The sequence below is a fragment of the Durio zibethinus genome, chromosome 6 (assembly GCF_047325235.1).
Source record: "Durio zibethinus cultivar Kanyao isolate XHJ-2024 chromosome 6, ASM4732523v1, whole genome shotgun sequence".
NCBI classification, from domain to species: domain Eukaryota; kingdom Viridiplantae; phylum Streptophyta; class Magnoliopsida; order Malvales; family Malvaceae; genus Durio; species Durio zibethinus.
In genome coordinates this window covers 27,576,248-27,678,340 of record NC_143167.1, presented here as the reverse complement: position 1 = coordinate 27,678,340, position 102,093 = coordinate 27,576,248, and the positions used below count along the sequence as shown (strand labels likewise).

The 102,093-nt window shown below is 31.7% G+C and overlaps 10 protein-coding genes, 1 long non-coding RNA gene and 2 pseudogenes across 26 annotated transcripts in view; 7 read left to right on the top strand and 6 right to left on the bottom strand.

Annotated features, from left to right (window-relative positions):
• The first annotated feature begins 4,515 nt into the window (after nucleotides 1–4,515).
• Nucleotides 4,516–8,021, top strand: LOC149518528 (uncharacterized). Of its 2 annotated transcripts, none has more exons than XR_016342976.1 (2): nucleotides 4,516–5,051; nucleotides 7,777–8,021. It is a non-coding gene; the product is annotated as an uncharacterized LOC149518528 (long non-coding RNA). The 2 variants fall into 2 exon arrangements; XR_016342975.1 differs by having other exon boundaries at nucleotides 5,051–5,159.
• LOC111286231 (triphosphate tunnel metalloenzyme 3 pseudogene) lies at nucleotides 5,353–6,440 on the top strand (annotated as a pseudogene).
• A 567-nt stretch (nucleotides 8,022–8,588) lies between the features above and the next one.
• LOC111286232 (uncharacterized) lies at nucleotides 8,589–11,173 on the bottom strand. 2 transcript variants are annotated; one of them, XM_022876104.2, is made up of 4 exons: nucleotides 11,019–11,173; nucleotides 10,782–10,935; nucleotides 9,236–9,294; nucleotides 8,589–9,140 (listed from the first exon to the last, which is right to left on the bottom strand). In XM_022876104.2, exons 2-4 carry the CDS (start codon nucleotides 10,899–10,901, stop codon nucleotides 8,804–8,806), a joined length of 516 nt encoding a protein of 171 aa, XP_022731839.1. In that variant the 5' UTR covers nucleotides 10,902–10,935; nucleotides 11,019–11,173; the 3' UTR covers nucleotides 8,589–8,803. The 2 variants fall into 2 exon arrangements, with proteins under 2 accessions (XP_022731839.1, XP_022731840.1); XM_022876105.2 differs by lacking the exon at nucleotides 11,019–11,173 and having other exon boundaries at nucleotides 10,782–10,998.
• A 4,074-nt stretch (nucleotides 11,174–15,247) lies between these two features.
• On the top strand, nucleotides 15,248–20,233 carry LOC111284407 (uncharacterized). Its single transcript, XM_089761587.1, has 11 exons — nucleotides 15,248–15,253; nucleotides 15,322–15,462; nucleotides 16,210–16,322; nucleotides 18,033–18,097; nucleotides 18,279–18,378; nucleotides 18,830–18,889; nucleotides 19,100–19,157; nucleotides 19,345–19,412; nucleotides 19,510–19,623; nucleotides 19,909–19,987; nucleotides 20,092–20,233. The coding sequence occupies exons 1-10, from the start codon at nucleotides 15,248–15,250 to the stop codon at nucleotides 19,943–19,945; spliced, it is 762 nt and encodes a 253-aa protein (XP_089617713.1). The 3' UTR covers nucleotides 19,946–19,987; nucleotides 20,092–20,233.
• LOC149518527 (protein S-acyltransferase 24-like) lies at nucleotides 20,136–21,387 on the top strand. Its single transcript, XM_089761586.1, has 3 exons — nucleotides 20,136–20,240; nucleotides 20,735–20,806; nucleotides 20,959–21,387. Exons 1-3 carry the CDS (start codon nucleotides 20,136–20,138, stop codon nucleotides 21,385–21,387), a joined length of 606 nt encoding a protein of 201 aa, XP_089617712.1.
• Nucleotides 21,388–21,905: 518 nt separating this feature from the next.
• LOC111284406 (uncharacterized) lies at nucleotides 21,906–27,218 on the top strand. Of its 9 annotated transcripts, none has more exons than XM_089762527.1 (7): nucleotides 21,909–22,980; nucleotides 23,059–23,187; nucleotides 23,396–23,494; nucleotides 23,773–23,919; nucleotides 24,661–24,728; nucleotides 25,683–25,730; nucleotides 26,449–27,218. In XM_089762527.1, the coding sequence occupies exons 1-3, from the start codon at nucleotides 22,792–22,794 to the stop codon at nucleotides 23,414–23,416; spliced, it is 339 nt and encodes a 112-aa protein (XP_089618653.1). In that variant the 5' UTR covers nucleotides 21,909–22,791; the 3' UTR covers nucleotides 23,417–23,494; nucleotides 23,773–23,919; nucleotides 24,661–24,728; nucleotides 25,683–25,730; nucleotides 26,449–27,218. The 9 variants fall into 9 exon arrangements, with proteins under 9 accessions (XP_089618649.1, XP_089618646.1, XP_089618651.1 ...); XM_089762526.1 differs by having other exon boundaries at nucleotides 23,287–23,494; XM_089762520.1 differs by lacking the exon at nucleotides 23,396–23,494 and having other exon boundaries at nucleotides 21,907–22,980; nucleotides 24,666–24,728.
• Nucleotides 27,219–27,248: 30 nt separating this feature from the next.
• On the bottom strand, nucleotides 27,249–31,387 carry LOC111284994 (protein PHOX1-like). 2 transcript variants are annotated; one of them, XM_022874190.2, is made up of 4 exons: nucleotides 29,005–31,305; nucleotides 28,474–28,896; nucleotides 28,127–28,384; nucleotides 27,249–27,651 (listed from the first exon to the last, which is right to left on the bottom strand). In XM_022874190.2, the coding sequence occupies exons 1-3, from the start codon at nucleotides 30,461–30,463 to the stop codon at nucleotides 28,236–28,238; spliced, it is 2,031 nt and encodes a 676-aa protein (XP_022729925.1). In that variant the 5' UTR covers nucleotides 30,464–31,305; the 3' UTR covers nucleotides 27,249–27,651; nucleotides 28,127–28,235. The 2 variants fall into 2 exon arrangements, with proteins under 2 accessions (XP_022729925.1, XP_089618644.1); XM_089762518.1 differs by having other exon boundaries at nucleotides 28,474–31,387.
• Nucleotides 31,388–34,769: 3,382 nt separating this feature from the next.
• On the top strand, nucleotides 34,770–39,615 carry LOC111286217 (protein OS-9 homolog). 2 transcript variants are annotated; one of them, XM_089762517.1, is made up of 9 exons: nucleotides 34,770–34,992; nucleotides 36,028–36,104; nucleotides 37,053–37,256; nucleotides 37,424–37,495; nucleotides 37,974–38,089; nucleotides 38,249–38,315; nucleotides 38,440–38,546; nucleotides 38,751–38,893; nucleotides 39,352–39,492. In XM_089762517.1, exons 1-8 carry the CDS (start codon nucleotides 34,908–34,910, stop codon nucleotides 38,878–38,880), a joined length of 858 nt encoding a protein of 285 aa, XP_089618643.1. In that variant the 5' UTR covers nucleotides 34,770–34,907; the 3' UTR covers nucleotides 38,881–38,893; nucleotides 39,352–39,492. The 2 variants fall into 2 exon arrangements, with proteins under 2 accessions (XP_089618643.1, XP_022731821.1); XM_022876086.2 differs by lacking the exon at nucleotides 38,751–38,893 and having other exon boundaries at nucleotides 39,352–39,615.
• Nucleotides 39,616–39,995: 380 nt separating this feature from the next.
• LOC111286377 (uncharacterized) lies at nucleotides 39,996–45,095 on the bottom strand. Of its 3 annotated transcripts, none has more exons than XM_022876299.2 (11): nucleotides 44,545–45,095; nucleotides 43,652–43,774; nucleotides 43,476–43,572; nucleotides 43,243–43,278; nucleotides 42,836–43,023; nucleotides 42,620–42,722; nucleotides 41,819–42,000; nucleotides 41,673–41,750; nucleotides 41,271–41,373; nucleotides 41,096–41,189; nucleotides 39,996–40,558 (listed from the first exon to the last, which is right to left on the bottom strand). In XM_022876299.2, exons 1-11 carry the CDS (start codon nucleotides 44,847–44,849, stop codon nucleotides 40,212–40,214), a joined length of 1,656 nt encoding a protein of 551 aa, XP_022732034.1. In that variant the 5' UTR covers nucleotides 44,850–45,095; the 3' UTR covers nucleotides 39,996–40,211. The 3 variants fall into 3 exon arrangements, with proteins under 3 accessions (XP_022732034.1, XP_022732037.1, XP_022732035.1); XM_022876302.2 differs by having other exon boundaries at nucleotides 43,652–43,769; nucleotides 44,545–44,725; XM_022876300.2 differs by lacking the exon at nucleotides 43,652–43,774 and having other exon boundaries at nucleotides 44,545–44,977.
• A 480-nt stretch (nucleotides 45,096–45,575) lies between these two features.
• LOC111285905 (LOW protein: nuclease-like protein) lies at nucleotides 45,576–46,987 on the top strand (the record flags this gene model as incomplete). Its single annotated transcript, XM_022875568.2, is given in 2 exon segments — nucleotides 45,576–45,984; nucleotides 45,987–46,987. Coding segments are annotated over 2 exon segments (1,191 nt in total), but the record flags the coding sequence as incomplete, so codon positions are not given.
• A 7,392-nt stretch (nucleotides 46,988–54,379) lies between these two features.
• Nucleotides 54,380–63,035, bottom strand: LOC111284405 (cuscuta receptor 1-like; annotated as a pseudogene). Its single transcript, XR_016343345.1, has 10 exons — nucleotides 62,647–63,035; nucleotides 62,375–62,480; nucleotides 61,354–61,418; nucleotides 60,887–61,039; nucleotides 58,497–58,571; nucleotides 58,128–58,283; nucleotides 57,919–57,999; nucleotides 57,199–57,351; nucleotides 56,919–57,065; nucleotides 54,380–56,727 (listed from the first exon to the last, which is right to left on the bottom strand). The product of XR_016343345.1 is annotated as a cuscuta receptor 1-like (transcript).
• A 10,974-nt stretch (nucleotides 63,036–74,009) lies between these two features.
• Nucleotides 74,010–87,680, bottom strand: LOC111284404 (cuscuta receptor 1-like). Its single transcript, XM_089762514.1, has 10 exons — nucleotides 87,216–87,680; nucleotides 86,977–87,060; nucleotides 85,912–85,986; nucleotides 85,459–85,611; nucleotides 85,059–85,133; nucleotides 84,701–84,856; nucleotides 83,314–83,388; nucleotides 76,957–77,109; nucleotides 76,670–76,816; nucleotides 74,010–76,478 (listed from the first exon to the last, which is right to left on the bottom strand). The coding sequence occupies exons 1-10, from the start codon at nucleotides 87,574–87,576 to the stop codon at nucleotides 74,278–74,280; spliced, it is 3,480 nt and encodes a 1,159-aa protein (XP_089618640.1). The 5' UTR covers nucleotides 87,577–87,680; the 3' UTR covers nucleotides 74,010–74,277.
• An 11,555-nt stretch (nucleotides 87,681–99,235) lies between these two features.
• LOC111284403 (uncharacterized) overlaps nucleotides 99,236–102,093 on the bottom strand; it is a 3,357-nt gene continuing 499 nt past the window's right edge. The window contains exons 3-9 of the mRNA XM_089761585.1: nucleotides 102,039–102,074; nucleotides 101,632–101,819; nucleotides 101,416–101,518; nucleotides 100,615–100,796; nucleotides 100,457–100,534; nucleotides 100,042–100,162; nucleotides 99,236–99,337 (exon numbers count right to left, since the gene is read on the bottom strand). Coding sequence (XP_089617711.1) covers nucleotides 99,236–99,337; nucleotides 100,042–100,162; nucleotides 100,457–100,534; nucleotides 100,615–100,796; nucleotides 101,416–101,518; nucleotides 101,632–101,819; nucleotides 102,039–102,074 — 810 coding nt within the window. The remainder of the gene's footprint in view (nucleotides 99,338–100,041; nucleotides 100,163–100,456; nucleotides 100,535–100,614; nucleotides 100,797–101,415; nucleotides 101,519–101,631; nucleotides 101,820–102,038; nucleotides 102,075–102,093) is intronic.

The window sequence follows — 102,093 nt, the reverse complement described above, 5'->3', positions numbered from 1 at the left end:
AGGAATGGATTATGTTGATGTTGAAAATAATGATTAATTATAATGGAAGCAAAGTGCATGAATGAAATCACTTGGAAGAGGAATGTATGCATATAGTTGCATTTGCACGTGGAGAAACTGAGGTCACCATCGAGCGGTACTCAAGTATTCCAAGGACCGATCCTTAAATCATATAATCATTTTACAAGTAGTTTTTTTTTCATACTTCTCCTTTTACCATTGGATGACTAAAGGTTTGATAGAAAAAGAGAGAGAAAATAAAATCTAAGCAAAACTCCGTCAACACAAGTCAATCTATGATTAGGTTATTACATTAATATTAAAATTTGAGTGAAAACCAAGGTCCAAGGGTGTGATTTATCTTTCATCACAAGTTGGTCCCATTGCTGTTTTCAAACAAGTTAGTTGAGATTTCAGCAAACATGTCTTTCACTTATCTTTTTTTTTTTTTTTAATTCATGAGGATCTGGTGAGGGTCATCTACCCAAAAGGGAACCACCAAGACCTACTCCATTCAATGTTAGTTAAGGAGAGCCTTTTTTTTTTTTTGTGGGAGGGTGGGGGAGGGGGGGTTTTATTTTTTGTTATGCATTAACCTAACACCCCTTTCTAATCTGGAAAATTTTCTTTAAGCTGTCATGTTTCTGTCATCCACTACGCCACCACCACCCACAACGTCCAATTCTTCAATGGTAAGAAATGCCCGCAATATGATTATCACCTATTCTCGAAGAAAGCTTTGGCTTTTGATTTGACCAGAAATGGAGAACAGTCCAAATGAAAGTGAGAGTTGGCTGGTTATGCAAGGAAAGTCCACATCCTATTCACTTGCCAGCTTATCTTTTCAGATTTCTAGAGATTTTATGCTTTTGAGAGTTGAAAATTTCGATCATTTGGTCACGAGAGAGTGTTCAGTCGATTCAGTCTTAACAAATACAAAAACCAAATTAACCTATTTACATTTTGCATCACCATAATTTTATCAAACAAATGGAATCAATCCTTCATTATATCATTATTATTAACCAAGAACAAAGGGAAGAAAAACCAACTTTAGGTTTTTCTTGTTGTTTAAGAAAAAAAAAAGGTGAAAAATGGTAGCAATAAATTGACAAAGTGAATAATTATGTACCATTCTAACTAAATCATATTGGGAGGTCAGATTTGATATTCAAAATCAAGCTGTTAAAGCTACAAGTGATACAAGCAAAAATAAAAGTGAGAAAAATATATATTTTTGTTTGATGTGTTTATTCGAATTATGATATAATAATTTTTATATTTTATATATTTTAAATATAAAATAAACAAATACAAATACACAAATTATAAAATCCACAAAACAGTAACATATTACCAGAAACTTTACTGGTATTTGCTGAAATGACAATAACACCAATAAAAATGCCTAAATTAGAGATTAAGCTACCATTCATTATTTTCTTTTCATGATAACTCAACTCAACCTAGCTAGCTAGTTCTACATCAATCTGATTTTTCCGTTCTACTGATCAATCCTATCAAGACAAAACGAAAGATTTTTCCTAAAAGGAAAATTTTCTAGAAAGTATATATTGCAAATCCTTGTAACAGTGAAGGACACTTAATATGCTAAGACTTTATCTCAAAAGTATCAAATAGAAGTTGCAATCGGCAATTAATTTGAAGGTATTTTTACGCGAACTCCTCTTTAATTATTTGACATTGTCCCTATCAGGGTTAGTCGGTTTCTAATGACATTTTTCCTGGGGGTTAGATTTTCGACTTAGAACCATAGGGTAAAGCAAAATGGAGTCAGAAGGAAAAAAAAAATGGAAATTTGGTATTTTTTGGTATAGATAATTGGTTTATTTAGGTTGATTATTTTTAACATACGTAGTGTTTAATGCCTAATATTTGTCTATTCCCTTAACTTGTTCAATTCCATTGACGAATATGACCAAATTTATTTTTAAGTTCTCGGGATGATGCTAAACTTAAAATGCGACTAGGGCATCCCTGATTGATCTTGTTTTGTTCGAGTGGAAGGAATAGAAAAATAAAATCAAAAATCAAAAAATGGCAGAGCGGCGGAGGCTGTTGCTTTGTGGTTGGATCCAAGGCCCTCCAAGAGTTTCCTGGAAGCTAAAGATCAGTCAGATATCATGAGCCCAGCCAAATGTAGACGAATATGATTCCATTTGGGCCCTATTGAGAGTTACTTTACCTGAACAAATGGTGAAGCTGTTGTTGTCCTTTTGTCTTAGAATCAACTTGCATGATAAAAGATTGTCAATTGACTTGCTGAAAGTGAAAGTAAGCAAGATTATATTAACTTTTTGGTGTATCTCACATCTAATGACCCTTAACTGATTGGATGGACCCTTAGGTCGGTCGATACTTTTCACTATGCTATGCCCACTCAATTCGCACTAAGAAACCTATATTTCTCCAGAGGAAGAAAAAAAACGGGTTTTGAATATTTCAAACAGTGAAGAACCCTTATTCTAACAACGACGAATATTTCAAACATATAATTGGATTTACTTGACGATGTCAAAGGGATGGTACACGTATACTATATTACCTGAACCGTCTCAAATTACGAGGTACAGAAACCCTATGTAAGTTCGAGGATCCATCCAATTATTGGATACCACTGCCAAACCAAGTCTATTATGCATTCCTACTCTTACAAAATCTCATCATCAAAAGCTTAGCTATCATAGTTTTTAGGCAAGAATTTGGAATATATATAGTTTAAGGTAACAAATAAAAGAAGTGTATACATATATAAAGCATTAAAAGTAGAAAAATCCGTTAAACAAAAGTTTTCTTGATCCTTAAGTAACATGTATTTATTGGTTGTTACTCTAATCATTATTGTAGCGTGCTAACAAGGAAACTATAGAAAAGGTCACCGAAAGTAAAAGATTAAAATTTAGTTAAGAAGTTTACTTAAATTATATGAATGGAATTAAGTAAACCAAATTCAAATGATGAATTATGATATATTGATTAGATACATTGATGTTAATGTGAATTTTTTGTGGATTAATATTTTTATAGGTCGTGAAGAAATTAAAATTTGAGCACTTTATAAAATTAAAATTGACAATTTTTGAGTTATTTAATTTTTTTTTAGAATTATTGGATCGCCATTTTTTATATTCCTAAAAAACCTTTTATAAAGCAATTCTTAGAATCTATTAATCGCAAATTTGTAATTAGTTCCATGGAGAGAAAAGAAGAAATAATTGCTTAGAAGAAAAAGAAATCCAACAATCACACTTCGTTGTTTCTAGTTCTCAAAATTAAGCAAAGATAAATCATCAACATGTGTGTTGAATAGGGAGCCGATCTACCTTTATTTGCCAAGTACAAAACACAGCCCCAAAATCTCCCATCAACAAGGGAAAGATCTAGACGGCAGAAGAAGCAACGCCCCCACTTTGGGAGCAACTATCCTTGAGAGTTGGTAGGAAGTGCCAACAGTTTTCCTGTACGGAAAGAATTGCCTGGCAACAAGCAGGGTCTATGTTACCAAATTGGCCGCTGAAAAAGGGACCTGTAAATTTCCCATGCACATCCTTGATGTTCATCATGGATACCCAGGATTGGATGGAGTTCCAGGTCGGAATGGGCCTGGAATTTGTAACATGGTTCCAGGCGGTGGAGGCCGCACCTGGGCTAGCCCTGGCCGCACAAAAAGTCAAAAACTGCACTGAATGTGGTCACTACTAAGAGAATGAACGTCAAAATACACATACAGTTGAATAAAGATCTTACAAGTACCTGTTTTCTTGAATGTTTAATTTTATCTATTTGTTGTTTAAAATAAAAACAACTCAAAAAATTTCTCGTATGTTGAACCAGATCTGCAAAATTCCCTAAACTCTGTATATAATTTTTTTTATGGAAGTTCATGTGCTTACAATTAATTTTACGCCCATCCTCGCCTAACCACATTTATGTCGCGTAGCACAACCTCATGCCTTTTTTTTTTTTTTTAATTTTGTAAATATACTTAAATTTTTTATTTTTTTATAAGACCCATTTTGTCGATTTTTTTTTTTTGTAATTTTTTAAATTTATCATGGAATAAATTTTATTTTTATATGGATCTTAATTTGGGTGTCACATGACACTCATTATTTTTTTTGTTTTTTAAATTTTTAAAAATTTTTAATGCTTCTTTTATATATTTAATAAAATTTTCTGTTTAAATTTTTTAAAAGTTGGACCTACCTTATACCAATATTTATTTTTCTTTTTTTATATTTTTTATAAAATTCTTTTTAGATTTTGAACCTTCTTTCTATGACATCCGCTTGATATCAAAAGAATAACTCATCTTTTTTTTCTTTTTTTTTAATTTTTATTTAAATAATTTTATTAAAAAAATTATAGAATGTAAAGATTAGTAAACATCCAATTCGATTAATTTGATTGTAAAAATAAAAAAATTAACTTAATCGATTTAATTCACACAAAAACTGATCAATGGCTTAAAAACTAACATAAATCACAGTTCAGTAGATTTTTTTCAATTTTTTCGGTTTCAGTTCTTACATATTGCTCAAATATAATAGTTACTCATACCTACAATCCATACACCAGAAACCTATTTACAAAAATCACAACGAAAACTCATAATCGATCTCGGTGATGATCGAAACCTATTCAGCTCAATCATTGGGCTTTCATCCTTATCTCATCAAAGTCATCAAGCAAAATTTACAAGACAAAAACTTTATATTATATATCAAATCTTTATCAATCAATCAAAACAAGTAATATGTAATTTTCTACAAAACCAGAAGTGTAAATAAAATTCCTAAATTATCCTAAAAATAAGCAAAAAAAAAAACAAAAAATTCAAAACATAAGAAGCCTATACTAAAATAATCAGTGACAAATCAGATTTTGAGTAAGAAAACATACAAAAGAAGAAGCACACATCTAGTTTCATCTTGGGTCGCTTGGCAAATGAGGAAGGGAACGATGAAAGGCCGCTTGGACGAAATAATGAAAGGCTGCTTAGTCTGATCGTGAGAACGAGAGAGTATGATGTAAGTGTAAGTGGCTGCAGAATTCAAGAGAGCGTGAATCTGTGAGATCGAGAGAGATCGACAGAGTAACAGAATACGGATTTTAGATTTTAGGGTTAATGAATAAGGGTAAATGGATTTTTTAATAAACATTTAATTATAAAGGTCGATTTTTTTAGTTGGTTCGGTTTATAAAATTGAAAATCTCTTCTTTCTTTTTTTTTCAATAATAGTCCAGGTTTTAATTAATTTGTGAAATTGAAAAAAAAGAATATTTAATACAACAACGAGTTTGTTTGGATGTGAACGAGGACGAATATTGCAAGAGTACAAAGATGAAAAATAGGCGCGGGGTCTCCGACACTACGTCAGTCTCAGTCACTCCGATTTGAATCAAACAAGCGAATGGAGTAAACCTAATCTCATCTTTCTTCCTCCAATCCCTTTTTTTTTTTTTTTCTTTCCACGCTAAAAGAAATGCTGAGAAGAAAACCCACCAAAATCGAAGTCAAGCTCGAAGACAAACAAGAACTCGAAGATTCCCGTAAACCCTCGCCTCCTCCTCCCACCTCCACCTCCTCATCCACCACCACCACGACCACCTCTTCGACCTCCCTTCTGCATCTCCTAGATCGCTCCCACCCTAACCCCACCTCCAAAGTCCAGCGCATCGGCCTCTCCCCCTAATGGAAGTCGAAGTAAAACTCCGCCTCCAAGACGCCGCCGCCCACCGACAATTGACCTCCTTTCCTCTTCAAAACTTCCACCAACAAAACCTCTTTTTCGACACACCAACAAATACCCTTTCCTCGCAACTTTCGGTCCTTCGCCTCCGCTTTCTTAATAACGACGCCGCTGCATCGTTTCCCTCAAATCTAAACCCACTCTGGTAGACGGTGTCAGCCGCGTGGAAGAAGACGAGGAGGAACTAGACCCGTGTATCGCACGCGCTTGCCTGGATGACCCGGCAAGGTTAGGGAGGATAGAGTCAAGGATTTTGAAGAGGCTGAAAGTGGAGTTTGGGAAGAAATGGTGTTTGTTTGCTTACGTGGTTTTGAGAATAAAAGGGAGGTTTTTGATTGGAAAATTCTAAAGCTGGAGGTGGATGAGACTAAGTATGAATTTGGGATTTGTTATGAGGTCGAATGTGAGAGTGGAGATCCTGATGGAGTTAAGAAATTGCTTGAGGAGTTCTTAAAGGAAAATAGAATTCGTTATTCTTACTCTAAGATGACATAGTTTGTTGTTTTTAGGTCTAGGAAGCTCCCTTAGCAAAGTGAGTTTGAGGTGCTAATTTCATGCATGGACGGTTTCAAAAGTAGTTTCTTGAACTCTTTGCTTTTTGTGTTTCTTTAGAGTTGTTTATTTGGTTGTTTTAAATGGTTTTTGAAGTGATTCTTGCCCCTTTAATGTTGGATGAAATTATAGCTGCTTGTTATTCTGGGTATTTGGTGATGATAATTTGTTGGTTTTTCGGTTTCCTTGTTACATTTTGGTTTAAATTGCAATTGTGATTTTATTACGGTGCCAATGATTTTTTTTAATGTGCATTATGTTATTGTTTATTCTTCCAGATTTAACGCATCAGCTATTGTGTGAAGGAGTGGAAAAATGATATAATTCCTTTGACTAGTAGAAATCTTGCATATTCTGCAATGTTTTTCCTTGAAAGTTGAAACCAGTGAGAGTGCCTTTTATTCTTAATGTTTTTCAAATAATGAGAAAGAAAAAGAAGTTTGTTTTGATTGGATTTGACTGAGTGCCATATGTTTATTATGGTACCTATGTCCCTTATAAGGCCTCTAAATTGAGGGAAAACATGCTGTACCTGAAAAATAAAAAATGGGAAAGTTCACTTTTGCATAACCTCTGTTTTCTTTTCCATGGGCATTGGAACAGTCAAAGTGCAGGAAATAACCGGTTGATATAAGAAGATCTCTGACCATATGGTCTTAAGTTGAGTATGGTACTCAGCAACAGTCATATCCCCTGTACTGTATCACAACTAATCTGTGCTGAAGTTGATAAATACAAATATAGTTCATATGCCATCTCAATTCTTGAATTATGAGGACACCCATCTCAATATAGTTCATATGCCATCTCAATTGTGTGAAAAAGAAATGAAAAAAAATACTATAAAAGAAAAATTAGAAAGAAAATATGAGAATGCAAGAGCAGATAGTTTAATTAGCTGCTTTTTGTCTGTTATAACATTGGAAGAAAAGCTCATTGTTTGTTCTGTGTTGTTCTCAGTAGCCTTTATCTATGAACTCTTCCTATGTAATAAGCCTCTTCCCTACCATAATCATCTGCCAGGGTTATTCAAGCCTAGTCTCAAATACATTGTTGTTGTTACTTATATTACTCACTTTATCATTTCAATTTTTAGTTATTTTTTACGTGCTGAATGCCTCATCAATTAGGTTTTTGCCTCTTGATTCTCCTTTCCCTTTTTTTTTTTTTTAAATTTTCATTGAATCCTTTTGTGAACTTAAGTCTGGTGAGTTATGCTGTCAATGCCTATTCTACGAAAATGTTAATAGAACGTATCACGAGTCAAACAAGTTTGTATGCTGTATTAATTGAAATGTAATGCGTGCATCTTAATTAAATTGCAAGTTTATAGCTTAAAAATAGTTAAATTGCAATTTTATTTTTCACCTAGCTCAAAGTCAGGCACTAATTCTTGCCGCATTTTTTTCACTCACTGAGTTGATCTATTAAAGTGCTATTTCCTTTGTAGGTAGTCATGCAATATGATCATCAATGCGAGGGGAGAAAGGTTTACCATCTTCCTTTTGAAGAGAGCAAATAATTTTACCATCTCGTTGCACAATTCTGAGACATTATATCATTAGCAATGAACATCATTATTATTATTATTGCACGTTAATACTCTTTGACAGTCAAAGCTTGAATAACTAATGTAACAAGTCTGGTCTCTTCCTCTCTGGGTTTTCTACGAATTACTGTTGATTGTGTTCAAAAGTTTGTCTATGATGTGGCTCTTTTCTCAAATCTTGCTTATTCATCTGTCACCTGCCCCTAACTCCCAACACTACAGAGGGGCTGTTTGAATGCGAGCTGCGTTAGACTGTCACAATCACCTATGGGTGGAATATTAAAACCAGCGTGATAATCATAGCCCAAAAAATTTTTTATCTCCGAGTAAGGACAAAAATCAACTAATGGTTGTTTTACTTGCTGGGTTTTGCTCAACCTCATTTGCACCTTCTAAACAAACAAAAAACTGGGATTTAATAAAGTTTGACTTTCTATAACTAAATTAACCCAATAAGCCACCGTTCTTTTGTTCCAATTGCTTGGAACAATACCTTCGTACGTCAGATTTTGTGTGGCCAGGAGGCTTAGAATGACTTAATCTCAAGATATGGAAACCTCAGGTTCTAGCCTTTTGGGAAAGCCCGATACCCTGCAAGGTCAGCAAGTTACATCCAGCCGCAACATTTTAGTCCCGTGTTAATCTCTAATTTGACATAATTGAATAAACTTCGGTTTCTACTTTACAGTTCTACTGAACAAAAGCCCAAGACGTAATTAAACAATCCTGATATTTGATGCAATTAGCAATGCCAAGTTCTACGGAACAAAAAGGAATGACCGTTGATTAACGGTGCAATAATTTGTATCATAACCACCGGTAACATAAGTGCACGACAAATACCAGAAATAAGGTTCATTCAGAACAAAGGATGCCAAATCTTCTATTCTATTGCAAACAAACAATCTAAAGGCCTATATGATTAGTTTCACTTCCTCTTCTTAGCAGGTGGCTGAGGAACCTCATCATCCTCATCTTCTTCGTCCTCCTCTTCTTCATCCTCCTCCTCCTCATCATCTTCGTCCCCATCATCATCATCCTCATCATCATCCTCTTCATCACTCCCTCCATCCCCATTGGCCTCAGGGTCATCCTTGGGATCCGCTTCCTCACCTTCTTCAGCTGAGAAATCCTCATCAGCTGCATCATCATCTTGATCATCTGCGTTATCCTCCTCTTCATCTTCGTCATCATCCTCTGTATCACTGGCATCTTTGTTTTCTGGACCAGGATGTTCCATTTTTAGAAGTTCATCAAATGGAAACCTGAAAAAGAATTCAACCTCACCAACCTGTCAGATTTCCTCTTACCAATCATTGATACGGTATATCAAGATGAAAATGAAAATGAATTTCATTACCTGTGATCCACTGCAGTCAAATTAAGTGATGCATTCATATTATTCAGCACTGATCCTGTCTGCAACAACAATCTTAAATCATGTCAGGAAGGATCTTAAGCAAAATAAATACAACAAACAAGTAAATGATGTAAGCTTCCCAAAGGCAACATGCTTATATGTGCATTTAACAATGTTACAGAGCAACAATAATAAGTTTCCCTCATCAATTCAAGTCCAACATATCATGAATATTAACACCTGAAAATAATTAAGCTCAGAGAAGTAAGTAAAAGGAAAAGTGGACTATAGATAATGCTGCATGCAGGGAGAAGCAACAGTTACCAACTCAGTATAATGCTTATTTGCAAGCCAACCTTTTTACATATTGACATGTTAAAAATTTATTTCAAATGATTAAAATAATTATTTCATCAAACACAGATAAATGGAGACTTTGCAAATTAAGTCAGCAAATAACCCTGATGCCACAAATCAAGACCCTGAAAAAAAAAATCCTCAAATATCAATTTGGTGCCATATAAGCTAAAAAGGCAAACTAGACACAAATTTCATGTCTAAAAAAAACAGCAGCAAAAATTTTGACCCAGGGCCCCCAAATTCATAGTTCTGTAATAAATGACAATAGAATGCAATCTTAGACAATCTTGTGCCCAAATGTTCTAAGACCAAAGTTTCTTGATAATTGGAATTACACATTGAAACTCAATAGAAATGTTAATGTATTGGGATGCACAGTAACAGACGGAAAATATCCCAAGCACTAGAAGGTCCAGGGGAATGACCATTCATGGTCAGATACCAAAAAAAGTATTATAGAAGGATTTTGGTATTTTATGCTGAATCTAACTAAAAACCAAACGTTGTAGGGCCTGTAAGGCAGCAATGTAAAGAATCTGTAGCCATCAGCATACATTAGAAAAGAAGATGACATTGTTCAATTGCAGACAACATTACAACAAACGGCATATTAAATTCTAGTGGCAAGAAGATTCTAATCATATTAATTATCATACCAAAACTTAAGCTAAACTTATTATGGAAAAAAATCCCAATTACTCCTATCCCATTTCATGTAAGTACAAGTTTTAGACAACAAAAAGCTACTTAAACATAATAAATTCAAGTAAAAAGCCAAAAAAAAAAAAGGTGAACCAGTAGAAGTCCTCCACAAACGCCAATTCTTGAATCTTAATAAGAGGAAACTTATGACCCCCAAGAGTAAGTCCACACAATTTCAATAACCAAAAGCAAAGCTTGCCCTTAACAACAACAACCAATGTACAAATTCATAACAGAAAAGGTAACAATTTTAACATTTTAGCAGCTCATAGAACCTCGACGAAGACAAGAGAGGGTCAACCACCAAAATTCAGTAAAGAAAAAGGGGGGGGGGGGGGAGAACACAATACAAGAAGCAAAACCTTATAAATAAATAAATATAATGTTTTTGAAACCCAAAAAAATAGAACACAGCATATGAAACAAGCAAAACAACTTTCAAACAAACAAAAAAAAGCCTTTACAAAGGAGAAAGCAAATATACCAGCATGAGAAAGCAAGCAAGAGACTTTCCAGCGAGAAACAAAGTCTCAGTCACCAAAGCTTCCAATACAGAGCATACCAAGATGCTCTTTTTAACTGGGCTGAAACTAGCGACCTCCATTGCTGCCTTAACTACGCTAAAGAAATTACACTTTCTAAAGAAAAAAAATAAAAATCAGTTAATAAAGAGCAAAAGACTTTGAAAAAATAGTAATGATAGAGAGAGAAAGAGAAAGACCTGAGAACAGAGTGGTTTCAGGGTCTAGGTCCGGTTAGGGTAAACCCTAGGGGTTGGTCCGGATTAGGGTTTTTGGGTGACAAAATTAACATTACCTAACGTTGATTTTTGTGACTTCCAAGAAAAATGAACGGAAATTATTGGATGAAAAGTGGTATAGTGTAGTGGAAAGAGGAGAAATGGGTTTGGAAATAACAGTTTAAAATTTTCTGGGGTGAAATTGACTTTTCTTGTGAGTGTATTTATACAGCATATATTTAAAATATTTTTTTGACTCAACGCTTTGGATCCAGTGTCAGAACAATTTTCTCGTCAAATTTTGGGGGGGGGGAGAAAATCACGTGCTACTGGGTCCACTATAACTTGGTGAAATTGTCCAATCAGGTTTCTGATTTGTGTGTGTGACTGGGGAAGATTCATTGGTGGAGCCCACTGTAATTAATGGGATTAGAAGCCCAAGTTGGTTTTATAGTGGGCTTGTGTCCAGCTGTTACCTTCAATGGCTAAGCCTACTTTTAAGCTCCGTTTGTGTTCAGAAAATCGGCCCATATTGATATTTGAAAACATTAGATTTTTTATTATTTGAATGATTCAATAAAAATACTTTTTTATTTTATTTTATTGTTTTTTAAATAGTAGTATAATATAAATATTTAAATATTACATTATTAAATTTTGAATTTTATTTATTATTAAAATATAAAAATATTAATATTTTAATAATAATATTTAATTTTACAATTTTAAAATTTTAAATACTTAAAAAAATACTAACATATATATTAATATTTTTAAATATTTAAAATATCATCAGTTATTGTTAAAAATATTCATAATATTTAATAACTAAAACAATATTATTTATTATTTAAATTTTATATAGTTAAATTAAACAATTAATTTATTAAAAAAGACTGAAAGCTTAAAAAGTATCTAACATGTAAAACAACAAAAGAGCCCCCCCCCCCCCCCTTTGATTCTTGTTGAGTGAACATTTAATCCTTGAATTTTAGTTGACAACTCAATTAAATTACATATAACAAAAAGTTTATGAATAATTAAGTATATAAAGATTAAAATTAATAATAAAAATGTGATTAAAAATATTAAATAGCATAAAAGTTGTTACCAATAAATATAATTTGTTGGCTCAATCCAATTCTAAGTCAAGATTATAAATGTGTCACCATACTAATGATAAAAAATTGGCTTTCCAATGCAGACAACATTTCTTCTTTATTGTTTTCAAAAAGGGAATTTAACAATCAATAAGTTTTAAACTAAAACAACTTTAATTAGATTTTTGTTCATTAAATTGGATTGGAAGGCTTTCCTTGTAATTCAATTTTTTAGGTCTTTATTCTTAGAGTAGAATTTCTTCCATCATACACTGATTCCTAGCAATCTTTTGCGAGAGGTGATCTCGTACTCCTAGTAATTTATAATACATAAGCATGTAATAGTCTTTTATTATTCTTCTCTATGAAATTAATTAAAGTACATCAATGTAAGTGAGGAATTTGCAGCTAGGCAAGTATATTACAGATTGAGACTTAAGTTTTAAATTCACGATATTTTTGGATCCGAACATTCATTCATTCGGTGTCTCAAATTAATTTAGCTATTACGGTTTATATCATTGTGAGGTATTATTCGTTCTAATCTTCTGATCTTACAATTTTATCTTACAAAAAATATCTCACAAGATAAAATTAATGTGAATCCTTTTATACTTTCAGTGACCCTCCTATTATATTTGATATAAGATTCAAAATTATTTTTTAAATATATGACAAGTGCACGACAATTAGGCTTAAAGCAAGGCCTATGGGCCAACTACTTGTTGAAACACATTGCTTTTTCTTTTTTTTTTTTAATTTCTTATAAAGAATGATAAATTCTTATCACCATCGTTTCAAATTTCAAAAGGTTGTAATTGTTTGAAAAATTAGAATTCGTACCACCAGATCAAAGCATTGCACATTTTTTCAAGTGCGAAAAAATCCTGCTTTCTTTTTTAAATTATCAATTGTCCAATGCATTAAACATTTGTTATGTCTACATATCAATTGAAAATTATACATGAACAATAATTAAACAGACTCTGTATCAACAAATTTTGAGAGACTAATTCTTACCTTCCACTACTTTCCCAAGTATTATCTTTTTTTTTTGGGTTCAACAATTTAATCTACCCTTAATGAGTTTCGATTCGATCTTAAGGGATCGATTTTTTTTTTCAAAATTCGAGTTTTGAATTAAGTCAGGTGGGATAAGATTATGAAAAATAATCGGATTCAAATTTTAGGTAAACTGATTCGACCCGATATTATATAAAAAATTATTTTTAATTAATTAATTTTTATCTTTATATATTTATATAATAATATTTTTAAATATTTATATTTAAAAAATAATATTTTATATTTTAAAAAATATTTTATTAATTTCGGTTCGGATCGGATCGAGTGCGGTTTATATAATATCGAATCGAAATTGGATTTGAACATGAAAAAACAAAAAAAAATCAGATAAGATCGAATTCGAGTTTGATAACATATAAAATCGAATTAGATTCGAGATGAATAAAATTCGTCCTGAATTCGACTTGATGCTAATTTTACCTTCTTTCAATAGGTCAATTTTAAATCAAGTGTTTACCATCTAAAATTACAACTATTTATGACATAATCGATAAAAGCTAGCAAATAAATTATTAAACGAATCACAAAGAATAAGTAAATAAGATAGGAATTTCAAGATTAAAAAAAAAAAAAAAGGAAATAAGAGATATATCGTGTGCAATCAACCGAAAGTAGGCTTGCCGATAAAAGAAAATTTTGCACCTGCATTGGACTGGTTGCCTACTACAAAAATCAAAACAAAAGAAAAAGCTCAGCTTGAAAAAATTAGAAATGATAATATTTTAACAAAGATAGTAAAGGAAATTTTATTCAATAATAAAATTTTGAAAAACAAAAAATCAGTAGAAAGACGTGTGCCATGGTGGAGGAAGATAGTGGAAGAAACTGAAACAAAGATGGACGTTTGAGGTGATAAAGCAGCAGGCGATCTAGAAGTCAGTGTCAAAACTCACCATCAGTCTTCATCTTCATCTCCCATCTCTGTACTCCATCCTCTTCTTTTCCTTTCTTTGTTTTTTCCGAACCGTCCATAAGTTTCTCTCAATATCTAAACATGAAATTTTTTGCTTTAAGATTTTGGTGAAGCTTTTTTCAGTTTTTTTAAATAGATTATCATTTATATAATTTTTTTTTTCAAAATTACTCTTTAGGTGTTTTTATACAAGAAACCTTAAATAATTTTTTTATAAAAATATTAATCATAAATTTTAAAATATAAAATAATTATTTAAAGTATTTTTTGTTTAAAAACGTTTTAAATAATTTATTTATAAAAATATAAAATAACTATTTAAGATGTTTATTTATAAAAAATACTTTAAATAATTTATTTATAAAAATATAAAAAAATTATTTAAAACGTTTTTATACATAATTTTTTTTGTAAAAATATTAATCTTAAATCTTAAAATATAAAAAAAATTATTTATGATATTTTTTGTACAACAATATTTTAAATAATTTATTTATAAAAATATAAAATAATTATTTAAGCTGTTTTTTTACAAAACTTTTTTATAAAAATATAAAAAGGTTATTTAAAATTTTTTTTGTACAAAAATATTTTAAATGATTTTTTTATAAAAATATTAACCTTAAACTTTAAAATATAAAAAAAAATATTTAATACATTTTTTGTATAAAAATATTTTAAATATTTCATTTGTAAAAACAAAAAAATGATTATTTAAAATATTTTTTTTTATGTCAAATACCTTAATTACAAAATAAAAAAAAAATTTCATACAAAAATTCAAAGATATTTTTATAAAAAATAATTATTATTTTATAATTTTTTATTCAAATTAAATTTGAAAATAAGTTTAACTTTCTTACAGCAGAAAGGTGGGTAGTGTTAGTAATATGTCACTTTTCCTTTAATCTAATTACATGAGTTAAACGTGAAAATCAAATACCTATCATCAAAACTCTAAGAAAAAAATTGTGGATTCCCAACCAAACGCCACCTAAAGGTTCATTGAATTGGGTTTTAACGGGTTTACTTAACCGGATTTTGGAAATACATGTTTTTTAGTTTTGGTAATATTTTGGGAGTTGTTTGGATTTTAAACGTTTAGTTCTGACATGCTGGTCTTGAAATTTTCATTCGATTGAATTCGGTTTAACTGAGTAGTTTTTGGGTTTTCTTGCTTTGCTAGCTTGGTGGAGATATACATGCGGCGGATCACAATGGGCAGACGGCCTTGCACTGGAGTGCGGTCTGTGGTGTAATACAAGTTGCTGAGGTTTTACTCCAAGAGGGTGCTCGTGTGGATACTGCTGACATCTATGGCTACCAGGTTAGTTTGTCTTCAATGTGGTGCCTTGTACTATATTCTTTCTTATTCAAGAAATTAGTATGGTTTCCCTCAATATGGATTTGGAGAAGTGATCAGTGATGTAAGTTAATGTTTAATCAATGCTACGCTAGCTGTTTTATACATTCTTCTCTTCTTGAAGTTGGTTTATATCTGGATAGGCATCGTATATTTTATATATATATATATATATATATATATATATATATTTGAGGAGCGTTAGAACTCATCAATATATGGTTTCCATAAAACTAGTAGATCATATTGATATTTTAAGGCTTAAGATATGTTTTTGTTATGCATTTTAGTTAAGGCTATCTATGTAGCTGGAGATGATATTCATTCCCGTATTCTCCTACTTGTCTAGGACCTGAAAGACAGCCTTGTTTACTCTGGCACACTAATTAATTCCCCCTCATATTTTCCCTTTTCTTGTCCCCTTTTCTTATCTGTTTTCCCTTCTGGTATCATTTTAATAAGATGCAATTTTATGTAGTTGTTTTTAGCTGCTGTTGCTGACACAGTTTTTATTTTTCCGTTTTTTGGAAATTTTAATTGTCTAGAACTCTAGAACATGAGGGTGGGTTTCTACTTCTTAATTTAATGTTCCAGCTTTATGCTTACAGTTTGTGTTTTATAATTTAATTGAGGTATGATAATTGATGTATTTCTTCCTTTTATTTCAACCTCCAGATGGATCCATACTCAGTTTTTTGTAATTTGATACAGCTAACATATGTTGCTGCCCAATATGGTCAGACTGCTTTTCTCTATCATGTTGTTTCAAAATGGAATGCTGACCCTGATGTTCCTGATAATGATGGGCGAAGCCCTTTGCACTGGTATACGAGGAGTTCTACATACACCTTACTCTTATTTACTTGAATGGTCTAAGATAAGGACTTTGGTGTACTGATTTCTTTTGTATCTAAATATCTGCAGTTTTTGTTCATATTTGTGAGGGTTGATTATTTTCTTTGTATAGCATTAGCATCGCTTTGTTATCTTCCTTCAATTTCTTTGGTACTTCAAATTTATTTTTAACTAAAGGAGGAACTTATTTTCTTTGAGCTGGAAATATTATTGTTTGATGCATTTGGTGGTGAGTAAGACTACTTTTTGAAACACCCAGTATTTGTGATTACAAAACAGTTTTCAATCCATGATGTTCTGATGCCTAGTGATGATAGTAATAAGCTCCTGCAAAGTGCTTGACTTTTGTAAATCTGGATTTACAATTTAATGATCAGAATTTAACCTACTTGTGTAATTTTTATTGAAGTTGTTTTCATTCTGAAAATTTAATAGAGTTTTTAGATTTGTGTACAACTTCCTATTGTGAAATCTCTCTTTGAGTTATTTTATTAAATTTAACTAATTTGCTTACATATTCTGATTAGTTTATTTGTTTTCCCCACAAATTGCTTGATTGTGTATCGAAGTTTACAAGTTCAAGTCTGTTCTCTTTATTCTAACTTTCATTCAATATGGACAACACTAGGGCTGCTTATAAAGGTTTTGCTGACTGCATATGTCTTCTTATATTTCTAGATGCATATAGAGGACGTCAGGACAAAGAGGATAATTTTCTGAATCTCAAATTTAAAGTGCCATTTCTAGGGAATTTCATCTGGTTAATCTAGTGTAAACATTTGTACTTGTGAAATATTTGATTGCATGCGTAAGTTTGGTCGGTTAACCATGTTTCATCTTTACATCAGGTCACACTCCTTTCAATTGGGCGGCTATTAGGGGTAATCTAGAAGCTTGCACAGTCTTAGTACAGGCTGGAAAGGAGGACTTGATGGTCACCGACAATGGTGACCTTACACCCGCGCAGCTTGCTTCTGATAAAAATCACAGACAAGTTGCTTTTTTCCTTGTAGGTTCCATAAGGTTTTAACTTGGTTAATGATTATTCTTTTGTGAATAGTTCTTTATATGTTTATTTGTTTTGTTTTCAATCTTACACGGTTCAACTTCTTTATTGTTGGTGATGACTGATGAGTGCCTTGGGCTGAATGAAAGGCATTTCTTGCTTCCTCTTCTGCTCCACATAAAGATTGTTGGGTTAATTACTGATAAGAATACAAATAAAATATACTTCACAAACCTTACATGAAAGTCCAAAATGTATTTTTTTATCCATTTTAATTTTACGGGAACATCTTGAAATGGTTGATGCCTTATGCATTAACAAACTCAAATATTTTTCCCTATGTTTATTCTCAATTTGGGTTTATGAAGCCGGGAGTTCTCAAGTAACTAGTATTTTTATTGTTGGATGGCCCAACCTTTTACCTTGTATAGGGGCAACATGATTGCGCGTTTGAAATTTTGATGATTTCACCATTAGAAATATTTTCGATTTAATTATAATTGATTTTGATTGGTCTTTTTAATTGTCTCCTAAAAAGCTGTAAAATTTCCCTATACGCAGCTTAATTTGTCTCCCAGCTGTTGTTCTCTTTTAATTGTTAATATGATGTGCTTAGAAATCAGCTGAGTTATACTCCCATCTATTTATGTTTCTTATAGTCCCAATTTTGCAGGGAAATGCTAGAAGGTTGCTCGAAAAACGATGTGATGGGAACTACCGTCTTGGAAGACTTTCAAAGTTAAGACTTGCACCTGTTCTTTGGTGCATTATCTTGCTACTATTGGTGACCTATACTCAGTCTGTCATAATGGGTGTCTCTTGATCTCTTCATGGAAGTTAATTTTTCCATATATCAAGACGGTACCTATCTCTGTCTCTTTATTACCTAAGTATTTGTAGCTTTGGACATTTATTGCAGCATCAAATCTGCCAAAGTTGACAGCTAGGTTTGGCCTTCTGGCATGGTTGGGTGGTTTCCTAGCATCTGCTGGTTTGGTTATGTTTTATAGATGTAGCAGGTATATTCTTTGACATGGACTTATTTGTTTTCAAAAAGTCTGTTAGGTTGTTATGGCACTGAATGCATTTGTTTTAGATACTGCCTAGCTGTCTGTTTATTAGTTTGTAGGCCCAATTTTTTCCCCTTGGGAGAATTTCAGAATATAGCGGCTGGCACTGGAGACTGTTGTTTTTAGAATCATTGTATGGCTGGAGTCGAAATGAAGGGATGTTTGTAACATTTGATTAGTTTCCTTTTTTTAGTTTTCAATAACAATTTTCAGGACAGATATATGACATTGGTCTTTGGTACCTTTGGTGTTTGTTTTTTCATGAGATTAGTTTCAAGTATGTAGCAATTAGACACTTGATGTTTTCTCATGTTTATTTATGTTGGAAGGAGGGGAATCTTCTTTTGAAGGGGTGGGAATGGGGTGGTTTACAGTGGCACTGAGTTATTATAGTCTTCAGGAGATGGCATATTGACATGTACTCAAAGATTTACAAGGGCAGTTTCTATGAATCTATAAGGTGATACAAGATACATTATCAAAATTGAAGCACATTGTCATGCTTTTTCTGTTTTTTCCAGATTTAGTCAGGTAATTCTCTGTAAGAGAAGCAGGCTGGGTTTATATCATTCCAGATTTTGTCATTCTTTTTTTGCATGTAGTTGCTAGTAATCAGATTCATTGAAGAGTGTACTTACATAGTTGTTTTTCATTTTAAATTTCTTTGCAGCAAGGATCCTGGTTACATCAGGATGAATGTCCTTGATCCTCAAACTATGAAAGATGATGTACGTTCAGTTTTTCCTTATAAAGCCTAACTGGTTTTTGTTTTATTTTTTTAATATTTTGTCTTCCTGAAATTTACTTCTTGTTAGTCCTATATATTTTGTTTATTCAAATCCTGCATATATATATTTTTAAATGATTGATGTAGTTTCTCACTATTTGACATATTTATCCTGTTTGTGCTGCTAGGAACACTTATTGAAGATTGAGATAAATAATTATCTGGAAATTGATCTCAGCTTTGTGCAACATGCAAGGTGCTCGTCTAATCTAGCCTTTATTTCCTATATGTTACTCATTTAATAATTTCCATTATTCTGATTGTTTTGCTATGTTATTTTATAACATCATTAGATTGTCAGACCTCTCCATGCAAAACATTGCTCCGCTTGTGATTGTTGTGTTGAACAATTTGACCATCATTGCCCTTGGGTATCAAATTGTGTTAGCAAGGTGGCTGCTGATGAGGTTTTTTTTTTTTTTTTCCCCTCTGTTATTATTATTTTAATGTTTCATTTGTTGCACGTTTAACATAATGTTAGACATTCAAATTAAGGGAGTTGAATGCTCTTATACATGACTTTGCTCTTTGAAAATATAGACAAATATGGATGCTGTGTGATTGCTTGTCAGTTATAATTATGTCTGTAGATCAATTTCCTATGTGGAAAGTGAATAATACTTAATTATTTGATGACTACGAGTAGTCATGGTATCTGTTGATTAATTTCATTTCAGTATCTTGTGATGCAGAAAAACAAATGGCATTTTTTTCGTTTCCTTGTTTTAGAACTTTCAGCGATGTTGATTACTGGTGGAGTTGCTATGACAAGTATGTCTTTTAATCAGTTCCAAGTTCAAACTATTTGCCAAAGTTAGATTAGCAAATTTTTTTCCACTTTGAGTGTCCTACAAATGTGTTCTTGTCATATACAGGAATCTAAACGGATCAAGTGGCTCCATCTTCATTTTTACCATGGATGAACAATGCTGGTACTCATCATATTGGTGCTATATCATTTTTTATTGTGGATTTTTTCCTCTTCTCTGCTGTGGCCATGTCAACTGTTGTACAGGCTTCTCAGGTATGGCTTGAGATTTTGTGATCTGTAGTTGTCTTTTTTCATTTTTGTAATTAACTTTTATGGTTGTGATCCGGGCCACAATAGAAAAGAAAAATGTGTGCTTCACAAATGCTCTTACTTTTTGCTCTAGTCTGATGCGCTTTTGAGTTTTTGGGGTAAATTTATCATCCTAAACTAGATTAGGTCTGGTGTCGTCATGAAGGCTAATTTCAGCTGCTTCATCATATATCTTAATCTATAGTTTTTTAGTGATTATGGATTATAACTCTTTGAGAGATTGTTTAAAATGAACTTCTGGCTTCTCTATGCCAACTATATTTGAGTTTCACAGCCACCACTTATCATTGCAGCAATGATATTTACAATTAAGGCATGTCCACTGAAGGGTTAGATTAGGGTTAAAGTAAGCCGACTGCAATGTATTGCCTTATGCATTTGATATTTTCCTTGCCTCACCATTTTTTTGGACTTTGTCTTTACACATTTTTGCACAGTTTCGGGTGCCTGTTTGTGTGGTTTTCTTATGCCACCACAACCTTCTCTCTTCTTTGAGGCATAATTGCCAGGTTGTTTGTAGCACCCGTTATGGTGCTTACAGTTTAGGACATAGATGTTGCTTATCTAACTCATTTGTATAGAACATTAATGATTTCAGAAACTCAGAGCAAGTACTCAATTTTTTTCCCCACAGACTCATTTTCTTCTTTTCTTGCTGCAGATATCTTGCAATATAAAAACAAATGAAATGGCAAATATCATGCGCTTCAGCTACCTAAGGAGTGCTGGTGGTCGATTTAGAAACCCATATGATCATGGATGCCAGAAGAACTGTGCAGATTTCCTGATCAACGGTTACAATGAAGACCTGGAGGTTATTGAAGATTTAGCACATTCTGAAGGAATTGGGATGATACAAATGCCGAGGGATACAAATTTGCAAAATGGTGATTTGCATAGTCTGGCGAACAGAAATGGCCATATTGCTATAAATGTCAATTCTGGCAACACCAATGCATATCATGGCGACGTTCATTCTTCCCACTGCAGCCATGGCAACCATAGTGAGTCAAAAACTGAGAGCGTGCTGCCGTTGGGGTTGGGTCGTGGTCTTGGACGAAGTAGTGCCTGTTCTGTCACGACCTCGTGATATTCATGTCCCGCACATGTTGAGACTGATGTGCATTCTATTGTAAGGATACATCCGATTTCAGGTTTTGTTGATCTATTGGTTGCTCCCCACCCCTTTCTTGTTCCAAGGATATGGGTGCGCCATTCTTCCAACTTGTCTCATTTTTGAATTGTTTCTAGCATCTGTTGTTAGATTTGGAGTCCGTTTGGCGTTTAATTGCACAATGTAAATAGCTCCCATGGATAACAATTGATTATAAATTACTTTTTTTGTCTTACTTTCTTTATATATATATATATATATATATATATTGAGGTATTTCAAAATTGTATCATATTTTTTTTGAACATTTAAAATTTTTATTTTTTTTAATTTTTTGATATTAAAAATCATAAAATTTTAATTTGATAATTTTTTTAAATTTTAATATTAAATATATTAAAGTTATTTTTTTTTAATTTCGTAAAAAATAATATAATACAAATAAATAAGGACGGATGGAGTAATTAAATCGATAGATTGTGATTTTCTTCTTCGGAAAGGAGACATGATTAAGAGTTAGGACACCCTTCAAGTACAAGCAAAATAAAAATCAAGTCAAAAAGCTTTTTCTTGTCCTCTCTTTATTTGATTCCTTAGAAAAGAAAAATGAAAATGAAATTCTGATCATCGTTTCATATGATTTTTTTAATATTATAATGTATTTACTAATGTTTTGTGGTTTAATGTGGGAGGTTTATGCGTTATCCTTTAAATGGGGCTTTGAATGTTTCGTCTGTTTCTTCTTCTTTTTGCCTTTTTTTTTTTCTTTTTATAAATTTTTACATGTTGGTTTGTTTGGGATGCAAGTTAAGTATTAGATCCACCTTACTTAACTGTGAATGTTTTGTTTCTGAAGCTCTGTTTCTTTTTGGGGTTACTGGATTTATTCTAATTAATGCTTCTGGATGAAGTTTTCACTAAACTATTCTAAGCTTTTGGCCAAAAAAAAAAAAAACTATTCTAAGCTTGATTTCTGAAGCTTCTCTGTTACTGATGCTTTCAATGGCTCCGATTTTGGAATTGATTAATCGGTGAATCTGATTATGCTTACCTAAAACCTTTTGAGGCTAATAAGAGTTTTGCATGCTCATGATGCTTGAGATGAATACCGCTAGCATTGATGTATACGAGTTCTATATAATTTCAGTGATAGAATGATAGATGGTGATTTTTTGTTAGCCTCTTGGTTTTGCAATTATAGTACTCTTTAAAGAGCTAACTCTGTAATGCTGTTGCTTCTGTCCAGTCGTGTTGGAGGGTGAAGCAGAGTTTAGACTTCATACCATGTTTTATGGTTCTAAAATGGGAAATAAATTGGTTGCTCTTCTTGCTTCATTATATTAATTGATAATTTATTCGACTGTCAGTCAATTGGGAGCAATGTGTTCAAGGAAGAGAGATCAACAGGTCGTCAAAGATGGAATGGAAAGAGGGGTGTCTGGAAGGTATGGGAAGAGTGGTAGCTCAAAGTGGCTTGTAACCTCCTTTTCACAGCCTATGGTAGTTCACCAACCTGGAGTGGCCATTTACCCATCTCTGATGGAATTATGCATCGATAAAATATGCAAAGTATGTCTATCACATTGGCATGTTTCTTAGAGGATTGTTTAGGTTTTTTCTGAAATTATATGCTGTTAAATCTCACAGGGCATCAACCAATATGGTTCATTTGCAACGCTGCCAAAGGGTATAAGTCAGCACATTTTTAACAAGTTGGTTTTATACCATCTTCTTACTGATGTTTTTCTTCAGAAGTTGCGCGATTGTGCTCATGAGGTAAGTTTTCCTTGAATGGTTAAACATGGTGCACGTTTTAAAAATTTTTTATGCCTTCATAAGAGATATATTTACCGGATTTGCGTCTTGTGTTGACAGTATGTTTGGTTGGGTGAATAACCTGGAGTGTAGGCTAGTTGGATGGATGTCATCTCTTCACAAGGGACATCATTACTTTCTGTTGATCTTTCTGGTTCTGATGTGACAGATACCGGGTAGGGTCGGGTAGGTCTCCTAAAAGAGTGCTCAGCCTTAACTTTTGACCTTTGTGAAAACATTTCAGAAATTGGGCTCAAGAATATTAGTGGTAATTTTCTATTGCTTTCTTTTATACCTTGTTCATGGGTAACTTTGAGAAATATAAGGTCCCTTTAGTTGATCTATTGAGGTGTATATCTCCAATGGTAGGATAACCAGTAGCCTTGTGAGAACTTCTAGGATCATGTTTATTTGAAAGTTCTTATGGTTTTTATCAATAGGCCTAGTGTTAAGTTCTGAAAAATCTCAATTTCAATGTAAACTTTTCTCACAAATATTGTTTTGCATGTTCTATTTTTGTGTTAAACCTTTTTTCATGTCAAACAGGCTTCAAGAACCTCCAATCCCTTGAAACATGTGGAGGGGTTTTAACTGATGCTGAGGTGAAAAATATCGAAGATCTTGCCTCTTTAACTCTGTTGAACCTTTCACAAAACTGCAACCTCACAAACAAATCCTTGGAGCTGATTTCAGGTATGTTTTGCTTCAATTGCTCTTTATTTATGGTGTTTGTTTAGCATTTTTCTTCTATTGTTGGCAATTGTTAGTGCGATTATTCTTGAATAGAACAAACCTTGCCATGCTTTTATAGAAAATGATACAGAGGTGTATATGAGACAGCTAGTTCTATCTCAAGTGTCTGATTATCTCATCAGGCAATAGTCCCACTTGCCATTCTGCAGAAGGACTAGTGATTTGCTGTCTCTTTTCTGCAGTCGAGTAACTTGGTCATGTATGACTAGTTGGTCCAGTATACAAGATGAATGGTTAGTCAGGAAAACTGGCGAATTGAGAGCTTATTTGTGGCCTGCTAATAGTGGCTCCTGAAAGTGACAAATTCTAGTCCGTAGCTTCCATTTGTTGTGTTCTGATGAACTCACCGAGATATTGTAATCATGGATTTTTCATTTTCTGGTTTAAATGCATGACTGACTGCATTGGTGTCATTAAATATTTTGAATTCTCTCACATAACCAATGACGGTTTGCCATATTTAAAACCTCTAAAGAATTTATGTAATACCCCAAAAAAAAAAAAGAGATTTTTTTAAATATTTTTATAAGTGGGGGACTCTTTAATAAAGAATGAGAAGTGCAGAGGACTTATTGATAAATAACCCAAATTTCTTTATTAATAGAGTTAACTTTTCAGTTTTCAGTCGACGATTAGTCATAATAAAAACAGAAACTTATTTCTCATATGTTTCTTATACAGAATAGATCAATTGAAGGATTCCAAGTGAAGGGAAAAACAAATCTACAAGGAGAAATTATCTATTAGAGGTGAGTAAATAATCTTTTTCAATTTTTGGAGTATTGATGGTTAAGTCTTAAAGTGTAAATTATAATATGAGTAAATAATCTTTTTCAATTTTTGGAGTATTAATGGTTAAGTCTTAAAGTGTAAATTATAATCGAGAAACCCTAAAATTTTAGGGTTTCCATTATCCCTCTTTGGGCAGATGATTTAGACTTTAATTAGAGTCAAGTTAAGTGTTGAGAAAGTTGGTAATGTGAATTTATTGTTGAAACAGAAATTTGATGGGAATAGAAAGGAAAATCTTTGTTTCGTATAAATCCTGATATGAATCATGTGTTTGTAGTGTTGAATTAAGGTTAAGTCCTGTATTAAAGGGTTAAATACTACTATGATTACTATATATGGTTGAAAAACATGTTGAATTTACTTTCTAATGAAACAAACAGGAGTCGAATTCGAGTTCCCTATAAAGAGTTATCCAATTTTTACCTAAGGAGGTGCAGGTTGCCTAGTAGCAGCAGTAAGGGAGAATTACGAAATTTTCCTTAATTTTTATACAAGGATTTACAGATTAAGCTATATACGTTTAGAAAGTTTATTGAGTCTACTTTCCAATGAGATAAGCGGAATTGAATTTGGAGTTAACTATGAATAAATACGTATTTTTTTTATGAAAAGGTATACAGGCTGTCTGACAGCAGCATATGACGTGGATTACAAAAATTGTTATAATTAATCCACAAAGAATCACGAGATGAGCCATATATGGTTAGAAAGCTTGTCAAGTCTAGTTTCTAACGCATTAATAAGGTTTTAATTCTGAATTGGATATCTTGAGTTATGGTCGTTTTAGTGAAAGTAGCGCAGACTGCCAGAATTAATTACTCGAGTTATTACTTGTTTAACTTAATTGTTTTGGTATAAGTGGCCTCAAATGGGTTGATTAATTATTGTTATGTTGGAATTATCTTGAATAGGCCACTAAATTTTGAAGGAGAAAAATTAGGTGGTGGAATCAGAAGAAAGTAAGTAGAATCTCACACACTTTGCTTGTTTTCAAATCTATGTATATATATATGTTTCTAAATGAATGAATGTTTTATTTCCTTATTTTTGATATATGAAAATGGGATCAAGCATATGATTATTTTGTGTTTTCGCTATGTAAATGATGGATCATGCTTATGAATGAAATGAGAGAATGATTTATGTTTAAAGAATGATTTTATGATGGCTACGTTTTTACATCCCTGGGAAGTGGGATCATCGACACCAGAACTAGTTCTACGACCCTGGCTAACGGGTAATAGTAGTTAGCAAAGACATGATCATACGACCCTGGCTAACGGGTAATAGTAGTTAGCGTAAGCCCTAGCTAACGGGTTATAATAGTTAGCAATGATCATGAGAATGAAATCGTCGATACGGTCAATGTCACGGGTTATAGCAGTGACCGTAGCTAACGATTTGAATGATGATGATGATTTATGATGATTTTTAATGATTGATCCATGATTTGGTTTGACTACGATATTTGAATAGTAACATATTTTACAATGATTTATGAATTTATGAAATGTTTGACAAAACGATGATATTGAGATGTTTTGACATTTTGATTTGACGAATGTTTTGAATGATCTATATGACATGTATGAAATGATGTTGGATCCGGTAAGGTGTGTGAGCCTTTACTTACTGAGCTGTGGTTTGCTCATTCCTTATTTTCTTTTTTTTTTACAGATGTTATGAATGATAAGTATGATTAGCTTGAGAAAAGCTAGAAGAACCGAGCATTGGAGAACTACTTAGAAATATAGAATTTTATGAAGTATTGTTTATTTTAGTTGTAATACTTTACTTTAAACCTTTGGAGACTTGTTATCTAGTTATGTTACTTAATGAAAACATTTTATATTTGAGAGTTGTTCAATGATTATGGATTAGGCTTCGTATTACTTTGAGATTTTACTTCAAGATAATATGATCGTGTTATGCTTCGATTCGGGGCGTGACAATTTATGCTTCCTATCCCGTAAGTAACTGCCTCTGAAATTAAGAAGCTTCAGTTAAACCACCCTTCCCAATCTTGTCAGCTTTCGACCCCAATAATGCCGGGCCTATTGTAACATATGCTGTAAATAACTGCTATCAGCTGAATATAGCTCTCTCTACAATTCAATAAATGTATATTAAAACGTGAACGGCTGCCTTTCTGATGTGGTCAAGGTAATTGTGCCAATTACATGGACAGTCAATGTAAGGCGACAGTATATACGTTCGGCTGCTGAATATGGCACTTTCTGTTTCAAAACCAAATAAAAAATTTGTACATATAAACTTCATGTTTACTCAAACTATTTTCGGCATATTGTCTTCCAATTTTTCATCTGGAGAATCAAAACTAAAGGCAAAAACAAGAGGGGAGGAGGTTTAACTAGGAGATTTCGCTCAATCTGGGTAACTTGTGTCGGAGCATGGTCTTGATCACAAGTGCAAACAGAGCAACATGTTCAGGTGTTTGATAAAATGGAAGCAAAAGCTGAAAATAAATCTGCAATCCTCAATCACATTTAGTAGCCTATGTTCAATCAGATACAAAAATCTGTCTTCTAAATTTCTTATTAAAAACACCAAAGCTAGAAATCAGAATGAGAAACATAATAAATCAATCAGGTAAGCAATCTATAACTTATTGCAACTAAATGAAGAATTCGGCGCGTATATTCTGCTTCTTTGGTGGGGAAGCTGATGAAAGCGAAAGCAGAAACCAATAAAAAATGAAATCCCTGCTGCTACTTCAAGTCATCCCCAAACATCTATTGGTAAAATTGAACATGTTTCTTGATAAAAGGAATCAGACAAGTTTAAGAACTACAACATTCTCTCCTTTCAATCTTGAAGTTTAAGGCTAAAGCTTGATCTAAAGGAAAATTGCAAGAAAACCTGCAGAACAGACAATCCAGTGTTATTCCTGGCAATGAATGCTTAAAATAAACCGCATACTATGTTCTGAGAACATGGTAAGGGAGCTAAATACACGTCATTGAAAGTCACATACAAGTGAAAGTGAATTGGTAATTTGAAATTTAGGGCTACAACATGCAGAAAACTTGTGAACAAAATGTACATATCGCAACTTAGTCAAGAAAAGCAAGGGACTTGTCCAAAAAAAAGCAAGAAAGAAGGGGAGGTGCAGCAGTAACAGGTCTTTCAGCTATAATTTTAATTTTAAGGGTCAAAGCAAAAAATTTTAGAAAACTTATTTGAAGTAAAAAATTTCAGATTGTAGGCTTCAACTTTGAAGTCGAAATTAGAGCAACAAATCTTCATGCATATTTTTCAGAGGCCAATTGCGTCATATGAATTGCAATTCTATCACAGTAAATTGCAATTTATACTAAAGAATCAATCAGCTTACCTAACTAAAAATGCAGGACTTTGTATCCCACTACAAATAATATTGAGCACTTAGGAATGCGTTTCGACCACCAGTTTTCCTGGAAATCCCACTCAAAACAACATGCAACTCATGCATGCTCCAATGCATGATAAATTTTTGAAACTCGCCGTCGAAGTAATGGTTGTAGTCGGAATGAGGGAATCTTGCTCTGCCACTTTTTAGCTTCATACATCTCGTTCCATGCCTGTATTATCTCGTCAATCTTAAACCCTAAACCTGCAATGACAAAAGATAAGTTACGCTTCTAAGGTTTATGCTGATGTTAGTTGCTGATGCAAAGTTGTGTACTTCCAAGTATATGTTACCTTCCAGTGCGTTGTTATTTGAACAATGGTTCTTTATCATAACAGCTATATCTGTGGGAGAAGCTCCAGCGTGTTCAAACTTCTCAACAGCTACCTCCAAACATTCTTGCCAGAGAGGTAGCCCTAGTTTGAATTCCATGAGTGAACGTTCATAAAGTATGGTACCCCATAAAAGGTTTATCTGAGCACTCATGTTGATAGCCTGCTCCGCAACTTCATCTGCTGATATATCTTTGAATAAACCATTCAATCCCATATTTTGGGACTGGTTTTCTTCCTTGTTTGATTTGGAAAGCTCACGCAGTCGTAGTCCCTGTAACTCCTCCCACATCTGCATGCCCCTGTCCATATTTTCCTCAGCATTGTTATAAAGGTGCAGGACCTTCTCAGAAGACCAAGTTTCCAGATCAACATTGTTGCCAACTGCATAATACCAAGAAAGTTTTGCCTGCTCAAATTGTTGTTGCCCTAGAGCTAGAAGAGCTTCGTAGAAATCTGGTTTGATTCTCAGTGCTTCCTCATATCTCTTACCTGCTTTGGTATATTCTAATTGTGCCCAATCATAGGTAGTTTTGATCTGCTCAAGTATGGATTCTCTCAAGCCATCTTCGGTGAAGTACACCCTCTTCCTTGCCCTGGACATGTGAACATTTCCCCAGTTGAACAATGCTAATGCTGTCATCTCTTGGAATTTCTCAGCTGCCCTGTCAAAAAGGTCCTGGGCCTCTTCACTTGTAACTGTGTCCTCCATGGCCTCAGAATATTCCTTCATACTAAGTTCATGAAGATTCAAGTATGAATCTGAATCAAAGCCAACATAGTTCTTAAACAGTTGGGCAAACTCAATTATCCAGTCATCAATGCAACATGAACCCTTTCCTGCTTCCACAACTTTTCTGGCATCCCCATTTTCAGCTGCCTTACCTTGTTTTATGTCAAGATTGGGAACTTCCTCGCGCTTAAATCTCTCAAAGAAAGGATCCTGCTCAGAATTGACTTCTACAACATAAAGCCTCACAGAACCCTGTGATTCTGCTGATATTTCAGCCAATCTCAATTCTTCATCACTGGTGATAGTGACTAGATCACCTTCCTCATCTCTATATTTGATAAGAACTGCTCTTGAACTAGGAAATCTATCATGAATAACTTCCCTTAGTTTCAGAAGGCTGCAATTATGTGGCAACTGAGCCCATCTTATATCTTCACCGAAAATCAACTTCACAGTCTTCTTTGGTTCTTGTTCCGTTTTACTGCCGATTTTCTCATCCACAACCAATTTATCCTCAGCCTTCCTTTCACCCATGTTTTCATCAACTTTCTTCTCCTCAATTTGGTCCACAGCCTTGCTATCTTCAGCTTTATTGATCTTCTTCTTGTTCTTCTTCTTGGTTTTCTCTTTGACAACTTTTGGAATTTGTGAAGCACTTGGAGGCTCAACGTATTCTGGTGGCAATTCAATCACAGTATCATTCACCCGTAACCGTTTCATCTCAAGAGTACTTCTTACCCTTTCTGAAATCTCTAATGCCATGATATTATTTGGCTCCATGTTCAGAACTGTATTAACATCTTTGAAAGCTAATTCCAACCTATTCAAAGCCTCGTAACACCTTGCTCTCTTTAGGAGTGCTTTACCATACTTGGGTGATACCTCTAGTGCCAAATTACACTCGTGTATTGCCCTGGGGTACTCACTCAATCCCATCTGCATAAAACAAGCAGCCATATTACTCCTAAGATGGCATACATCGATGTGATTCTTTGGAAGCAGTTTGAGGGCCTTCTCATATTTCAACATTGCCCCTTCATGGTCCCTCTTCTGAAACAGCTTGTTCCCCTCTTCCTTCAATTCTTGAGACATGGCAATGAATACTGCCGTGTCCTCATCATACGCTTTTGAACTATTATCTCCAACTTTGCCTTGCTTCACATTACTATCACCTGCTTGTCCTGATTGCTTCTTATTCTTTCCACCATGCTTCCCCATTGCAAACCCAACAATTTGTCACTACAAAAAAACCCCAACCTAAAATACTACCACCCACCAACTATATGACTTGACTTAAACTAGAAATCCCACAAACAAATCAACTGAAATACAGCAAGAAAAAAAAGTACTACCCTCTTGAACTAACTTCTCACACAAGTCAAAAATCCACCCCCAACAGCGAAAAAACCACATACAATTTCCACCAAAGCCAAAAGTAATTGCCAAAGCACCTTAAATCATTAACTTTTCACAAATTTTAATACGAACAAAGATCCACAAACCAACTCAAATATACCAGTTAAGACAAGCACACCAAAACAAAAACTCTTAGGCACCTAAAGCCATCAAAACCTAGATACCAATTCCAAACAAAACCTCCAATTTTGGGTATCAACCTACCAAATCAATTCCAAGAACTTAAATTTCTCCAAGGTATAATGGGATTTTCCCTTACCACACCAACATACACATGACATAAATTACCAGAAAATGAAAATACAAAAAGAAAAATATTATCTTTACGCCCACCAAACCAGGGGCTGTCACCCCTTCACAAAGAATTAACAATCCCAATTCAGAGAGAAACAAAACAATCCACAATCCTTCAACTTGAGCTAAAAAGATAAGCCCTTCATGGAAAAGCAAAAATAAAGAAAAATCAAAGCAGGAGACTTATCTGGGAAATGAATTCTCACGAATGAGGTATGTAAAATATCCGGGAAAACCAAAAAAGACAATGTTTTCAAGAGAAAATGGGATAATGTGTCGCAGCGAGAATTTAGAAGAAAAGTAAACAGGCCAACGTTTTCTGTTTTTTTTTTTTTTTTTGGGCATTGCTTTTTGTATGATAATTGTAATGTCTTTAAGATTATCACAGCTTGACGTAAACGCCACAAAAAGCTCCATCAAAGGAAAAATCTTTCTTTACATTTTCTCGAACAAATTTCTTTAAATAGTTTAATCATGGTGTTGTTTTTTTAGTAAAATTTTTTAATTTCAGGAAAATAAAATGGGGACCATTTTTCCGTGAGATTCCAAGTTTCTTGGGGACGTTGGTTGCCAGGCCAAAGGCAGCGATCTGTTTGACTACTGCCACTTCCGTTTGTCATTAGACTTTGTCAGCTTCTTCAAGTTTTCCAAATAATTAAAAATTTTAATTTTATTTATGTTAAGTAAACAAATTAAAAAGCTTGACAATTTTGGAGCATATGAAGTGGGTTTAATTAAAAACGAATTAAACATTACTGATTTCAGATGACAGAATTTTTAAGGCAACTTGCTTTTAAGTGATACAGTGTATTAATTAAAAGTATAGAAGGAATATATGGGTATTTGATCATTATTAGAACGTTTTATTCTCAACTTATAATGCCAAAAACTTATGTTAATAATTTTTTGCTACTTTATATTTGAGTTACTTTTGATCCAAAATACCAAGCCAATTCAATAGCCAAGAAAGACGATGAGAGCTTCTTTTCATTAATTTTTTTGGTACAAAGTGCTGGTTTAACATCACAATACAGATTCCAAGTCTAATTATAACAAAGATTGAAATAATTTGTTTTTGTTATCTTTTGGTGCTACTGCATCTTTTTCCATAGCATTATACATACTTAACAGCAATTAAAGATTATCATGATTAGTATCTTCTTAATCTGAAGATCAATCATTAAATTGTTAATGTTGATATTAGATAGATAAAAAGATAGATAACATCATCTAAGTGCTATGATAACCTAATAGAAAGGAGCTTATAAACAAACATATTAAATAAAAATAACAAAGTAAATTGATTAAGATTTATCCTCTTCGTCATAAAAATTTTGAGATTAAATTTTTTTAATAATTATTTGTTATAAACATCTCGAATACATGATTTATAATTATTTATATTGAATTATCAGATATAATATATTTTATTTTAATTTAAAAAATTAAAAAATTTATCTATTATGAATTAAAAAAAAAAATAACAAAGCAAATGAAAAAAGAAAACTAAAGAAAAACTGGCAATAGCGATTCCTTAGCTTGAAAGGCAGGTTGGAAAAAAGTCAGAGTTGAACATTCTTACAGGTCCATATTACAGAAACATCAATACATATATTTTTATGTATTTATTATAAAAAAATACAAGAAAGTGGAGAAGAGCTCAATGGAAAATTTTTCTTTTTCTCATTTTGCAGATTTTGAAAACAAAATAATTATATTTTATAATGTTGTCTGCCGAGAAAAGCCGAAAAGGGATTGGCCCACTCCATGTTGTGACAAAGTAACGAACCTATGGCTATGGCCATAAAAATAAAAAGTGACTAACCTATGGTGGGTCCCAAACAACTGCCAGTCACATAAAATAAAAACAGTTGCAGTTTTCTTCTATTGCCAGGCAACTGGCAAAATGCAAACAGTGACAGCTGTTCTTGTTCTTGTTGTTGGGAACTCAGATGAGATGGGAAGCTTCTGGTTTGGTTTGGTTGGTTGGTAACTTTGGTGTGTGTGTTAAGATTGACTCGTCATCTTGTTGGAAAGTTGTAAGAAAGATTCCTACAGAACGTGACATTAACTATACTTACAAGTCACCGCCCTCAATTTCCACACCACTCGTTTGACCGTCCAATATCCGAGAGCTTCCAATTTTTTATTGGAAAAACTGGGCAAATTTTACTTTTCTCTGATGGAATTATGCATCGATAAAATATGAAAAGTATGGCCATCACATTGGCATGTTTCTTAGAGGATTGTTTGTAGATAATTTTTTTTAATGAAAATTGATATATTTAAATTGATATATCGTATTATGCTTTATATTGATTTGTATTGATTTTATTGATCTGTATTGGCTCATACTAATTATATTTATTATTATAATTTTATATTTATTTTAATCTTTTAATCAATTTTTAATTTTTTATTTCATGAGCATTTTTATTTTTTTTTCATAATTTCATCTAAAAAGTAATATATGTTCATTATATTAGGGTATTAACAATAATTTATATATTTTTATATTTGTTTCATTTATTTGAAGTTTAAAAATTTTAGATCTTATATATTTATTATTTTTAAATTTTATATTTGCATATAACATATTAAATATGTATAATTGAAATATACATGTATCTATATATATAGTTCATAAAATTGAAAAGATATGTCAAATTACATCGATATATTCTAGTACCATAATAAATGAATTTGTTCATAGATTTAGAATTTCATTCGATTTATTTATTTAATTATTTTTAAAAAATAATATTTAATATATATGAAATTTGAATGTTAACATATATAATTTTTTTATTTTTAAATTATTATCTATTTTATAAAAAAAATAAGATGCATCATAAAAATTTTGATCGAGTGCGCAACATGAGAGTCCTTAACAAAAAACAAAAAAATTGTTCTTATGATTTTTTTTACCTAATTCTTTTGTATTCAAATTTGAACTGCTCATTTCATTTATCTTTTAGTGTACATATATATTCTCAATCAAATCCAATCTTTTTAGCCAAAAAAGACTTATGCCATTTTAACTAACATGGCAAAAGTTTAAACATATCTTCCTATTTTTGTTCGTAATTAACATTACTCTTACCTTCTCCAATCTCTACAATATGCATTTTATTTTCAATCTAATCTTCTATAAGGTTGTATGAATGAAAAGTTAAATCAAGTTTTCTCTTGAATTTGAAAGTATTTTAAAATTAGGCAAAAGTCCCTAATGTTCTTCTCAATTTCATCCAATCTCTTCAATATTATGGATGACATCTTTGTCAATTCCACAAAGCTCGCATTAGCAGCGAAAGATATACAATCAAAACAAGAATGATTTTTATGCCTTAAATTTTCTCTTTCTAATCTCAATTCATCATTTATCTAGCTTGAATATGACCCATCACTAATACAGTTCATCATCTCACATGAAACTTAATGCAAGTGATGAATTATTCTATCAATATAAATGACCTTAATTCTTATTAATACAAAAAATATCCTTATTCATTGATGTTTGATAACTCTAGCAAAATAAGTGAACCTACCAATCATTCCATTGTTCTTTGGCGGATCAAGCATCAAAATCATATCAAATGCAGGACGGATAAAATATATTTCTGGGCCGCTTTTCCGAAACATGATGAAATAAAATGTTCAATGGGCTTAAGCTCCTAGCACAAATAAAACTACATTACACTTCCAGTCTTCCAGCCCATCTCCCCCACTGTGTGTCACCACTTTTAGTTACGTGGCGAGATGTCATTGGCCAACGTGAGTAGAATTGTGTCATGTTCAAACGCACTGGAGACGGACTTCGACCGTCCTCCTTCTCCTTTGGATGTTTTTGCATTTTTTCTTAGCAGGTCTTTTTTTGGAGCCAGATTCCTTAGCGGGGTTCAAATTATTATTTAATATTAAAAGAAAATTTTCTTAAAAAAAAAAAAGGAATATGAGATTGTTTATTAGCTTCGTAGCAGTTTTATGTATCTTATGCAGCAGAGTCTTAGCCGATCAGATTTTTCCATCTCATGTAGGTATGCCCGTATTTCTCTCTCTCATTTATTTCGAAGTTCAACTTTTTAATGTAAATTTCCTAGCTTTTTTTTTGTCTAATTCATCTTAATGTTGTTAATTTGATTCTGGGTTTTCTTTTATTCTCTTTAATTTTTATTTTCATGTGCGAAACATAGAAGAATTGATGTCATAAGGCCTTATGACCGAACTTAAATTATTTATTCCTAGTGATTTTATTGTTTTACACAACAAGAGGTATTTTGTGCTTTTGGAATTTGATTCAACACAAGTGTTGTAATAGAATGGGGCAAACATTAGATATCCCTTGTCCTTCTGTGGCCTGAGATTGATGCCAACTTCAGTTCTTGGGCATTATGCCCGGCACTTTGTTGAATATTGATTACGATCTGAGTAACGTGCTGAAACGTGATTTCAGCATCACGAGTGTTTTCTGGTTTTTTCCCTACTGGAAAGAGTTTGCAATTGTGTTTAATTTTTTACTTGTGAATGCCAACTACTTTAGGAAAAAGGGTATTTATACTGTTACTGATAGGTGTAGAAATTGAGTATTTATTGGTGAGAGCAAATTTATGCCGAGAGCTGATTTTAAGATAACTCAGATATTATGGATCATAGCTGACCTGCTTGGCGACCCGTAGATAGTTGGCTTATGTTCTTATGCCTTTTTATGGTGGATTAACGAAAGGCTATTGGTTCTTACAATACAGAAGGTAAAATTGAGAAACAAGTAATCTGGAGCCTGAACAAAAACAAATTAGAATGATCTGTCTTCTCATACCACAAGGGCCATTCGAAAGAGCTATTAATGGTTATGGAGGGTTAAGGGACATTTAGGCCATATTAGGTGCCACTAATGATGGTTGTAACCAAATCAGTCTTCATGGATGATGTTATCATATGCAGAGTCATCCAACTAGATTGGAATTGAATTATTGGCTTTCTCATAGTTTTTTTTAGTATTTAGGATATTGATTCTACTGCTTTCAAGTTTGTCTTGCTTGCTGATACTTCTTCAATACTTTTCCGATAAACAGCTGGCACATTTGGCCGAAGCTCCCGTGAACCAAAATACAAGATTGAGTTCCATACAGAAGACTCACCCTACCATCCTGTAAGTAAGCTTAGAATTTTTAACACATATTTTTGCTCCAGTCCTACTTTTGATAAAATCTGGATGAGCACTTTGAAGTTTCTTCTTTCCTGCTTATTGCTTCATATTTGATCTTATAGCAGATGTCACAATCATATCCATGTATTTACAATATCAGTACATCATTCTCTACCCTCGATAAGGAAGTTTTGTCATCCTGCCTCTCCTTCCCTTAGGTTTCTTCTTCATGGACCATCCATATCTATCTCATGAAAATTTTCTTTAAACATGAAAAGGAGTTTAACTTTATAACAAGTAGTGCCTTGTTAGCCCCAGTATGACCCTGTTAGGATTTTATTGCATGATGGATTTGTAAAATGAACTGGCATATATCCAAAGTGTTAGCATCATCTGGATGTTCACTGGGGCTTTACCATTTTTTTTCCACGATATACCAAGATTTTTTTTACTACTTCTACTTATTCCTTGAGCAAGTAAAATTTTTTAATGGTGACATGTAAAAGTCCTGAAATCATTGACATGTACATCTTAATGCAAGCAGGAACTTTTTGGTTTTAAAGTTTTCTACAAAACATGCTCTTAGTTGAGGCAGCTTAATTTTGTTTTCCCACTAACCAATTTAAATCAATTAGAATACTTGTTATCTAGCAATATGCTTCAGCATAATGATTCATGTTCCTTGTTGGAAGGCTTAAAAAGTTTGTTTTTTAAAATCGGAGAGAATGATTGAAATTATGATTAGAGTGCGGATTAGTGCTGTTTCTGTAAGACATGGTTATTGATGGTATAAGAATGGTGAAAATCTTGGCTTCTTAGTCTTGTCATAAATTTTCCATGTGCATGTAGCTTTAATGGTTTGGTTTTTCCTTTCATGTGAACCTATCAAGTCCCATGTGGATTTTGCCACTTCTCATGAGCTAATGTCATAACGCCTCAAATATTTTGCAGGATGATGATCAGGAGTCTGTTATTATGCCTAATAAAGATGGAAAGAACTTTTTATGTTTTTTGCCTAAGGTGGAGAAAGCCAAGACTGGAATGCCAGTTACTCAGCTGAACACTAGTAGCATGATTGTGGAAACTGAGAAACGGGTTAAAATGAAGATGCCAGATGAACTACTGGAAGTATTGAAGGATCAATGCTTTATCAGAGTGCGCATCTGGTTCCTAAAAATTGTGTTTGATTATCTGACATTAATGCAAATAATTAAGAAAGCCATTGTTCTTCCTTGGAATTATGTGCTGGTTATATTCATATCTATGTGCTGGTTATTTTCGTATTTGCCTCTAGTGCTTATTTAGTCAACTCTATCATGCAGCAAGAGGGTTGGTGGTCCTATGAATTTTGCTATCAAAAGTGGTTACGGCAACTACATTTGGAAGAGGATAAGGTAGCCTTTTAATTGAATTTAAGATGCTCGTATTTACAGTAGACCAGGCTTTTCTCACTTGTTTGAGTGTTCTGTCTGTGACGTATCCTTCAGTGACTTGGAATACCATTATTTTCTGAAATGAACAGTACATATACCAAATGTATTTGATGAGCAGAACCTGTTATGGATACTCAACTGATGGTTTTGGGCACTGAATATGGTGTTGGCACCATCTATTTGATCTGAGTAGTTTTTTATATGATAGGTGGTACTACTAGTAATAATAGTTATAAAAGCAGCAGCAGCAGCATTTGCTATTAATAATAATAATTTTGAGTATTCCTATGTCTTATTAAATACCTTAATGCATAACCGATTGGCAGTTTCTATTAATTTCTTGTGGACATTTTCTTATCACTATGGAATTACTTGGAATTGATCTGATAGTTCGTACAAAGCATTAAGAATAATGATATTTGTTAAATAACCATTGCAGGTGGTTCAGGAATTTGTCTTGGGTGTATATGATGAAGTGGCCACTGCTGCCTTCAACCAGAATCTCTCTGACATCTTCACATTAAAAGATCCTCGCTCAAAAGATGCATCACAAAGGTGTGAATTCAGTAGGGTTTAAAACTTTAGATTGCACCTATTTTTTTTTTAACCAAAAAAGAGGTTTCAAGAGGTGAAAAGTAAAAGATTATATTGACTTAAAAGAAGGAAAAAAAAGAATAGAAGGAAAGACTAATAATCAACCTGTGTCTCATACAGGTATCATGCCCATCAATATATGAATGGAACCCTTTGTGATCTTACTAATCGGCCCCGAGAAACTGAGGTATGAAGCAATAAAGTTACAGATTTGTTATATGGTTTTTAGATTTCCTTCGGAAGGAAAAAGACCATGTGTTTGTTTTTGGATTCCTTCTCATCATTTTATGCTTTCTTATTTTTGTTTGTAGGTGAGATTTGTCTGCTCAGAGCCAAGAGCAATGATTAGTTCAATTACAGAGTTATCCACATGCAAGTATGCACTTACTGTTCAATGCCCTATGCTATGCAAACACCCGTGAGTCTCTCTCTCTCTACTTTCAAGTGCTAAGATTAGAGCTATTGATGCTAGTTTCTGTAAAGCTGATTGTGCCTGTTAGAAAGATCAGAGATATGCTACTCAAGTGCTGAATAGGGAACTGTATGTAAAACATGAGTGAATACTTCTTGTTATCCTTTCTTCTCAATTGATGACACTGGTCTAGTTACGTCAAAAACCTAGCGTTGGGCCATTAATTGAATGGTCAATGAGCAAGTGTTCTGAGATGCTGCCAAAAGTGCTGGATAGAATGATGCAGGGACAAAACCAAACCGTTATGGGAACATATCATGCCACTTTCTGTTTAGTGTAAGAGAATTAAAAGGGTAAGCTTTACCAGCTGCCACTAATCTTGTACCTTTTCTCACTTGGGTCAGCGAGCTTTTATTTTACCAGTTGGTCACATAACTTTTGATGCATACAAGTTAGTGATACTAACAAACAACATTAGAAATAGTACTTAGTCATGCTAACAAACGACAACATTTGAAATATTAATGAAGTGTTGACTAGCTGTCTAATATTAATTAGTCATACTGACAAACAACAACATTAGAAATATTAATGAAGTGTTGACACACCGTCTAATTGGCATTTATAATTATCTGGTTAGTGCTGTTAGTTGCAGCCTAGGAACTCTTTCTCTATCCCTTGCATTCCAACGTGAAAAAAGAAGGGGTGGGTGGGGGATTGTATAATGTTTTAAATACCACCATTTAATTCTGTATTTTCTGGTTATTTATTTATTTCAAAAAGTTTTTGATCCCTATCCCTGATTTTGCAGATTATTCCAAGAAGAGAGACCGGTGTGGCATACCATTAATTGCAATGTGCTTCCTAAGGATTACAGGGATACCAAGGTTGAGGACGCACATATTACTATGAACATGGGCTCGGAAGATCAAACTAGTTATGATTCAAAAGAATGAACGTTGTAAATCTTCAGACACGTTTTGATCATACATTTATAGAGATAAGCCTTGTCTAAGTAAAAGTATTACCGTATCAAATTAAAGGGTTGTTAATATCCACTTTTATCTTTTTCTTCCATTCCTTTTCATAAAGATTAGAGTTTGGATGAATTGTCAAAAAAAAAAAAAAAAACCAACAAGAAGAAAAAGAAACAGATTAGCATTTGGACAATGCATACGATTGAAACTTATATTGGTGAATGCTGAGAAAACATGCTGACAAATATCTAAGCTCAACTCGAGAGTTGTCTTATTTTTATTTCCAGAACTTGTTTTTTCAACATCGTCGATATTCGCATATCACCAATGTTCTTCCTTATTCCATCCGGTGTTGGGTTTCATTTTAAACTGAGTGATGATATGCGATAAATCTAGCCAGGTGGAATGCACCGTAACTACAGACATTTTATGCACATAAAAGACCATGCATGCAAACACTTTCATGCATATATCCACATTTGGGTAAATTACGCACTGATTAATTTAAGGATAAGGATTCGAATGTGAAATCACAAGCTTTTTGTAGTGCTAGAAAGAGCTATCCTGCTTCCCTTCATTCTAGATCATCAATCCCTTGAAATTATTGACATTTACTACCTAAAATGAGGCCTGTATCAGTGGGTACACCCTATTCACAAATATGTACTAGTAATTGTTTCGAATTGTTTTCTCATCACGAAGATAGAGCCTTCTTGATATCCGTTGAGGCCAAAAGCGTTAAATACTCGTGTATGGCTTCACCTTCTTTCGTAACTTCAATGTCATAGTCTGATAAAGCATCCGCATTTCCTATGTCTCTTGCAAGTTCATCTTCCATCTCCACATCCCGTTCTTCTTCTCCAGCAGTTGACGGACCTTCAACAGGATCATTATCACTCACACTATCGGAGTTCACATTGTTAGGCTCTGAAGCAGGATTTCCATTGCTGTTAGCATCAACAGTGGGGAATGGCTCAGATTCTGACATCAGTCGACTCATTGTCTGCTCCACTGTTTCACCAGCCTGAACAGCAGCAACCACTGAACCCAGGAAAAATATTAGAAATGCTACTAGGAAAAATCTTTTGAGCTTATGAGGATAAACAAGTGGCAGTTTCGGCAAATGCTTTTATCAAATTTGAATCCTCTTGCACACTAGAAAGATTTCACAATTTCTTTTTTATCACAACTCATATCCATTCATGAATTTGGCAATGTGGTGCTTGAAGTACATTTTCCAGTAAACTGGACAGATTGCAACCTGTCTATACCATGTCAAAGATATAATGTCTGTTATATGAATTTTTAGTTTGCTCCAATCATTCTTTTGAGTTACATGATATATTTTTCTAACAAAAAGTAGCTGCCAAATTGTTTAGAATGTTAAGTAACAAAAAAATATCCTTTCTCCTTTTGTCTTGATTTGACCATTATGAAACCTAACAGAGTTTAGCTATACATTCCGCAAATTTTAAATTTGTCCCCTCCCCTCCCCTCCCTACACCACGACACAGATACACACATGCACACTCAATACACATTACCCAGTACAGCAGTTTAGAACAGTTTCCTCATTACCTCTTGATCGGTCAAATCCCATGGATACAAGCTCTTCGATTCTAGCATCTGCAGTCCGTTGCTTTCTTTTCCTTTTCCTTGATTCAATATCAAGCTGCAGACAAACATAATCAGTAAGAGCCAGATAGCAAATAAAATTGAAAATTAGGAAAGTTTGATGCAAAAAGCAGCCAACCTGTATGGCAGAATTAGTTTCTGGATTTGTCAGATCATCTAATGCCTTTTGAAAATCATTCTCATTCATTCGAAGGGCTTCTGCAGCAAGGTTCTTCTCAAATCTGCCAAGTCAAAAATGTCTTAGCCTTTTCCATAAAAACAAAAAAAAAAAAAAGAGAAAGTTTTAGCTTTCTGTAGGAAAGCTTTTAGTATGCATCAATAGTCGTGGATGGTACAATGGAGGGTTCAATACAACCTTAATAAAGTATCCTTGTTTTTTTATTTTCCTTTCATGAATATGAAGCTATGATAGGAAAACTTGAACTTTCAGCGACCACAAATATACACCAAAATGGTAGTCATCATATCACATTAACAAGATTTAAAAAGACAAACAAGAATACAGTAGTTCCCCGCTCACCCAATGGCAACTAATTCTTTCAATTTCTCAAGATTCACAGCCTTCTTCAGTGGTGTTACTCCATATTGTTTTTGCTCCCTGAAAATTTGTTAAGTTAATTATTTGTACACAAAAGGGAATATGCCAGTTACATATATTATACCCACATCATTTCCATTCTAAGCCGGATATCATCCTCTCGCTTTTGTGCTCTCTTTGCCTTTTCCTCAAAAAGAAATTCAACAGCACTCCCTATATCTTGATTGTTCAATCGTAATGCCCTCCTTGCATCACGTTCCTTGAAGCCCATGCTCATAACGTGAGATAATGCTTCATCAGGCACTTGTAACTGAAATAAGCAGCAAAAAATTGTGCTTAATGTTGGAGAAGGATGCAAAGGCATTATGTAAAGAAACAATAAGAAAACAGAGGTGGCAAAAACAAAAGATTGGCGAGAAAAAAAAAAGTTGAATGTGGTAGAAGGAAGCAAAAGATGAGCACAATAAACTTTTGATAACCCCAAGTACTTGCTGAAGAATTTGACCCATTTAATAATATCTGAATGTATTTTAACCTTTTTAAACTATTGATATATGTTATTTCTATTAAATTTAACCAATATTATTTTCAGCAAATAAAGTTGCGATAATACAGCAAGCAAAATAATTGCAAATCCAGTCTTATAATTCTTGGTTCATGAGATATGCCATTACAGGCTCCCTTTTATCTTCCCATTGAAGCCAAAACTAAACCTGCACTCAAGAAATAGCTGCTTGTATGCAGATAAGGGTATATATAGGTTATTGAGAAGAGAAGACCAGTGGTGGTCCCCCTAGACCGACCAAATCAACTAAGAAAAAAAGGAAAGTAACAAAATTCTCCCCTTTCATTACACTAGAAGAAAAATGGAGCAACTGGAACAAGATATCTGAAAAGAGCCAGCTGCTTTGGACTATAATTAGAGTAACCTGTGAGAATTTTGCTTGAGCAGAGGTCAGTGCCTTTGTTGATTTATCAAACTGACCATTATGATATGCCACCACCCCTTCCAACAACTCCAATCTCATATGTCTACAAAGAAAGCATGCAAAAGAGATTAGCCTCACATTGCAACCTCCAGCATTCTGACTCAAGGCCAGAAACATAGACATTGAGTCACTGAAGCAATTTTGCAAAGTACTCACAGTGCAAGCTCTGGCTGGCAACCAGCTTGAAGGAGTCTAACACGGGAAAAATCCTTCCCGTGGCAACGTTCAAGTCCTTCTCTGGCCTTTTCAAGGCGCATTCCTGCAACTGAAAGCCAACTGATATCTTGAAGCAAGAAATAGCACCACACCATGTCTATTTGCAGTATCGGTACATTGTCAATAAACTGCAAGCAGACATATACAGCCAATATGTATTGGACATTGAGTCAAATCAAAGAACAAGCATGCAATTATTCTATAACAACTGCATGTTTAACATTATAAAAGGATTATCGAAATGCTAAAGCGACTTTTAGTTATTTCCATAAACTATAAACCGAACTGCAGCACGGGTTAAAAGTTATTCTGAAAATGACCTTTAATTCTAAGAAAGAATATCTCACCTCAAGGACCTTGGGATCACAAAGAGAGAAAGCCTCCTACAAGAAAGAAATAAGATACTTAAATTAATTAATTGTCAAACTCACAGAGAAACATTTTACTATATAACCTTATCATCAGCTTTGCAGATAAGAAATGTTCATAAACTGCTATTCTAAGAATCTGGATACAAGCAAGAAAAGATTTGAAGAAAGTAGAGTGTTGAAGTAAATGAGGGAAGATACTAGCAACGAACCTCCCCCATGGTGAGCACTTCCAGTGCATCTTTATACAGTTGTCTCCTAATTAGATTCTTTGCATTTTCGTGAAGCATCAGGCCCATCATTACTGCCCTGTTTAAAGACATTGATATCTTACTTTAGTTGTAAAAATGAGGGCCAATGTCTTAAAACCTAGGACTAAATACCATACTGCTGATCAGTCTCAGTTCCTAATTGTACTTTTTGCCCTCCCTGGTTTTCCAGTTCAATATTGAAGTCATCAATTGGTAATGAACCATCTACATGTCTCTTGGAAAGTGCAGTGGCAGCTGCCCTGCCAACAGAGATTACTAAGGATAGTAATTGGAAAATTTGCAAAACAATATGCAATGGTACTCAGAAAATACACCGAAACAAATTATTTTCCCAGCCCACGAACTCCTGAAAAGATGATCACTTCATATTGCAGGAAAACTATAAAATTGTCATATCCATTCATAAGATTCCTTTTCATTCAAAAAAACTTGGAAGCAGGTTCTTATACTCTTTGCAAAAGGTAAGTCCTTGCTTCATCTAAAATGTTCAAAGAGTAGACACATTTTTGAAGGTATTCCCCCCACTTCAGATAACAACACTGACACTTCTGCAGTTAAAGCCAATAGGTTCTCCAAGTTGGATGCTCAAGATAATCTCAACTTAAGGTAAACTATAAAGGACCAACATCTCTCAACACTGCAACATACTAGTATTTCACACTATCAATTCAATCATAGACTTCAGACTACATTAGACCGCACTGATTTTAAGACGTAAAATATTATACCAATTCCATCAAATATAAGAAAACAGTAAAATCATTATAACTTATTGAACTAACTACACTTAAAACAATTAATTTTTCCTCATAAACATTAAAATCGTAAAGGTCATAAATTTTCCTCATTATAAAAATAAATTTGCTAACTTTGATTAAACCAAGAATTCCAATAAACAAGAACCCATTAAAAACCACCAAAAGAAATCACTTTTTATAAAAATATTGAATATTACAAATTGATCATTTAAAAGAACACATAGAGAGGGAGAGTTGACCAAAAGACTCACTTGACTCGAGCAAGTCTACGAGAGCGTTCTTCCTCAGCCATGAGTTCATGTTTCAAGGACTTGCCCTCATCAACAGACAGACGACTGGCCAGAATCTTAGCGTTGTTTTTGATACCCAATTGGCTTAATTTTTCAGTGCCATCACCATCTTTCAAAACTTTACCAGAAGCTATAAGGTTGATAGAGTCAGGACCTTCCACGTTTGATCGCTTGGCCACCTCTTCCCTCAACATTGCCACCGTCCAATTCTCCAATTCTAACTCTATCACCCCTACCCAGGTCCCCCCGATCCTTAATTTCGCCATCCCCAACAAGGAAATTTTTTGTTCTTTTTTACAAAGAGTGAAGGAAGAGTGTAAGAGAGAAAAGACTTCTCTCGTAAGGATGCTTTCGTGTGTACGGATATATGGGCTGAGGAGAAAAATGTTGTTATTAGGTTATGTTGTGTTTTTTCGACTTCTACTTTAGGTTTTTTAGCGTGACACTCTGTGTATGACTGCTTTTTCTTCTTTTTTTTTTTTTTTCAAATAAAACTAAAATTGCAGCGTCATGCTCAGTCCAACTTTCCTTTTCTTTTAATAAAAGCCATTTTCCTAAAATCTACAGCAAAAATTTAAACTTATAATTTGATGGAAGAAAAAATTTGTACTTAGATGAAATCTGAAACAAAAATTTGTGCATAAGTTAGGTTCTTTTTTTTTTTTTTTCCTCTATATAGGATGTAAATAACTATGATTGTTATTTATTAATGTGAAATTAATACAACAGTGTTCGAATTTTTTTAAGAAAAAAAAACCATAAATTAAAGCAAAAGGCAAAAGCAACAAATACATTAGACAGCATAAGCAACATGAACTACTACTAGTACTACCATCTCTCCGTCTCAGTCGGAGCTTCCTTTTTTACTAGTCTTCCACTTCACTTCCAGAGCCATGGCTGCCGGCGCCGGTCGGGGCAAAGCCACCCCAAGAACAGCCGCCACTGCCACCAAGCGCAAAGTCAGAAAATGCAAACCGAAAAGTCACCTATAAACCCCACAACTCGTTTCCCTCCTCTCCTCCGCCATCTCTGCCGCCCATTCCTTCCTCCTCCGCCATGATCTCTTGCTCCTCCCTTCCCAATGCATCTCCCTTGAATCCCTCATCTCCTCGCTCTCCTCTCTCCTCCCTTATCCTCCTCGACCCCCTCCATTTCCTCCCTCTCCTTCCCCTTGGTTCCACCGCTTCGTCTCTCTTCCCTCTTCCATCTCCGACCCCCTATGGTCCCGCTATTTCAGGATGTCTAAACCCACCTTCTCTCAGCTCCTTTTAACCCTTTCCCCTTCCTTTCCTCCCTATTTTTCTCCCGATTCCTCCCTCGCGGCCGCTATCTTCCGCCTTGCCCACGGGGCCTCTTACAAATTCTTGGCCCGTAGCTTTGGTTTTTCGTCCTCAGCTGACGCCTGCGTGCCTTCTACACCGTTTGCAAGCTGATAAATGATAAGTTAGGCAATTCCCTTGATTTTCAGGCTGATATCAGCCGTATTATGGTGGGTTTTGGGTGGATTTCGCTTCCCAATTGTTGCGGCGTTTTGGGTTTTGGGCATTTCGAGGTTGATGGACAGCTTATGGGTTCGAATGGGTCGGTTTTAGTTCAGGCATTGGTGGACTCTGAAGGTAGATTTTTGGATATCTCAGCTGGTTGGCCTTGCAGCATTAAACCCGAATCGATTCTACATCAAACGAAGCTTTTCTCACGAGTAGAGGAATCGCGAGAGTTGTTAAACGGGCCTTGTTATAAGCTTAGTGATGGAAACTCTGTTCCTCAATACATGTTGGGCGATTCTTGTTTCCCTCTCTTGTCATGGCTTATAACCCCTTATGTGAGGTCCAATGAGGAAGGAGATAGTTTCGGTTCACCGGAGAAAGAGTTCAATGCGGTGCATAGTCGAGCAATGGAGCTGGTTGGGGTGGCGTTTGGGAGAGTTAGAGCTAGGTGGCAGCTTCTGTGTAGGAGGTGGAAAGAGGAATGTGTTGACTATTTGCCGTTTGTGATTGTCATGGGGTGTTTGTTGCAAAATTTTTTAATCAAGTGTAGCGAGCCATTGCCAGAAGACAATGTAGCGAACTCAAGGGAGAACGAAGAGGAGCTGAGGCCTGTCTCTGAAGAAGAGGGGGATAAGAGCGGGCGGAGGATCCGGGATGCCATTGCTCATCATTTGTATCGGGTTAGTTTGAGAAAATGAATGCCATAATTGTATGCTCGTAGGGTCGTAGCTGTAGTTTACTCTCCACTTGATAAATTGTTTGTGAATGCTTTAATGGTATATAGTATTTGCTTTTGATACAGTTTACTGAGGGAAATATGTTGATATCTTTGGATACAATGCAGTTTCCAATACGCATGGTGTAGAAATCTAAAATGCTAGTTCAAAGATTATTTCTTCAATGTTGCAAATTTGCCCACCCATAGCACAAAGCAGCTAGTTAAAGAACTTTAGATTAATGTCAGCGCAGAAGTTGAAGTTAAACAATTGTAATTCTTCTTCTCATTCAAGTATAGAGAACAAGAACATAGAAATAAAGGGGGTGCTACATGAACGTTGGTAGATTGTTGTAATTAAAATTGAAACCGTCTTCCAAATTTCTGATTAGTCCTCCTAAGAACACCATATATATATATATATATATATATATATATGTATATGTATGAAACAGCCATGTCTTAGACACCATTAACTTTCTCCTACCATCCGATGAATTTGACTTGATTAACCTTAAATCTGTCATGATGGAGTTCTTGTATGCAGATAGGTGCACAAAGAAGATTCTTTTACCAAAAGGAAATATTTAGTAACATGCTCATGACCAGTTTTTCAGTTGTATTTTCCGAGGTCACTAACTGATACTTTGCAGTTGGACTTCAGCTGATAAATTGTTTTTCCTCACTTCGAAAACAACCAAAGAGTTGTTTTATCTCTTGACTCGTGCAAACCCGCCCACTCATGGCAGAAAGCTGCTATATTAGTAAACTTCAGTTTGCACATTGTTCTTGTTTTAATCACACGTAATCGCAAAATTCTTTCTGAACAATAAGTTGAAGCAGAAGGTTGAATTTTGACAATAGATTTTATTCCCTATCCTACAAGGGAAGGAGAAAACGAATATCGAAAATAAAAAGAGAGACTGTGGAGCATAACCCAGACTACCCTAGATGTTGTTGACACCTTCGTTTGGACGCATCCAATCAGGGGCGGATGCTTTAAAGAACCCAAAAATTTTAATTTTTTTTATATATATAATATTTTCATAATAATTTTGAATTTTTTTAATAAAAAAACTAGTTTGACTCCCTTAAACTTAAGTTTATTGTGTTGATATATATTATTCTTTATTTTATGTATTTATATTAGATATATAGTTATAAAAGTTATTTGTATCAAAATATTACAACTCTTAATTTCAAAAAAAAAAATTATAATTCTTTAACTTGTGTTTATTTATTATAAATAATTTTTAATTTAAAATGAATAATAAATTTGTCAACATTATATTTTCACAAACATGTAAATTTAAGTTTTATATATATATATATATATATATATATATGCTAGTATTATAATAATTAAAATTGATTTGACAAATATCCAATTGTGATTTTTTTTAATTAATTTTTTTACTATGTTCTGCATGTTTGTTTTTATTTGAAAATTATTACATATCAAAATAATTAATATGATTAGTTTAAATAAATTTTCATTTTTCATAATGTAAAAAATACCATGTAAAAAATTAGAATGTTTTAATTTAGGTATAAAAAATTTTACTTTATTGTTTTAAAATTTAATTTATTTAAAAAATATATGTTTTGATTTTTTTACTTTAATACTTTAAATATTAAATATTAAAAATGATAAAATAATGTGTTAATATTGTAAAAAAATAATGATTTTATTTTTATAAAGGATATTGTTAGTAATTTATAATTAGAAATTGTGAGATCAATTGTTTAGTATGTTCATTTTGTTATATATATGTTTACATATTAGCATAATTATAAGTGTAAGTTTTGTTATTATAGGTTTACATCTTTTTTTATTATTAATAAATTTGATATATTTAAAAAAAAAAATTATTATAAAATATTATTTTGATCCCTTCAAAATTAAAAATCAAGATTTGTCACCGATCATCCAAGTTCTGGTTTCGTTCCTAACAAAATCATTAAAGAAGACATAGTAAAGTGTACAGAGGAAACGTCCATGTATAAGAGCCGCCATATCTACTCACCATGTGATTAATTTGAATTAATAACTGTGGATCTGCAATAATTCCTATGTAATGCTACTCAATCAGCAAATGATGTTTCACCGATTCCTTGGAGATTGAAGAAATACTGTAACCATATCGATCTAAGTCAAGCTTAAGGGTATTCCCATCATGCAAAACACCATTATTATTAGCTTAGCTAAATCCGGTTCTCATAAACGCTAAGCACTTTTCGACTTTCTTTTAAGTCTTCTTTTTTTTTTTTTTCCTTTTTTATTTGTTGGTGTTGTTTCTTTGTTATCTTTCTTGATCGCTATCTATGTACATGTCTTTTATTAATGAAATTATTTTATGCCTTAAAAAAAAACACAATAAGATTAGTGAGAAACAGTTTCACTCATTACACCCGATTGAGCTAGAATGTGAGTAAAATAGTTTGCTTCTCTTAGAACATGAATAAAAGTGATTTTTTTTATCGCAGAAATTACAGATATTTATTCGTTCGGTTCGATTAATTTAGAATTAAATTATTCAAAATTGAATTAATCAAATTATATTATTTTATTTTCGTTAATCGAATCAAATTTTTAAATTTTAAAAATTAATTGATCGAATTTAATTTAATCGGTTCAATTATTTTTTTTTGATTAATTGAACAATAAATATATTTAAATTAAATTATATTTTAAACTCTTAATTCCTCATATTTTAAATAAATTAAATAAAATTATCTAATAAAATATTCAAATATCAAAATATTATGTTAAGAACTCTAACAAGTTATGAAATTAAATGATATATTTAATCTTTTTTTCATTTTATAATTGGATTATATTATATTTCGATTATAATTTTGGTTAATTATATTAATTTAGTTTTTGAATCGAATTAATCGAAAATCAAAATTTTTTAAAATTATTTTCGTCAATCAATTAAAATTAATTTGATGGTTAATCGATTAATCCAATTAAATTAGTTCGATTGATTAATTTGATTAAAACCGAATTATGCAAACTCCTAGCAGAAACTAGGTTGGTGATCTTGTTGAAAAAATCATTGTATTTCTATGGTCTATTGTCGATCGTTTCTGTTTAACCATGCAGTAGCTACTTTCTAATCACTTTCTATCATTATCTCCGGTATAGCACAGAGGTTCGCATTTACCACGATTAATAGGGCCTCATGAATTTTAAACAGCTCTGCTAAGTTTGAATCCACCATACCTATACTTTTGGACAAGATGAGTCCGACATGCCTTTTTGCGGTCTCTTATTACTCCACCAATAACTCTAGGCCCTGGCTTTCCAATAACTGAACCATCCACGTCTATCTTCCAACATCCTTAAAGAGGAGGAGTCCATTTGTAAACTGCCTCTTTGATTTGCTTTTTGGTGGGGATGAAGAGGCTGTCGGTGTTTTACTGTTCAGAAAACTAAGGTGGACGTCGGGTATTTAGCCTTCATCCACAATCCCAATCTTATGCAGCTCAAATTCAATATATCATCCAGCCCCAATGTTTTCTTGTTGAAAATTTTTTTCATTTGGCTCCAACCAGATGGACCACAAAGCTGCATAGAATAAAGTTTCCCAGATCACAACCTGATCCTTCTTATACATTAGGTCCTTCCAACTTAGAAACATTTCTTTTAACGATTTTGGCATTGCCCAATTAATATCCCATTTCTAGCAGAATTTGTAACATATTATGCATGTAGCTTTGCAGAACAGAAAGAGTTGATCCACTGATTCTGCCTTATCTCAGAAAACACATTTGTTCTCCATGTTGTTCATGTTAGGAAATCAACACGCACACGCACCACTCACGAATAAAATAATAAGTTCAAATAAAAAATAAAAACACAAAAATATATTTATTTTGATCCAACTCAAAATGACATATTCTAAACCCAATCCACTAACAAATAAATCTTTTCAATTGTGAAACTTTTAAAATGAGAAAAGTTACCAAAAACTACTTACTCAAAAAATAACCCAAAATCCAATTACACATTTTAATAACCTACTTACTTAGTTATTCTCTTAGTGTTTAACTATCTAGGATTACCAAACCAAAATCAAAATATCTTATTTATTAAGGTGAAACATCTTATATCTTTAGTAAACTCTCGATGTGAGATACAAGATAAACTCAAAACTCTTATAATTTTTTATGTGAGATTTTGAGTTTTAAGGCAAATCCCAATAAATTCTCCCTTAACATGAATATCCAAACACTTTAATAATATCTGCAAAGCTGGCACGCTTGTCTTTCTTCTTTTTTTTCATCACAAGAATCTCAGCAACTGAGACTCCATCAAGTATGTACAAGTTATTTTTAACCATATTCCCTTGTAGAATCATATTACCATTCTTGTACACTTTCAATCAATCATTACTGCCATAATATATATACTCCTGATAAGCTAACTCACCTAAAGTAATCAAATTATAGCTATAACTCGGTATATACCTTACATGATGAAGCATCTTACTAGCACCATTGTGAAATCTAAGGCGAACACTCCCAATGCCTTGAATCTGTACTTTTCATTGTTAGCAACCATAATATCCTCATACTTCTCATTCTCATCCAACTCCATAAAACAACTCTTATCATTGTAGACATGAACTGTAGCAGCTGAATCTAAAACTCAACCTTTATCACTTTTCAAAGTCTGAGTCTCATCTGCACAAATTGTAGAAACGACATCATCATCATCAGACACAACAGTAGCAATATCACTTTTTTTTTTTCATTTGATGTTTTTTTCATTATTTGTCTTTTTAAAAGCAATAATATTCTTGCACCCCATTTGGATTTGTTTCTTTTTACCACAATAATAACATTCTATATTACTATAATCTTTGTCTCTTGACTTGGATCTCTTTCTTAATCCATCAATCCTCTTTTTAGTCCTCCTTTAATCAAAACACTTTACAACTAGTGTAGAGGTGATGAGTTCTGTGTTCCTATAAACCTTTCGTTCTCACACAACATGGCAGTTACATCATCTAACTTCAAAGTAAACCTACCTACCAACAAAGTCTAAACTAAAGGCTTATAAGACTTGGGCAAAGATGACTTCATTTTCTAACTCATCAACAGAAATCACCAGCAATTGAGAAACCAATCTATTAAACTTATTCATGTTATTATGAAGACTCATACATTTTTTCATCTTCAGAAAATATAGATCTATCTTCAAACATAATCTATTAGTTAATGACTTTGATGCATAAATAACCTTAAGCTTATCCCATAAACTCTTTAGAGTACTCTCAATCAACTTACTATACTTTACCCCTAGGGCTAGTGCCAATCTAATTGTACTAATAGCTTTCTTCTTAATTCTATTCTAATTACTATCAGACATTCCTACAAGCTTACTATTCGCTAATGCTTGATCCAACTCTTGCTGTACTAGTAGATCTTGAATCATACTTTGTCATAACATAAAATTACTCTTTCCATCAAATAACGAAATCTTAAACTTAGGCATAGGTATACTAGACATACCTTTTTCAAACATCTTGAAATACTTTCTCTACGATCTCTTAGGCCTGCTTCTTCTTTTCACGAACCTTAAAACCTTAAACTTCACTCTGATGCTATTTGTTAAGAAATCAACACGCACACCCAACATCCACGAATAAAATAACAAGCTCAAATTAAGAATAAGAACACATAAATATATTTATTTCGGCTTAACTTAAAATTACCTACTCTAAACTCAATCCACTAGCAAATAAATGGCCTACTCCAAACCCAATCTACTAGTAAATAAATCTTTACAACTGTAAAACTTTTGGAATGAAAAAAATCACAAAAAACTATTTACTCAAAACTTAACCTAAAACCCAATTATATCCTTACTCGAAACTTAACCAAAAACTCAACTATACCCTTTAATAGCCTACTCACTTAGCTATTTTTTTGGTAACTAACTATCTAGGATTATTAAACTAAAACTAAAATATCTTATTTATAAGGGTGAAACTATTTATATTTTTATTAAACTCCCGATTTGAGATATAAGATAAACTCAAAACTCTTATAATTTTCGATATGAGATTATGAGATTTAAAGCAAATCCTAACAGTTCAAACAAACTCTTGCATGGAGTACTTCCAATACAGGAATGCTTCCTCTCAGTGCGTTCCAGCAAAAAATCTTGACTTTTGGCGGTGCTATCCTTTTCCATATCCGACTCTCTGTTGGACTTAGAGCATTGTCGAGCTTCAATATTTCAGCTCTGAAAGATTTAGGCCTGTAGACCCCGTTGGTAGCGTGAGACCATAATTCTTTCCTGAACTTCCTTCGAGAGAGTTTAGTAGAATCATAAACTTTTCAAGAATATCCTTTCCCAATCAAAAACTTGACGCCTGAGGGGTATGTTCCAGTTCCATACATTTCCATTCCATTCACTAAATTCATTTACCAGCCCATTTTTTTTTTCTGCCAAAGCATAGATTCTTGCGAACTTCTCTTTCAAGATTAGACCATTTAGCCATCTGTTACTCCAAAAAAGAATTTGTGATCCATTACTTGTGTGCACAAGGAAAAAAACTAGAATTTATGAGGTTAGAAAATCAGAAGTCCAGCGGTTTTGTATGTCACTCCACTTCCATTGTAGCTTCTTAAGGTGGGAACTGCTAACTTAGCATCAACCTTGAAAGTTTATATGGATCTACTTTTTTTTCACTTATTTTATTATTTAATAAATATTTTTTATTTTTATTTAAAAATAAGAGGTTAATTTTTATACATGTCAATGAAGTTTTTATATTTTATATGGGAGATTAAAAAATTAACAAATATATTTTTAATTATTTTTAATACTTCCTATTGTTCCTACAAAAATATGTATAAGTAATTGTATTAACCTATGAGATTTGATACCTGTTTATCTTCAATAGAGATGGAATTTTAAGGGAAAATTTTATGTAATTCTTGGTAGTTTAATAATTGATCAGAAAAAAAAAAGTTAATAACATGGATTCAATGCTTAGGATTATATCTAGATAATTTGTAGAGTACCTTCTTTTTGTTTAAATCATTTTGAGTAAAATGCATTAGGCATTTAGTTATTTTTGTATAATATTTTATTTTCATTTATGATATTTAAAATTTATTTTTTTTCATCTAAAATGTTTTATTGATGTTCCAAATTGATTACCATCAATAATTGTTAAATTTTCAATGGAATTCGTCACAACAATTTCACGTAAATAGTCATACGATGTAAATTTAAATTTAAAAAATTGACAAATAGTGAAATGGATGAATTTATAGGTTTAAAAAATCATGATGAAAATTTTGAATTTTAAAAATTATGAATGAAAATAAAATATTACATAAAAATCATGAATGTATGATGTAATTTATTCTTATTTTCCTTTTTACTATATTTTGCTTTCACAAGATCCTCGTAATAATTAGGATCTATCCTTCCCCTTCATGTAATCTCATGGAAAAGGAAACATATATACTTCATTAAGTTGAAATTAACATACTTTTAGGATATTGGCGGAAATTTAATAAAAATTTTCGATCACTAAATAAATCTTTTAAACTAAATTGTATGAAAATATAGTTTTCTCAAGTTAACCGTCACTTATTGGAGAACAAATCAGGCATTCCAGCCTAGCTTTAATAACTTTACAATTCACCAAACCAAACTATGAGGTAATAGATCAAAGACCTAAAGAACCAATATATAGAAATCGAAAACCAGCAAAGAACAAGGCTAAGTGTTGATACATTTCCCAATGAAATAAAACCAAGCTCGTCGCCAATATGGATTTATGTACAGGATGGTAGCAATTGCCATTAAAACAATTGCGTAAGAAACCCAAAAGCTCACATAAAAGACATACTTATCCATCAAACCGCCTTCTTCTTCCCCGTTTGAGGCAAATGGCATTGTTGCGGGTGAATCTGTTTCGGGGCAATTTTTATGTAATGGAGGTCCACAAAGAAAAGGATTCCCTAGGTAACTGTTTTCATCGAAGGTCCCAAACTGAGCTTTTTGATCTGGAATGCTCCCTGACAAATTGTTGTATGACACGTTGAAGACCTCTAGAGCATTTAACTCAATCAATTGAACAGGGATTCTTCCGTTTAACTTGTTGTGAGATAGGTCCAAACTCTCAATCTGCTTAAGCTTCGAGAATGTTGAGGGTACAACTCCAGTCAAATTGTTATGCGACAAGTTTAATGAACGGATGTCACTCAAATTTCCAATCTCAAAGGGGATTTCACCTGTTAGTCTGTTGCAGGACAAATCGATTCCAGACATGTACTCAAGAATCTTACCTTTGTATGTGTAAAAACCTCTCTTTGTTGTATAATCCACCCGTTCTTCGATATAACTCTCATCGATTAAAGATACAAGGATTGCCTCAAATGCTTTTAAATTATCCCTTTCAAATATTGTCATTCCATAATAATCAGCTCCCTCCAATGTCGAACCAAAATAGAAAGTTTCCGTCCCTGTTAAAGACTTCCCAGCGTTTGGCTCAAGAGTTAAATTACCCAAACAAGAAGGTATAGGACCAGAAAGCTTGTTTTGAGAAAGATCCATGATGCTTAATGAGTATGATTCACATAGCTGAACCGGAATTCCCCCAATCAAATAATTGGCTTTCAGAAGAAGGACACTCAAAGCTGAAAGAGTACCAAGCCAAGATGGAATTTCACCGGTCAAATAGTTTTCACTAAGGTCTAAAGTCACCGGTGAAGAGCTGTTAAATAATACACCTGCCAAGTTACCAGTTAATCTATTTTTGCTCAAATGAAGATGTCTGACAAATCGTGCATCAAAGCAAGATGGTAGTGGGCCAGAAAAGTTATTTTGTGAAAGGTCCAAAATCTCAAGGTCATTCAAATAGCACAATTCCATCGGAATGGGACCTTCAAGGTGATTATTGGATAAAGCCAATGCCATCAAACCTGACATATTCCATATCCATCTTGGGAGCTTGCCAGACAAATTGTTGTGACTTAAATCCATATCAACAAGGGAAGGTATACTGGTTGAGATATCAATACTAGGTATCTCTCCATCAAAATTATTGTTATCTAAATATAACATGTATAATGAATATAAGCTAAATATCGTGGGGGCTATCTTCCCACTCAAATTATTATTCGACAGTCCAAGAAACCGTAACAAGTCACTCTTTCCAAACTCTTCTGGTATTCCTCCGGACAAATGATTAAATGACAGATCTAAATGTAAATTAGTGTCCAAACCACCCAGACAAGGAGGAATATTACCTTCAAGGGTATTGTCAGCTAAGTTTAATTTGCTTAAATGTGGAAAAGTTGAACAAATGTTTGTTGGAATTTGACCCTGTATTTTGTTGTCAGATATATCAATAATGGACATGTTTGGATTTGCGTGTAAAGGCAACTGGAGCGAGCCCATAAAAGAATTTCCTGCCATTAAATATGCTTCTAATCTTGTATTGTTCACTAACAACCAAGAAGGAATCGTTCCTCCAAAATTGTTAAATGAAAGATCAACAATACTCAAGTCATATTGGTAATGGAGGAATTTGGGAAATTCATTGTGGAGTTCCTTTGTTGTACAATTTGACATACGGAAGACTCTTAGTTGGAACTTTGGAATCCAAGTTTGAGAGGGAGGCTCTTTTACTAACTTGTTTTGATTGCTTGAGAGGACCTTGAGGTGTGAATGGTTTGCAAATGATATGAAAAAAGCCGGAACTTGAAATAGATTTTTTGAAAGAGCAACGAATCTAAGCAATGTAAGATTGCCCAGAGAAGTGGAGGCATCATTTTCAGTAAATCGATTGTCGGAAATATCCAGATAACGGAGAGATGATAAGTTACCCAAACATGAAGGAAGTGTTCCTTCAAGTGCATTTTCACTAAGATCCAACGCCTCAAGATTCCGTAAATCACACCAGCCTGTAAAACAAATCCATGTATGATATTTCAAATTTCACGTTCATTTATGTTTAAGAGGATCAAAAACATTTAAGGAGGAAATATAACTAAAGAAATTTATTCAGTAAGATAGGTGATCAAGAAATCTGTCAAAGATCAATGATAAAAATTGCCTAATCTTCCTTTATAAAATTATGTCATAATTAATTTACCTTTAGTAGGTAAGGTTCCAATCAATCCACAACCAGACAGTGACAAAGTTTTAAGAGAAGCAAATACACCAATGCTTTGAAGAATGTTGTTATTGAGATATGAATTATCCAGCAATAATTCCTCAACTTTGCTCGATACATGTAACTCTGCAAAAAATGAGATGTAAATTTGCAAGAAGCATTACCTTATCAGATCACGTTAAGCGAATAAAATTTTAGTATATTAAAAGTATTAAACTATCACTTACCTTCTTGAACAGAAAAAAAAAAAATCACATACCTTGTGCAGAAAAAGTGTCGTTCAAGTTATTGCCTCTTAAAAAGAGGGTCTTGACTGATGAGAATGTCTCAACAATTTTTAGTAGTGAAGCAGTTCCATTGATGAACACCCCGTCTAAATAAGCAACTTTTAGCTTTCCCAAACTTTTATTTTCTGTAAGAGTGAAATTATTGATGTCATTTAGCTTTCAGAATTAGATGATAAATAATAAAATTGTCAAATTTTATGGACAAGATTTTATTTAGATAAAGAAAACAGAAAAAAAAAAAGTACATCTGTTATATGATACATAAAATTTTTTGTTAAATAAATTACTCATCAGAAGGAGAATAAAAATATTGCTGCTTATGTTATCTCAAGAAATTAAAAAAAAAAAAAAAGGTAAGAAAAGCAATTAAAAGTACAACAATACCAAAGAGAAAAAAATAGGCATAAACAATTGAATTTTTTTAAGAAATTACATATATATAAATTAAATTATGATTTTTAACATTATGACTTGATACATTAACTTAAAATCATATATTTTTTAACATTATATTAAAATATTTTTAAAAAATTAATATTTTATTATTTTTAAATATATTTTAAAATTAAAATTAAATAAATTTTCAGATCAAAGCAAGCTAAATCCAATTTTCAAAACTCATGTTCAAAATTTGGTCCGGAAACGGATCTAATTATCACCTCAAATAGTTATATATTAAAAATTTGAAATACATTTATTTTTAGGGGCCACAAATTTGTTTACCACATTATAGCTGATGTTTAGCTCCTTTAAGTCATTCAAAGCATCTAGCTCTATGAAGATTTACAAATAAATTTAAATTAAATCACACAGATAAGTAAAATATGTTCTCTAAGTCAATGTGATAACTTAAGAATTACTTTGATTGTTTAAAAAAGACTTAAAATATATATAGTTCTACTTTTAATATCGATTGAGCCTTTAAATTGGTTATTTTTTATATTTAAAGACTTAAGATTCGGAAGCTCACCAAACGCTGCCAATATGCTGTTATTGAAGGAGTTCCCACTCAAATCAAGCTCTTTTAAATTGATCAACTTAAGTTGCCTCTCACCATCTACAAAAGATTTAGATAATTAAATTTATTACCAATAAAAGTTTTACCAATATATATATTTGTAAGATCTTGAATCAAAACTTAAATCAATTAATGAATTTAATTATTTTTAAAATATGATATTTAACAAATTTAAAATTTAAAATTTAAAATTATTAAGAGTTTTCTCTTTTATCAAACTATAAGTTAATAAAGTAAAATATCGATGCATACCATGGGAAGATATGAGGCTCTCAAGTTTGTTGTCGCTCATATCCAACTTCTCCAACTTTGCCAAACTATTCAATACTATCCAAATCAATCAAATACTCTTTATGTCAGTCCAGTTAGGTAATTACCACAAAAATACAGTACAACTACTATATGATACATACATTTTTTTATTAAATGAGTTACTCATTAAAAAAAGAATAAAAATATTTCAGTTTATGTGATGTCAAGAAATAAAAAAAAAAACAAAAGTAAGAAAAGCAATTAAAAGTACAATAATACCAAATAGAGAAAAAATAGGCATAAACAATTGAATTTTTTTTAAGAAATTACATACATATATATAAATTAAATTATGATTTGTAGAATTAAGTAAAAGAAATCAATATAAAAGTCAAATTAACAAATTAACAACAAAACTAACGAATTGTCAGGTTGTCCATAAAAGCAAGTTATTGGACAGATTTTCTTAATATAATAACTAAATGGGCATTTGACAATAGTCAACCTCTCAATCTAATTAACTACTTAAATTTTATATACTTGATTTATTTAAAAAAAAAAAAAAAAAAACTCTATCAATGTTTTGCATTTGATTTTCGATCATATTTTATATTTAATAGTTTTTATTTTTTAGTGTAGAACTTCAACAAATTTACTAAAAGAATATTTTCTAAATTTTGATCTTTTAAGTAGTTTTGAGTTTTAAAATACCATCTACAATAGAAAATTTTAATTGTTTAATTAGAATCATGTTTATAAAGAATTGAAACACCATACTTCCAACGAATATAGCAATCAAACCAAAAGTTAAATTTCAGTGACTTGTCAGGTAATTAATAAGTCCTAAATTTTGTATGTTTTTATTCCATAGTTTCCCAAATATGCATGATTGAATTACTTTCTCAATTCTCCGTATGGTTTTTCCTTCTTTGAAAGTTCTCAAGAAGAAACCCCTAAAATCTTAGGAGGAGAGTTTGAGGTTTATAATGAGATTATAAAGTTATCTTCATAACTTTACATGAATTAAAAAAATTCACTCGGTCTTGGAAGCATCATCTTATATTAGCTACCATCTAAACAATTACAAACTAAAAGATTTCTTCCACCAAAAAATCTAATGATAAACATATTATAATTATGACTAAATTTGTTTATGGGTTGAACCAAACTTGATTAGTCATTCAAAAATTTTAATCATGATTTGGTATGTCAACCCAAAAATCATATATTTTTTAAAAATATATTAAAATATTTTTTAAAATTAATATTTTACTATTTAAAAATATATTTTAAAATTAAAATTAAAATTAAATAAAATTTTGGATCAAGGCAAGCCAAATCCAAATTTCAAAACTCATGTTCAAAAATTGGTCTGGGAACATATCTAACAATGACCTAAAATAGTTAATAAAATTTTGAAATACCTTTATGTTAAGGGGCCACAAATTTGTTCAAAGCATTATAATTGATGTTTAGCTCTTTAAGTCATTCAAAGCATCTAGTTTTGTAAAGATTTACAAATAAATTTAAATTAAATCACACAGATAAGTAAAATATATTCTCTTAAGTAAATGCAATAACTCAAGAATTATTTTGATTGTTTATGAAAGATTAAAAATATATGTAATTCTACCTTTAACATTGATTGATCCTTTAAGCTGGTTATCTCTTATATTCAAAGATTTTAGATTCGGAAGCCCACCAAGCAGTGCCAATATGTTGTTACTGAAAGAGTTTCAACTCAAATCAAGCTCTTCTAAATTGATCAACTTAAGTTGTCTCTCACCATTTACAAAACATTTAAATAATTAAATTTATTACCAATAAATATTTTACCGATATATATATATATGTATTTGAATTTAAACTGAAATTTAATCTCAATTGATTTATTTAATTATCATTAAGATATGATATTCAATAAATTTAAAATTTAATTTTCAATACCGATTTTCTTTATTCCCAAACTACAAGTTGATATCAATACATACGATGGGAAGATCGGAGGCTCTGAAGTTCGTTGTCGCTCATATCCAACTTCTTCAACATTGCCAAACTATTCAATACTATCCAAATCAATCAAATACTCTTTATGTCAGTCCAGTTAGGTAATTACCACAAAATTACAGTACATGAGGAGCTAGCTTTCTTTCAATATAATTCATTAATTTGTGACTTTACTGAAAAAATAAACAAAAGAGACCATGATGCAAAGCAAGTCGTGCATAGAACAAATAAATAAACAGTTTTCTTAGTTCAATTCCCCACAAATTAAATCCCCTGTTGGAACATATTCTTAATTCCAATATAAAAGTTTTTTTAACGGTTAAAAAAAGATTATGAAATAGTATTTTACGTACCCTTGTTTTGTTTGATGAACTTCTACGTACCTGTAATATCAATTGATCCTTGCAATTGGTTTCCTCCAATACTCAAGGACTTTAGACTTGATAGCCCACTAAGGTATGCTAAAGTAGTACTCTTCGAGAGATTATAACTCAAATCAAGTACCTCCAAATTTATCATTAGTTGTGTTTTCTTACCTGTAGAAGATCATGTGATTTCATTGAAACTTTAATTGTATAAATTATAAATATAAATTATAAATATAAATTATTTGTCTCAACAATTTTATCAGTAAAAATTTATAGATATGACTTTAATGTCAAATTCACAAATTAGTTGATTTACTCATAAATTTATGGATCCCATTTTTTGAGTTGATCCAATAGTTACATATAGCATAGTAGGAAGAACAAATAATTGGGGTAAAAGTGTTGGGACAAGCAGCATAACACTAACCTTTTATCTATGGACGACTTGAGAATTTAATTGAATGCATAATATCAATTCTTACCTTGAAAATACTGGAGGCTTTCGATACAATTGAAGCTTAAATCCAAGATTTTCAAGTTTGTTAAACTGTTCAATTATACTCAAGAGCAATGAAATATACGTTTAAATCCTATTAAAAATAAATTAAAAAAGCTTTTAAAATAATAAGAATTGACTTTAACAAAACACTACTCACATCATCAAAAATAATTATAATTACTTAAATCAAGAGTCTTAAGATGAAAGCCATTTAAAATAGAATAAGAAACCTTAAATTGCATTTAAAAAATTGAATTTGGAAAAAGATTTAGATTTCAAATTTTTAATATAAAAGTGGCAAGATTGATATAGTGTATAGATTTTGAACATTGCTAGTGAAAGATGATAACATCTCATTAATAAATAAATATCAACTCTTAAAATAAATATATAAAAAATTAATATTTTTTTAAACACTTACTCATTAATTAATTAGGTAATATTATCTAATTTTATTAATTTATTAATGAGATGACATCAATTTATTTAATGACAATATATAAAATTTATACACTAATTAACAATTTATTAAACATAAACTCAAAGTGGCAATTGATTGCATCTAATATTCAAGAATTTTATAATTTTTAATTATTTTTAAGCCATAGATTTGCTAGATATTTATTTAATGATAGATTTGAAATACCCTAATTTAAAGAAATTAAAATTTATATATTTATAACCTTATATATATATATATATATATATATATATGCTTTGAATCTTAGCTAAACTTTTTAGATAAAACTAACACAACAAACCATATCCAAATTCAACCTCCAAAATTCATGCCGCCAAACATAGCAATATCACTTTTTTTTTTTTTTTTTTGGTATTGAAATGTTGTGATTTCTTATCACTTATCACTACCATAAAATCAATCAGATGATCTATAAAATATAATTTAAAAAAAAGACATTATATATAATATTATATACATGTATAAAAATGTTTTCCATTAGTGTATGGCTTTGAATTTATAATTGCCTGCTAGATATAGAGACTGATTGAGAGATGAAAGCTCAATTGAAGATGAGAAGATACTGTCATTGAAGAAATTATCAGATAAGTCGAGGATTTCCAAATTGCTTAGTGCAGATGATAAACTTACTGCAAGAGAGTTCTTGGTCATAGGTGGCTTAATTTTGTAAGTCAAAAAGAAGCAAAATAATAATAATAATAATAATAATAATAATAATTTGAAAAGAAAAAAATCAGTGACCTGAATTTTCGTTAAGCAGAGATAAATCAATCAAAGAGATGAAAGGCAACAAACTTTCGTTGTGAACAAAATCAGCTATTTGATTCCCTCCCAAATACAGACTCTTCAATTCCTGAAAGGGGAGAAATAAAGAGGCATTGAGATACCAAAGACCTCCCGATTTCCATTGTCTTGTAAAATTAAGAGAGAGTCCTATGACTCGTCTACTGGTGATGCTGCACTCAACCCCATTCCATTTACAACAATTCGAACCCTTCACATCCACCCAGTTGCTCAAAGAGTGGGGATCATTGAAGAAAGGTTTCAGTTGCAAAAGAGCAATTCTCTCGTACTACCAGCACCCCTCAGTCTCACACCACCCTTCTATGAATAACAGTATCGTCAGTATTATCCACAACCTTTTAGGCTTCATCATCTCAGTATGATCAAAATCACTCAACTGCTTATACCTCTATGCATTTGGTAACAATGACCCCTCGGCCGGGCTTTGTACTCAAGAAGGAACCTGAATATACCGAATATTTCCCAACATGGACCCCACTTGTTAATTGACTTTTGCTCTAACCGGTCCGTCTTAAATTGTCAATATTGTTTATTTTGAAAAGTTACTGTGGTCTATTGTTGTTTGCACAGTTTTTGCTTTTATTAGTTTGCATAAATATATATTTGTATGACATGTTTAGTATTCAAAATTATAAATAAAATAGAATAAAATGATATTATGAAGATAATTAAATTAAATAATATCATTTTGTCTTGTATTTAATGTGCATTAGGATTAGAATAATATAATTTTATTTTTTGAATAAAATTATTCTTTTTTAAAGCATATATAATTTAAATTATTAATGTACTTTTGAAGGTATAACATGATATAAGTTCAATCATATAAATTAAAAATAATTTTATCTATTTTAGGAAGATTGAATCACCTTATATCAAAAGATAATTAATCTTCTTTAAAATCCTATTCCTCTTTTTGTCTAAAAATAAAATATAATATAAAATAATTATTATCTTATTATAAATATCATCCTATATAATATCCATCAAATATAACCTATATATTATATAATAAGGTAGGAGCTTATCATTTGAGAAAGCTGACATAAATACTCACATTGACAACTTATTTTTTGACAAGGAAAACAATATTTAAATTATATTATTTATCAAATAACTTTATTAATAAATTATTTATATTTAAAATCAAAATCTTTCAATGATGGAAAATTTTGCTTAAAATTTGAAATCAAAACATATCAAATTCATAATTGATCTTCACTTTAAATTTAACCATAGTTTCAAAAATATAAATAAAAAATAAAACAGTATATATGGGGTCCCTAATCAATGATAAATTTGACTTTTTCCCTAACTTAAAACAGTATGAAAATTTGAATCTCACTTCCTACAATCTTTTTTATTGGGCGGTCGGCAAATTTAATGCAATGCCCTTTTGAAACCTACGCTTTGTCTTGATTTTAGATTGAAAAAGCCTCCCTCACTTCGAACTTTTTGTATAGAAAATTTAATATTAATTTAAAAAAAAAAGATTTAAAAACATCTTAATCATTTACAGCCTCCAAAAAATAGTTGTTAAAGATTAAAGCCTATGAAGTATAATTTAAAATTTTAACAACAATTATATATAAATTTAATATAATAAAAATATATATTTAAAATTTTTTGTTAACATAAATTATAATATATAATTTTTATATAAAATATAATATAAATATATAAATTTTAATATTTTATATGACATAAATATATAAATTATTAAATAAATGTAGAAACTCAAAACTTGAAAGTCTGAGCTAATTTCATTATTAGGACTACATGATTGTCAAATTCCGTCTCTAATAATTACACCTGCACCGAGAAAAAAATTTCCACAAATCCTTGTTGAAATTAATAAAATATGCAGAAAGTGCGGCGGTCCATGTAAGCTTCACATCTTGCATTGTGTGTGGCTCGTGATATTAGTTGTCAACCAAAAATTATTATTTTTTCTTTTGCCTACATTATGTGTCGGCAGAGTTATCAATGTCAAAATCCTCCCTCTCCGGATCCAAACGTAAAAAGCTCTTCAGATATGCTGATAAACCAAAAGATTTCAAATATAATGTGAAATTCTGCCCCTTTGCAGCTTCTGTGGAAATTACCTATTACCACGATCAGTCAGACGCACAAACGTCTTTTCGAAGAGACCTTGACTTTAACGTCAACGATGAAATGAACTCTCGCTTGAGCTATTATTAAAACGTGAATGTCTATGATGTATATCTCACATGACCAATGGCCAACGTCACCTGCCCTTAACCATGTGACATACATGTGATATGCCTTTTTACAACCGTTTAAGTAATTGATGGATTACAGAAAAATATTTTAGAAATTGCAACTAATAAATTTAAAATTTTTTAATTAAAAACAAAAAATTTAAATCAATGATGAAAATAATAAATTTCATCGATTAGTTTTTACCTCTTACATTTGTATAAGAAAATTTCTTACATCCAAATTAAAAATTTAACTCAAATAATTATTTCATTCAAAATAAAAAATTTGTAACACCTTCAAAGTAAAAAGAAAGTGGGACAACAATGGATGCAAGAAGGGGTTAAGAACACTAAGTTCTTCTACTGCATCCCAAATAGCAGATGAATAACAATTTTTCGAGCCATATTTACTGTATAGGAGCAAACAAGCAAGGAATGGAATGCCATTTCGAGAAGCTCATCAGGAAAGATACAGGGCTTTTTCCTTAAATTCTCTGCTTCAGACATTAAAATGCTATCATCAAGCCCAGTGCAAGAACTTGAAATTCGTTTCTTGGAGGAGGAAGTATTGGCTACTGTTAAGGGTTGTGGTGGTTGTAAACACCCTATTTTCTCCGAAATCTTTTCTCAATTGAGATTAATCTTAGTTCATTTGCAAAGATTTTTTCATTTTTGTTTTAGATTTTTTTTATTTCATATTTATTAATTTTATTTTTATTTTTTATGATTTATTTTTTTTTTTTTTATTATTATCTGATAAAAAAAAAGGTTGAAAGCTTGGTGATTGTGATGATTGTTATCTAGATGCTAATCTTTAACATTGGATGACTAATTGGAATTGAATTTAAACTCTGAGGTCTATATATCAACAATGAATATACAAGCTGGAGGAGGAGAGAAAAAAAGAAAAAAAACAGAGGAAAGATAGAAGAAGAATCCGAATAGGAGAGGGGGAAAGAAAAAGAAAAACAGAAGAAAAACAAAAGGGGGAAGCCCCGTCGCCACTAGGCCCTCAAGGCCTCTAATTGGTGGGAAACAACCATCAGAGGATGACAAGACGGATAGCTGCTTTAAGAGAAGCATAGGAGTCCAATATAGCAACTTTGAGAGAGGCAGTTTCACCAAGCCTGTGATACGTTTTTTTCCCAGCCATCCCGATTTCTGCCATCGTCCTAAGGCCAGTTCCTGCTGGAGTTTAAGTTGGATAAGCTTTTGGTGGTGATCCCTTCTCGCTTACGCTGGAGTCATTTCATTCCTTCTTTTTTTCGCCTTGCTTCATCCCTCTCTTTTCAGTCGAGTGTCTTTCGAACCTTCCAGCCTGAAGCTAGACTCAGTCCTATCATCTCACCAAGGTTCAGAGTCGGCACCAAGGTTCAGAGTCGGAGGCCATCGTCCATTTCTGTAATCATATGTTCATACGAAAACCATCTAGTGACGACAGGCTTCCGTTCGAACGTACTTTATGTATTGGGCGCTCCAAGTCTTTTTATTGGTTTCATCCCGCTGAGCCTTCCTTTGTCCCATGCAGTTGTTGGAGTTCGAAATCAGACTGCTGTGTTTAAGTCGTCTGGCCTAGCAAAGGGGGCTTGCAATTTTTTCTTCTATTCCTGACTTCTATGCCAATCGGAACCTATCTGGATTTCCTTTCATTACGAAATAGAAAGAAGAAATATGCCGATGCATCAGAACCTTTCTGTTGAAACTTGCTCATCTGAATGGCCTTAGCATGGCCCCTGGCAACCAAGCTGATGCAAAAGGAGAGCAAATGGTGCACTTGATAGAAGCATCGCATTCTTCAAAGCAACTCCAGCAGATGGCTTCCCATTCTGATAATAGTTCTCAAGGTTAGGTTTCCACATTTACCTTTCGGTCATATACTATCAGTTGTGCATCAAACCGTGCTGCTAGCAGTTATTTGTTCAAATCACCAGCGTTTGTAGCACAATCACAACCATGGCAATGCCTCAGGCTGGTATTGATTCGGTTAATGACACAGTACCGACCACCCTCACAACTAGAGAAACGCAGAAAAACAGTAATATCTCTAGATCTGAAAGAACATTTTCCTTTTCTAACCATGCGGAGGTTGGGGCTGCATAGGCAGCATGTGAGGCAAGGAGGAAAAGGAGAATTAAAGGGAATTTACGCCAAGCTCGCGATTGTTGTCGTGGTACTTTTGATCTGCACACTCTCGCTTTTATTTTCGGCTACAATTGGTGGATTTCTCCAGCCTTCTGAGATCAATGCAGAAGAACTTTGGGAAAGTGCCAAGGCTGGTGGCTGGAAGCCATCATCTGCTCCAACCACAAACGGTGGGCTTTCCATGCTTATATATTGGCAAGGTTACTACGGGTCAACAAATGGTCTTCCTCCACAGCAGCAACCTTTATTCCGACTCCCACCTGGCTTGCCAATGCCATTTTCCATTTTTCTGAAAACAGTCAGTTGCTGCCACCCTTTGCTCAGAAGGACGTGGAGACTGTTCGTGTGTCACCGCCAGAATTGATGTTAGCACCAGACATCTCTACATTTATTCGAAGAAAGGCAGCTGCCTATCCTATGTTTGTGATGGTAGAGAGGAATATAGTTAGCAAAACCAGCTTCAAGACAGGCTCACCCAAGACTTTAAACCCGAGCCATTCATTAATTAAAACCAGAGCCTTGAGTTGGAACCCATTCAAGAAATAATTTAGGTTTGATTCAGAAAGTTGACTTAAATTGGTTTTGATCCGGAATTAAGCTCAATTTTTGGTAAGATATTTTCTTTCCCGTTTTGATTTTTTTGGTTGTAGCATGTCATTTATTCACTCATTTTATTTTATGTTTTCATGATTTAAAAACATTGGTTAATAATAAAAATAGTAATTTCAAGGAAAAAATATATTTTTGGGAAAAAGTTGAAAATATCAATTTTCCTTGAAAATAAGTTTTTAAAAAAATATTTTTAGAGAAAAGTTGAAAGTATCAATTTTCCTTAAAAATAAATTTTTAAAACAATTTTTGAGGAAAAGTTGAAAGTATCAATTTTTTTCGAAATTAAAGTTTTCAAAAAAATGTTTTTGAGGAAAAGTTGAAAGTATCAATTTTTCTTAAAAATAAATTTTCAAAAAAAAAAGATTTTGAGGAAAAGTTGAAAGTATCAATTTTCCTTGAAAATCAAAGTTTCCAAAAAATATTTTTGGAGAAAAGTTGAAAATATCAATTTTCCTTAAAAATAAATTTTCAAATAAATCAACTTTTGAGGAAAAGTTGAAAGTATCAATTTTCCTTAATAAATTTTCAAAAGAATAAATTTTGGAGGAAAAGTTAAAAGTATCAATTTTTCTCGAAATTAAAGTTTCAAAAGAATATTTTATGGAAAAAGTTGAAAGTATCAATTTTCTCTGCACAAAAATAATCATTATTTCCTTTCTTTTTATTCTGATTTTCATTTTCATTTTTTCTTTAAATAATCTGACGACGGAGCCTCTGCAAGTGAAACAGTAGTTTCTTGCATACTCCTGAGGTGAGGAAATTTTTTCAATTTTCTACTAAAAGTATTAGAGTCAATTGAGAATAATTTCCAATAGTTAATTACTTGATAAAATTTTAAGGCTTATTAGATAACACAAAATTATACTGATACCATCTTTTGATGGGCGTTGTGAGGGTGCTATAACCTTTCTCACACGTAATCGAACTCCCGAACTCTGTTCTGGTTAGTAGACCTGAACCTATTCTTTTAGGGGCCCTTAAACTTAGGTGTTCCCTGAAAGGACAGATTCTTTGGTGGCCAATCGCACCTAGATAAAAAAGATTGATGGCGACTCCCTTAAGTCAATATTTAACGATAGATCCCTGAATTTAGATGTTATGACAGTGATGAGAAAGCTTTTGCTCCAAAATGGATTCAATTTCAATTTCATAAAAAATGAAACAAAAAATCTTGGAATTTCTTCATCATTTTCACTCCAATAACAAGATCCCAAAAGAGAGCAATTGTTTAATCATTTCCCTTATAGCCAACAAACAGTGTTTTCTGAATCCTTAAAAGTGATTTTTTGTCACAATTATATCAAAATTATGTCAAAAGTTATATCATAATCATATCTCAAATTACCAAAATTTCAAAAAAAATTCTAAAATTGTATCACAAGTTACATTAGTAATATATCAAAATTAAAGAAATTCCTTTTAGTTAATTTATTTAAAAATAATATTATTTTATTTTATTATTTTTAAGATAAACTTTACATAAACCTATAATTAATGTTTTCGACATTTGCCCTTTGGATTTTTTTTTCACATATAACCCTATGTTTAACTATAATTGCCAAAAAAATTTACAGGATTAATAAATAGCACGTTTTTTTACATATGCTACCATTAATTCTTAATAAATTATTTCTTTTCGGATATGGTGAAAATAACATTTTATAAATTAAAAAATTAGTTCCTAAAATAAAATTTTACCTAACCTTAACAAGTTCTTATAAGCATTTAAGTGACCTTTAAAAGTTTAATGCAATTGATTGATTTTAGAATTCAATTTTTAGGTTATACAATTAAGGTTGGTAGCCCAACCCCGAATCGGATGAATTTCGATTCGATTCGACCTGACCCTATAGGGTCAGGGTTTTTTTTTTTTGAAATTGAGTTTCAGATCAGATTAAATCGGGTATTATTAAGTAAAAATCAGGATTGAATCGGGTATTATTAAGTGAAAATTGAGATCGAATCAGGTTGAATTTTAGCTCGATCCGATTCGATATTATATAAAAAATTATTTTTTAATTTTTTATTTAGATATATTTATATATTTATATTTAAAAATAATATTTTATATTTTAAAAAATAATATTTTATTAATTTTGAATCGGATCAGATATGATTATACAATGTCGAATTCGAATCATATTTGAATATAAAAAAATTTAAAAAAAATTAAATCAGGCACGAGTGTAAATTTTATGATTATAAAATTGAATCATATTCGAAACGAATAAAAATTTATCTTGATCTGATTTGTTGCCAAATTATATATAATTTCTTACAATCATTTTATAGAAAAAGTTTAATTCAATAATTAATTCCTAATTAACGAGGGATGCACCAGGAAACGTGAAAATTGACTTAATTTATTTCCACTCCAACATTGTTAAATTCCATTGGATACAGCTGGCACCAAAAATTTAACAAGCAGGTGGCTGGGCTTCTGGCTTCCTAAAAAATTTTTGATGGAAAGTACGTAGAAACTCTGATGGTGAAAATCAGACCTGTCCATGTACAAGCTATAACATCACATCCACACATCTATGCATCTAAATATATTATTATAATATAAAAGCTGTCCCATCTTAATTTGAAACGGTTTTGACTTAATATTAAATAAATTTGAAGGACAATTTCAAAAGAAATGACATATATAAAATATATTTATAATAATTAATTAATATCCTTTCGTTTTCTTTCGACTTTTTTTTTCTCTCTTATTTTCTTCAAAGAGAAAAGATTTTTTTTTAAAGCGAAAATCAATTAAGAATGATGCACAGGTACGGCAGGAGGTAACAATTTTTGTGTTAGTTTTTTTTTATCCAATTGATATGCAAAAGATTTGATTTTATATTTTCTTAGTAATTTTGTTTCGTTTGGTTTTGAGATTGCTTTTTTTTTTTTTTCTGGTTTTGGGTTTAATTGATTTGAACATTACTAAAAAAGTCAGGACAAATTGGAAGTAAAGTTTTGTCAGTGTTTACACTGGCTACAGCTGGCAGGAGGAAATATTACACCCATATGGCCGCCCGCATCCAACAAAATTCTTGATAGAAAGTACGCAGAAACTCTCACGGTGGAAACCAAGCCGGTCCATACGTCAACTATAACATAAGATATTGCATTATTTAGATATGAGATATATCTTGACATTGGCGTCAACCCTAACCATGAAGTTAGCCACCCTCCCTACAGTTTTCCACCCAAGAAATACAATCATGATAGCACAATCAGAAACACAACTCACTGAAAATTCGTAGAAATATAATCAGAAATTCTTTTTCTCTTAATTTATAAATCAACAATTATGATATCACAATGGCGAAAGATTAAAGAATTCCAGCAATTATAAATCAATCAAAATCAATCACAAATAACAATTACAGTTTACAAACACTTTTCAGGTGAAAACCTTTCAAACCGAAAACTAAAAATCAAGGTCCTTAAAGGCTCTACTATAATCAAACGAGTGCAAAACATTATTCTCAACCTCTACAACGAGTGTACTACTTTTTTATGCTGTCAACAAATGATTCTAACAAATTATAAAAAAAAAAAAAAGTTTAGAGAATACTGTTTAAAGATAAGAATCGATATTATAATGCACATACGCTTCAAAATTGACGTTTATGAGTCGTTTATCTATTGTAAAAAATTAAGCAACAAATCACAAATGATCCTTCGAATGTTGACGTCATCAATGGAAATACCCTCATTTCTTAAATTTTTATAAAAATTAAGTATGCAAAAATTATGACAACGAAAATAAAAATAATTTCAACAACAACAACAATAATAATAATAATAATAATAATAATAATAATAATAATAATAAATCAACAATACATTATTTGAGATCTTAACTTTGGAGTCAATAACCCTCCTAGAGCTTGAATTATATTTTATTTTGATGGTATATTAGTGTGTTTCTATCAAGGCTTCGGAATAGATATGCTTGATTATTTTCTACAAATTAAATTATGACCAATGAGATTGAAAATAAAATATTTTGTTTTATCACAATGTTTTCAATTATAAATTAAATTTGGTAATGACTACTAAATCTTACAATCTCTTTCAAAAATAACCAAGTTAATTTTTAATTGTTTTCCGTTCGTTTTTTCTTCATTGTGTCATTTCTTACGAAGGCAGCAGCATTGGTTTTATATTTTACATCATTGGTTTAACCCATGATAACCAAGCAATTCATTGGACTACATTATATTGAAAAATGTAATGGTGTAAGCCAAAGTGAAGAGAAAAAGTGTGTTAAGAACTTGAGATCATCTGGAAAACATATGGCGCAGTAATGTTTTGAATAGCATAGGCCTAATCTGGACCAAAATCAAGTCATTTTGATTTTAGCTTTCAATCATATCAACGTAGCTAGTAGGCATGTTACTGTAGCAGTTTTTCTAACTATTTGAAACTTTTTTTTCCCGATTAAGCAATGAAACAAGGAAAAATTACATAAATAAAATTGTGAAAAGATATCTGATCAGATACTGTTTAACGGTGAAATTACCAATGAGAATAGGGTTTAATTTTTGAGATAGAGGAAAGAAACAATGAGTCACATAATTCATGTAAATCTCGTAAAAACTGGACAAATGTGTCATGCTTTAGACATGCGCTTTAGACATGTCTTGCCATCTCTACCAAAGAAGCACTCCACCAAGCCCCAATTCTCTACAGGCTCTGTAACTTTGAGGCAAAGTCTTCGTCCATCCCTGTGGCGTTCCCCTTGTCTATTTTGTCCTCGCATCAATGCCGTCACTTTCTTGGATTCGTCCCTATCTATTTCTCTGTTAATAATATAAATTGATACTGTGATTATTTTTTGTTAAAGTGAACATTTCATCAACAAATGATCAAGTAAGAAATGGCAAAGCATTCTGAAGGTTTTTTTTTTTGTTTGGGTACTTGATAGAATTAACCCACCCATTAGTGTTAAGGTCGAACATTTTAAAAGTCACCGAGAAGCTTGATTCAGGAATGCTAAGAAGTGTGACGAAGAAGATGTACCTGCAAGCGAGGAAAATGAAAAGAAAGCTTTAGGATCTTAATTTTTTTTAACATTCAAAAGCTTAAAAGAAGAGGATTGGAGTTAATTCATAACAGGTTCCTCGAAGAAATTGCATAGTGTACAGAGGAAACATCCATGTATAAGAGCAGCCGTATCTATCACCATGTGATTAATTTGAATTAGTAACTGTTGATCGGCAATAATTCCTATGTAGTGCTGTTCAATGAGCAAATGATGTTTCACTGATTCCATGGAGATTGAAGAAATGCTGTAACCACATCGATCTAAGTCTAGCTTAAGGGTGTTCCCATCAAGCAAAACTCCATTGCTGGTAGCTTAGCTAAATCCGGTGCTCATAAACCTCAAGCACTTTTCGGGTTTCTTTTAATGCTTCTTCCTTTTTTTTTTTTTTTTTCCATGTTGTTTGTTAGTTATCTTTCTTGATCATTATCTATGTACATGTGTTGCAGCACTAATATTGTTTAGCAGAAATTTACAGAACAGAAGAAGAAAATAGATGATCAAGAAGCAGAGAAGAAGAAACAGAGAGAGGAAGAAAACTTGTTTCCATTTTCGTAACCGATTGAATTACATGACTCCCTGGCTGTCCCTTTATGTTGGACTAACAGCCCGAGTTGCATTCCAAGATTCTCGGGTGGGCAAAATTTCACTCACCCCTTACCAGCAACGACAATAACAAACGCTAAAAAAGGCAATAGGGGCCTGGATAAGAAACGGACCTTAAGTGCAATATAAGTCCAGTACATGAAAGAGAGAGCAACAACCCAATATTAGGTCCAAAACTTGACCCAATAAACTGGCCCATATCAACATGTCTTTTCTTAATAAAACTATCTTATGCCTCAAAAAAACAAAACGAGATTAGTGAGAAATTCTGCTCCATTATAGCATCTTTAAAGTGGGAATTGCTAACTTAGCATCAACCTGAGAATTTATATGGATCTACTTTTTTTTTTCACTTATTTTATTATTTAATAAATACTTTTTAATTTTTATTTAAAAATAAGAGGTTAATTTTTATATATGTCAATGAAGTTTTTATATTTTACATGCCGATTAAAAAATTAACAATATATTTTTAATATTTCCTATTGTTCCTACAAGAATATATACAATTATTTGAATTAACCTCTGAGATTTGGTACCTGCCTATCTTCAATAGAGATGGAGTTCTAAGGGGGAAATTTTCGTAACCTCCTGTTCTTGGAAGTTTATTCATTGGTCAGAAAAAAGTTTGTAACATGGATTCAATACTTAGGATTATAGAAATATTATTTGTAGAGTACCTACTTTTTGTTTAAATCATCTGGACTAAAATGCGTTAAGGCATTTCATGATGTTTGTATGATACTTATTTCGTTTTCACCTATTATAATAAGTTGAATCTTTCACAACTCATGTAATCTCATAAAAATTTTCTATCACTAATTAAATCTTTTGAACTAAATTGCGTGAAAATATAGAGCTTTCTCAAGAACCGTCACTTATTGGAGAACAAATCAGTCATTCTAGCCTAGCTTTAATAACTTTACAACAGATCAAACCAAACTATGAGTAACAGTTCAAAGACCTAAAGAACTAATATACAGAAATGTAAACCAGCTAAGCACAAGGCCACCTGTTAATGCATTGCCCAATGAAATAAAACCAAGCTCGTCGCCAATATGGATTTATGTATAGGATGGCAGCAATTGCCATTAGAACAATTGCGTAAGAAACCCAAAAGCTCACATAGAAGACATACTTATCCACCAAACCGCCTTCTTCTTCCCCGTTTGAGGCATATGGCACTGTTGAGGGTGTATCTGTTTCGGTGCAATTTTTATGCAATGGAGGTCCACAAAGACAACGATTCCCTAGGTAACTGCTTTCATCGAAGGTCCCAAACTGAGCTTTTTGATCTGGAATGCTCCCTGACAAATTGTTGTATGACACGTTGAAGACCTCCAGAGCATTTAACTCCACCAATTGAACAGGGATTCTTCCGATTAAGTTGTTGTAAGAAAGATCCAAACTCTCAATTTGCTTAAGCTTTGAGAATGTTGAAGGTACAACTCCAGTCAAATTGTTATGCGACAGGTTCAATGAATGGATTTCACTCAAATTTCCAATCCCAAGAGGGATTTCACCTGTTAGTCTGTTGCATGATAAATCAATTCCAGACATGTATTCAAGAATCTTACCTTTGTATGTGTAAAACCCTCCCTTTGTTGTATAATCCACTCGTACTTCCATATAGTTCTCAGCGGCCAAAGGTACAACTATTGCTTCGATTCCTTTTGAAGTATCCCTTTCAAATATTGTCATTCCATAGTAATCAGCTCCCTCGAGTATCAGTTCAGAACCTCTGAAATACGGTTTTGTGAAAGACTTCCCAGCGTTTGGCTCAAGAGTTAAATTACCTAAACAAGAAGGTATAGGACCAGAAAGCTTGTTTTGAGAAAGATCTATGATGCTTAATGAGTATGATTCACATAGCTGAACGGGAATTCCCCCAGTAAAATAATTGGCTTTCAGAAGAAGGACACTTAAAGCGGAAAGATTACCAAGCCAAGATGGAATTTCACCGGTCAAATAGTTTTCACTAAGGTCTAAAGTCACCAGTGAATAGCTGTTAAAGAATGCACCTGCCAAGTTACCAGTTAATCTATTTTTGCTCAAATGGAGATGTCTGATGGATCGTGCATCCAAGCAAGATGGTATTGGGCCAGAAAAATTATTTTGTGAAAGGTCCAAAATCTCAAGGTGATCCCAATAGCACAATTCCATCGGAATGGGACCCTCAAGCTGATTGTTGGATAAAGCCAGTGCCATCAAATCTGACATATTCCGCAGCCATCTTGGGAGCTTGCCAGACAAATTATTGTTACTCAAATCCATATCAGAAAGGGGACCCATACTGGTTGAGATATCAATGTTAGGTATCTCTCCAACAAAGTTATTGCCATCTAAATGGAAAAGATATAATGAAGGTAAGCTAAATATCGTGGGGGCTATCTTCCCACTTAAATTATTATTCGATAGTCTAAGAAACCATAACGAGTCACTCTTACCTAACTCTTCTGGTATTCCTCCGGACAAATGATTATATGACAGATCTAAAAGTAAACAAGTGTTCAAACCACCCAGACAAGGAGGAATACCACCTTCAAGGGTATTGCCAGATAAGTTTAACCCGCTTAAATATGGAAAAGTTGAACAAATGTTCATTGGAATTTGACCCTGTATTTTGTTGTCAGATATATCAATAATGGACATGGTTGGATTAGGGTGCAAAGGCAACTGGAGAGGGCCCGTAAAAGAATTTCCTGCCATTAAATATGCTTCTAATCTTGTATTGTTCACTAACAACCAAGAAGGAATCTTTCCTCCAAAATTGTTATATGAAAGATCAACAATACTCAAGTCATATTGGTAATGGAGGAATTTGGGAAGTTCATTGTGGGGTTCCTTTGTTGTACAATTTGACATACGGAAGACTTTTAGTTGGAACTTTGGAATCCAAATTTGAGAAGTAGGCTCTCTTACTAACTTGTTTTGATCGCTTAAGAGGACCTTGAGGTGTGAGTGGTTAGCAAATGATGTGAAAAAAATGGGAACTTGAAACAGATTTTTTGAAAGAGCAACGTATCCAAGCAATGTAAGATTGCCCAAAGAAGTGGAGGCAGCATTTCCTGTGAATCGATTGTCGGAAATATCCAGAAAATGGAGAGATGATAAGTTACCCAAACATGACGGAAGTGTTCCTTCGAGTGCATTTTCACTAAGATCCAATGCCTCAAGATTCCGTAAATCACACCAACCTGTAAAACAAATTCAAGTATGATATTTCAAATTTCATGTTCATTCATGCTTAAGAGGATCAAAAACATTTAAGGAGGAAATATAACTGAAGAAATTCATTCAGTAAGATAGGTGATCAAGAAATCTGTCAAAGATCAATGATAAAAACTGCCTAGTCTTCCTTATAAAAACTATGCCATAATTAATTTACCTTTAGTCGGTAAGGTTCCAGTCAGCCCACAGCCCGACAAAGACAAGGCTTTAAGAGAAGGTAATACACCAATGTTTTGAAGAATGTTATTGTTGAGATATGAATTATCCAGCAATAATTCCTCAACTTTGCTCGACACATGCAACTCTGCAAAAAATGAAATGTAATTTGCAAAAGGTATTAGCTTATTAGATCACGTTAAGCGAATAACATTTTAGTGGAGTCAAAAGTATTAAACTATCACTTACCTTCTTGAATAAAATTTAAAAAAAAATAAATTCACATACCTTGTGTAGAAATTGTCCCATTCAAGTTATTGCCTCTCAAAAAGAAGGTCTTAACTGATGAGAATGTCTCCACAATTTGTAATAGTGAAACAGTTCCATTGACGAAGACCCCGTCTAGACGGGCAACTTTTAGCTTTCCCAAACTTTTTTTTTCTGTAAGAGTGAAATTAGTGATTGCATTCACTTTTCTGAATTAAATGATAAATAATAAAAATTTTTAATTTTGTGGATATGGTTTTATTTAGATAAAGAAAACAGAAAAAAGTCCATCTACTATACGATACATAATTTTTTTTATTAAATAAATTATTCATTAAAAAGAGAATAAAAATATTGCAGTTTATGTTATATCAAGAAATAAAAAGAAGAAAAGCAATTAAAAGTACAATAATACCAAAGAGAGAAAAATGGGCATATACAATTGAACTTTTTTAAGAAATTACATATATATATATACATATATAAAAATATATATTATATACAAATTAAACCATGATTTTTAGAATTAAGTAGAAGAAATAAATATAAAAGTCAAATAAACAAATTAACAACAAAACTAACGAATTGTCAGGTTGTCCATAAAAGCAAGTTATTGGACATGTTTTCTTAATATAATAACTAAATGGGCGCATGTGACAATAGTTAACCTCTCAATCTAGTTAAACTACTTAAATTTTATTTACTTGATTTATTTTTAAAACAAAACACTCTATCAATTACAGCAAAAAAAAAAAAAAAAACTCTATCAATCTTTTGCATTTGATTTTTGATCATATTTTATATTTAATAATTTTCACTTTTTGGTGTGGAACTTCAACAAATTTAGTAAAGGAATGTTTTCTAAATTTTGATCTTTTAGCTAGCTTTGAGTTTTAAAATACCATCTACAATAAGTAATTTTAATTGTTTAATTAGAATAATTTTTATAAAAAATTTATACATAATAAATCCAATAAATATAAAAATCGAATCAAATGTAAATATCTAATTTTATCCTAAATGTTTTGATTTTGATTAATTTCCATGGCTGACTTGAACACTTCGATTCGGTTTTATTTGAGCGTTTTAATTATGGATTTGTTTGTTCAACTCATTTGATTTTGTTAAGGTCATTTTACAAGGCCCGAGTTCCATCCAATGCAATGTTATGACATTTTGAATGGGTAATTTTGCATGGGCCTGGATCAAATCTAATCCAATGTTAAGTTATTTGAAGTCCAAAGCCTTCTTGTTTTGTTAAATATTAATTTATAAAAAAAAAAATGCGAAATGAAAATTGATGAGTGAATTTCGGTTCGCAAAAGCATTGCCCCTTTGCTTTCTCTTATACCTAAAACTAACATTGAACAATTCCCATCTACGGCTATTCTTTTGTCCCCATATTTTACCCCTATTTTCTTTCAATATGATTTCAGCAAAACTTCAAAACCCCATATTCAGCAGGCACCACCACCAAGAGGCAACAGCCACTGCTGTAATAAGGATCCACAAAATCCAATTCTCATGCTGCTATCAGAAAGCCAGCTCCATAGGAACCCTTAAAATTTTAGGGAGAGGAGGATTTTCAGAGACGAAAAAAAAAAACCATCAATGACCAAGTTCCATTGGAGCAAAAAAAAAAAACCCCTCCCCTGCCACTCTCTAAGGAAGCCGAACCTACTACTTACTGAATCACCAAAAAAGCCACCCTCAACCCACCCAACTCGAGACCACCATTGCAACCTCCACTAGCCAAAACCATCACCACCAGTAACACCATTACACTCCCCCATCAACCAAACCCAAAACCACTATCTCCCCTACGCCTTCCCAAAGCCACCTAGTGAGCAACCAGCCCCTGACTGATTCTGCCTCCCAATCCCACCACGCCACCGTTAACAGCCGAACCTTAGCTCCATCCAAAACACTCACCCTTAATTCCACCAACAATAGCCCCACTCGGCCGCACCATAGAGGCTCTCAGCGGCCATCAACCCACAGACTACCCCCGCCATCACCGACGCAATGCTCGAGCTTATTGCATAAAGCTAAGACACCACCAGCATCCCACAGCAATCCTAACCCCATGGCCTGTGCCACCACCTTTCACCCTCCCACAGCCCCACCGAAACTTCTAGCAGAAACACACGGGGCAAAAACAGAGAACCAGCGAAAAAAAAAAAAAAACAAAATGCCTACGGTTTAGCCAAACTCGTACCAGCCTAAAAAAAATCAAAGAAATATCACCACCAACAGCCCCTCCACCGTAGCCCACAAAAACCAATAAAAAAACACAAAAAATATAAACCACATCCCCTGGGAACGGGGAACCTCAGCAGTGCCAAAGGCAATAAAAAAAAACTGAAACAAAACAAAGCGAGAGACTTGCGTTTTCGGTCTAAGGAGTTTCAGGGGGATTTGGGAGGCCATTTTCGAAAAGAAGGTAGATCTCGACTTAGGAACGACATAGTCGAAAATGGTGAGATTCGATGCGCTGGATTTTTTATGTTGAAGTCGAGACCTTTTAGATTAGATCTAGGGGAAAGTAGTGACTTTTATGGAAAACCAACTGGAAAAATGAAGAAAGGAAGGAAAAAGGAAATCGAAAAGGGTCTTTTTGGGCTGAAACCAACATCGACAAGCGGCGGTCAACCAGCTGCTGGTCGCCGGTTTCTGAAAATCAAGAAGGCTTTTGTTCTTTTATTTTAGAGCGAAGTGAGAGGTTTTGACGTTGGAGAGAAAAATGAAAGTAAAAATGCGGGTGTCTCGAAAATTTTGGGGTGTTATCGTGGAGGTGGTTTATTAAACGACGTAGTTTTAATGGGCGGAAGAAGGAAAAATTGGAGTTGAAGCTGACTCAACCTATGTACCCACCAGCCGGATCGGCACCTATTGTCGACAGTTGGCCGTTGACCAGCCCCTTTTACCGATGTTGACCAGTCCGATTTTGATTTTTTTTCTTTTTATCTTATTTATTTGTTTGTTTATTTATGGATTAAATTGAATATTTAAAGCTGAAATTTTAGAGAAAATGTATTAAATGGTAAATTTTAGAGAAAATGTACTAAATGGTAAACTTATATATAAATTAGAGAAATTTAAAAAAATTATTATTAAAAAATAGTAAAAAGTGACAATTCTTTTAATGATGATATATTAAGGAGGTGAGAAATAATTTTTTAAAATTTTTAAGTAAGGATATTTTTTAATATTATAAAAATAATGAAATATTTAGAAAAAAATTAATACAAAGTATTTTCATTTACTTATTTGCTTAAAAATATAAAATAATAATAAAATAATAAATAATAAAAATAATGAAAAAAAATATTTTTTAGTGATCAAATTATATATAATAAATGAATATTATTTACAATAAATAATTTTTTTATTTTGAAAAAAAGGAGAAAATTAAAATTAAAATCTCTATATTTTAAAAAATTGTGAGTAATAGTGATTTTTTAAAAATTTTTATGTATGAGAATTTTTCTAAAATGTCATTAAAGTATTGAAACATTTAAAATAATTTTTAATAAAGATTTTCATTTACCTTTTATTTATTACATAAGATAAAAATGGGATTTTTAAAAAAATATATTTTTTAGGGTTAAATTATGAGTATCATTTTATTATATGCATCATAAACATTAATTTTGAAAATAAATGTGAATCGTTGATTATGAAATTCTTAAGAAGTCCAACAAATATTGTTAAAATATCAAAATATTTTTTGAAAGTTTTTCAACACACAAAGTTATTATTTATTTTCAAGCAAAAGACCTTCAAAAAAAAAAAAAAGAAAAAAGTTTTTGTTGCAATAAGAAAATTAAGCTAATTATTTATTTTAAATATAAAAAATAAAATCATTTTTATCAATTTTAAGGGATAGTACATAATTAATTGATATTATTATTAAAACGGATGTTATGACATGCTAATTTTTTTTTATGCGTAACTGTACTCTCAAATTTAATTTTATTTTTTGCAGACAAAAATATTATTTTTTAATAAATTTTAATAAATTTTAAGATTTTATTAAAAAGATAAATTTTTTTATAATCAATCACATCTAACAAAAAAATATTAGTGACGACTTTCCCATTTTGAAATTTTTAAAATTTACTTCTAACTATTCCCAAAATCTTTATGACTCCAAAATTTAAATTTCAATCACTTGTCAAGTAATTAATAAGCCTAAATTTTATAGGTTTTTGTTCCATAGTTTCCCTAACATGCATGATTGAATTACTTTCTCAATTCTTCACATGATTTTTCCTATTTTGATAGCTTCCACGGAAACACCCTTAAAATCTTAGGATGAGAGTTTGAGGTTTATAATACGATTATAAAATTATCTCCACAACTTTACATGCATTAAAAAAAAATCATTTGTGGGATCTTGGAAACATTATCTCAAATTCATGACCATCTAAACATGTATAGACTAGAAGATTTCTTTCAAAAAATATCTAAGGGAGCATTTTGTTCGGAAAAATCTAAAATTGTTTTAAATAATAAAATTGTCAAATTTTATGGACAAGATTTTATTTAGATAAAGAAAACAGAAAAAAAGTACATCTGTTATATGATACATAAAATTTTTTTATTAAATAAATTACTCATCAGAAGGAGAATAAAAATATTGCTGCTTATGTTATCTCAAGAAATTAAAAAAAAAAGAAAAAGGTAAGAAAAGCAATTAAAAGTGCAACAATACCAAAGAGAAAAAAATAGGCATAAACAATTGAATTTTTTAAAGAAATTATATATATATATAAATTAAATTATGATTTTTAGAATTAAGTAGAAGAAATCAATATAAAAGTTAAATTAACAAATTAACAACAAACTAACGAATTGCCAGGTTGTTCATAAAAGCAAGTTACTGGGCAAATTTTCTTAATATAATAACTGAATGGGCATGTGACAATAGTTAACCTCGCAATCTAGTTAACTACTTAAATTTTATATACTTTGATTTATTTTTTAAAACATAAACTCTATCAATTGCAGCAAAAAAAAAAAAAAATCTCTCAATCTTTTGAATTTGATTTTTAGCGTGGAACTTCAAAAAATTTACTAAAGGAATATTTTCTAAATTTTGATCTTTTAAGTAGTTTTGAGTTTTAAAATACCATCTCTAGTGAGAAATTTTAATTGTTTAATTAGAATCATTTTTTTAAAAGAATTTAAACACCATACATCCAAGGAATATAGAAATCAAACCAAAAGTTAAATTTCAGTCATTTGTCCTAAATTTTGTATGTTTGGGTTCCATGGTTTCCCAAATATGTTTGATTGAATTACTTTCTCAATTTTCTGCATGATTTTTTTCTTTTTTGAAAGTTCCCAAGAAGACACCCCTAAAATTTTAGGAGGAGAGTTTGAGGTTTACAATAAAGATTATAAAGTTATCTCCTTAACTTTACATGCATTAAAAAATTCATTCCTTGAAAACATCATTTTAAATTCGCTACTATCTAAATATGTACGACAAAAGAATTCTTCTATCAAAAGATCTAATGGTAAACATATTATAATTATGACTAAATTTGTTTATGGGTTGGGTCAGATCATTCAAAAATTTTAATCATGACTTGATATATTAACTTAAAATCATATATTTTTTAATTTTATATTAAAATATTAAAATATTATTATTTTTAAATATATTTTAAAATTAAAATTAAATAAAATTTCAGATCAAAGCAAGTTAAATCCAAATTTCAAAACTCATGTTCAAAATTTGGTCCAGAAACGGATCTAATTATCACCTCAAATAGTTATATATTAAAAGTTTGAAATAAATTTATTTTTAGGGGTCACAAATTCGTTCACCGTATTATAACTAATGTTTAGTTCATTTAAGTCATTCTAAGCATCTAGCTCTGTGAAGATTTACAAATAAATTTAAATTAAATCACACAAATAAGTAAAATATGTTCTCTAAGTTAATGTGATAACTCAAGAATTACTTTGATTATTTAAGAAAGACTAAAATATATATAATTCTACCTTTAATATCGATTGATCCTTTAAATTGGTTATTTTTTATATTTAAAGACTTAAGATTCGGAAGCTCACCAAACATTGCCAATATGCTGTTATTGAAAGAGTTCCCACTCAAATCAAGCTCTTTTAAATTGATCAACTTAAGTTGCCTCTCACCATCTACAAAAATTTTAGATAATTAAATTTATTACCAATAAAAGTTTTATCAATATATATATATTTGTAAGATTTTGAATCGAAACTTAAATCAATTAATGAATTTAATTATTTTTAAAATATGATATTTAACAAATTTAAAATTTAAAATTGTTAGAGTTTTCTCTTTTATCAAACTACAAGTTAATAAAGTAAAATATCGATACATACCATGGGAAGATATGAGGCCCTCAAGTTCGTTGTCGCTCATATCCAACTTCTCCAACTTTGCCAAACTATTCAATACTATCCAAATCAATCAAATATTCTTTATGTCAGTCCAGTTAGGTAATTACCACAAAAATATAGTACAGCTACTATATGATACATACAATTTTTTATTAAATAAGTTACTCATTAAAAAAAGAATAAAAATATTTCAGTTTATGTGATGTCAAGAAATAAAAAAAAAAAAAACAAAAGTAAGAAAAGCAATTAAAAGTACAATAATACCAAAGAGAGAAAAAATAGGCATAAACAATTGAATTTTTTTTAAGAAATTACATACATATATATAAATAAAATTATGATTTGTAGAATTAAGTAAAAGAAATCAATATAAAAGTCAAATAAACAAATTAACAACAAAACTAACGAATTGCCAGGTTGTCCATAAAAGCAAGTTATTGGACAGATTTTCTTAATATAATAACTAAATGGGCATTTGACAATAGTCAACCTCTCAATTTAATTAACTACTTAAAATTTATATACTTGATTTATTTAAAAAAAAAAACTCTATCAATGTCACTTGTCAGGTAATTAATAAGTCCTAAATTTTGTATATTTTTATTCCATAGTTTCCCAAATATGCATGATTGAATTACTTTCTCAATTCTCCGCATGGTTTTTCCTTTTTTGAAAGTTTCCAAGAAGACACCCCTAAAATCTTAGGAGGAGAGTTTGAGGTTTATAATGAGATTATAAAGTTGTCTCCATAACTTTACATGCATTAAAAAAATTCACTCGGTCTTGGAAACATCCTCTTATATTAGCTACCATCTAAACAATTGCAGACTAAAAGATTTCTTCCACCAAAAAATCTAATGATAAACATATATATTATAATTATGATTAAATTTATTTATGGGTTGAACTAGACTTGATCAATCATTCAAAAATTTTAATCATGATTTGGTACGTCAACCCAAAAATCTTATAATTTTTTAAAATATATTAAAATATTTTAAAATTAATATTTTATTATTTTAAAATATATTTTAAAATTAAAATTAAATAAAATTTGGGATCAAGGCAAGCCAATTCCAAACTTCAAGACTCATGTTCAAAAATTGGTCTGGGAACATATCTAATTATGACCTAAAATAGTTAATAAATTTTAGAAATACCTCTATGTTTAGGGGCCACAAATTTGTTCAAAGCATATTAGTTGATGTTTAACTCCTTTAAGTCATTCAAAGCATCTAATTTTGTGAAAATTTATAAATAAATTTAAATTAAATCACACAGATACGTAAAATATATTCTCTAAGTAAATGCAATAACTTATGAATTACTTTGATTATTTAAGAAAGATTAAAAATATATGTAATTCTACCTTTAATATTGATTGATCCATTAAGCTGGTTTCTTCTTATATTCAAAGATTTTAGATTTTGAAGCCCACCAAGCAGTGCCAATATGCTGTTATTGAAGGAGTTCCAACTGAAATCAAGCTCTTCTACATTGATCAACTTAAGTTGTCTCTCACCATCTACAAAAGATATAAATAATTAAATTTATTTTCAATAAAAATTTTACCGATATGTATATATTTGAACTTAAATTGAAATTTAATCTCAATTGATTTATTTAATTATCATTAAGATACGATATTTAATAAATTTAAAATTTAATTTTCAATACTTAAAATGATTTTCTTTATTCCCCAACTACAAGTTGATATCAATACATACCATGAGAAAATCGGAGGCTCTGAAGTTTGTTGTCGCTCATATCCAACTTCTTCAACTTTGCCAAACTATTCAATACTATCCAAATCAATCAAATACTCTTTATGTCAGTCCAATTAGGTAGTTACCACAAAATTACAGTACATGAGGAGCTAGCTTTCTTTCAATATAATTCATTAATTTGTGACTTTACTGAAAAAATAAAACAAAAGAGACCATGATGCAGAGCAAGTCGTGCATAGAACAAATAAATAAACAGTTTTCTTAGTTCAATTCCCCACAAATTAAATCCCCTGTTGGAACATATTCTTAATTCCAATATAAAAGTTTTTTTAACGGTTAAAAAAAGATTATGAAATAGTATTTTACGTACCCTTGTTTTGTTTGATGAACTTCTACGTACCTTTAATATCAATTGATCCTTGCAATTGGTTTCCTCCAATACTCAAGGACTTTAGACTTGATAGCCCACTAAGGTATGCTAAAGTCGTATTCTTCAAGAGATTATAACTCAAATCAAGTACCTCCAAATTTATCATTAGTTGTGTTTTCTTACCTGTAGAAGATCATGTGATTTCATTGAAACTTTAATTGTATAAATTTTAAATATAGATTATTTGTCTCAACAATTTTATCAGTAAAAATTTATAGATATGACTTTAATGTCAAATTCACAAATTGGTTGACTTACTCATAAATTGATGGATCCCATTTTTGAGTTGATCCAATAGTTATATATAGCATAGTAGGAAGAACATATAATTGGGGTAAAAGTGTTGGGGCAAACAGCATGACACGAGCCTTTTATCTGTCAACGACTCGAGAATTTAATTGAATGTATAATATCAATTCTTACCTTGAAAATGATGGAGGCTTCTGATTCTATTAGAGCTTAAATCCAAGATCTTCAAATTGGTCAAACTGTTCAATTCTACTCAAGAGCAATGAAATATACATTTAAATCCTATTAAAAAAAAAAGAAAAAAAAAGCTTTGAAAATAATAAGAATTGACTCTAATGAAACACTACCTATATCATTAGAAATAGTTATAATTACTTAAATCAAGAGTCTTCAGATGAATTAAAATAGAATAAGAAACCTCAGATTGCGTTTGAAAAACTGGATTTAGAAAAAGATTTAGATTTCAAATTTTTAATATAAAAGTGGCAAGATTGATATAGTGTATAGATTTTAAATATTGTTAATGAATCAGATAATAATATCTTATTAATAAATAAATATTAACTCTTAAAATAAATATATAAAAAATTAATATTTTTTTAAACACTTACTCATTAATTAATAAGGTAATATTATATAATTTTATTAATTTATTAATGAGATGACATCAATCTTTCAATAATAGGATATAAAATTTATATACTAATTAACAATTTATCAAATATAAACTCAAAGTGACAATTGATTGCATCTAATATTCAAGAATTTTAGAATTTTTAATTATTTTTAAGCCATAGATTTGCTAGATATTTATTTAATGATAGATTTCAAATACCCTAATTTAAAGAAATTAAAATTTATATATTAATAACCTTTTAAATATATATACGTGAGTGTGCGCATTAAATCTTAGCTAAACTTTTTAGATAAAACTAACACAACAAACCAAATCCAAATTCATCCTCCAAAATTCATGCCGCCAAACATAGTAATATCAGTTTTTTTTTTTTTTTGGTGTATTGAAATGATGTGATTTCTTATCCCTTGTCACTACCATAAAATCACTTATCACTACCATAAAATCAATCAGATGATCTATAAAATATAATTTTAAAAGAAGACATGATATATAATATTATATACATTTATAAAAATGTTTTCCATTAGTGTATGACTTTGATACTGTGAATTTATAATTGCCTGCTAGCTATAGAAACTGATTGAGAGATGAAAGCTCACTTGAAGATGAGAAGATACTGTCATCGAAGAAGTTTCTAGATAGGACGAGGATTTCCAAATTGCCCAGTGCAGATGATAAAGTTACTGCAAGAGAGTTCTTGGTCATAGGTGGCTTAATTTTGTAAGTCAAAAAAAAGCAAAATAATAATAATAATAATAATTTGAAAAGAAAAAAAATCAGTGACCTGAATTTTCGTTAGACAGAGATAAATCAATCAAAGAGATGAAAGGCAACAAACCTTCGTTGTGAACAAAATCAGCTATTTGATTCCCTTTCAAATACAGACTCTTCAATTCCTGAAAGGGGAGAAATAAAGAGGCATTGAGATACCAAAGACCTCCCGGTTTCCATTGTCTTGTAAAATTAAGAGAGAGTCCTATGACTCGTCTACTGGTGATGCTGCACTCAACCCCATCCCATTTACAACAATTCGAACCCTGCACATCCACCCAGTTTCTCAAATAGTAAGGATCATTGAAGAAAGGTTTGAGTTGCAACAGAGCAATTCTCTCGTACTCCCAACACCCCTCTGTCTCACACCACCCTTCTATGAACAACAGTATTGTCAGTATTATCCACAACCTTTTAGGCTCCATCATCTCAGTATGATCAAAATCACTCAACTGCTTATAACTCTCTGCATTTGGTAACAATGATCCCTCGGGCTTTATACCCAAGAAGGAACCTGTATATAACAAGATTCCAAAAGGGAGCAACTGTTTATTCATTTCCCTTATAGCCAACAAACAGTGATTCTGAATCCTTAAAGTGATTTTTGTCACAATTTTATCAAAATTATATTAAAAGTTATCATAATCATATATAAAATTACCAAAATCACAAAAGATTTTCTAAAATTGCATTACAAGTTACATTAGTAATATATCAAAATTAAAGAAATTACATTTAATTAATTAATTTAAAAAATAATATTTTTTATTTTATTATTTTTAAGATAAACTTTACATAAACCCATGGTAGTAATGTTTTCGACATTTACCCTTTGGATAAATTTTTTCACATATAACCCTATGTTTAACTATAATTGCCAAAAGAATTTACAGTATTAATAAATAACACCTTTTTTACATATGCTACCATTAATTCTTAATAAATCATTTCTTTTTGAATATGGTGAAAATAACATTTTATAAATTAAAAAATTAATTCCTGAAATAAAATTTTATGAATCAATTGAGTTAAATATTTTTACAATACATAACAATTTTGATATTTCTTTTGGTATAACTTTCAATTTATCCTTTTTAATAAAAACCTAAACACCAAAGAAGCAAAAGAAAATCAATTTAACCCTTTCATGAATCATGATCATTTACAAAAAAAAAAAAAAAGCAAAAAAAAAAAACAATGTTAATCTCAAGTATCAAATTATTGCATTAAAAAAATGATAATATAAATATCACATTACATATTTTAAAAGTAAAAATACTACATTAAAAATTTTAATATAATACAAAAACCAAAGATGACGTTAACCCCACCAAAGAAAGGGAAAGAAGAAACGTGAAAAACCAAGGGAAATGAGTTAAATTCAATAGCACAAACAATACTTAAGGCATATACTCTTTACATTAATTGGAGAATTTAGGTTGTGACATTTTGGATAATTTATGTTCGTGTGATTTTGTTTTTAACTGGTGAATGTTGCTAACTGTCTTACACTCGATCATATAAGTACATTTAATTCTGCAATTTAATTGTTTACAACAACATCTTTGAATATATACATTTATTTGTACAACATATAGTATATAGTATTTATTTGGCAAAAAAAAAAAAAAATCTCAATGCCTGGAAGCAAAAATTGACTACTCTTACTTTTATCAAAAATTGTAGCTTCTGTGGAAATTACCTATTATCATATCAGTCAGACGCGCAAACGTCTTTTCGAAGAGACCTTGACTTTCCGTCAACGATGAAATGAACTCTCGCGTGAGCCATTTATTAAAACGTGAATGTCGATGATGTATATGTCACATGACCAATGGCCAACGTCACCTGCAGTTAACTATGTGACATACACGTGATATGCTTTTTTACAACCGTGTTTAAGTAATTGATGGATTACAGAAAAATAGTTTAGAAGTTATTTAAAATTTTTTAGTCAAAAACAAAAAATTTAAATTAATGATGAAAATAATAAATTTTATCGATTAATTTTTACCTCTTACATTTGTATAAGAAAATTTTTTACATCTAAATTAAAAATTTAACTCAAATAATTATTTCATATAAAATAAAAATTTTGTAACAATTTTATAGACACTAAATTTTATTCAGGTCTAATATTTTTAATTTTTTATAATAATAATAATATTGATTTAATTAAAATAAAAATTAAAAAATATATAATAATAAGTTTTTTTTAAAAAAGAAAGGAATGAGGTTGGAATAGGGACAAGCATGGTGTCGTGCACGGCACCAGCCTGTTCACCTGTTCTTGTCACTACCATTTCAACCCCATCAGAATCTCTATTCCTCACTTGCCCCATTTGCCCAACACCATCGACCTTACAATGACATGGCACTCATACCTTGCCAAACGCGCACTCTACTTGTCATAACGATTTTGTGTCCGTCTGACAAATTTAAAAACGAAAATAAAAGAACGAAAAATGAAGTCGCTATCAATCTTTTTTGGTTAGGTGCGATTGGTCAAATATTAAAATTTATCATTATAATAAGATTTTAAAATTAATTAAAATTTATTAAACAAATAATTTCACGGTCTGCGAAAATAGTTTGGGTTCGGGAGTCGGTTACGCATGAGAAATTATTAATACCCCACGACGTCCGTTTAAAAACGGTACCAATTAACTACGTATTATCCTTTGATTTTGACAAAACAATCCCTTTTATGTTTAAAAAAATAATTTTTTTGATTTTTATTTATTAGAAATTATTTTTTTTATTATTTATTAATTGTTGTTTCATTTTTATTCGAGAAAGATAAATTAAAACATTTTTTATTGAAATAATTCTTACGAGACCCATACCCATTTTATTGTTTTTTTCTAATCTGGCAACAGTAAGGCTAGAAGCCAGCGGGATGGGTGATCAGAGAATGGGTGGTAGGGTAAGGTATGGTAGGTAGGGTGTGGTGGCAGTGGTGTCGGGGAAGGCACCACTGCCATCCTTCCTTTTTTTTTTGTTCTATTTTTTATATTTTTGTTTAATTTTTATTATTGTATTTAATAATATTATTATTTTATTTATTATTTTTTCTGTGACCAGACAAATTTGATGTCCACACTACTTACCACCATCATTTTCAGCCTTATAAAGCATCCATCCTTTTTCCCTTTTCAGGCTGGCTCTCGGACACCCAGACGACACAGAAACATCAAGCCCTTCCTTACCCAAAAAATGCAAAACTCCCCACACCCAAACACTCCCCCATCCTCACCTATCAGAAAACAAAAAAAAAACAAACTCCAAAACAGATCCACAAAAAAAAATAAATAAAATGAACGACACAGTCCTTCCCATAGGAAGGAACCTCAACACCAAAGCCATTTTGCAACAAAAAAAGAGAAATCATTAGTTGAAGTTTAAAAAAAAAAGAAAAAAAGAAAAAAGGAAATTTAGAAGCTTCACAGTCCTGATTTGCTACTATCAAGGCTGTTTCCGATAAAAAAAGTGTCAGATTTGAAAAGAGGAAGCAGAGGAGTGCTTCTGAAAAAGTTTTTCTATTTTTCGATCACCGGCAACAACCGGTAATTGTCGCAGACAGTGAGCCTTAGCGACCGTCGACGAGATGGCACGGCACTAAATTTTGACAAAGGCCAAAGAATTTTTTTGAAGGCTGAAACGGGTTTTTTTTTTAGAAAAAGGAAAAATGATCTAACAAAAAAAAATGTGGCTTTTATATAAAAAAAACAAAAGAACGAAACGACGTCGTTTAGAAGGGGAGGATCCGTATGTGCCTGTGACTCGACCTGAGATCCACGCAATCGATCCGTTAACTCATCCCCCAATGACTCTAAACCGGTTCAATCAGACTGAATTGAACTGCTAGCAAACCGATTTTGAACTGTTTTGAACCGCCTATGTTTTTTACCCAACCGAATCGATGTTGATCGATATGGTTTAAGTAAAAAAATTTTTTTTGTTATATATTATTTATTTATATCATTTTTAATATTATTATTATTGTTATTCATGCATGTTTTAAAAATATTTAGAGTTTATTAGAATAAATATTTTTTTATAGTAATTAACAATAATAATGATTAAACGACAATAGCTACAACAATAATTCAAATGATTTCAAAACTTTTAAATTCCTTTTAATACTTTTTAATAATCCAAGTATTAAATAATAATAATAATAATAATAAAACTTTTCCTTGTCTAGATGTTGGAGGGAATACAATTGTGCTTTAAATAATGATAATTTCACCTAGATGTTAGATAATTATTATAAAAAATTATATATATTCTTTTAATATTAAATCTTTATAACAAAAAGGTTAATTTTTGAAATTCATAAAAATCAAATTTGCTCTTAAAGTCCGCCTATATGTTAAAATTTTTTAGAGATGTTCGCGTTTTAAAATTCAAAAAAATTAAAATCAAAACCTAAAATTTTTAAATCCCTAAAATTCAAAACCCTAAAATCCAAACCCTTAAATCCAAACTCTTTAAATTCAAAACCCTAAAATCTAGACCCCAAAACTTTTGAAACTTAAACAAAAAATTTTTAAACTCTAAAATCAAAACCCCAAACCTCAAACTTTAAAACCAAAACCCTAAAATCTCTAAACCTTAAAATCAAAACCATAAACCTTCCACACCCTAAAATTCAAGCCCTAAGACCTTTAAACCCTAAAACCCTTAAAACTCAAATCAAAACCCTAAAACGAATCTTCAAAATCTTGAAACTCTAACCTTTAAAACCTCTACCCAATCCTTTACTCAAAATCATTTCGAAACTTTAAGGATACGTGTGAAAATCTCATATGAAATGATTTGTTCTCGAATACTGCCTAGATGATGGGGTATTTAAGAAACTTTATTTCATTAAATTTTTTCATACGGATTCTTAATTCGCATTAATAATAGGATTAATGAATAAAATGTATAATAGTAAATTCGATTTTTAAGTATAAACAATCGTACCTAAGCTCTGCCTATATGTTGGGGAGTCGGGGTGGGCTCATTATACTTAAGAACCCAACTTTAAAATTACATTTCATCTTATATAACATTCATTGATATACATACTTTAGCATGTTATCATAGGCAATTATTTGCATTCTTCTATTTTTAATTTTTATTTATTACTTGATGATAAAATATTTTATATTAAAAAGGACAATGTATTTTTTTTTTCAAAATATGTGATATTATAAACTAAAACGAAAATAACATTTCGAATGAAATAATTCTTGATATTCTACCTAGATGTTGGAGAGTCACAAATAATTATCATATATAAAGAATGTTATTTCATTTTAAGAATTGTTGTGTTAAATCTTAAGCAAAAAGAGTTATTTTAAATTATGCCTAGATGTTAGAGAATTTTAAGGTAATTCTTTAACTTAAATATTTCTCAATATTTCTAAATAAAAAATTTTAGGAAAAAATATTTTTTTAAACGAAAGAAATTAGTGTTAAATTTCAAGTCAAAACTATTTTATCAAACACTGAAAATAGCGCATGATTAAATTGTACTAATTTATGGGCGTTGTAAGGGTGTTAATCCTTTTTCACACGTAACCGACTCTCGAACCCAACTTGATTTTTGTAAACCAAAATTTATCTTTGGATAAACTTTAAACCCGCTTTTAGAGTTTGATTAAAAAGATAAACTTTTGAGTGACCAATCACACCTTAAAAAAATTGGTAACGACTCATTTTATTTTTTTCAATTTTAAAATCCCTTACGTCTGACAATCTCAAAACTGTTACGATAAACTTCAAATTAAACAAAAAGTAGGATAGCAATTGATACAAGAAGGGGTCAAGAACATCGAGTTCTTCTACTGCATCCCCAATAGCATATGGATAAACAATTTTTTGGGCCATATTTACTGTATAGGGACAAATAAGCAAGGATTTCGAGGAGCTCATCAGGAAAGATACAGGGCTTTTTCCTTAAATTCTCTTCTTCAGACATTAAAATGCTGTCATTCAGCCCAGTGCAAGAACTGAAAATTTGTTTCTTGGAGGAGGAAGTATTGGCTGCTGTTAAGAGTTATGGTGGTGAGAAAGCCCTTGCTCCAAAATGGATTCAATTTCAATTTCATCAAAAATAAAACCAAAAATCTTGGAATTTCTTCATCATTTTCACTGCAACAACAAGATCCCAAAAGGGAGCAACTGTTTAATCATTTCCCTTATAGCCAACAAACAGTGTTTCTGAATCCTTAAAGTGATTTTTGTCACAATTATATCAAAATTATGTTAAAAGTTATCACAATCATATCTAAAATTACCAAAATCTTAAAAAATTTTCTAAAATTGTATCACAAGTTACATTACTAATATATCAAAATTAAAGAAATTACTTTTAGTTAATTTATTTAAAAAATATTTTTTATTTTATTATTTTTATGATAAACTTTTCATAAACCTATAGTATTAATGTTTTCGACATTTACCCTTTCGATAATTTTTTTCACATATAACCTTATGTTTAACTATAATTGCCAAAAGAATTTACAGGATTAATAAATAGCACGTTTTTTACATATGCTACTATTAATTCTTAATAAATTATTTCTTTTTGGATATGGTGAAAATAACATTTTATAAATTAAAAAATTAGTTCCTAAAATAAAAAATTACCTAACTTTAACAAGTTCTTATAAGCATTTAAGTGACCTTTAAAAGTTTAATGCAATTGATTGATTTTAAAATTCAATTTTTAGCCTCTATAATTTCTTACTATATTCTTATATTACAATCATTTTACAAAAAAAGTTTAATTCAATAATTAATTCCTAATTAATGAGTGATCGACCACAAAACGTGGAAATTGACTTAATTTGTTTCCACTCCAACATTGTTAAATTCCATTGGATACAGCTGGCACCAAAAATTTTACACGCAGGTGGCTGAGCTACTGGCTTCCTACAAAACTCTTGATGGAAAGTACCAAGAAACTCTGATGGTGAAAATCAGACTCTGACGTCTTTCTGGCTTAACGTCGAATTGGGGGCCTGACTTTTATGGAGATATGTCTTTCACTATAGTAACTTACTAGTAGTATGATATTGAGGCGGTATGACTTTTCTTTGGCTGAGGGAAAGGGATCAATGATCTGTTTAACAGATTAACAAGAGTTTTTGATACAGAGGATCCATAATAATATGGCAACTGTAGAGCATACTCAACTTGTATCATTGCAAACTTTGAATAGTTTGAAGAGAAGTATGAAGCTAAAAGATGTAACTATGGAAAAAAGAAGATGGAATCACCAAAAGAGAAGAGAGGTTTTTAGCTAAATATATTTTATAAAGGAAGGTTTTGTTACAAGGGATTTTCTTGATTGTTAGATTGATAGATGATTTTTAGATGATTACTTCCTAGAGAAGTATCATGCTATTTATACAAGAAAAAGTAAAGGACTAGTAGCCTAATAAGACAAGACTAGGACAAAGTAACTTTACAAGTGGCTTAGGATAAGACTAAAAGATGGTGAGTCATAACTAAGGTACAATAACTCATTACTATGGTACAAAGGTTCATTATTATGGTATAGTGACTCATCACTTATGGTACGGTGACTAAGCACTATGATTCATACTAAATTACAATGACTCATTATGACTTGACTAAGACATAAAGTTGATGAAGACTTGACATAAGGTTGTCTTAATGTGAAGGCATCATTATCAACTTCTGTGGAGTTTTCTGGAGAAAACTAAAAATATAACGCATAATTATACAATATTGGACTGGAATAGGGAATCTTCTATCTTGTAGCACTATCATTTGAGAGAACGTTGAGTGTGTTCTGAAGAGAGGTTGAGGTGTGAGTTGTCTGCGCCTGGTGTGAAATCATAGCCGATGTTGACTAACCATTGATCTGGATCAAAATCATCAAGGGGGTCTTGAGAATCTTGCCATTCCATTTGTGGTCTAACTTCAGGAGGTTTCCAATAAGGATTCCATTCTACTGGGCCTGCATGGTCAAGTTCAAATCTGGTAGTTTCAGAAAGAGGTTCTGTCCAAGCACCATCAAGACGGGTTTCATAAATCTTTTTATCAATGTTGAGCTGATAAATGTATTCTGAAGGATAGTTTCCCCATGGAACTTCATCTTGGAGCTCTGGCCAATTTTGCTTGGGAAACTTGTGATTCATTTCACAAATTTGTCTCTGAAATTCAGTGTATTCAACTGGGTGATCAAATTGGGAATTAAACAGTGAATATCCTTGGGAGCTGTAAATTGCTGCATAGGGGAAATACTGGGGGTCTTTGGTCAAACAGTTGCAAGATCTGTGAAAGATTAAAACAATATGAGGATCAGGAAGAACTTTTGTATATCTCTCATAGGTTTCAATCCATTGGATCCAAATGGGAATGGGTCTGAACCAGGTGAAGAAAAACTTGAGATGTTGTTGACTGGGGTCCAACTGGTATTTGGTAGGGTTGATGGTTGACTGTTGAAAAAGGTGAAGAAGGGTTTTGAGCTTTGAAAGTGGGAATTCTACAGTAATATAGTAAAGGTGACAAAGGTACCACATAAAACAAAATGTTTCGTTTGGGAAACAAAGAGGTTCAGGGAATTTAAAGGGATGGATGAAGGGATAATCAGGGTGTATACCAAGAGATTGAATGGAGGTGTCTCTAAACTTTTTGAGTGTTTTAGACTGGTATTTGAGCAAAAGGTGTGAGATTTTTTGGTCAAGAGTTTGAGAGGTAAGAACTCTGAGTAACTCTGGAAGAAGATTTTTTATAAAAAAGTTAAGAAATTCATCAGGTAAATCAAATTTATCATTAAAGTGAGATTTCTGAGAAGAGAAAAAAAGAGGGTTGTTTGAGGTCCATGTATCAGCTATAACATCACATCCTAAATATATTATTATAATATAAAAGCTGTCCCTTTTGATTTACAGCCGTTTTGATTTCAATATTAATTATAATTTGAAAGATAATTTTAAAAAAATTATTTATATATATAAAATATGTTTATAATAATTAATTAATATCTTTTCGATTCTTTCAACTTTTTCTTCTCTCTTATATTCTTCAAAGAGAAAAGATTTTTTTTTTTTTAAAGCGAAAAATCAAGTAAGAATGATGCACAGGTACAGCAGGAGGTAACAATTTTTTCTTTAAGTGAGTTTTTTTTTATCCAATTGAGATACAAAAGATTTGATTTTATATGTTCTTCGTAATTTTGTTTCGTTTGGTTTTGAGATTACTGTTTTTTTTAATTTTATTTTGGCTTTAATTTCTTTGAACGTTTCTAAAAATGTCAGCACAAATTGGAAGTCAAGTTTTTCAGTTTACACTGGCTACAGCTGGCAGGAAGAAATTTTACACGCATATGGCCCCCTCATCCAACAAAATTCTTGTGGAAAGTACGCAGTAACTCTGATGGTAGAAACCAAACTGGTACATGCGTCAACTATAACATAAGATATTGCATTATTTAGAGAGGAGATATATCTTGACTTTTGCGTCAACCCGCATCCAACAAAATTCTTGATGGAAAGCACGCAGAAACTCTGATGGTGGAAACCAAACCGGTCCATGCGTCAACTATAACAGAAGATATAGCATTGTCTAGAGAGGAGATACATCTTGACTTTGGCGTCAACCCTAACCAGGAAGTCGGCCACCCTCCCTACAGTTTTCCACGCAAGAAATACAATCATGATATCACAATCAGAAATGCAACTTACTGAAAATTCGTAGAAATATAATCAGAAATTCTTTTTCTCTTAATTTATAAATCAATGATTATGATATCACATTGGCGAAAGATTAAAGAATTCCAGCAATTATAAATCAATCAAAATCAATCATAAATAACAATTACAGTATCCAAACAATATTTAGGTGAAAACATTTCAAACGAAAAACTAAAAATCAAGGTTCTTAAAGATTTCACTATAATCAAATGAATGCAAAACACTATTCTCAACCTCTACAATGAGTGTACTATTTTTTTTATGCTATCAACAAATGATTCCAACAAATTAACCAAAAAAAAAAAAATTTAGAGGATACTGTTTAGAGATAAAAATCGAAATTATAATGCACATATGCTTCAAAATTGACATTTGTGAGTGTTTTTTTTACCTAATATAAAAAATTAAGCATCAAGTCACAAATGATCCTTCGATTGTTGATGTCATCAATGCAAATGCCCTCATTTCTTAAATTCTTGTGGAAATTAAAGATGCAAAAATTTTGATAGTGAAAACAAAAATAATTTCAACAACAACAACAACAACATCAATAATAATAATAATAATAATAATAATAATAATAATATATTAACAATACATTATTTGAGATCTTAACTTTGACATCAATATACCCTCATAGAGCTTGAATTATATTTTATTTTGATGGTATATTAGTGTCTTTTTATCAAGGCTTTGGAATAGATATGCTTAATTATTTTCGGATTATTTTCTGCAAATTAAATTACGACGAATGAGATTGAAAGTGAAATATTTTGATTTATCATAATGTTTTCAATTATAAATTAAATTTGGTAATGATTGCTATATCTTACAATCTCTTTAAGAAATAATCCAAGCTAATTTTCGATTGGTTTCCGTTCGTTTTTCTTCATTGAGTCATTTCTTACGAAGACAGCAGCATTGATTTTATATTTTACATCATTGGTTTAAGCCATGATAACTAAGTAATTCTTTGGACCACATTATATTGAAAAATGTAATGGTATAAGTCAAAGTGAAGAGAAAAAATATATTAAGAACTTGAGATCATCTGGAAAACATATGACGCAGTAATGTTTTGTATAGCATAGGCCTAATCTGGACCAAAATCAAGTCACTTTAATTTTAGCTTTCGATCATATCAACGTAGCTAGTAGGAATGTTACTATAGAAGATTCTAACTATCAGCAACTTTTTTTTCCCTATTAAGCAATGAAACAAGGAAAAATTACATAAATAAAATTGTGAAAGGATATCTGATCAGATACTGTTTAACGGTGAAATTACCAATGAGAATAGGATTTAATTTTTGAGATAGAGGAAAGAAACAATGAGTCACATAATTCATGTAAATCTCGTAAAAACTGTACAAATGTGTCATGCTTTAGACATGTGCTTTAGACATGTCTTGCCATCTCTACCAGAGAAGTACTCCACCAAGCCCCCATTCTCTACAGGCTTTGTAACTTTGAGGCCAAGTCTCCGTCCATCCCTGTGGCGTTCCCCTTGTCTATTTTGTGTTCGCATCAATGCCATCACTTTCTTGAATTCGTCCCTATCTATTTCTCTGTTAATAATATAAATCGATACTGTAATTATTTTTTGTTAAAGTGAACATATCATCAACAAATGATAAAGTAAGAAATGGCAAAGCATTCTGAAGTTTTTTTTTTTTTTTTGGGTACTTGATAGAAGTAACCCACCCATTACTGTTAAGGTCGAACATTTTAAAAGTCACTGAGAAGCTTGATTCAGGAATGCAAAGAAGTGTGGCGAAGAAGATGTAGCTGCAAGCGAGGAAAATGAAAAGAAAGCTTGAGGATCTTAATTTTTTTTAACATTGAAAAGCTTAAAAGTAGAGGGTTGGAGTTAATTCATAACAGGTTCCTAGAAGACATTGCAAAGTGTACAGAGAAAACATCCATGTATAAGAGCTGCCGTATCTACTTACCATGTGATTAATTTGAATTAGTAACTGTTGATCTGCAATAATTCCCCTGTAGTGCTGTTCAACGAGTAAATGATGTTTCACTGATTCCTTGGAGATTGAAGAAATACTGTAACCACATCGATCTAAGTCAAGCTTAAGGGTGTTCCCATCAAGCAAAACTCCATTGCTGATAGCTTAGTTAAATCCGGTGCTCATAAACCTTAAGCAGTTTTCGGCTTTCTTTTATTTCTTCTTTTTTTAATTATTTTTTCAGGTTGTTTTTTAGTTTTCTTTCTTGATCTATGTACATGTGTTGTGGCACTAATATTGTTTAGCAGAAATTTACAGAACAGAAGAAGATAATTTAGAGAAGAAAACTTGTTCCCATTTCATAACCGAATGAATTACATGACTCCCTGGCTGTCCCTTTATGTTGGACTAACAACCCAGTTGCATTCCAAGATTCTCGGGTAGCAGCAACATTTCACTCATCCCTTGCCAGCAGCGACAATAACAAACGCTAATAAAGGCAATAGGGGCCTGGATAAGAAACAGACCTTACATGCAATATAAGTCCAGAAGCAAGAGAGCAACAACCCAATATTTGTCCAAGATTTGACCCAATAAACAGGCCCATATCAATATGTCTTTTCTTAATGAAATTATCTTATGCCTCAAAAAAATAAAACGAGATTTGTGAGAAATTCTGCTCCATTATGGCTTCTTTTAACATGGGAATTGCTAACTTAGCATCAACCTGAAAGTTTATATGGATCTACTTTTTTTCACTTTTTTTATTATTTTTATTTAAAAATAAGAGGTTAGTTTTTATACATCTCAATGAAGTTTTTATATTTTACATACCAGATTAAAAAATTAACAATATATTTTTTTTATTTCCTATTGTTCCTACAAAAATATGTATAATTAATTGTATTAACCTTCGAGATTTGATACCTGTCTATCTTCAATAGAGATGGAGTTCTCAGGGGGAAATTTTCGTAACCTCCTGTTCTTGAAAGTTTATTCATTGGTCAGAAAAAAATTCCTAACATAGATTCAATACTTATGATCATATAAAGATTTTTTGTAAAGCACCTTCTCTTTGTTCAAGTCATTTGAACTAAAATGCGTAAGGCATGATTTTTGTATAATACTTAAACTTTGTTTTCATCTATAATATTCAGATTTTATTTTTTTCATCTAAAATGTTTTATAGAGATTCTAAATTTATTATCATCAACAATTGTTAAAAATTCAATGAAAGATGTCACGACAATTTCACAAGAATGTTGACATGACATAAATTTAAGTTTAAAAATCAACAACACTCGAAGGGCTTCTGCTGCAAGGTTCTTCTCAAATCTGCCAAATCAAAAATGTCTTGGCCTTTTCCATAAAAACGAAAAAAAGAGAAAGTTTTAGCTTTCTGTCGGAAAGCCTTTAGCATGCATCAACAGTCGTGGATGGCACAACGGAGGGTTCAATACAACTTTAATAAAGTGTCCTTGTTTTTTTAATTTTCCTTTCATGAATATGAAGCTATGATAGGAAAACTTGAACTTTCAGCGCCCACAAATATACACCAAAATGATACTCATCATATCACATTAATAAGATTTAAAAAGACAAACAAGAATACAGTAGTTCCCTTCTCACCCAATGGCAACTAATTCTTTCAATTTCTCAAGATTCACAGCCTTCTTCAGTGGTGTTACTCCATATTGTTTTTGCTCCCTGAAAATTTGTTAAGTTAATTATTTGTCCACAAAAGGGAATATGCCAGTTATAACCGAACTTACATATATTATACCCACATGATTTCCATTCTACGCCGGATATCATCCTCTCGCTTTTGTGCTCTCTTTGCCTTTTCCTCAAAAAGAAAATCAACAGCACTCCCTATATCTTGATTGTTCAATCGTAATGCCCTCCTTGCATCACGTTCCTTGAAGCCCACGCTCATAACGTGAGATAATGCTTCATCAGGCACTTGTAACTGAAAGAAGCAGCAAAAAATTGTGCTTAATGTTGGAAAAGGATGCAAAGGCATTATGTAAAGAAACATTAAGAAAATAGAGGTGGTAAAAACAAAAGATTGGCGAGAAAAACAAAAAGTTGAATGTGGTAGATGGAAGCAAAAGATGAGCACAATAAACTTTTGATAACCCCAAGTACTTGTCGAAGAATTTGACCCGTTTAATAATATCTGAATGTATTTTAACCTTTTTAAACTATTGATATGTTATTTCTATTAAATTTAACCAATATTATCTTCAGTAAATAAAAGTTGCAATAATACAGCAAGCAAAATAATTGCAAATCCAGTCTTATAATTCTAGGTTCCTGAGATATGCCATGAGGGGCTCCCTTTTATCTTCCCATTGAAGCCAAAACTAAACCTGTGCTCAAGAAATAGGTGCTTGTATGCAGATAAGGGTATATATAGGTTATTGAGAAGAGAAGAGCGGTGGTGATCCCCCTGGACCGACCAAATCAACTGAGATAAAAAGGAAAGTAACAAAATTCTCTCCTTTCATTACAATAGAAGAAAAATGAAGCAACTGGAACAAGATATCTGAAAAGAGCCAGCTGCTTTGGACAATAATTAGAGTAACCTGTGAGAATTTTGCTTGAGCAGATGTCAGTGCCTTTGTTGATTTATCAAACTGACCATTATGATATGCCACAACCCCTTCCAACAACTCCAATCCCTTGTGTCTACAAAGAAAGCATGCAAAAGAGATTAGCCTCACATTGCAACCTCCAGCATTCTGACTCAAGGCCAGAAACATAGACATTGAGTCACTGAAGCAATTTTGCAAAGTACTCACAATGCAAGCTGTGGCTGGCAACCAGCTTGAAGGAGTCTAACACGGGAAAAATCCTTCCCATGACAACGTTCAAGTCCTTCTCTGGCCTTTTCAAGGCGTATTCCTGCAACTGAAAGCCAACTGATATCTCCAAGCAAGAAATAGCACCACACCATGTCTATTTGCAGTATTGGTACATTGTCAATAAACTGCAAGCAGACACATAGAACCAAAATGCATTGGACATTGAGTCAAATCAAAGAACAAGCATGCAATTATTCAATAACAAATGCATGTTTAAGATTATAAAAGGATTATCGAAATGCTAAAGTGACCTTTTGTTATTTCCATAAACTATAAACCCAACTGCAGCATGGGTTAAAAGTTATTCTGAAAATGACCTTTAATTCTAAGAAAGAATATCTCACCTCAAGGACCTTGGGATCACAAAGAGAGAAAGCCTCCTACAAGAAAGAAATAAGA

Coding starts and splice junctions, on each gene's coding strand:
- LOC111286232 (XM_022876104.2), bottom strand. CDS start 10,901: ATGGAGGTCGCTAGTTTCAGCCCAGTTAAAAAGAGCATCTTGGTATGC. Junction 9,295..10,781: donor TTGCTTGCTTTCTCATGCTG/GTATATTTGCTT, acceptor TTGTTGTTGCAG/ACAGGATCAGTGCTGAATAA. Junction 9,141..9,235: donor TTGACTGCAGTGGATCACAG/GTAATGAAATTC, acceptor ATTCTTTTTCAG/GTTTCCATTTGATGAACTTC.
- LOC111284407 (XM_089761587.1), top strand. Junction 16,323..18,032: donor GGGCGAAGCCCTTTGCACTG/GTATACGAGGAG, acceptor CCAATTTTGCAG/GGAAATGCTAGAAGGTTGCT. Junction 19,624..19,908: donor GCAAGGTGGCTGCTGATGAG/GTTTTTTTTTTT, acceptor CTTGTGATGCAG/AAAAACAAATGGCATTTTTT.
- LOC149518527 (XM_089761586.1), top strand. CDS start 20,136: ATGAACAATGCTGGTACTCATCATATTGGTGCTATATCATTTTTTATT. Junction 20,241..20,734: donor CTGTTGTACAGGCTTCTCAG/GTATGGCTTGAG, acceptor ATTTTTGCACAG/TTTCGGGTGCCTGTTTGTGT. Junction 20,807..20,958: donor CTTTGAGGCATAATTGCCAG/GTTGTTTGTAGC, acceptor TTCTTGCTGCAG/ATATCTTGCAATATAAAAAC.
- LOC111284406 (XM_089762524.1), top strand. CDS start 22,792: ATGTGTTCAAGGAAGAGAGATCAACAGGTCGTCAAAGATGGAATGGAA. Junction 22,981..23,058: donor GCATCGATAAAATATGCAAA/GTATGTCTATCA, acceptor TAAATCTCACAG/GGCATCAACCAATATGGTTC. Junction 23,188..23,772: donor TGCGCGATTGTGCTCATGAG/GTAAGTTTTCCT, acceptor CATGTCAAACAG/GCTTCAAGAACCTCCAATCC.
- LOC111284994 (XM_089762518.1), bottom strand. CDS start 30,463: ATGGGGAAGCATGGTGGAAAGAATAAGAAGCAATCAGGACAAGCAGGT. Junction 28,385..28,473: donor AAATAACAACGCACTGGAAG/GTAACATATACT, acceptor TTGTCATTGCAG/GTTTAGGGTTTAAGATTGAC.
- LOC111286217 (XM_022876086.2), top strand. CDS start 34,908: ATGAGATTGTTTATTAGCTTCGTAGCAGTTTTATGTATCTTATGCAGC. Junction 37,496..37,973: donor TACATTTGGAAGAGGATAAG/GTAGCCTTTTAA, acceptor TAACCATTGCAG/GTGGTTCAGGAATTTGTCTT. Junction 38,547..39,351: donor CCTATGCTATGCAAACACCC/GTGAGTCTCTCT, acceptor CTGATTTTGCAG/ATTATTCCAAGAAGAGAGAC.
- LOC111286377 (XM_022876299.2), bottom strand. CDS start 44,849: ATGGCGAAATTAAGGATCGGGGGGACCTGGGTAGGGGTGATAGAGTTA. Junction 41,190..41,270: donor AAACTAATTCTGCCATACAG/GTTGGCTGCTTT, acceptor GTTTGTCTGCAG/CTTGATATTGAATCAAGGAA. Junction 40,559..41,095: donor GGGATTTGACCGATCAAGAG/GTAATGAGGAAA, acceptor TCCTGGGTTCAG/TGGTTGCTGCTGTTCAGGCT.
- LOC111284404 (XM_089762514.1), bottom strand. CDS start 87,576: ATGATGGAGCCTAAAAGGTTGTGGATAATACTGACAATACTGTTGTTC. Junction 83,389..84,700: donor TGGATCAATCAATATTAAAG/GTAGAATTACAT, acceptor TGATTTGGATAG/TATTGAATAGTTTGGCAAAG. Junction 77,110..83,313: donor GGGCCTCATATCTTCCCATG/GTATGTATCGAT, acceptor TCACTCTTACAG/AAAAAAAAAGTTTGGGAAAG.